Source organism: Barbatula barbatula (genome assembly GCF_947034865.1).
Source record: "Barbatula barbatula genome assembly, chromosome: 3".
NCBI classification, from domain to species: domain Eukaryota; kingdom Metazoa; phylum Chordata; class Actinopteri; order Cypriniformes; family Nemacheilidae; genus Barbatula; species Barbatula barbatula.
The window spans coordinates 21,081,572-21,203,467 of NC_136764.1; the positions used below are offsets into that span (position 1 = coordinate 21,081,572).

General features: G+C 39.7%; 13 protein-coding genes across 20 annotated transcripts; 8 read left to right on the forward strand and 5 right to left on the reverse strand.

The window, feature by feature from the left end:
* Nucleotides 1-9,251: 9,251 nt before the first annotated feature.
* Nucleotides 9,252-14,472, forward strand: dnajb6a (DnaJ heat shock protein family (Hsp40) member B6a). The gene is made up of 10 exons (XM_079452617.1): nucleotides 9,252-9,387; nucleotides 10,276-10,365; nucleotides 10,542-10,651; nucleotides 10,860-10,916; nucleotides 11,048-11,158; nucleotides 11,288-11,431; nucleotides 11,960-12,146; nucleotides 12,259-12,329; nucleotides 13,836-13,967; nucleotides 14,052-14,472. The coding sequence occupies exons 2-10, from the start codon at nucleotides 10,301-10,303 to the stop codon at nucleotides 14,117-14,119; spliced, it is 945 nt and encodes a 314-aa protein (XP_079308743.1). The 5' UTR covers nucleotides 9,252-9,387; nucleotides 10,276-10,300; the 3' UTR covers nucleotides 14,120-14,472.
* trpa1a (transient receptor potential cation channel, subfamily A, member 1a) lies at nucleotides 14,468-22,529 on the reverse strand. Its single transcript, XM_079452618.1, has 28 exons — nucleotides 22,485-22,529; nucleotides 22,216-22,325; nucleotides 21,943-22,093; nucleotides 21,560-21,735; nucleotides 21,352-21,459; nucleotides 20,651-20,759; nucleotides 20,411-20,556; nucleotides 20,201-20,337; nucleotides 20,071-20,119; nucleotides 19,898-19,997; nucleotides 19,702-19,802; nucleotides 19,427-19,596; nucleotides 19,153-19,317; nucleotides 18,661-18,775; nucleotides 18,223-18,389; nucleotides 18,061-18,151; nucleotides 17,917-17,976; nucleotides 17,737-17,835; nucleotides 17,577-17,647; nucleotides 17,348-17,501; nucleotides 17,155-17,244; nucleotides 16,908-17,077; nucleotides 16,681-16,810; nucleotides 15,745-15,927; nucleotides 15,587-15,655; nucleotides 15,400-15,504; nucleotides 15,188-15,297; nucleotides 14,468-15,085 (listed from the first exon to the last, which is right to left on the reverse strand). The coding sequence occupies exons 2-28, from the start codon at nucleotides 22,303-22,305 to the stop codon at nucleotides 14,896-14,898; spliced, it is 3,306 nt and encodes a 1,101-aa protein (XP_079308744.1). The 5' UTR covers nucleotides 22,306-22,325; nucleotides 22,485-22,529; the 3' UTR covers nucleotides 14,468-14,895.
* A 5,068-nt stretch (nucleotides 22,530-27,597) lies between these two features.
* Nucleotides 27,598-46,818, forward strand: kcnb2a (potassium voltage-gated channel subfamily B member 2a). Of its 2 annotated transcripts, XM_079451790.1 has the most exons (4): nucleotides 27,617-27,973; nucleotides 29,748-30,414; nucleotides 43,060-44,979; nucleotides 45,750-46,818. In XM_079451790.1, exons 2-3 carry the CDS (start codon nucleotides 29,839-29,841, stop codon nucleotides 44,968-44,970), a joined length of 2,487 nt encoding a protein of 828 aa, XP_079307916.1. In that variant the 5' UTR covers nucleotides 27,617-27,973; nucleotides 29,748-29,838; the 3' UTR covers nucleotides 44,971-44,979; nucleotides 45,750-46,818. The 2 variants fall into 2 exon arrangements, with proteins under 2 accessions (XP_079307915.1, XP_079307916.1); XM_079451789.1 differs by having other exon boundaries at nucleotides 27,598-27,973; nucleotides 43,060-46,818.
* On the reverse strand, nucleotides 46,801-49,724 carry rpl7 (ribosomal protein L7). The gene is made up of 7 exons (XM_079451792.1): nucleotides 49,658-49,724; nucleotides 49,025-49,127; nucleotides 48,771-48,937; nucleotides 48,438-48,575; nucleotides 48,104-48,213; nucleotides 47,790-48,006; nucleotides 46,801-46,883 (listed from the first exon to the last, which is right to left on the reverse strand). The coding sequence occupies exons 1-6, from the start codon at nucleotides 49,669-49,671 to the stop codon at nucleotides 47,798-47,800; spliced, it is 741 nt and encodes a 246-aa protein (XP_079307918.1). The 5' UTR covers nucleotides 49,672-49,724; the 3' UTR covers nucleotides 46,801-46,883; nucleotides 47,790-47,797.
* On the forward strand, nucleotides 49,710-51,962 carry rdh10b (retinol dehydrogenase 10b). The gene is made up of 6 exons (XM_079451791.1): nucleotides 49,710-50,383; nucleotides 50,459-50,694; nucleotides 50,803-50,901; nucleotides 50,987-51,132; nucleotides 51,236-51,367; nucleotides 51,451-51,962. Exons 1-6 carry the CDS (start codon nucleotides 50,110-50,112, stop codon nucleotides 51,572-51,574), a joined length of 1,011 nt encoding a protein of 336 aa, XP_079307917.1. The 5' UTR covers nucleotides 49,710-50,109; the 3' UTR covers nucleotides 51,575-51,962.
* Nucleotides 51,963-55,882: 3,920 nt separating this feature from the next.
* On the reverse strand, nucleotides 55,883-59,013 carry ube2wa (ubiquitin conjugating enzyme E2 Wa). 2 transcript variants are annotated; one of them, XM_079451879.1, is made up of 6 exons: nucleotides 58,868-59,013; nucleotides 58,246-58,337; nucleotides 57,953-58,055; nucleotides 57,503-57,658; nucleotides 57,351-57,426; nucleotides 55,883-57,238 (listed from the first exon to the last, which is right to left on the reverse strand). In XM_079451879.1, exons 1-6 carry the CDS (start codon nucleotides 58,880-58,882, stop codon nucleotides 57,225-57,227), a joined length of 456 nt encoding a protein of 151 aa, XP_079308005.1. In that variant the 5' UTR covers nucleotides 58,883-59,013; the 3' UTR covers nucleotides 55,883-57,224. The 2 variants fall into 2 exon arrangements, with proteins under 2 accessions (XP_079308005.1, XP_079308006.1); XM_079451880.1 differs by having other exon boundaries at nucleotides 56,013-57,238; nucleotides 58,741-58,874.
* Nucleotides 59,014-59,903: 890 nt separating this feature from the next.
* Nucleotides 59,904-63,006, reverse strand: elocb (elongin C paralog b). The gene is made up of 4 exons (XM_079451882.1): nucleotides 62,880-63,006; nucleotides 62,562-62,589; nucleotides 62,211-62,354; nucleotides 59,904-60,629 (listed from the first exon to the last, which is right to left on the reverse strand). The coding sequence occupies exons 2-4, from the start codon at nucleotides 62,563-62,565 to the stop codon at nucleotides 60,439-60,441; spliced, it is 339 nt and encodes a 112-aa protein (XP_079308008.1). The 5' UTR covers nucleotides 62,566-62,589; nucleotides 62,880-63,006; the 3' UTR covers nucleotides 59,904-60,438.
* Nucleotides 63,007-63,218: 212 nt separating this feature from the next.
* tmem70 (transmembrane protein 70) lies at nucleotides 63,219-65,412 on the forward strand. Its single transcript, XM_079451881.1, has 3 exons — nucleotides 63,219-63,469; nucleotides 63,587-63,686; nucleotides 63,853-65,412. Exons 1-3 carry the CDS (start codon nucleotides 63,254-63,256, stop codon nucleotides 64,290-64,292), a joined length of 756 nt encoding a protein of 251 aa, XP_079308007.1. The 5' UTR covers nucleotides 63,219-63,253; the 3' UTR covers nucleotides 64,293-65,412.
* A 110-nt stretch (nucleotides 65,413-65,522) lies between these two features.
* On the forward strand, nucleotides 65,523-67,563 carry LOC306891465 (lymphocyte antigen 86-like). 2 transcript variants are annotated; one of them, XM_079451726.1, is made up of 5 exons: nucleotides 65,523-65,796; nucleotides 66,030-66,113; nucleotides 66,276-66,398; nucleotides 66,497-66,549; nucleotides 66,999-67,563. In XM_079451726.1, the coding sequence occupies exons 1-5, from the start codon at nucleotides 65,616-65,618 to the stop codon at nucleotides 67,125-67,127; spliced, it is 570 nt and encodes a 189-aa protein (XP_079307852.1). In that variant the 5' UTR covers nucleotides 65,523-65,615; the 3' UTR covers nucleotides 67,128-67,563. The 2 variants fall into 2 exon arrangements, with proteins under 2 accessions (XP_079307852.1, XP_079307851.1); XM_079451725.1 differs by having other exon boundaries at nucleotides 65,641-65,796; nucleotides 66,649-67,553.
* Nucleotides 67,564-67,874: 311 nt separating this feature from the next.
* On the forward strand, nucleotides 67,875-70,093 carry LOC306891420 (uncharacterized protein). 3 transcript variants are annotated; one of them, XM_079451650.1, is made up of 6 exons: nucleotides 67,981-68,162; nucleotides 68,275-68,358; nucleotides 68,510-68,632; nucleotides 68,712-68,764; nucleotides 68,910-68,993; nucleotides 69,102-70,093. In XM_079451650.1, exons 1-6 carry the CDS (start codon nucleotides 68,036-68,038, stop codon nucleotides 69,138-69,140), a joined length of 510 nt encoding a protein of 169 aa, XP_079307776.1. In that variant the 5' UTR covers nucleotides 67,981-68,035; the 3' UTR covers nucleotides 69,141-70,093. The 3 variants fall into 3 exon arrangements, with proteins under 3 accessions (XP_079307777.1, XP_079307776.1, XP_079307778.1); XM_079451651.1 differs by having other exon boundaries at nucleotides 67,875-68,162; nucleotides 68,910-70,093; XM_079451652.1 differs by having other exon boundaries at nucleotides 67,982-68,162; nucleotides 68,510-68,557; nucleotides 68,910-70,093.
* Nucleotides 70,006-89,327, reverse strand: jph1b (junctophilin 1b). 2 transcript variants are annotated; one of them, XM_079451649.1, is made up of 6 exons: nucleotides 88,674-89,326; nucleotides 85,236-85,998; nucleotides 77,242-77,360; nucleotides 74,513-75,174; nucleotides 73,735-73,832; nucleotides 70,006-71,640 (listed from the first exon to the last, which is right to left on the reverse strand). In XM_079451649.1, exons 1-5 carry the CDS (start codon nucleotides 89,050-89,052, stop codon nucleotides 73,752-73,754), a joined length of 2,004 nt encoding a protein of 667 aa, XP_079307775.1. In that variant the 5' UTR covers nucleotides 89,053-89,326; the 3' UTR covers nucleotides 70,006-71,640; nucleotides 73,735-73,751. The 2 variants fall into 2 exon arrangements, with proteins under 2 accessions (XP_079307775.1, XP_079307774.1); XM_079451648.1 differs by having other exon boundaries at nucleotides 70,951-73,562; nucleotides 88,674-89,327.
* Nucleotides 89,328-96,612: 7,285 nt separating this feature from the next.
* Nucleotides 96,613-100,770, forward strand: pi15b (peptidase inhibitor 15b). The gene is made up of 6 exons (XM_079452528.1): nucleotides 96,613-96,696; nucleotides 96,833-97,124; nucleotides 98,445-98,563; nucleotides 98,804-98,936; nucleotides 99,014-99,129; nucleotides 99,295-100,770. Exons 2-6 carry the CDS (start codon nucleotides 96,858-96,860, stop codon nucleotides 99,428-99,430), a joined length of 771 nt encoding a protein of 256 aa, XP_079308654.1. The 5' UTR covers nucleotides 96,613-96,696; nucleotides 96,833-96,857; the 3' UTR covers nucleotides 99,431-100,770.
* A 2,787-nt stretch (nucleotides 100,771-103,557) lies between these two features.
* Nucleotides 103,558-113,284, forward strand: crispld1b (cysteine-rich secretory protein LCCL domain containing 1b). 2 transcript variants are annotated; one of them, XM_079452527.1, is made up of 15 exons: nucleotides 103,558-103,644; nucleotides 105,682-105,975; nucleotides 108,394-108,512; nucleotides 108,650-108,782; nucleotides 108,863-108,978; nucleotides 109,077-109,177; nucleotides 109,368-109,538; nucleotides 110,068-110,128; nucleotides 110,211-110,277; nucleotides 110,417-110,547; nucleotides 110,632-110,675; nucleotides 110,759-110,831; nucleotides 110,960-111,029; nucleotides 112,052-112,185; nucleotides 112,509-113,197. In XM_079452527.1, the coding sequence occupies exons 2-15, from the start codon at nucleotides 105,718-105,720 to the stop codon at nucleotides 112,558-112,560; spliced, it is 1,530 nt and encodes a 509-aa protein (XP_079308653.1). In that variant the 5' UTR covers nucleotides 103,558-103,644; nucleotides 105,682-105,717; the 3' UTR covers nucleotides 112,561-113,197. The 2 variants fall into 2 exon arrangements, with proteins under 2 accessions (XP_079308653.1, XP_079308652.1); XM_079452526.1 differs by lacking the exon at nucleotides 103,558-103,644 and adding an exon at nucleotides 104,906-105,295 and having other exon boundaries at nucleotides 112,509-113,284.
* Nucleotides 113,285-121,896: the final 8,612 nt, after the last annotated feature.

Consider the following 121,896-nt stretch of genomic DNA (forward strand, 5'->3'; position numbering starts at 1 on the left):
TCAGGCTGAAATGACAGGTGGAGTTGTGTATCATCCACATAGCAAGGATAGGAAAATCCATGTTTCCGTATATGTGTATACGGAAAAGAGCAACGGCCCAGGCACTGAGCCCTGAGGCACACCTGTATTGATATGTTGGGACTCAGAGACTTCACCTCCCCTGGATACTCTAAATGTCCTTCCTGAGAGGTAAGACCTGAACCATTGAAGCACCATAAATTCCTCATAAATGGGCACATGAAACAAAATACAACGTATGTTATTTCTCAGAAAAATCTTTTTTATGTCACATCCATAACACAAGAGTCTTTCTCTCTTCTAAAATAAAAAACTCATGCATAGACGGATATTATTTTATGTCTGGGGTTTAGTAAACTATAAACAGATTCAACATATTGGTAATAAATTGAGAATATATATTGGGACTGGAAATGTCACTGTTAATTGCCCCACTTCTTTTGTTAACAACTAGTTAATGCATTAGCTAACATGAACTAATAATGAACAATACTTCTACAGCATTTATTATTATTAATTCATGTTCATTTCAGCATTTATTAATACATTATTAAAATTAAACTTTGTCACTGTTTAAATGAACTGACATGAACTGTATTGACATGCTAACATTGACAAGGATTAATAAATGCTGAAATCTAATTTGTTAATTGTTCGCTAATGCATTTACTAATAACTAATAGCACCTAATTGTGAAGTGTCACCATAAACACTTTTTATACAGGCAATTCCATGTAAACCTAAAGATACATTTTCACCATTTGGATAAGTAAGATGTAAATATATTCAAGTACCTTGAAGTCTCTCGTAAAGATTTTTTGTGTTTTAAAGCGTAGTTCTATTTGAACATTTAGATAATATTAAATCCATTATCTTCATATTTTATTTCTTTTTTAATTTATTTATTAAATAAAAAATAACTGCTTTGTGTTCTGTAAGAGTCATTCCTTCTCCATTTGTTGTGTTTTATTGCATTTTAATTCACAGAAATCCTACAAAGTATGTTGTCACTCAGAAACATGCTTTATTAATTTTGTCACATCCATAACAAATAATTATTTCTGATGTCTGGACTCTATCATCGGGGTTTAGTAAAAATATAAACAAATGATTCAACATATTGGTAATAAAAACATTCCTTGAAAATTCAAATCTTGACTAAAAGTGTCATATCCATAATGTTGGATTTTTTTCTCCGGTGGTGGTCTATAATTATGAAAGTGTTGTTTTACACACCTGGGAAAACAAAACATGTTTAAATTGAAAAAAAATTTAAACAGATTGTGTGGCATAACATTGTAAACCCAACTTGCAATCCCAATGCATGTTTTATTGATTCAAAATAATAGCATATTTGTAATTCATGGGCAACTAAAAACTACTTCTCCCAATACTCTCAGCAGTGCGTTTCTTGAATGACATCACTCTGAGCGTTTGTGTGTGTTAAGTGCATCAGTTTGAAGCAGTCGCTCCAGCAGCCGATGCCTGTCACAGTTTCCTGCCAAACACGCTCCATATTCACAATGCAGTTTAATTAATGACATCACTAAAAGGTTTGGTGGAATGAAGTTTGCATCTAGTGCAATTTTCTAAGTGCCTCTGTATCCTTCCCTAAGCAAAGGCAACACACAGTGAGACAGAGCCATCAATAACGCACCTCTTCCCAAAAGCTACAGCGAGCAGTCCAAAGTCCAGAACGAGGATACAATGACAGGATCCCTAATTATCTACAGAAACTATTTGCACTCTTTGATGGTTTTACAAGCATCGTGTCAACTTTAACCATCTCTGTTCTTTACATGTTTACACACATGTGAAACAAAGTGGGACTTTTCTAGCACGTGTCAGCACTTTAACAGATTCCCATTGAAATCAATACAGAGCTCATTCTGATACCAACAGCTATAGTGAAGAGAAGAGAGGAGTGATCTGCTGCTCTCTTGTAAGCCCTCTGGAAGGATCATGCTTGTAGTGACTTGTCAGGTGAAGATGAAAGGGGATTCCTGTGGAACACCACAAGATCTTGTGTATAGTTGATTAATCCATTTCATTTAGTCACACCTGCAGTCTTTCTCTCAATATTGTCTAACACTGTGCACAAAGGTCATTGATATAAACACCGATTCAAAAATAAGCAAAAATATGTGGAATATGGAATAGTCATGATATAGATGCATTATCAAAGTGTTTAAATGAACCAATGAACTTTCCTCACTAGAATAGAAAGAGAAAAGTAATTCAAGCTTATCTCTAAGAGCACAGCTGATCTTGACTGGAACAGTTAGAGATGTGAATCTCATCATGTTAATGTGATTGCACAGTTAATTCACGCATACTGTATATCTGAGCATGTCTGTTTGTAGTAAATGAGACTAATTTCGTGTATTAGGACGAACAGAATCATTCAGAAAGCAGTTTTATGTGTAAAAATAAAAGACCTCTTTCAATAAGGCTGTGCCGATCTGAAGCTGTATTTTCTGATCACGCTGGATGAAGCAAAATGAACAAGTAAATCGGCTAGCAAGTTAAAGGTCTAGCCAGTTTATTTTGGGCTACACCACCCTTACCGACAAATTGTTTAATAATATTGATATGTAAATAGTTATATTATGAACCACACTAGCCAGATCGATTAACAAACACAGACCGGAATTTAAATTCAGGCCAAGAGAGTGCATCCGATGAAACCGTTAACAAAACCAGAGCTACTGACTTATTTTTATCTGTTGCTGGAACGTCAGTAAGCGATGCATTTTAACGTGGATATATCTTTTAATATATGCTTTAGTGATTATTGAAAATGATTGTAAAAGTCAACGAAACAGTCTCCATTTGGGCAAAGCCTACTGTCCAGGGACGTGCACAGGAATTTTAAGGGGCAGTTGCTCTGACCTGAAAAAAGGGTCCCACCCCCCAAAAAAACCTCACAGGCTATATGAAGGACTGAGAATAACAGGGTCTTTATTAAAATATATATATAAAGAAGTAAAACACTGAAATACAGCACTCAATCACCTTAACTAGTACTAATAATAACACAGAAAAACATAACTCCCTGAAATATGTCTCCTGAATCCGCCTCTTTTCAGTGGGCATCTTGGCTTCAAACATTATCCAAAATAGTGAAAGGATTTAGGCATTTAACAATTTAGAATAAAATAATTAATGTGATGCATTGCTTCCATCAATCATTCTTCTTGCTAAAATTAAATGTGAGAAACTAACTATCAGCAGACATGCAGCTTAGTTTGCCTACCTACCAAAAAAATAGTAGCCTAGGCTGCTTGTCTGCAAGCTATCTGTCTTATTATTTAGGCTTAACGCGGCAAACTCAGCCTGGATTTATGAAGTTTTGAATTAATTTCATAAAACTTGATGATGATGATCGTTCGTTTGATATACATCACAAAATCACCTTTTCTGACAACGTAATAGTGGCCATTTCCATAACACCAAAAAGGAGGACACTTTGCAGCATTAAGTGAGGCAAGAATAATTGCATAGGACTCTGGTGTACTCGCAACTACAATAAAATTTTGTGCATCATATCGATGGTCTCATGATACAGTGATTCTGAAACAGCCTACTCTGTTTTTTAAAAAATTGTCTGGCAATGAATATTTGACCTAAGCTTAAGGGAAGATGTACCTGCAGATCGTCGGTTACTTTTGTTTTTCTGTGCTGGCATGTCGCAGGTCCATTGACTACTAACGTCCACTTCACAGCGAAATCCATGAAAAGTGTCTCTACAGCCTTTTTATATAAAGTTGTGCTCTTCTGTCCATTCCGGAATAAATGAGGTCTGACGTTTCAGCAAGTTACCGTTATGATGTGACGAAGCCAGCACATGGACTCCACTTCCACGTCGTGGAGGCTTTTTACGTTTTTAACCAATGATATATCAGGTATTTATTTGACACCTCTTTCAGCCAATCATTTGTTTGACCGGAGATCTTACGGCGTCAGACGCTATATGCTGCTGCGTCCCAATAAATGTTCTAAAGCGGGTTTTGTTTAGGCCGATTCAGCACAAAAGAAGGACAAATGAGTGTCTGGTTTGAGGCTGCCACGGACGCGGGGGCTTAAAATCCGGACTGTCCGGCCGAATTCCAGACGTGTGTCGTTGAGTCGTATCACCCGATAACCGCGACAATCTCCTTCTAGGGCCGCTCATGCAGGTGCCGGTCACGTGCAGCGCTGCAGCCATGTAAACAGAGTTTGCCCTTCCCCTTCTGACTTTCACTTTCGTTGCCCGAATACGGAGGTGAATGAGGCTTTTCGCGTTTTTTTATCGAGACGTATGTGAAATTCTGCATCCATTGTATGATTTATTTATTTATTTTCCACCTCGGGAGGGCAACGTGAGTCGAGAAGGGCATATGGGCCACAGGTGCCGTCTGCCTGTCTGAAGTCTTGTGAAGCCCTCAAGTGGTGAGGTGCAAATGACTTTGAAGCCAATGAAACCTACCGTGCAATGCAAATAAACACTTAAGATTAAATAGACTTTTCTTCCCTGGCAGCAATGAATGTATGTGTGATGCTATTTTCCATGAATCTCTCTCAAGCAATATATTTATCATAGCCTACCTGACCGATCTGCCTTATCTCTGTGGTGATGGAAAATCACTGCGATGAGTTGCAGCAGAATCAGAGAGAGGTCTCTCTATCTCTTTAACCTCTGATGAAGCACGTCTATTTATAGTGTAGAGAGCTGCGTGATCAATTGCCCAACCTGATTCTGCCTTCTCATTAACCATTATTCAATAACCAGGGATAAAATTAGACATAATCATCCAGAGGGGACAAAAGTGAGGAGAGGAAAGGAGGGAGGCTAATGTTTTTTTGTAGAATTATCTCAACAGGTTAAACGACAAAACTCTATAGGGCAAATGCGTAAATTATAAACGGAGACAAGTATACATGTTGCTGCATCACAGCTGGCAAATGTCATGGACTCAATCTCCAGGGAACACATACTGAAATAAATTGACCTTGAATGCACTTGTAAGTCACGCTGGATAAAAAAGTGTGCCCAATAAAATACACAAAAATGTAACTATTCCAAAAATGCAAAGCGTATAGACATGATAGCTACACATAACCGGTGAAATCAGGCTGCTGTGGTTTAAAAAAGGAAGTTAAAAGCAAGCTCAACAAAATAAACATTGTTACACACTTAAAACACAATACCGAATAGGAAATCGAGATCCAGCACAGCGGGACACCTTTAGTAGCCTACAACCTAGATGTGTAGCTAACATGAAGCAGCCCTTCCTCTATTTTGCCACCCCATTCATTTATAAATGGTCAGTTACGAGAACCAAAAACAGAGCGTGCACATTAAAGAGACTGGAGTTAAGCTTCCTCTGCTGCACCCCCACGTCTAATGTTGCCGAAATATCAGCATTAAAATATAACATAAATTCAACATGTTATATGATCAACTAGATGATTCGTTTTCTGAATGCAAAATGGAAATAAATAATTTAAATGATATTACAGTTACAGTATAATACAATGATTAATGCCAGCAGTAAATACTGATAGTATCCTAATAGTGTCTCTCTTTCATTTCATGACAGGTTTAGTGCCAAGAGAAGCTTCCCACTTTTTATTTGTATTTCCAAATTTGGACTCTATAAATGATGGGTCTGGAAAAGGCACTTGCTGCCCGTTAAACAGCTAACAAGCTTAGCTTAATGGGAAACAGATGCGTGTCAGTGAAGGGGCTTTAAGCTTAGATCACTGGCTGTTGCTGTCGGAAGTACCCCTCGTGTTATAATACTTGTGTGTTAAACTGAACAGAACAAATCATTAAAAAATAATCTTCAATTTAAATAAGGAAACATACAAGCTCTTGACTTAAAAAAATCAGTTGGCTGATAGACTGTGTACAGAAAACTATCAGCCAGCAGGGGGCGCCAGTATATAGCGAATAGACCCTTATGAAAATGAACCATGTTTTACTCAGATCAGTGTTTTACTATATTAACAATAGTTTAATTGTAGTATTTGTAGTTAAATGTCACATGGTCTCACTACAGTAGTTTTGGTGTATTTGTGACTTTTGTAGTACAGCTATCGTGATACAAATTCGCCTTAAACCACATTTCTCTGTAATAAACTCACGGTTAAGTTTATAAATCGAGGGATAGGGCATTTAGTAAATTATACTCGCATGTGAAATTTGCTTAATTACGGACGCGAATTTGCGTCATGGGAGGGGCTTCTGCCGCTCGCTCACGGCCCTACTAGAGCAAGCTTCAAGCTTCCAACTACACGCGAATAGCGCGATTTACCGCGTTTGGTGTGAACACACTATAACTCAAAGTGTTCAAGCGTCTAACTACACGCGAATAGCGCGATTTACCGCGTTTAGTGTGAACACACTATAACTCAAAGTGTTCAAGCGTCCAACTACACACGAATAGCGCGATTTACCGCGTGTGGTGTGAACACACTATAACTCAAAGTGTTCAAGCGTCCAACTACACACGAATAGCGCGATTTACCGCGTTTGGTGTGAACACACTATAACTCAAAGTGTTCAAGCGTCCAACTACACACGAATAGCGCGATTTACCGCGTTTGGGGTGAACACACTATAACTCAAAATGTTCACACGCGAATAGCGCGATTTACCGCGCTTGGTGTGAACACACTATAACTCAAAGTGTTCAAGCGTCCAACTACACGCGAATAGCGCGATTTACCGCGTTTAGTGTGAACACACTATAACTCAAAGTGTTCAAGCGTCCAACTACACACGAATAGCGCGATTTACCGCGTGTGGTGTGAACACACTATAACTCAAAGTGTTCAAGCGTCCAACTACACGCGAATAGCGCGATTTACCGCGTTTGGTGTGAACACACTATAACTCAAAGTGTTCAAGCGTCCAACTACACACGAATAGCGCGATTTACCGCGTTTGGTGTGAACACACTATAACTCAAAATGTGCAAGCGTCCAACTACACACGAATAGCGCGATTTACCGCGTTTGGGGTGAACACACTATAACTCAAAATGTTCACACGCGAATAGCGCGATTTACCGCGCTTGGTGTGAACACACTATAACTCAAAGTGTTCAAGCGTCCAACTACACGCGAATAGCGCGATTTACCGCGCTTGGTGTGAACACACTATAACTCAAAGTGTTCAAGCGTCCAACTACACACGAATAGCGTGATTTACCGCATGTGGTGTGAACACACTATAACTCAAAGTGTTCAAGCGTCCAACTACACACGAATAGCGCGATTTACCGCGTTTGGTGTGAACACACTATAACTCAAAATGTTCAAGCGTCCAACTACACACGAATAGCGCGATTTACCGCGTGTGGTGTGAACACACTATAACTCAAAGTGTTCAAGCGTCCAACTACAGACGAATAGCGCGATTTACCGCGTGTGGTGTGAACACACTATAACTCAAAGTGTTCAAGCGTCCAACTACACACGAATAGCGCGATTTACCGCGTTTGGTGTGAACACACTATAACTCAAAGTGTTCAAGCGTCCAACTACAGACGAATAGCGCGATTTACCGCGTGTGGTGTGAACACACTATAACTCAAAGTGTTCAAGCGTCCAACTACACACGAATAGCGCGATTTACCGCGTTTGGTGTGAACACACTATAACTCAAAATGTTCAAGCGTCCAACTACACACGAATAGCGCGATTTACCGCGTTTGGTGTGAACACATTATAACTCAAAATGTTCAAGCGTCCAACTACACGCGAATAGCGCGATTTACCGCGTTTGGTGTGAACACACTATAACTCAAAATGTTCAAGCGTCCAACTACACGCGAATAGCGCGATTTACCGCGTTTGGTGTGAACACACTATAACTCAAAATGTTCAAGCGTCCAACTACACGCGAATAGCGCGATTTACCGCGTTTGGTGTGAACACACTATAACTCAAAATGTTCAAGCGTCCAACTACACGCGAATAGCGCGATTTACCGCGTTTGGTGTGAACACACTATAACTCAAAATGTTCAAGCGTCCAACTACACGCGAATAGCGCGATTTACCGCGTTTGGTGTGAACACATTATAACTCAAAATGTTCAAGCGTCCAACCTCACGCGAATAGCGCGATTTACCGCGTTTGGTGTGAACACACTATAACTCAAAATGTTCAAGCGTCCAACTACACGCGAATAGCGCGATTTACCGCGTTTGGTGTGAACACACTATAACTCAAAGTGTTCAAGCGTCCAACTACACGCGAATAGCGCGATTTACCGCGTTTGGTGTGAACACATTATAACTCAAAATGTTCAAGCGTCCAACCCCACGCGAATAGCGCGATTTACCGCGTTTGGTGTGAACACACTATAACTCAAAATGTTCAAGCGTCCAACTACACGCGAATAGCGCGATTTACCGCGTTCGGTGTGAACACACTATAACTCAAAATGTTCAAGCGTCCAACTACACACGAATAGCGCGATTTACCGCGTTTGGTGTGAACACACTATAACTCAAAATGTTCAAGCGTCCAACTACACGCGAATAGCGCGATTTACCGCGTTTGGTGTGAACACACTATAACTCAAAGTATTCAAGCGTCCAACTACACGCGAATAGCGCGATTTACCGCGTTTGGTGTGAACACACTATAACTCAAAGTGTTCAAGCGTCCAACTACACGCGAATAGCGCGATTTACCGCGTTTGGTGTGAACACACTATAACTCAAAGTGTTCAAGCGTCCAACTACACGCGAATAGCGCGATTTACCGCGTTTGGTGTGAACACACTATAACTCAAAATGTTCAAGCGTCCAACTACACACGAATAGCGCGATTTACCGCGTTTGGTGTGAACACACTATAACTCAAAGTGTTCAAGCGTCCAACTACACGCGAATAGCGCGATTTACCGCGTTTGGTGTGAACACACTATAACTCAAAATGTTCAAGCGTCCAACTACACGCAAATAGCGCGATTTACCGCGTTTGGTGTGAAGGCAGACATTTTCATTAGTAGTTCTGTGTATATAAGCGCGTGGAAGTCTGGACAGTAGATTTGATGGTAATGTGTGTGCCACAATAATGTAACCATCAGTACTTTCCACGATAGCAATACGCCGTATACTGACTATTTACGACCCAATAAAGCGGTTGTCTAGCTATGAGGTGTGCAATCTGCTGAAGGTTTTGTTTGACCCCATTAACTTGAGCCGAAGGCGCGAATGCGTCAAATACCTTAAACCGGACGTGACGTCAAATCTCGCAAAAACAGAAGATTCGTGTTGTTTCCGGACGTTCGGTTGCTTGTCACATCATCTCTACACATCGTCCCACAGCCTAGGATTCGTCGAACTGCCTCTGGCAGTAAACAAACGAGGTAATGTAAAATAGTCGGTGTGTTGCCCGGATTTACGTGCGAGGTTTGTTTTGCGAGATAACAATAATCCTCGCTGGCCATCTGATAGCCTTGTTGCTAGCTGGCTAGCGTTAGCTCATCATCTGGACGAAGACAAGGTTGCCAGGTCGAAATAGAAATAACAAGTCGCTTTTGGTTGAAAAAACAGTGTGCTAAAATCGAAAGGGGCTCGTATTAAATGTACATGATTTATTTGAAAGTGTAAATTGTTAACAGTAATATCTTAGGCGTGTGCGATTCATTTCACCATGGTTACCACAAGCGATCGCATTTTTACAACAACGTATTTAACGTTACTCTCTCCATTTATACTTATTGTCATGCGTTATGTTAAATTCAATTGTTGTATTAATAAGAATGCAATAAGAGTTGAGTCGTTCAGACGCTTATTACGTGTATGCCACATCCACAACTCATAACCTTTCATTTGCATATTCGACAAGACTTGCAGAAAGTAAAGCCATCCTTATGTTGTTAGTTCCTGAAATGTGTGTGGCACACACGTATGAATGAGTCAAAGACAAAATAGAGGCATCGCATGCTGCAGTCTTGGATCAGAAATGAAAACAGCCTGGTATCAGTATCACTGCACAGTACCAGGATCAGGCTGTGCAGTGCCCTGAAGGGGCAGTTTTATGGGGCACAGAGTCCTTCATTATTATTTGCATTGCCTCAGAACACCAGCTTTTCCTGTTACGCACTCCGATATGTTGTTATTGTGATTCAAAGGCAGATTATCCTTCGCCACGTGTGTATTAAGGAGTTAAACTGCAAGCATTTTCTTAGTTTAGAGAAGAGCACGATTCAAGATCAGAGTTTTTCTCATTTCTTTCTCCTTTCGGTTGCCAGCCATTAAAGTCGTCCCTCTGAAGTCATGTTGGAGTATTACCAGATTCTAGGAGTGCCGAAAAATGCATCTCCAGATGACATCAAAAAATCGTAAGTTTCTTTTGGTTTAACATACTGTAGATGATGTCAGATTCTAAACAGTGCTTTAATCACGTTATACAATCTACAAACACTAACAAAAGGTTTCAGTTGTCATAAATGTTGTTCGGCTTGTCCGGCCTTACCCGTTTCTCACTGTGCATACTATGTTGGCTCTTTCTGTATAGTTACAGGAGACTAGCTCTTAGGTGGCATCCAGATAAAAACCCAGATAACAAGGAAGATGCAGAACAAAAATTTAAAGAACTTTCAGAGGCGTATGAAGTCCTTTCAGATGGTAAGTCACGTCTGCAACTTAATCATGTTTCTTTTTTCGTCATTTACATGTCTGTCTAATGACGGACACGCTATCTATAACATTCTCTGTGTCAATATACATCTGAAATATACATATTTCAAGCTGTCGTGAGTCTGAGGGTTTTCTGTTGGACCTTAAAGCTACAAAATAATTTAAGTTGCTTTATGTTTGTCTTACATTCTTTCAGCAAACAAGAGGAACTTGTACGATCGATATGGTAAAGAAGGTTTATCAGGAGGCGGAGGTAATTGAAATGAAACAATGAATTTAAAAGAAACTGTGTTTGATGACATTGTATATTGTCAGTTGTGATTATCATAAAGCATCAGTTTCAGATCACCGGGCGCTAAGTTTGAACATGTTACATTTGAACAGTAGGTGGAGGAACACACTACAACGGTGACCACTTTGGATTCACATTCCGCAATCCAGATGATGTCTTCAGGGAATTTTTCGGTGGACGAGATCCATTTGCAGACTTCTTTGGTTAGTGTTTGTGTGTGTTGTGCTTTAGGTGTAATTTTGTAGTCCGTGTCATTCGTAAGTCTTTCGTGTATGGTTAAATCAAATATGCAAACATTTTGAAGTCATTTCACTTTTCTTCTGGGATTTTAGGTGGAGATCCATTTGGCGATGACTTTTTTGTTGGAGGTCGGAGGCATCAACGGGGCATGAGCCGGAGCCGGACAGGAGGGTCCTTTTTCGGAGGTTTTGGTGGATTCCCTCCTTTTGGGGGAGGGTTTACATCTTTTGATCCAGGTCAGCTGCTTGCTCGTTTATAGATAATGTGAAATGAAGATTTTAATTTTTTTATTATTTTCCAAAGCTTAATTTCTTTTTAAAAGTCATTGCTGCCATTGCTGTGTTTTCAACTGAATGGCTCAGACGTTAGTCTGTCAAAGTCCTTTAGGGATATTAAACACATTTTCATTGCATTTTACACTGACGTCATGTTCATTAATGAAAATGTATTCCATGTGGATACAATGAAAAATTAAGAAAGTTATAAGGATTAATAAATAAAGGTATAGACTGTTTCAGCGGCAGAAACATAAACAAACCCAAACTTCACTTCCAGCAGACCTCCGCAAAGAATGAGCAACTGTTGAGTAGTTTAAATTCAATTTAATACAATTAATATACAATAAAATAGGAATTCATATGAATACACATAGAATTATTAGCCACTAGCCAGGCCGATCAAAAAAACACAGACTGGAAGTTAACTTTGAGCCGGGCATGTGCATCCGATGAAACAGTCTATAACTTGATCCTTTCTTACTGCAGGTTTCACACCCTTTGGGCCCATGGGAGGAGGTGGCTTTACCTCCTTTTCCTCAACCTCATTCGGTGGTGGTGGTGGTGGCGGAGTAGGTGGGGGCGGAGGTGGCGGAGGATTTGGAGGCATGGGTAGCTTCCGCTCAGTGTCGACTTCCACTAAATTCATCAACGGCAGAAAAGTCACTACGAAAAGGTAAACACCTTTCCACAGCCCAAAGTTTGTAGTCTTAAGTTAGAAAAGCAACGTAAAACAATGCAAAATTCCCATCCGTATTTCATTGACACTCTATTTGTTTGTGCTTCAGAATCATTGAGAATGGACAGGAACGAGTAGAAGTGGAAGAAGAAGGCCAGTTAAAGTCTGTAACCGTAAATGGTAAGGAACAGCTCCTGCGATTGGAACACAAATAAGATAATGGAGACTTTTCAGCACAAATTTGAGCTCAACAAATAATGTTAGTACTGTCGTTTAGAGGTCTGTACATTTCATTTTCCTTCTTGTCTGTTGATTTGTTTGGGGTTTTTCCCTCTTATTATTTTTAGGTCATTATTTGGAAACATGTTTTGTTATTGTATTTATAAATGGGACTGTCAGTATTTTGGTGCAGGGTACGTGTTAATTTACTTGTGTTCGGGACCATAATGTGAGAGAACTTTTTCTTTCCGCAAGCACGTTGTTGTGTTGCAGTATCCTCATGAATGCACATGCCTTTTCAATAGCGCTTTTGGGCTGAAAGGTAAAAGTGAACTGCAAATTGTGCATTGCGCTTGAGTTACCTGACTGAGTGTGCAAGTGGGATACGTAACTTACTGTTCAAACCTTATGGCAACTTGTCTGATGCGTTTGTTAAATATTTCCTGTGTAAATGCTGGTAGAGTGCTAGATCCATTGTACTGATATGCAATTTTGTTTTATTATTATTAATAACTCTATTGTTTTGTTCTTCATTGTTGCATGTTATGAAAACAAATGTTGTTTATAGTTGTAACATCTTTACTAAATAACCTGATGAGAATCAGAGTTAATCCTATGACTGATATATGAACATTCACGCAACTTTGTGTACTTTGTAAAATAATTTGAACCTAAATAAATGAGTTTCATCCTTTTTGGGGGATGTGGCAGCTCTGCAGTCTGTGTAGTTTTGCTTTGACAAAGAGTGATGTTTGGTTTTCCAAATCCAATCATTGGGTAGTGTGTTACCGCTTGGTTGCTCAAACTAACAATGCTCGTACTCCTTTAGAACACTGCAAGTAATTGTATTGATTTTGAAAACACGCTCAGATAATGCGTTTTTGTAGCTGTGTAGAAAAACAAATAGCTATGTTTAGATCAAAAATCTGGTGTAAAGCAATCTGACATCTCTTCTCAGTTACACTCTAAATACACTCTTTTTTAATTGGCTTTATATTTAGTGCATTTACACTTTTAATGTAACACCATATTTGAAAATAGGTGAGGAGTCATTCATGGAAACTTTCATTAATAATCTATTAACGGATTCGTACACAAATTTAAGCATTATAACAACTGTGTTTATTAACATTATTAATCAACTGCATTGATAAATAAATACACCATTAAAATGTAAACAATTTTTACGTAGAATGACATTTTCTTCTCTATTCCCTTTTTATGTATCTGATGCTTTTCAACTCAAATGCCAAGTATGGCTGGCTGCAGTTCTGCCTAAATGCATGGCTCTAAACTAACAAGCTTTTACTTTTGTGCTCTCTAAATGCTTATCTCTGGATGTCAGAGGTAACGTATGCATAATGCAGACCTTTCGGGAGAAACTGACTGGTAATAGAAGTTGTAGCATTTTCCTGAAAAAAGGCAGGTGCTCTTCCCCTTCTTACTAAACCACACCCCTTTCTCTAGGAAGACCCCAGGAATTAGGCATGTTGGAGGGTCACAGACAGAAGAAGGAGCTCCCCAATGCTTCCTCCACCTCCTCACAACCCTCAAGACAGTCAGCTCAGAGAGAGGAACAAAATAAATCCACAGGCAAAGGTCAGATGATAGTTTTGCATCTTGTGTGAGTGAGAAGAATGAACCTTGACTCTTGTGATATTTACAAGTTGTGTATCCCAACAGAGCAAACTGGAGTCAAGAGGAAGAGAATGACAGTACAAGGAGAGACCAAAAAGACTAAAGAATCCTAAGATTGTCTCTGCATCTGAACTGATAAACTGTAATGTAGCGCGGGACTTTCTGAGTTAAAGGCGGGGTGTCTGATTTCCAAATTACGCTTGTTTAGACAAAGTCGGGCCGAGTACCAAAAAACCTTGTAGCCATTAGTCGAGCCGAGCGCGGACGAATGCGAAAGATGGGGTAGGGGTGTGTTTCTTTTGGAGATTTGAACAACAACAACTGCAAAGAGAAATCGGACAACCCGCCTTTAAGGTTAAATGAATATTCTAGCATTGTTTTCTTTTAGATCTAGAGTTAGTTTTAGATGTATTTCTTCCACTTATTATTGATAATTACAACAAATAAATGATCACTGTTCTGAATAGTTGTGAACCTGGCCTACATTTAAAAAAAGGCAACGAACATTTTTAATACAAATGTGCACTGAATGTTTGTGAATTTATGATTTAAACGATTGTATTCATTTATTAACACAGAAACAGACTTCATTCGGTAATGAAGCAGGTCTTCAGTTTTGAGTAAAATGACCAAACCATATCTTTGGTAACATTTGAGAGCATAACACATAACCTAACACAAGCTTGCAGACAAGATATGGATATAAGACAAGGTGACAGTATTTGTTCTGATCTTTATGTTAAACAGAAGCAAGTTAATACTGAGAAATATTAGCCACGTTATCACAGTTCATGTGTAAATGATGTATGTCATATAAAGAAATGTTCCACGTGACATCTTCAAAACTCAACAACTTTGACCGCCATGCCAGGATACTTAAAATACGAGTTCATTTCTTTCTGGCAGTCACTGCCCTGAGCAAAGGGCCCCATTTGCTCCTAGTGAGAAGTTTCTCCTTCAGCTCCTGAAAGACCGGAGGGCCATCATGATCTTCAGCCTCCGAACTGATCTCCATCTTCTGCACTATGAGCTTCAGTAGGTTGTGTTGCTTTTCTATAACATCTGACATCTCCTTCAGCCTGATGAAAAACAGGGATTAATGTTGGTGCTTCAGTTGGGGAACTCAAAATGGGAATAAACGTCAGTTAAGGTAAATGGAGAGTTATACACTTCTGTGTTACCTGTATTTCTGTTTGGTCAGCTCCCGTTTTATTGGAGTGCACTGAGGGGTACTGGGACTGAGACGGGTCCGGACCCTCTTCGCTTCATTCCCAAAGAAAAAACACTTTTTCTGTTTAAAAGTTAAAAAATGTATTCGTCGTTATTTGACCACACATCAGTCATTTAGAGTTGGCTTGCATTTCAAAATGTGAATGTGAATTGGCTGTCAGACCTTTCCTCTGAAGCATCTGTTTGGGAATTCTTTAACAGAGATCTGGTCCACCCTCTTCATAAACCAATAGGGAAGCCTTTCCTCCAGATTCGTGTGAAGTTCTATCTGTGGAGCGAGAGTGGTCAGCACATCACTTTTTCTCAGAAATTCATCAGGACACAGTATAATGATTTTCGTGTGGAAGTACCTGCATTGCAATACGCTTCAGGCAAGCATTCGTCTGAATCTCTGCTATGTCACCAACAGCCAAACCGATCTAAAAATCAACAACCGTATACGTGCGTCGTGTTACTGATAAAGTGTGCTTTTACATGTAAACCGGACCCATTTGTCTGTAGGACCTACCAGAAGGTTCATGAGAAGAATCGGTACGAGTAAGACAAACCAAACAAACATCGCCAGGGTCAAGTTGGGGAACGGAAGGGTTCCTTGCAGGAAGGGTTTCAGGAAATTTTCTTGGTAGTTGATTTCTCCTACCATCATGACAAAGGTCTGCATCAGTGAAAGGAACATCCTCCCAAAGTGTTGCTGTAAGATAAAACCCCATTTAAGACATGGCTTTAACCTTACAGTTTTTAAAGGGATAGCCCACCAAATAATGACATGAATCACTCACCCTCCAGTTGTTCCAAATCTGTATACATTTATTTGTTCAGTTGAACACACAGAATGATATTTGGAAGAAAGTTAGCAAAAGAGATTGCTACCTCAGTGTCGTATTTTGTGTTTATGAGAAGAAAAAAGCACTTTCTTCTATGGTAGTCGATGATGTCTTGAGGATATCAGTTGCTTACATTCTTCCAAGTATATTTCTTTGTATTCAGCTGAAAAAAGAAATTTACACCGGTTTGGAACTTGAAGGTGAATAATTCATGACAGAATTTTCAATTTAGGGTGAACTGTACTGTTCAGTCACTATTAAATTACAAAGCATATTTTTATATACATTATTATATATTACATTATGCATCCACTGTTTATGAGGGGGATAGTAAAAAAAATCTTTTATCATTTACTCTCCCTCATGTCATTTCAAACATCGATCTTGCTTTCTTCTGCAGATCACAAAAGATACTTTGAAGAACATTGGTAACCACACAAAGTGTTCCATTGTATGGACACAAAACCACTATGACATTTCTCAAAATATCTTCTTTTGTGCTTCACAGAAGAATAAAAAGTGTTTCGAACGGCACGAGGGTGAATAAATTATAACATGATAAATACTTTTTTATTTTGTGATGAACTTTCTTTGTCCAAGCAATGTTTTAGAACACTGACCTGCTCGATCATCAAGGCATAGAAGGACAAAGCAAATGCCAGTATCAAGTAAAAGAACAGCACGATAATGCTCAGCAGCGTGCGGGAGATCTCTCGAAACATTACCACGTATATACCGATTCGTTCAAACCTACAGTACAAAGACCAGATCATTTTTGAAGTCTCACAGATTATGAGTCCTTAAAAATGTTATGAAATGCTTTTGTATGTATAATAATAGTCCATACCGTTGGAGATAGAGGAGAAGATTGATCCAGGAGGTCAGAGCGGCCAGGGCTCCAGCCTGCCAGTGCCAGGAGCTCTTCACATTCAACAGGAGGGGCACCACGAACAGCAGGGCACATATGGCAGCGGTCCAGTCCATGTAGTTAGACAAATCTTGCAAATATTTCAACCGCTTCCAGAGACAAGAAACAGTGTCATATTTATTTATTACTAAAATGGTGGCGATGTTAAAGTGTGGAGTTCACAAACCTGTTGAGACATTTGCAGGATCTCTTTCCCAACTGCATACAGATTCATAGCCAGAATCAGGAACATGCATGTTGTGATTAAATAGGATTGCTGTGTGAATCAAAGAAAATCACGATTTCTTTCTTCCACAACATGCAACACTTTATTTTCCTCTGGATTTTCATATGGACTTAACCACATACGACCATGATACCTTGTATAAGGATGTGCAGACCATGTTGACTGATGTCACATTGTTGACAGTGTTCAGGGTGGGCTTCAGGTTTACGATGAGGTATGTTAAAGGAAACACCCCCAGCGCGTACACAGTCATATTCAGGAGATGTGCCTTGATGCCATAAGTATTCCTATTGAACAACACATCTGTTTAGCTCTGAATGTGGAAATACAGTCTCATTGAAATTTCACTTTAAAAAACGTACCATTTCATTTCCAAATATTTCTTGCAGACCGGATGGGTCAGCAAGCTAATCCGATTAAAATGAACCATAGCCTGTGGAAAGACAAGAGTCTCTAATCAATTCACAACTCAAAATGGAAGCCGTTTTAAAATATCTTCAACGTATATTAAAATGTGCCAACATTTAGTGCGTGAAGAGGCTTGTAGGTGATGTCTCTTTCCCCACTTGCTTTTTTAAGCTCTTGCAGTGGATACTGAAGCCACCGGAAATTGTACTCGATCTGTTTATAAATTAGCAAAAATGTGCAGATGTCAGAGGACAATTAAACACAGAAACTGTTATTGTAGCAGAGGAAACTTACAAAGTAATTACAGGAGTTTACATCTTCCTCCGATTCCTTTATGCAAGTGTCTAGAAGATGCTGAGGAAAATAAATGCAACGCTCTGTCAGTTCGAGGATCAACACATCGATTTACTTTACAGGAAAGAGAAACTTTTTTCTCACTTTAAAGGATTCCGGAAGAAACTCGATCATGTCAATAGCAATGCAGCGTTTTCCCGAGTTTGGTTTATACGTTGTCATAGCCTCTTCACACCTGTGTTAAGCAAAGATGAAATCAATGAAGACACGTCAAACATTAAAAGTCTAAAAAGTGGTTAAGCTGACCTATCACTCTCAATCACGGCATTCGTGACCTCCGTCCTCCCATTGTGTACAGCCTCGTGTAAGAAAGATGAATCGCACTTGTTCAGGGTAATCTTGGCTCCTCTGTATAACAGCAGTCTTACTGCTGCCACATGACCTGCCCGAGCAGCCAGATGTAAAGCTGTGCTCTAAAAAAATCAATATATGTATATAGAGTCATGTATTGATATATATTTCAATTTATAATATAAGATTAAACCGTCTCTTTTAAAAAATGCTTAGGGATGCATGTAGGCATTTAAGTAAAAAAGAGACATGCAAATATACAAAAAATCATGTGCACCTTCCAGTTAACCTTTAATTATAAATGCATTTTCACTAGTTGTCTTAGACTTTTGTTTTCCTCAATTCACTAGCCGAACTTGTTTATGCTTGAGCAAATTATGCAAACTGTTTTACCCCCTCTCCGTCCGTTTTATCGAGAAGCTTAATGTTAGATGCCAGTAACGTGTCCATGGTCTGAGTGTATCCTTCAGATCCAGCATGATGCAGACACGACCATCCTCTGTAGTCACTACGCATACAGTACAGGATAGAAATAAAACATGCTTTCATATTTGGTTACTTAATACAGTTTGACAAGTTGTGTGAATTGCAGGGTCATCGTTTGAGTAGTCTATTGGTATAAAATCCACAATCATTTTGTGTAATGGGGACCATGCGTTTTAACCATGTTAAAATATATATTGTAATGATTATGCTTTTACCCCTTTGTGAATTAGTGAAAGTGAAGGCCTGCAGGTTTGACTATCGCAACCCGGATCAAATTGTAAATAAATGTTAATTTACATTGCACGGAAGTATAGATAGCATACAGTTGAACTTTACAGTAGGCCTACCAGTTTCACTGGCAGTAGTGCCTGACAAAAGTTTATGAAGTGTGCGAAATACCTGTGAAACAACGCACCCTTGCGGAGCAGCAGCTCAACAACTTTAACATGACCCCCGCGGGAGGCAAGGTGCAGCGGGGTTAGTCCCTTCTCATCCCCTTCATTCAACAGTCTGGTGTCTGTCATCATCTCTACAAGCCTGTGGCATGTGTTGATCCTTCCATATCTCCACAAAAATAAACATTGATGCACGTGACTACAACTTCCTAAAATACTTAGAGTCTTTACGTCATTTCTGAATCCTCATGGTATAGGCTGTCAATTAAATTTCTTACTCGGCAGCAAAATGAAGTGCAGATTTCTTCTGTTTGCACTTTTGGTTGAGCGAGACTTCTAATCCCAGAATACTTTTCACACACTCAGGTATTCCCAGTCTGCAGGCATAATGAAGAGGAGTACAGCCCTCTATATCCTCATCACTCAGTAGCTCTCTCACACTCTCCTGCTGTAGAGATGGAATCCAAAAACACAATTGAGTCTTTTTACTCTTCCCTAACAGCAGATGGCAGCAGTGCTTGATTTTAAAACTAAAAGCACTGTACTAATTTACCTGCAGTACCTCTGTGGGCAGGTTTTTTAGACCCCTGGGTTGCAAAATGGCGAGGTGCAAGAAATTGCATCCAGATTTATCTTTTGTCTTCATATCAGCCCCTAAAAAGCAAACAGAATGTAGCACTATTTATTAAGTTGTCTATTTAAAACATTATTTTTATTGGAATTTATTGACATTTATTCAAGCAAGTCACCATGAGAAAGAAGCAGATTAACAGTTCTCCAAGCTCCACAACTTGTTGCCAGAAGGAGTGGTGAATGGCCTTTGCAGTCAACAAAGTCGATATCTGCACCCTGGAAGAACAATGCCTGGGTTTACAATGTCTGTCATGATATCAAGTTTATAAAAACAGTAAATCGGTTGTACCTGTGAAATGAGATACTCTGAGAGTTCAAAGTGATCAAAAAGTGCCGCTCTGTGAATGAAAAAGAAAAAGGTGAGATATTCTGGTTTGTTCCTTTCCGTCGTTAAACAAGCAAATGTAAGGCTGATGTACTTATGTAGAGGTGTCTGATTGGCCCCGTCCGTGATGTTGATAAGGTCACACACTTTATGGTTAGCTGACAGCATGACTCTAACAGCCTCGGTGGCACCCTGACTACATGCAAAATGAAGAGCGGTGGACCTGTCGCACTGTTAAATGAGATTTGTGTTACAATGGTAGTGCGGAACTAAACATCGCTGTTATGACAGGATCTTTTCTCACCTGCTGCTGATCAATTTTTGCTCCGTGTGCGATGCAGAGTTTAATAACGTCAAGATTTCCTCCACGGACTGCCAGGTGAAGTGGACTACAGCAAGTTTTATCCACATAGTTTATATGGGTGTCAATAGACAGACCGACTTCTTCCCCTGTACAAAAAATAACACAAGGCAAATACAAGGCCTTGTCACGCTTGCTTTGAGGTTGAAAATACACAGTAGGATAAGTGACTCGATATCTCGCCTTTCTTCAGAATGACCTCCATGGATTTCTTCGCTCCAGCGAATGCCGCAGCATGAATGGGAAAATGTCCGAGTTTGTTCTGACGACACAATTTTGCCCCATGTGTGAACTGGAGTAGAGAGTTAAATGCATTTTCAGTTATAATTATGCTTTTTGATAATACTTGACATTTAATAAGGTTATAATCAATGCATTTAATGGTCAAAAAGTACATCAGAAGTAGTAGCACATGTATACATCTGTACTACCTAAATTCTACATATTAGGACCTTTTTAAAGGGAACCGCCCTTATGACAACATTTCTAAACCATTTTTTCTTACAGTGCGGATGGCAATATACGAGCTAACAAGAACTGATCAGCATATATTTACGGCATTTATTGCATTTTTATATTCAAATTTGATCATATATACAAACACAACTATTCAGTGTTCATTTTGCATTAACTAATGTTAAGAGGTATAACTTTTGATCTGAAGTATTTGTCAATGTTAAAATGAACAGTAAATAAATGATGTAGAAATATTGTTCATTGTTAGTTTGTTAGTTTAACTAATGTTAACAAACGCAACCTTATTGTAGAGAGTTATGTGCTATCTTATAACAACTTCATCATACTTGAATCAAAAGTTCCTGTTTTATTCATTAGACGATTGTTAATGTTCATCTTCAGGTCTAGTATTTCCAACATCAGCTTACCAAAATCTCCAGAGCCACATGGTTATTCAAGCAAGCCGCCAAAATAAGAGGCGTGTTTCGCAAGTCCCCTTCCAGATTCACATCAGTTAGTGTATGTGAGACAAGTTGCTGTGTGAACACAACATATGTTGTATGTCTTTAATCCATGGAAGGCAAGTATAATAAAATCAAAACTATGGAAAGATGGAGAAAAGAACGAAGGACTCACCTCTACCAGGAAATTATTTCCTAAGCTGACAGCCAGATGCAGCGGCGACTGGTGGCTGTTGTTGAGGATGTTTGGATCAGCTCCCAGATTCAGCAGCGCAGAGCAACTCCGCGGCTGATCTCTCTGCACAGCCCAGTGCAGAGGAGTATTCCCCTCGTCATCCCTGCTATTCAGCTCTGAGGGTACAAACATTTCACTCTCATGATGCGTAAAACTAACTTTCTTTTTTTCTTTGTTCACCTGTTTGCTTGCTTGTAGTCATGCATCATTAGAGTATATCTTAGATACAGATATTTTATTGTTTGAGTAGATGTTTACTTGTTCTAACCCAACATATTCACTTTTAATTCCGTATTTCAGGGAAAAACGTGTGGTACTGTCACCTTGTTGTCCGGTGATCATCGCAATAAATCTAATGGTGCAAAAATGTCCCTTGGATGCAGCATAGTGCAGTGGGCTGGCACCGTTGTGGTCGCGTATATCCAGGTACCTGGAGTGCTTCTCCAGGGCGTCTGTGTTTCCTTGCATAGCCCACTAAAATCCAAAAGAGTTCAATACATGAAACAGTTGGACATACTGTTACACTGTAAGAAAAGTTTTTTCGATTGAATACTGAATAGATTGAATAAACAAATGAATGTTGATTTGAGGAATACCTCAAACACATCTGTGTGTATCTGGCTGCTGTCATCCCCATCCATAACACTGTCATAGGACTGTCTGGAAGTCTTGTTGACGTGTGTCATATCTGCACTTTTTAGTCATCCTGCAAATGTGAAAACCAAAACATCAACAAATATTCCATATCATATTATTATTTGTTTCTTAAATACCACTTTACATTTGAATGGCTTCCAAATACTGACATTTTTCAATCAAATCACATCAAAAAAGCTAATAAAATCTGATTTTGGCCAATTCTCACCCATTTGCTATCTCCTCTGTTTTGGCTTGATGTGCGGCTTTTTCGCTATTAGCGAGTGGGTTTTTATAGTGTGGAGAGATGTGTTTGTTATCAGATTACATTGTTCCACTCAGAAAAAGAGACGAGGAGGGATGGCCATAAACATATGATGTACCATTGCTAATGATGAAACTAGCTGGCTCCCCTCCGTCTAATGACACTTACCGTCAACTCAGAAACAAAAAATACACAAACATAGAGACGTTGAGAATCGAATTCAAATCTAGCTGTCATTTTACAATGTTTTATGTATGAAATTATACAATCTCGATTTTGTATAATTTACTCTAATTATATTTGATTTACTTGAGGGTTTTTCCTTTCAGTTAATTTGATGACCAGAGTAGGATGCTGCAGTTAAAAGGTAACATATTATTACCGGAGTGGTCCATTTGGGGTCTAAGATCATTTCCTGTGGTTACTACAGTGGCAAGTATTCAACACAAACAACCAATTTTATTTATGAGTCATTCCACTCAGAAGTAAACATAATTGTAGGGATTGCATAGTAAATGATGATATTCAGAAATGTAATGAAGCATTCGACTGCTCTTTTTAATAAAGGTAACTAAATGTTCAATTTGTAGAGCTAAAGTTGTGCTCGATTCCCAGGAAACATGTACCTACTAATGAAATATGAAATGAAAGTCACTTTAGATGCAAGTGTCTGCCAAATGCATGAATATAATGTACATTTTTTCTTTGGATTTAATGCATAATAGGCATGCAGACATTGCGATCACTTGGTGTGGAGCAGAAGTGACATGTTATATGAGGGTTACGTTTTTTTCAAGAAGCTCACAACGCAGCAAATTTCATTATGAGCCTTTGATGTTTGCTTTAAAAACCAAGCAATATATTGTTTTTCGGTCAAAGGATCGGTCAAGGATAATATAAATTAGAAGCATAATAAACCTTGCAGAGTCACCTCTATAGCAACAGACAGATTGTATATGATGCCATTTCCTCTTCATAATTGCCCAAAGTCCCCATTCAAATACAGTTTAGTTGCTTTATTGTGCTCAGGATAATAAAAAGGCCACTGTGAAGAGTTTTATGTTTTGTTCGTTGTCTTATCTTTGTTTAAAACAATTGCAGACGAGTGATTAGGAACAAGATATCGTAGGTTGATGTTACTGTTTTCAATCTGATGTAATGGCGCATATAAAATCAAATAGGACTTGCACTTTAGGGCCCAGTTATACATTTAAGTAACCCTGAAGAAATGTATTAGCCAGTTCAGGTCTGTTTTAAACTCAAAATGATTCTTTATTTTTTACAATTACAGGATGATTATAGGCACTACTGCAACAAAATGAAAAGCCAGTGATGCATATTAGGGGTGTATAGCCGATTTATGTATTTGCACTGCTACAGAGAATGATGGGAAATGTAGTTTGGCTGGCCAACTCTGTGGTTGTATTAATGTGACCAAGTGCCATAAATATGATTATTTTGACACCAAATGGCCAAACCGAAATAAACATGTAAAAAATCAATGTGGAGATACATCTTCACACAGCTAGATCAACTTTGGAATCTAATAGGCACATTGGATCGATGATAAAAAATAGGAACTAAAACAAGATTAAGATCTGTTGGTTTCTGAGAGTACATGCAATTAAAAGGGATAGTTCCCTTCCTCTACTCCCTCTTCACCTCTGACTGCAGGCCTGTGAATAGATCTACCTCCATCATCAAGTTTGCAGACGATACTATGGTTATCGGTCTCATCAGCACCGACGATGAGACTTCCTAAAGGGAGGAGATCCAGCACCTGGCCTCACTGTGCACTGACAATAACTTGCTCCTTAACACCACCAAAATGAAAGAACTCATTGTGGACTTCAGGAAAGAGTCAAGAGGCACATAGGACCCCATTCACATCAATGGGATGGCTGTCGAGTATGTCTCCAGCTTCAAGTTCCTGGGGATCCACATCTCGGCGGAGCTGTCCTGGATAACCAACACCTCCAGCCTGATCAAGAGGGCCCACCAGCGGCTTTTCTTCCCGAGGACACTAAAAAAGAACCAGCTGCCCACGGCTATCCTGGTGAACTTCTATTGCTGCGCAATAGAGAGCATCCTGACCAACTGTGTCACAGTATGGTATGGGAGCTGCTCTGCTGCAGAGCGCAAGGCACTGCAGCGGGTGGTGAAAACCGCCCAGCGCATCACAGGGATTCAATTTCCAGCCATTGAGGACATCTAGAGGAAACGCTGCGTAGAGCTCGCAGCATTTTTAAGGACTCCTCTCATCCCGCCCAAAGACTGTTTTCACTCCTGCCCTCCGGCAGGTGTTTCAGGTGCCTCCGGACCAGGACCACCAGACTGAAGAACAGCTTTTTTCCCAGAGCTGTCTCCTTCTTGAGCTCTGACCCTCGCTGATCCCACTGCCATCATATACGGCTTCACTCTCCTCTCCCCCCATGCACACCTTGCTAAGTCTTGTTATTTGCACTACTGGACTGTTCTGTGCTCTACTGGACGGTCTATACATAACATATACTGTATATGTTCATTTGCACTACCAGACTGGTCATTTGCAATACTGACTGTTCATTGCAGTACCTGCTGTTTACACATGCATATTTGCACTCCGGTACTTCATCTAAATATGCAATAACTTCTCCACTGAAATGTTGCTTATATAAATCTTGTCCATAATTTATTTGCAGCACGCTATATCCATTGCACTACTTTTATAACTGCTATAACTTATCATTGTCTATACCCATCTGTTTATAGTAATAGCCACCTGCATATTATGTTCATTTTACATACCCATCTGTAAAGTACTTCCATAATACAGTTTTTCTCCTGCACTTGCTGCTATTTCACTTTCGGTTAGCAAAACTACATTTCGTTGACCTGTCCTTTTACATGTGTAATGACAATAAAGTTTAATCTAATCTAGTTCACCATAAAATATAAATTCTGTGTCATCATTTACTGATCCACAAGTGGTTTCAAACATGTATAAAGGTTTTTGTTCTGTTGAACACAAAAGAAGATGTTTTAAAAAATGTGGAAAACTACACATTTCCAGTTTACTACCATAGTAGATTTATTTCTTACTATAATAGTCAATAGTGCCCCGGAACGATTTGATTACTAACATTCTTCAAAATATCTTATTTTGTGCTCAGCAGAACAACAACATTTAAACAGGTTTGAAACAACTTGAGGGTGAGTAAATTATGAAAACATTTTTATTTTTGGGTGAACTATCCCTTTATAAGACGTGGGCCCCAATGAATGACTGTTTTATTTACATTTATAGGAATGCATTTGCCATAATCCAGTTATAGTCTCTTTTATCCGAAGCAACTTACTTTGTATGTTCCGTGGGTTTCCCACACCAGGTAATTTAATATGGATGAGGATGAGAAGAAAAATAGACAGTGCTATGGGAAAACAAGCCTCTCATGTACCATCACTCAATAGCTGATGTGGGTGACTTTGATAAATTAATTTATAATGGCATGACTGACGCCCTACACTGAAAAGTACAAAAAAAGTATTTTGTCATGCTTCTAGTTACAAAATAACTATGCAAAATGTTGCAAATACAACAAAAGTTATGAAGAAGTCAAATATGAAAGAATGCACATACATGAATATTATCTTTAGCATAGTTTATATGTGTAAACACTGTATGTAGAATTTTACATACTGCATATTTTTGTTTAATGGTGTATACTTAGTGCTGACTCATCTTGCGCTTACCAATAACAGGCACTCTTCAATGACTGGATGGTTTTGAGTTACTCTCATTAATCTCTGATTTTCTTTCAGTCTCAGTGGTCTGATAGCTTTGGGTAAAACCACACCACCCCAGGGGGTTTCACTGCTACAAATACAACATGACTGTCTCTCTGCTTCCCCCGAATCAGGACATTATGTTGTTCTTGCATCCTTTTTATTTTGGTGTGATGTACAGTTTAAGAGTGTGCTAGTCAAAACTGGGAATGATGGAGACAGCTCAGACCAGACGGATGGTGACCATCTGGCTGGAGGCTTGGTTCCAGTGACAACAGTGATATAATTTAGAAACCATTAAATGGTTTTGACCCTCGTAACAATGCTGTAGAGTGAGACTGTTGCCATATTAGAAATATTCATTATTTCCAGAGAAAAGTCATTTTAACAAATAATTTCAGGGACAAAACCATAATATTTTAAATTTTTGCAAGGTTTTATCCCAAACCACCTAAAGCATGTTAAAAATAGATTTGTGTGTGTGTGTGTGTTTGCTCAACCCCATGACCTTTGCAAACACAATACTCTTCTAATTGAGCTCTACACACTTACACACTTAACACTTGCTTTTAAAAACCAAATCCTCTGTATATTTAATGAGTGTGGCGCTATTGCGACTTTGAGGTCCCTAAGCGTTCAGAGAAACACAGCAGGGGAGAAAGACAACGTTATCTGTTGACAGCAAGATCTACTTGCCTTGCCCACTGGATTCCTAAGGAACAATTGTCCCAATCAATTAAAGACAGGTTGAATAGGAAAACGCTGACAGGACGGTGAGAAGATAAAAGAGGACAAAGGGAGCATATCTCCCTCTAGTGGTCAACGGAATCACACCACATTGTCTGTGTGTACGTTTCTTTATCATTAAAATGATATATATGCCTATAACATATACATACATACATACATACATACATACATACATATATATATATATATATATATATATATATATATATATATATATATAGCCTAGCCCTAGAACATTGCATAATGGTGTGCCTGCGCTTACACGTCATAAGACCTGATTGTGAAATTCGTCTATCCAAAACTTCTGAGCTAGTGTGAAAAGTCTAAACATCATTTTCATTTATGATTTTATTCTGACGTGCCTTATCAGGGAAAATACAAATACCAACTCTCTAACAGTCTCTAAATCATCAAGTACAACGTTGCATGCGGAAAATCCTTTAGGAAAGTGAAATCAAAGTTGCGCTCTTCGTGTACCACACATATATGTCGGTTGTGTCACGTCTCCATATCGTGTGAACCGGGCACGATAAAGAGCTAGAGATCACTGACACTGATTCTTGTACGGGACGGGGGGATCTGATGCTGCTGCTATCCTTGGTGATGTACAGCTCAATCCAATTAGGCTTCACCTCCGGGCTGTGATGTAGAGCACTCCCGCTCAGTCTATGCTCCGCTGAGCTCTATGCGATACAGCGTCTGATTTATAACACGCTATGATGGCATCGCGGCGAGGATAATCGATAGTTTCCTTTTATTCTTGACAATTTGCGCAAGCGGTTTGTGAGATTAACCATCTACCAACATGAAGAAGAGCGACTGCCCTTTCAACGGGGCTACTGCTGACGCCTCTCTCCCCTGATCGGATGGAGGGGGAAGTTTAGGGCTAATATACCCACTTGTTATTTTGGGCGAGGAGAAAGAAGAACGGCGGGAAGGTAAGATTATGTTTTCTGTACCGATGTGAATACTGTGCGGTCCGGACGCGGACGTTTGTTTGTAAGATGATGGTTGTGGGGTTCAGAAAACTTCACGCGCACGCATATGCCCAAAGGACTCCAGCGCTGTGCCGACTTACGTCAGATGCCCCGAAACAGGTGCGCGCGAAAGACTGGTCAAGGGGTTAGTTACGATTTTACCTCAATAAATATAACTTTACTAGGAAACAAATACATTCACGAGGTCACTTTAACCCAAAGTGCACTCACGCTATATTTTTGTAAAAGTGTGAGGTGTGCGGGGTTCGAACGTATGACCTTTGGCGCTGCGTATGCAATGCTTAATCGAGTTAAACGCGAATCGTTAAATAACCTTTTTTATAATAAATACGAGACTAATCAGTTCTCATCCATTCTTGTCAGCGGAAGCCTACAACAATCGACGCCGGCGTTAATGTTTCACGTCCTTGGTTGTGTTTTTTATCACTTTAGCTTGGGGGAACCTATTTCGGTTGTTTGTAACCATTGTGAGACTTTGTGTCTAAGTTGCGATATAAGGACACAGCAACTTAACCTTGTGGGGATAACGCGTAAAGCTGCGGATAAATTGGATGTGACAGTGTTGAAACTTCACGACGGGACAATCGTCATTTTTGCATCATCGTAGCGCTGTAGCATCATGAAATGCCGGCCTATGTAGTTTACTCTCTGGTTGGGAGTTTAATAGCCGGCTGTTCCGAAGTCTTTTAAGAGCAGGAAATAGAAGCCCGCTTAATAGTCCTGCCGGGATTTATCATCAAGACATTGTTAAATACTCAATCGCATTATCGTCTGTCCTCAGAGCCAAAAGTATAGCCTGCTTGACATTTAAACGCTCCGTAAGAGGCACATTGTAGGCCTTATGGTCATTCGATTGGATATCGCTTTGTTAATATCGAGATATTTGTCATATTTTTTAGATCTATATTTTAAAGTGTCCCAAATGACAACGTCCAAATAACCCCTTCTTGTATTACTGATAACCTACCTATTGTTTTTAGCATAATAAGATCTTTATGGCCGCAACAAAATGAACAGATGTTATGTGGCTCAAGCTTAAAGCCCCATTGAAATCAAAATTATAATTTTTTTACTTTTATCAAAAATAAGTTAGCCTTTAGGACGTAAATTAACTGATATGCTCGTACGTGCTTACAAAATTCCCAATTAGAAGATATAAGAGTTTAAAACTGACAATCTGAGACTAACCAACGTAAATAAGATAGCTTCAAATGACACATCACTGGTATCACTGATCTATCTATTCTTTTCGATAGAGTTTAACACCACTGTGGCTATCACGCTGTTAAATGCGGCTTTGCCAGATTGACTGTGTGCTGTAAACGAAACACTAATGTTTATTTAAAAAGGGGGCGGGGTCACTCGATGTCCTCTGTGTCAACATATCAAATAATGCTGCCCGTTCCAAGGCATTGCAGTGGGGCATTAACTTCCTGCAATAACTGTTGAGTAGTTTTAATTTAATCGAACACAATTAATATACAATAAAATATTACATAAATGAGTATTGTGTAAATTGTAATATTGTATTCAAACACAGACCGGAATTTAACTTCCTGCAGGCACGTGCGGTCAAGAAACGTCTTAAGCTTGATTTCTAAATGTGTTTATTACATTTCTAAGCAGGTTTCGATTGAATTTTAGTTTTATTTGTTAGCTGTTTAAAATACTGTTGGAATCGCTCTCAGTTATGTGTTATGTTATTTACTTTCAGGTGCCACCATGAAGGGACTTGTCTGAGGTGGATTCATCCAAGTACCCATTTGTTGGCATCTTAATTAGCATTACATTTAAGTAGCACAGTTATGGCTGAGAGGGCAAACTTTGGGGCTCAGAAGGTTCCGAGACCACAGGGCTCACTCCCGCCAGAACCCATCGACATCATCCGGACAAAAGCCAGATCCAGAAGAGTCCGGATCAACGTGGGTGGGCTGGTCCATGAGGTTCTGTGGAGAACCTTGGACCGACTGCCACGAACCCGTCTGGGGAAACTTAGAGACTGCAACACCCATGAAACCTTAATGGAGATCTGTGATGACTACAGTCTGAATGACAATGAGTATTTCTTTGATAGGCACCCGGGTGCTTTTTCCTCCATTTTAAACTTTTACCGGACGGGCAAGCTGCACATGATGGAAGAGATGTGCGCTCTGTCTTTTGGACAAGAGCTTGACTACTGGGGCATTGATGAGATCTATCTGGAGTCATGCTGCCAGGCACGGTACCATCAGAAGAAGGAGCAGATGAATGAAGAACTAAGGAGGGAGGCTGAAACTCTCAGAGAGAAGGAAGGAGATCAGGTGGACACGGGATGCTGTCCAGACAAAAGACAGAAGCTCTGGGATTTGCTGGAGAAACCAAGTTCTTCTGTGGCTGCCAAGGTAGGCACAATTACACACACAATCATTTATCCCACAAGGATAACGCCAACACATGTTTACTTGATTCTGAGCATCCTACAACAAGTTATGAAGGGCAATGTTTACAATAAAATTCTGAGGCTAGCAGAAATAAGATGATATCTAAAACCCAGAGATGAATGTATAAATATAACACAATCCATATGCACTTCCTTTACTGTCATGACTGACATATTAGCCCAGGGGTTTCTGCCACAAAAGAAGAAGCGTTTTTATTTATTGGTAAATAGCTCACTGCATGGCTACACTGGAGGGAAGATTTATGGTCTTGGCATCCCATTTGAAACCAAAAGATGTTTGATCTTTTTATTTTGCGATTTTGGTGAGATGCTGTATGGAAGATTGATATGCCTATGCACCATTTCTTTTCAACTGCACTGTTTACATTTCAATTAACTAAGTACTACTTTGTAAAATAACGGCATGGTGATCATTTTACGTAAAAAGAGTGTATATACATCAGTGTTCTCATTTAGGGATATCTTTGAGGAATCGTGTTGTCTTACACATTAGTAGACTGGGTTGGTGGAAGGTTGTTGAGAAAATTGAAAAGCTTTTTCACAGCTGCTCTGAAGCCTTTGGTTCACTCAGTGCCCAGTCCCAATGGCACAGATCGCCTACTTCCCAGAATACAGACAGTGAAAGTAGTCAGAAGAGCCATTAGTGAAATGCTTTAATGTACAGGATTTTTTTCTTACCGTTTGGCTCTTGAGAAAAGAAGCTTTCTGTGGAGAAAATGTAAAGGATCTTGAATAAATAAAGTGGAAAAATATCATAAACAACAGTCATTATAATCCTGTTAATAGGGAGGTTCAGAGATGACGTATTTTTGTATGCAAAACCCAGAAGCGAGTTAGCATTTTATGACTTTACGTAGATGCGGATTCATTCACGGAGTAATTACTTACCAGGGAGCACTTCTTTAATAAAGTTTGAAAGTGTTGTCAGATGCTTGGTGGTGGTGACGGTGATATCGAGCGACCTTAAGTGTAGTCTTTTTATAGTATCGTGTTAGCATTTTACTTCCGCCGAGTATATTTCGGCTTCAAAAGTAACAAATGTTGTGTTCATTTGTAAAGATTATCTTGATAGACAAAACGTGTAAACATCATAAACCTTTGTTAATCACAGATCTTATTTTTTGCGATCTTCCAAAAGGGAGAAATGCATAGGCTTTGGGTCGAGAAAAAAAAGTAGTTTAATAATTATTATATTTTTATATTATTACTATTTCTCACTCCTGACTATATTTTCGTTGGTATTAAAAAAATTAATTAACAGGAGTATCCCTCGTACGTTTCTCCAAATCATTACAAATTGTTATGTGTTTAATGTCTTTTGATGTTAAATGCAATGTTCAATAAAGTTTCTTTTTTTACTTTTCCGCTTTTTAAACTGCCGTAAATTGTTTCGATCAGAAATAGACGCATTTTTGCGCATGTGTGGTACAAATCATGTTTCTGGGACGGATCAGGTAGCGACAGAAGGAACCAGCCCGTCACTTACTTCCGGGTTAGCCTGCAAAAATATGTCATCTCTGAGCCTCTCAATATAAAAGCATTGCAATTATGATGCAATGCTCATAATTGTGTGTGACAGATTTACTCTTGCATTATTGTTGGGGGTGTGACTGGGCAGGTGGAGTAGCACGTTGTGCTTTCAGAGAGAATGACTTGTTGCCAGTCAATGGTTTAAGTGAATCAGTACAAACAAACAGCATATATTCAGCATACACCTATAATTTCAGCTCAGGAACAGCTTTGTATTGACCGAAATCACCTTCACCTGAGTTCGGTTGATCATATGGCTACTTTATTCCTTGGAGGAGTATGTTGAGAGGTTAAGATAATGCAAAAAAATCTGGCACAAATGCAACAGTTAGGCATTATGTCACATATACATATTAAGAGTTTATGTGCAAAAACTGATAAAAAAAGACAAAAATCATGTTTAGAAAAAACATGAAAATTATGTTATCATATTTGATTGTGTTAGTAAGCTGTTTCTATTGTTATTATTACTTATTATAACCACCCAACTGCAGATTGATTGATAATATTTGAAATGCAAAAAAAAACATGATTTTTGAACATTTTTATCTGTTTTTGCTAATTAAATCGTCATATAAAGTAACTCAATTTTGGTTATAATGTAATGTTTGTTTAGATTGATTTTGGGGGAGAACAGACAAAGAGCCTTTACATAACAGGGGTCCAGTTGCATGTCTCCTAACCTTGACCTCTACCTTTCCTTCTGTGGGTTTGGTGGTTTGGTTATCTGAGACGTGGACATGATCATGACTGCAGACTACTGAGGAGGTATTCCCCAATGCATAGTCATATGAAGTCCAATAATAGGTTTCTATACATTGTTACACTAGAATTGCTTTTTCAGCAGTAGTTCATTGTTGAGTAGGACTTAAATGTGTTTGACATTTCAGGGAGTTATTGCTCATTTTCCAATGCTACCCAAGTGGTAATATATTTTCGTCTGGACAGTTGCTAGGGGGCTGAAAAGATAAAAACTAACAGTACCCAGTTTAGCCATCGCTGTGAGGTAATGAAGTCCTAATCTCCTTTGGTGATTTACCTAGTCTGTTTCTACAAATAGACCGCTGAGGACTCTAGCTTGGCTGGCTTATGACTATGTAATATGGTCACGTGTTCGCCATAGCAGTTAATTCACGGTGGATACATTTTCCAACATATAAACTTATATTAGCTTTCCTGTGGCTCAGTGGTTAGAGCTTGGTGCTAGCAATGCCAATGTCATGAGTTTGATCCAAGGGACTCGCACATAGTCAGAAACAAATGTATAGTACAATGCAGTGTAAGTCGCTTTGGATCAAAGGGTCTGCCAAATGCATAAATGTAAATATTTAGTGGTAGGAGACAATTTTCCAAATAGTTTTTGCTGTTTCTGAATACAGAGACGAGCATGCCTGTAAGGATGAATATAATCCTTTCAAACAACCCAATTTCCTATCTCGCAGCAAAACACTTTTTGACATCTCTTTGACATCTTGATCTGGCTGAGTATGAAGTGAGTGTGGTTTTTGTGAGCTTTTCCTTCATTTCCTACTTGTTTAGACTGAAGAGATCTTTCACACTCCAAACATGATCAGGCCGAGCTACTATATAGTAAGATTACTGTGATTCTTGGCCATGAAATTGAAAAGAGCTATCTATGTGTTGCATGTATCGATGTTTACGGTAAAGAAATTGAAAAGAGCTGTCTATGTGTTGCATGTATCGATGTTTACGGTAAAGGTCTACTGTAAAAAATGTAATGAGACACTATAGCACAGAAGTGTAAAGTGTGGAATTTTGGCATTTACATATTATATTAGGATATATAGATTGTCACGGCTCACGTGCCGGACGAGACAGACGAGGATCCAGGAGTACAAAAACGGATAACTTTTAATAAATCAAACAGACAGGTACACGTAACGCAAGACAAGACATTCAATAACCGACCCGGGACTAACAGAAACACAGAGTATAAAAAGTCTTTGGTGATGGCAATGATGGCTGACAGGTGCGGGAAACGAGGTGATTACGGATGACGAACAGGTGCGGGATCGTGAGAAATGAAGTCCATAGGGAAAAACAGGTAGGGAAACGGACGGGAGTGTAACAGTACACCCCCCTCCCCAAAGGCGCGTCCTCGCGCCAACGAAACACCAGGGAGGGGGGGTGGGCAGCTGAGAGACTCGTGCGGGACATACAAACTAGGACGGGACAGGGAGTCTCTCAGCTGGCTTCCCCTGGCTGTGGGTCCGGAGGCTTGGGCTGTGGGTCCGGAGGCTTGGGCTCGGGCTGTGGGTCCGGAGGCTTGGGCTCGGGCTGTGGGTCCGGAGGCTTGGGCTCGGGCTGTGGGTCCGGAGGCTTGGGCTCGGGCTGTGGGTCCGGAGGCTTGGGCTCGGGCTGAGGGTCCGGAGGCTTGGGCTCGGGCTGAGGGTCCGGAGGCTTGGGTTCGGGCTGAGGGTCCGGAGGCTTGGGTTCGGGCTGAGGGTCCGGAGGCTTGTGTTCTGGGCTATCCGGAGCCATGGAAAGACTGGTGGGTGCCGGGCTTCCCGGATAGGCAATGTGCACCCCCCCAAAAAACATTTGGGTTGGCCCCTGGTGTTCCTTGGGCTCTGGAGAGAGCTCAGAGACGGGTACGGAGGCCTGGTGAGGCTCAGAGATGGGTACGGAGGCCTGTTGAGGCACGGGTACGGAGGCCTGGGGAGGCTCGGGCGCGGGTACGGAGGCCTGGTGAGGCTCGGGCGCGGGTACGGAGGCCTGGTGAGGCTCGGGCGCGGGTACGGAGGCCTGGTGAGGCTCGGGCACGGGTACGGGAGTGCATCGGGGCGCTGGCACGGGAGTGCATCGGGGCGCTGGCACGGGAGTGCATCGGGGCGCTGGCACGGGAGTGCTTCGGGCGCTGCCACGGGAGTGTTTCGGGGCGCTCTCGTGCTGCTTGCGCTGTTGTGCCCGCCGACGTGGATGGCGCCGACGGGGCTTCGTGGAGGAGTGGAGCGCGTTCCCGGAGTGAGTCAGAACAACCCCCACGCGGATGACCGGTACCGGACGCGAACCGCTCAAGCCACCGTCCAGCTCCCCAACGCGGTCCACGGATTCCTCCCCCGGGAGAACCTGATTGATCAACTCCTCCAGGGGAAGGTCGTCCGCGTGCGGGAGCTGAACGGCGTCGAGCAGGTCGTCGTCCAGACCGGTCAAAAACACACGGTTAAGTGTGGGATCGTCCCAACCCACCCGGTAACACACCTCAACAAACTCCTCCACGTACCTCTCCAGTGGCCGTCCGTCTTGAAGAAGACCCACGAGCTGGTCCACTGGAGAGATGTAGATGTAATCCATTTTGCGGTCGGTTATTCTGTCACGGCTCACGTGCCGGACGAGACAGACGCGGATCCAGGAGTACAAAAACGGATAACTTTTAATAAATAAAACTGACAGGTACACGTAACGCAAGACAAGACATTCAATAACCGACCCGGGACTAACAGAAACACAGAGTATAAAAAGTCTTTTGTGATGGCAATGATGGCTGACAGGTGCGGGAAACGAGGTGATTACGGATGACGAACAGGTGCGGGATCGTGAGAAATGAAATCCATAGGGAAAAACAGGTAGGGAAACGGACAGGAGTGTTACATAGATGAAGATGTCACCTAAGGCTTCCTTTTATTTTTCTCCATGTGGCTCACAGAGGAAGTGAATCAATCCTTGAATCACATTCCAAAAGACATTTCAACTCAATTTAATATAAAAATACATCATAATCGTAATACTCATGGATGATGTGGAGATATGAGACGTCTTGTTGTATGAAGAGATGTTCACTGCAGATTGTTTTGATGAGCCTGCTGTTCTCCTGATGCGTCTGAGGTGTGAATAATTTATGTGTATTTACGGTAATTGCCCATGACATGATACTCTCAGCTCCGCGGATGGAGCGGATGCTCTCCTAACAGATCCCAGTGTTGGGGCAAAAGAGAGGAAAAGCTCTGGATCTGTTACCGAATAAGTAGGTTTTGGATTTTGACAGAGACACTAGGTCTGCCTGTGGAGGGAGAGACCTGTGACATTATTGTGGTAAGAGTGAATCCTGGCTCCCCTCTCAGTCATCACTTTTAAGAGCCACGGAGGTCAACAGATCCAGCGAGTGAAAAGGTTACATTCAGTGCTCCTTTAAGAGCCTGTTAGATCTTATTAACTACAGTGAGACTGCATTAATCATTTTAGAACAATTCATCCTTCGCGCACTTCAATACAGCCGTTATTTCTCTATGCACTTTCAGAGTGTGGTTGGTAAATTGATCTCCTCTTAAGATTATGGACTAGCCAGCACTATTTTCTGAAGAGTCATGTGCGTAATGTGATGTATGGAGTCTTTAAAATGCTATTTGACTATATATACTTTCCAAAAACTGCATATGATTGTATTTCAAAGACAATGTAACAGTGTTTAGAAACATTGCAATAGACTTTTGCAAAATAGTGGCGCACCTCAGCTTATAAAAGAGAGCGGGTTTTTTATGTATAAAAGATTTTCATTTAATTTTTTGATGAAAATGTCAAACATTTTATATTTCAGATATTCATACAAGCATGTTAAAGTTGGTTAAAACAATGATATTTGAAGTTGACGTGAACTCGGATGAGAAGAGGCAACTCTGAATTGATAGTAATTGTAACGTTATGTAACCAGTGCATTGAAAAGAAAGGGCTTAGCCTGTGACACAAAGAGAGCAAATTGCTGCACATGGCCCCGGCGTGGGCATTGGACATTGGATCAAGTCGTACGGCCTCTTTGCCGACTCTGTTTTGTCCCCTTCAATGTCACACAATTATGTTAAGCCTGAGAAACCTAAAGGGATTTCACTTTAATCTAAGTAATGAACGAAACATATAGCTAGATCTTATATCGCACTTAGTTGAAATCTGTTATATACATGAGTTATAGAGTTATAGACACAATCTTATACTCAATTTGAAGCTTAATTGAGTTTAAACACATTTATCCACAAAACATGACTGACAGTTAATAACTATAGAAGTCTCTTATATTTTTATGAATCTTGCTTTCTCAGCACTTTTTTAATAAGGCATTTCTTACAGTCTTTGGTCAAATGTTGTGAAAAAGACATGCTTTTTTGGACAATTCAGGAATATTGTTTTCAATTTATGCTTAAGTTACTACAAAAGATCATATTTTTACTTGTAAGTTGGAAGAGAATAATGATTATGACAATACACAAAACTGTTTCCTCCAGCCATTTTTGAACAAGGACATTTTAACAAAGTTGTAAAGATATTAATATGCACTAAAAGCTTTACAAAGCACTTAAAAAGATTTTACTCTGTCTTGCGTTTGGTCCCTTTAGGTTCTACAATGATCGATTAGTGGGATTTCATTTTTCTGGCTTTATCGTTCCTGATTTGGATTAGCCTGTGTCTCGTAAATAAAGAAAAATGTTCATATAATTTAATTATTTTATGATCAAGATATCAGCAGTACCAGAAGCAGCCAGCTTGGCTTTGTAAAAGGAGGTCAGGTTTCCTACTGTTGGGCTAATGATGCTCTTTCTTAAGCAATCCGTGTGCTATTCATACAGCATGACAGCAAAATGCATGCAATTTGCTTCACCTACCCAACCCACAAGAGCTAAAGCCTTGCCACGGGCATGAGCACTGCCAGTCTTGCAGGATAAGACTTAGAGCTTTATCCTCTGAACTCAACCTCACCTTGAACCCAGCTGTGATTTCTGTTCTGTGAAATGCTTTTACGAGGACAAATGTCTGACAGATTTGGTGGGTCTCGCAAGAGGGTAGATATCTTAGATTGTGTGTTAAAAATAGTCAGTGCCAGTTGGACAGACAGAATAACAGGCTGTGCGTGTGTTTAAGTAGAGGCTGCCCGCCTGCCCCACTTGTGAGGCTGAATATTTTGCATGTGAGGATGCGGCTGTAAGTGGTAGCCTAAGGGTTAGCCTGTAAATCACAAGCAGTCATCAGGGCTACATTATTGACTAATAACTATAATCACTAACCCCCCCACCACTTCCTCTCTCCCCCGCACGTGCAAAGACACTGTCAGGCACCAAAGAGTCATCTCAACATCTCGCTACAGCATGTTTCACTCCGTTAGCTTTCAATGCTCATAGATATTTCACTGTGAATTGCCATAATATAGGAACTGAATAGTATATCCCTTACGCAGCAAAAACCTTGTGACAAATGTGGGCGCCATATAAACCCGTCCTATAAAAAACTCAAACATGGGAACAGATCTCATGTCGCCATTATATAAATAACCCTTCGATATTGATCAAGACATTCTTGGGTTTCCATGCAGAGTTTTGTCTTCTTTTTCAGATGTAATAACAATGTTTTCCAGAAATAATTTAACCTTCACTTCCTCTCGTGAAGAACATTGACTTGATCTAGGATTGCTCCATTTAAAGGTGCTGTGTGTACCTTTTTGGAGGCTCTATTGACAGAAATGCAATATAACTATGTCTTCAGAGGTGTATAAAGACCTTACACAATGACGTTTTTATTACCTTAGAATGAGCTATTTCTATCTACATACACCGCGGGTCCCCTTAGATAGAATTTGTCTTGTTGTTTCTACAGTAGCCCTAAACGGACAAACTGTTCTACAGAGCGCGTTTCCTAAAGACATTATCTCCCCCGGTAAAGAAGGAAAATGTGACAGCATCTTAGTCCTGTGTCAGCCACCGTATTGATTCAAAAAGGAGGGGTTGAGCGGTTGGTTTCAATTCGCAACCTCACTACTAGATGCCGTCCTTTAATGTTTCTACTGTATGTTATATCAAATTCACAGCACTAAATGAAAGCACCTGAAAGCACTCTGTTTTATCTATTCTGAAATGCTGACCCTTCAATGATCTAATATGCCTTTTATAATTTCAGTCAGTTTCATGTCAGCAAGGTAGCTTTACTTAAGAAACAGAGGAAAATGGCCAGTCTGGCAATAGATGGTAATATTGTTTGTGCAATGCATAACACCCTTCACTCTCTGAGTGGAGCTGAAAGCTTGGCCTGTTGTAATTGTTTTCTAAAGAACACATTACTGAGTCATCCGAGCACCACACAAAGGTTCGCAGAGAAAAGGAGATGGATTTAACACTTTCATTCCTGCCCAGGATGCATTGCAGTTGGGAAGATCTGTTCCGTATGCGGAGCTGTCCGTGGTCCTGGCTTCATGCATGAAACAGCTTTTCTCATTATTCATCATTTCTTTGTTGTCATAAAAAGGTTTCAGTGGTTGTTCTTGTCATTGACTCCCACTTGAACCTTCTACTTTATGCGGTACAGGTAAATCCACCTCACTGGGCAGATTAAAAGCCAAATCCTCATGTTCCGCCAGATTGCCTTCTGTAAACAGTTCTTCCACATATACATTTTGTATGATTATTTTCAGATCCTCAGTTCAGTCGGGTGCCAAGACAATAACTCTTGTTGTTATTGTCTAAAAGCCAGATGTCCCTAGGACTGAAGCCAAGAGCAGCTCCACCCCATGCTGAAGGAGAGATCTAAAACCAGCCTCAATCTTTCAACCCTCCCCACGTCACCGTTTTATTACCAACCTCTAGCAAAAATGTCAATTTGAAAATGAAACTAAACATACTGAATTTCAGCTTACATATTTTTAATATTTATAAAAAAAAACTTTTGTCTATAATTATGTATCATAAACACTCAAGAAATGTACACAAATGTCTTTGTGACATCAGCGAGACCCTTCCTCTCTGTTTAAAATAGGGTTAGGTGACGCAAAGGATTTGCTTGGTGCTTCTGTACGCACAAGCCCTGGTCTAATGCCAAAAATCTCCCAGTGTTGAGATCACTGCCATGTAATCACGTTTGTGCAGATCCACAGATGAGGACAGTTAGCTAATCCTCCTGTCTTTCTCCTTTGGTACTTATCGCTGGTACAGAGAACAGATCTCTACTGCCTGTGTCAGCAGAGGCCTGTGTGACATACCTTCCAAAGATTCTCCTCGAGTGATTAATGAGCTCGCCACAGCCGGCGTTGGGCTGGGAATTCATGTCCTTCAGACTTTAAAGTCAAAACATTGAACTGATTTTGTGGGACTGAATCATTTATGTTTTCTATAGTAGAGGGAAGGTCTGAAACATTGTGGTTAAGCTATTAAGGGGTATGTTTATAAAAAAAATAAGGTAATAGCATGAACATAGCAAGAAACTGTTTCATGATATCTAATATGGGATAGTTGTCGACTTGGCTGTAGATGTAGCATTAACAGAAAACTGTTCTTTGGAGTTACCTCAGTAAATGTCTGCTCTTTTTATGCTTAGCTTTGTGGATAGGTGGACCACTGACCCGATGCTGGATCTCTTTGTCACATCCAGATGTTTTTCTTACCTGGCAGCAATGATCCCTGCGATTCAGAATCCCTCATACTTCCTCACCATTGCACAATGCCAAGAACTTGCGTTTATGCTTTCTGTTGTGCCTGTCTATTGACCAACACATTTGTTTGCCACATTTGACTTGGCTTGCTTGTCCAATGTATGGCCTACACAGTATACGTGTGTGAATAATGATCACTTGCTACTTGATTCTATGCACTATTTTCTCCACCAGTGATTATATTCACAGTGGAAAAAGAAACCTTAAAGGTGGATAGAACTTATCACCGCAGGTTGTGCTTTAGGCAACACTTTAATACAACCAAATAATTGCAGCAATTCAACTTATTTAGGTCAATTTAGCACATTTTTTTACCTTGTAGATGTGTTTTCGGTGACCCATAGTACTCTGACAACAACAATGTTAGACTCTGTTTTACTATTCAAATGACATTGGCGTGATAAGCAAAGTGAGGCTATTGTCGGTCAGATCATTTTCCTATAAATCCTCTCCATTGGCCAGAGCTAAAGAACATCCAAGAGAGTTTTGCCATTTGGCAGGCTAACCTTAAAAAACTGGCTGATTTCTCCACTGTTGGTCCATGTGTTCTTCCCACAAAGACCTTGGGATATTCACCCATCATGCTCTTTTGGTGTTATTGTTGAAATTGGAGAACTGTATGGCCCCTGATAAGAATGTTCACATTGCCGTCTGTGTGGCAGGACATTTCGGGATAATTGTAATAGGATTGAGTTTCTATGTATAGCAAGGATATGGAAAGGTTAGGGGCAGTTAGTCAGTCTTTCCCCTCCCCTCACAAGGAAAGAATCAACGTGTAATCTCTTTAGTCTTCCTTAAACATTGTAATATATAAATCACTACATTAAATGACAGTGAGCTGGCAAATTGTGTCACAGTTGTGATTGTTGGAAATCGGTGAGATCATCCATTTCACGTTATAGATCATGTACGTTTAAAGCAAGCTAACAATTCCAATGTTCTGTACAACAGCTTGGAGTGAAAACAGTGTTATGATAAAATGCTGAATGTGTATATTATTAAATACTTTTTCATAGGGTTGTTTGCACTTTTCACAATGGAAGAGCTTTGTGTCAGGTCAGCAGTATTATTCTGCAGTAAATCTCAAGGAATCCACTTTTAAAGGGAAAGTTCAGGCAAAAATTAACATTCTGTCTTCATTTACTCACTCTTGTGTTCTGTATAGAAAAATCAGTATAAATGTCTTTGTTCTGATGAACACAGAGAAAAATATTTGGAAGAATGCTTGTAACCAAACAGTTCTTGTCCACCATTGACTACCATAGTAGGAACCATTGCTTTGTAAATGTCTTCGTTCTGTTGAACACAAAACAAGATATTTAGCAGAATGTAGGAACGTGGACAGTTTTTTATTCAGTTCATTTATTCACTCTCATGTCGTTTAAATGTGTATTTTACTCTTTCCTCTGTGGAACACACCAAAACTTTTTTTTAAGAAATGCCTCTGTGGTTTTTCGTTCTTATAATGGAAGTCAATGGGGACCATTGTTGTTTGGTTTTCTTCATTCTTCAACAAATTCTTCTTTTTTATGTTCTTTTCATTTGTGAAGTATGTCATGTACAGTAGGTTTGAAATGACATGAGGCTGAGTAAATGATGAAACTCACTTTTGTCAGACTCGCTTTTTGAAGCATAAAAATTCAAGAAATGAAAGTATATGAGTGATGCAATTAGAATATGGAGTTACGATAGTATAAAACACATACCACAGTCTTTACTTGTTTTTTTTTCTCTATATAGAGAGATAAAGAGGATTTCTAGAAAAATGAATGGATAAGAAGCTAGCTTTTTCCTAGCTCAAAAACACATTCCTAAAATAGAAGGTGCTCCTCATGGTCGACTCGAGTCAATATTCTCTCGGAAAACGTCTTGGAAACTTGCATTTGACACAATTTACATGTTCCCCATTAATAACAAGCCTTGTTTTCACAAACATTTGTATTGAACATGTTTTTATTTTTGCATTCTTTAGTGTTTGTTCTCCTGTTTGAATGCTACTCCACTTGTAATGTTTTAAACACGAAGCATTATTTTATGATATCCGTATATACAGTATGTAACAGAGTCGGATTAGGATTAGTTGTTTATCTTGATTTAGATTTCCTCACTGGACACCCATTCCATATTGTAACCGAAGAATGGATCAATAACTGCAAGGTCATGTTTGAATTAATGTGATGTAGGACAACTAGACAACAGGTGATACAGATGACATTTTCCTAACAAGGGCATGCTCATTTCCTTTCCTTTTATTTGTGTCCATAAACTTTTGTTAAGCATAAGCCTTTTGTTTAATTCCAGGGCTGGGATGGAGGGGTCTTTAATCTGCAGCCCAGATTCCAGGAAATATCTGACCTTTTTCATTTTAACATCTGAATATGTGTTACACTTCAAATATGAGAGAGGTCTATTTATACACTTTCACAGAACAAACCCTGGGGGATTATAGTGTGCTAGAGGCTACATTTTTTCCTTTTCCACCTATTCTTTGCAAATACTGATCTCATCTGCACATAATGTTTCTGATCTGGTTTAGAATTAAGGCACTTTCAATTTATATTGACTGTCATTGCTGTTATCGTATGTACATTTAGCATTTCATGACTAACCCCGCTCCTCTCTTTTGTTTTGCAGGTTCTGGCCATTATATCAATACTGTTTATTGTTCTCTCAACCATTGCACTGTCACTCAATACCCTGCCTGAATTACAAGTGATTGATGAATTCGGACAGTCTAACGACAACCCAAACCTTGCTCATGTGGAAGCCATTTGCATTGCCTGGTTCACTATGGAGTATCTGCTTCGGTTTTTGTCTTCCCCCAACAAGTGGAAGTTCTTCAAAGGGCCTCTGAACGTCATCGATCTATTGGCTATTCTTCCCTATTATGTAACAATATTCCTAACTGAATCCAACAAGAGTGTCCTCCAGTTCCAGAACGTGCGCAGGGTCGTTCAGATCTTCAGAATTATGAGAATTTTAAGAATTCTGAAACTTGCGAGGCACTCTACAGGACTTCAGTCTCTTGGGTTCACCCTCAAAAGAAGCTATAATGAACTAGGGCTGTTGATATTGTTTTTAGCTATGGGGATCATGATCTTCTCGAGTCTGGTCTTCTTTGCAGAGAAAGATGAAGATGCTACAAAATTCACCAGTATTCCCGCTTCGTTCTGGTGGGCAACAATAACCATGACCACTGTGGGTTATGGTGATATCTATCCCCAAACGCTCCTGGGCAAAATAGTGGGTGGTCTCTGTTGTATTGCTGGCGTGCTAGTGATTGCTCTCCCTATCCCTATTATTGTGAATAACTTCTCGGAGTTCTACAAAGAACAAAAGAGACAGGAGAAGGCTATTAAACGCAGAGAGGCGCTTGAGAGGGCCAAGAGGAACGGAAGCATCGTGTCCATGAACCTGAAAGATGCCTTTGCTCGCAACATGGAGCTAATAGATGTTGTGATAGAAAAGAAAGAGGAGAAAGGCTCAGACAATCACGTTTCCCCCAGCAGGTGGAACTATTTAAAGAGCTCAAACTCCGACTTGAGTTCCAAGCCGTGCGAAGCGAAATATCAAGAAATAGGCCAGCTTGGTTCTCCAGATCAGGGATTCAAACGTAGTCTGAGCCCTCAGCACCTGAACGCAAAGTCCCTCGAACAAATGTATAACCAGATGACGAATCCCGCACCTGTAACCTACGGCGGCCCTTCAGCTTCTAAAGGGGGCAGCTTTGGTAAAGAAGAAGTAATGGAGATGAAGGTGGTTCAGAGTGACCCGATTCTGAAAGACATCAGAAGCATCTCCAGTATCGACAGCTTCACCAGCTGCGCCACTGATATCAGCGAAGTCGAAAAAAGCGCACTGCTGCCCAATATTGCAGGAACGCAGATGAGACATCCACGTGCACCTCCTCCTCTTGACCTAAGCCAGATAAGCTCTCTGGACAGGCGGCCGCAAAGCAGCCCATCGGCAAAGAAAGCAAAGCAGCATACAATCATCAAGGAGGGCCTATATGAGTTTGTCCAGTGCAAGGCCGAGACCACATCACAGGGCGAGGAGAACCAAAGCTTCGATCCCAGCGGTGAAACTGTGAGGACCCCTCCGAGAGTAAGAGCAAAGGGACTCAAAGTGAACTTTACTGAATCTCCAGACGAGGGCACTTCCAACTTGAATTTGATCGTGACAGATGACACAGGGACTCTGACACCCAAGCTTCCAGCGTGCGACACATCGCTGCTGGCAGGTTCTCCACGGCACAGCCCGAGGTCCCCGGGGAAAGGCTTTGAAGGGGGCACGGCGACAAGCTCTCCAGGTTACAGCCTGTCCTCTTCTGGAAGCCAAAGAGGGAGAAACCATGTTGATAGAGCATCTGTTACTCCCACTTCTCCTAAAAGCACAGGAAACTGCGCTTCGCCCACGGTTGGTGCCGTTGAAGCGGAAGACAGCATTCAAAGTGGACAAAAGGTGGACAACCACCTCCTTTCCCCTGATATTCTCAAGTCGTCGGGGGACGGCGGACGGTCACCGCCATGTGAAACTAGCATGTGATGTACTGATGTATGTGGACGGAAAGGGGCAAACTGAATTAGTGAAGATTTGCTTCTGTCTCAATATTAATTATTAATGGGACTGCTTTTTGCAGAGATTAACTTTATGATCTTGAAAGAGGTCTGCTCCTGACTGTAAGAGCTTAGAGACATTCATTCAGAAGGTGGACGTGAATGAACAATACACACAATACTCGAATAATAATAATATTATTTTGTAACAGCATGACCCCTAATGTGAAAGATTTGTTAGCCGTGTCTTAGCTTTTGAAGCATAAAGTCATCCAGATAACTGATAAGTTAATAAAAATGGTTCACATTGTAGCATTAACAGTCTATTGAGATGTAGTAATCACAATTTTTAAAAGGCTGTAATGTGTTGGATTAATTTGATGGTTCTGTAATTTGGCGGTCAGAATTTGTCTTGACCAAAACATGCCTTCATTTGATGATTTCTGGCTGAGTGCTATGTGTCAGTGGTAATTTACAATACAACATGTTATTCAACATGTCATCTCTGCAAATGTGGATGAAATTCTGCTTTTATTACATATGACAAGTAATAGAAGAAAATATATTATTTTAATAACTTTAAATGCACGCTGGTTTCACATGCGTAAGTGTTTCCAATTGCATCAGTTTTAGTTGTAAATTAATGTTAATTCTTTGTATAAAATGTTTAGCATGTTTACTGCTGTGGACAACACCCCACATCAGTTAATATGTGAAACTGTATGGAAAGATCTTTTTTGAAGTTTTTTTATGTTGCCTTTATTTCAGAATAAGGTGAGGGAATTACAGCACCCGATAGTCATAGTAAATCGACTGCGCCCTCTGCTGGATGAAGGAAATGGCACTTTATGATACATCAGCTGGACTTGATGGAAATATTGCACATTTAATGAATGCGATCACAGCATTCCTTTCGTAATGTGCAATGGAGTGGCTCTTGTACCAAAAAGGTCAATGGATGTCAACAGCCGGAAATCGAGCTTTTAGCGCTTCAAAGTGAAATATACGATTTGTATATCAACTGGCTTCATCAATTTAGTGAGTAGAAACACTACTGAGTTTGTGTGGTGTCAATCATACATTGACTTTGAAGACGGGTTAGGCAGGAGCACACGCCTTCTTCGAGTATTCAAATCTGTGCCTTTTCATAATAATTTATGAGAAGGTTTAAATGTATTTAATAAAAATAATTCTTTACAGAAAATTCTACTTTTATAGAGCAAGATATGCAAATAAAATTAAGTTCTCAGGTTTTTTTATGCAATCTTAATAGCCCAAATGCCAGTTTCTGAATATTTAGATGATCTTTTGCAGACATCATACCACATTTGCAAAGGAACAACAATGTGGGAAATTGTTAACAGCGCACAACCATCTACTTGCACAAGCAGACTCATCAGAAATACATCTACGTACACAAATGTCTCCATTACTTCTGCATTCAATCTCAATCTTATGTTTTCCATTAAGTTCAGTCTCTAGTTTGTACATCAGTATGTGACATTAGATGTTTATAGTTGTACATTGTTTTCTTTGAAATAGTCTTCAGCATTGTTCCAGATACCTAGGAGGACCATAAAAAGAAATAAATGTTTGTACAGGACACTACGAGCGCATTCTTTAAGGTGAAAAGTTCAGCAGCCCTTCAACCTTAAAGAAACTATTAGTTAAGGGGGCCTTTAAACAGCTGTTGAATCTCTTACAGTAGAAATGCTTCACAATGCATCATATTAGCAGGGACTAACGTAATAGTAAGTGGCATTGTCAAACGCCATGAACGCTGACCAGCTTGTGTACAATTCAATAAAGGGATGCCAAGTTCAAAGAAACACATCTCAAAAACTGTGTTTGTGTAAATTACTTTATTTTCTCACAGACCAACAGCAGAAACATTCCCAAAACCTGTAGAGAGATAAAAATATATTATGTTAATTAGTTGTGATTTTCACAAATAAGAACAAACTAATTTTCTCACAGAACACAGTAAAGTATGCATGTTTTCTTCAACCATTAGGAAAAATGACATTTTGTTCTACATTCAATTAGCTTGAGACTCATGAAGTCAAAGACTTCGAGTTTGAGAATTGTTTATTTTACTTTTGTTTAAAACCTTAAACAATCCTCAATGCCTCCTGAATTGCTGTTAACCAAAGTCACAACTAAAGGTAACGGTTCTGAGACGCAACTAGACCTCATTTGAAGCAATGAGTAAAACATGTTTCAAAGTTTACAAACAAATCATAGAACCTCACAAAAGCACATTATGCTTATATCACAAAACTTGAATTATGATAACTAATGCCACACATTCTACAAAAATAAACTTTCAGAACACTATCCCAAAATGAAATCAGACACTCATTTCAACCTGCAGGCACAAGTTAAATGGATAGGTTACCTACAAATGATAAGTTTGTCATGAATAAGCCCTGGTCAGATTGGAGATTACGACAAATTTGTGTACTCAAAAGACAGGTGTGACTAAGGGTTACTCTAATTGTTCCAAACCTGAATAAATCTAGTTGTTTGGTTGAACACAAATATATTTGGAAGAATGCTTCAAACAGTTCTTGGTCACCATTAACTACCATAGTAGGACAAATGACAATGGTAGTCAATGGGGTCCAAGAACTGTTTGGCTATAAACATTCTTCCAAACATCTTCTCTGTGTTCATCAGAACAAAGACATTTATACAGATTTGGAACAACTCGAAGGCGAGTGCAAAATTTTATTTTTTATTTTTAAGTGAACTGTCCCTTTCAAGGGAAGTGAACACAACTGGGGATCCCCCAGGTCAGGTCCTCACCATAACTTTTAGTTCATCCTCCTGATCATTCTGTTGATCTGGTCCTCCCTGTTGCCTGCGTCACCTCCCTCTACGAAGTGGGTGGTCTTCTTCTTCATGCCTCCACGGGGAGAGGACAGTTTGAATGGCCACAGAAAGTTGTTGGCAGCCTTGAAGTTCTTTCCAACAGTGTAGATCTCGTGGATGAGATCCTCAATGCAGATGATGCCAAACTTACCTGGAGAGATAGAAATGAATTTGCTTGAATCCCAGTGAACACTATTTTGGTTAAATCAGTATTTGAACTTGCTTGACATTGTTGAATAAGTGCCTACCAAGGGACTTCTCAATAAGAGAGTTATCTGTAAGTCCAATGCGCTGCTTGTTGATCTTGCCAAATCCACGCTTGTAGGCGAGCTCGCGAACAGATTTAAGGTTTGGGTAGCTGTAAGACAAATAGACCCGGTCGGGCAAAGTTAAACCAATTAATTTGACTATCAATATAAATTGATATTTCACAAAGGCCGCTAACAATAACAGCAATTCACTGTGATTTTAATTTTTATTGACTAGCCTTGATACAAGACACAAACTTGAGATTCCTTACGCAAAGGTTTACCATGAGCTCGGATCCCCCATTACAACACATAGTACAAGTGCTTTACATACCCCCAAGCAATGTAGGGCTCTGCAATTCGCAGCATGTTGATGGAGGCCTTGTTCAGTTTGATAAAGACACCATTGAAGATCTGGCGGAGACGAAGGAGTTGAAGCACCTTGCGGACTTTGGGGCTGACACCATTGATGCTGATGACAGAAAAGGCATCTCATCAAAACTCTTGGATGACAGTTTAAACTATTTTTAATGCTTGGTTGTGGTTTCAGAGGATTTGGCTTATTTTCAAAAGAAATCACCATGGTCGATATGATGGGGAAAAAAAGAGCAACATCATTAACCACATGCAGAGACATCTCTAGCACTATAACAAAACAATGATTTACCCTCGTATCCTTATGACGAAAGCAAGTTTAGGCTCAGCCGGGACATAGTAGTTGCCAGCCTTGCGAGCCATTCTGCTCATGCGGATCTCACGCCTGTACATCTCCCTGTATTCCTTGTGGTAAGCTTCAGCTCGCTTGAAGATGAGCTTCCTGGTGACTTTGCGGCCCTACGGATAAGAGATGAGATGGAACTCGTATTGATGCTTCAAAATGACATGCAATGACAAAATAAACCAAGCAAATAAGCCACCAACCTTCTTCTCAGCCTGCTGCATCTTCACACGCACAGCCTTGATGGCAGCGAAGCGCTTTCGCCTCTTCAAGAGGCTTTCAGGGACCGAGGGAGCCACCTTCTCTCTGAGAAATCACATAGAAGCACATGTCACCTTCGTACTATTCGCGCTATTCCTACAGACCAGGCTGTTTTAACAACCACGCGTCATTAAATAAGTACAGCCTACATATTTGCTAGTACATCTTATATTACAGCTACGGTTAATAAAATCATACTTGCAATAACCACTGCACCATGCTAGCATAGCAACATCATAGCATTGCCACAACAATCGAACATTTTACTAATGACAATTGAAAAACTGTGTCGCAACAGGATCACGCGTCTCGTATTTATGAACAAAATTAAATATCTGGACAAACATTAATTCAGTTACATGAACTGTTCTTTACACGTTGTTACATCGATGCTACCCATACGGACAACCCAACATTCACGTCAAATTTATTGCTTCATCATTCACTCGTTTGGTCGCAATTTCCATTTTATAACACGTACACAGATACCATCTGCTCATCAAAACTGTTATCAACGCCGAATGAGCGACATTTTAACCGATGGATTAAGATTCAAACAGCGCATTCCAACTTACTTCTCACCCGCCATTATCCCTACAGTAAAAGAGGCTTGTACGCATGCGCAGTGGCGTCTTATTAGTTGGGTCCATCATGTTTCCGGTTAACTTTAGGTGTCTGGTTCTTTTGCCTTTTAAACTATTGTTTGTAAAAGAAAAATATTTTTGTTTTATTCCTTCAGCAACATTAAACCGTGCAGTATATTTTATACATGACAAATACGTTTATTGAAACAAATGATGAAAACAAATACGCAAGACACGATGACGCACAACGCCATATGTGTCTTGCAACGCTGGCGGACCCGCGCGGGTGTAAAATCATGAAGTGCGTCCGATCATATTTAAAGGGCTCAGTATGCATCGATTTCATTTAGTTGTGGAAGCCAAGTGGTCCGGCGTGCTTTTCTTCTTTTAAGGCGCCGTCTGAATCATTTAGTTTGGCAAGTGGGAAAGCGCCACCAGTAGCTATGAATCTCGTCGCCGAATTGTTTGTGGTCACTTTTAAAATCATGTGGTCATTTGTGTTGGCTGGCGCTAAATGGTTTGTTCGCCCGCACGAGAAGAGCGTGGAGGGCCAGGTGTGTGTTATCACCGGTGCTGGAAGTGGTCTCGGGCGGCTGTTCGCACTGGAGTTTGCTCGGAGACGAGCGACTCTTGTTCTTTGGGACATCAACAGGCAGGGCAACGAAGAAACAGCCGAGATGGTGCGTGAAATCTACCGAGAGTTGAGCCCCTCCGAAGGTAAACTAGGTTTTAATGTTTATTTTATTTTTAGTATGCGTTGGTTCTTGCGTTAAACATGTTTTCTTCTTACAGGGTCTTCAGGCATCGTCCAAGAGTTGCCCCTGTTTCAGCCAAAAGTGTATGCGTATGTTTGCGACGTAAGTAAACGTGAGAGTGTATATTCTACAGCAGAGAAGGTGCGCAGAGATGCGGGTAATATCGACATGTTGATCAATAATGCCGGAGTTGTCTCAGGACATCATCTTCTCGAGTGCCCAGACGAGCTCATCGAAAGAACCATGATGGTCAACTGCCATGCTCACTTCTGGGTCAGTATACAACATTCTTTAATGAGCTCCGTTCCAAAGTGTTTTTATTTCCATATTTTGCTTTTTTACGTCCATGCTTAAGAAGAAGAGTTGTCTTCATGTTCGCAGACTACTAAGGCTTTTCTTCCTGCAATGCTGGAGTTGAATCATGGACACATAATAACTGTAGCCAGCTCACTGGGTTTGTTTACCACTGCTGGCGTTGAGGTAAGTTGAGCTTTTTATGGTCCTTGTATTTCTGAACTGCGACGTATTGTATCTTGGAGCTGAACTTTTCTCCTCTTTATTGTAGGACTATTGCGCAAGCAAGTTCGGTGCCATAGGCTTCCACGAATCTTTGAGTCATGAACTGAAAGCATCTGATAAGGATGGAATTAAGATGACTCTTGTCTGTCCGTTTTTGGTGGACACTGATATGTTCAAAGGCTGTAAAATTAGGTTTGTGGTCTTAATAACTAAGGAATTATACGATCGCTTGACAAAGCATTTCTAATCTCTTTTTATGTGTGTTTTTCAACTGGTGTCTTGTTGATTTAAACAGGAAAGAAATGGCTCCGTTTTTTCCACCTCTTAATCCAGAGTACTGTGTACAACAAGCCATGAGAGCCATACTAACAGACCAACCAATGATCTGCACGCCACGTGTCATGTACATGGTCACCTTCATGAAAACGTATGCCTAATATGCCATGGACAATATCTTTAGTTATTTTGTAAATAATGTATTTATTTCTATATATTGTTTCTATTTTACAGAGTTTTGCCATTTGATGCCACTGTATGCATGTACAGATTTATCGGTGCTGATAAATGTATGTACCCCTTCCTGGCTCAACGAAAGGTGTCCACAAACAACAATGAATCAAAGACTGCCACCTAACGGGTGGAAACTTTAAAGCAATTATGCTAAATTCTGTGTAGTTCCACTGGAACTGTGAAAGCTGTAAACTACAAAGGTTTTTCCAAGTGACATTTAGCTGGCAACTTTAAAAGTTCAACACGTTACTTCAAGATTGCACACAAATGGCAATGACTTATTTACTTGTATTCATATGTTTTTGTCATGTATTATTTTTTTCTTTCAACGTTCCATGACCTTGTCACTTTAGAGGTTTTATCCTCCTTTTAACACAAAGACATGCACTGTGTGTACTGTGTACTCTGCTTGGTTCAAATGACTGTCAAAAGAAACCTCAATTGCTTATATTGTTAAATAAATAGTCTTTTCAAATGAATTATTTCCAAAGTTTTTTTCATCCGATGACCTGAATTATAAGCTGATGGTAGAGACTATTGCAAGCACAGACTGTAGGCACACTGTAAAACATGCTGGCACAAAAAGGGACAAACACAGCCATTGGGTTAAATTAACCCAGAAAATGTATATTTGACCTAGCCGTGGGTTAAAACAACCAAGTGTATGTTAATTTACGACGCAATGGTTGGATGGTGCATTTTTGATTTAATGCTGGGTTAAAAATAATCCATCATTTTTTAATGTAAATTATCCCCAAACATGCGTTTTTAGATATTTGAAAACCAAACAATATCACCCCTTATTGACTTTCATCAAATGTAAAACCAATAAAATATCTTCTGTGTTACACAGGAGTCATAAGCGAGATGATTAGTTATTAATGAGTTTTCCTAAATAAGTGATAATGACAGAACATTTATTTTGGGGGAGTCTTCCATGTGGAAACATCATAGTAATGTCAGACATTACATCAATGAAAATGGGGAATCACATTCAAATGCCATCAGATTGATCATAAAATCGCACACTTGTTTCTGCTCCGAGGGAAAATGAGAATCTCATTGGTAAAAGTGATAGTCAAATAAAGAATGAGCACATGCATACATGCAAATATATATGCAAAGTGGAAAAGGCTTTAGACAATGAGTATCTATATAAAAATAGAAAATAAAGCTGTTGATTATAAGAGTATATAGGCTGACTGGATGTAGATCACAATAAAAAAAGAGCAGTTTTCCATAACAATTTTTTCCCATTTTGTTTTACGAGTTTAAATCATTGATGGTATATTAAAATACTTATAAAGTTCTGGCAGGATTGTTACTATCTAAATAGTTAAAAAAAAGAATGAAAACTGGCACAGCCTAAACAACTCTAGACCAAAAGATGTCAGATTAGTGAACAAAAGCCAACAGAAGATGTGAGGCCACGCATTAGATAACTAAACTTTCAGGCTTAACAGAAAAGAACAATGAAGTACTTCATGTAGCCTACAGACCCAAAAAGTATGCAAGCATATGCCTCATTAGAGAAAACAGCATAAAAGGATGTTTGATCCATGACCAGTAGCTCATTTGTTTGTGACGTGTCAGGTATACATTATGCAACAAAGATTATTTTGTTTCCCCAAGAAGTTTTGTTTTGGTGCATCATAATTCCTATTTTACCTTTACTAAATCAGGACGTTTATAAATTGTCAGTTTGCTTCTGCTTCCACTTACTGTTTATAACATAAAGGGGATGACCTTACTAAACATGAATAATTTGCTTTTTACAGAAAGAATTTAGAAACATCAACACATAAAAAGTCCTTTGTGGGGCTCCCCAAAAGCAATAGATTTGGCTGCCTGTCTTGAAAATGTTTCAGACAATAGTCCAAATATAAGAGATAAGAAGATCACTGACACATAGATTATCCCATTTGTTTTTTCCTGGAAACAATACTCATGATGCCATTACACTGTGATAGTAATGATGTCACAGACACATTTCTGAATGGGAGATACACCATGGGGAAGATCCTTAAGCGTTCATATTCAGTCTGACGGAAGAGAAAATTCCATGAATGTAATATTAGTCAGACTGTGTAAACATTTCTCAACACTCTCCAGACTACTTATTTTTTGTAGAGGAAGGTTCACTCAAACTCACTTTTCAGTGATGATTCAATGAGAAAACATTGTATTTAAAATGATGTAAGACTTGAGCCTCCGCATCTTAAATGCGTAAAATGGCCAGTTTTTTAGCAACTTTTAATTCTTATGTCATTCTCTGCATCATTTGAAAAATCACTATAAATTATGCATTAAGCAACTCATAGGCAACTATGGCAGTCTGTTCCAAACCAGAGCAAAATCACATTATTATATACATTAAATGAAACATAAAAAATGTCAATAATGAAATTATGCTATGTGTATACTGCTGCATTGGGCACTGTGAACCACCAGATCCTGCCTTCCAAACTCAAATAAGTTGTTGAGTTAAAACTTTATCATGACACCCATTTCCACCCAATTGAATTGGTTTATCTGAACTTAAACTGGGTGAATTGTAGAGACAAGTACATTTTAAATTAATCAATTTATTTTATTTTATTTGAGATTAATGTAATTCATTTATGTTAAGTCAATTATATGTGAATGCTATTTTTTGAATCAACATCTTTATTTATACCACATGTAATGTATGGTGCTAGCAGGGAGCACCAGATGGTTTACCGCATTTGCAAAGTATTTACTCACTGAGTAAAGATGGATACATGGTATAAATGTGCTTGTCCCCCCCATAAGTAAAACCTTCACTCTTCACCCAACCCAAATGGATTAAGTTATACCAAAGAGTTGTCCATTTACATCCCTATTACACATTGAAATTGTGCTTGAACAAGAAACCAATACAAATGTGTTTTATCTATATTGTTTGCTTAAAACAAACAACCTTTAAAAGTATTTTCTTTAGTGCACTCTCTCCAAACTGGGCATCTCTGGAAATGCACTCAACTGGTTTGAATCTTATCTCAAAGGCAGATCCTAAAAGGTATCCTGTAGAGGCGAGACATCCAGATCTCACCAGCGGACAACTGGAGTTCCTCAGGGATCAGTTCTTGCTCCTCTCCTCTTTTCTATAAATAACACCTCCCTGAGTCCAATTATTATGGCACATGTGTTCTCATACCATGTTTATGCAGATGATACGCATTATTTCTCTATTCAGCCAGATGACCCCACCATCTCTGCCTGTGTCTCTGCCTGCCTTCTGGACATCTCTTCTTGGATGTAAGAGCATCACCTATAAGACAGAACTCCTGGTTATACAGGCACACCCATCAATTGAACACCACCATTCAGCTTGGATTCTCAACTGTAACACCCATTAAGTCTGTGAGGAATCTAGGGTGATGTTCGACGACCAGCTGAAATTCACCTCCCACATCGCAGCAACCTCTCAAACTTGCATGTATGTGCTCTACAACATCAGGACAATCAGGCCATTATTGTCGCAACTGCTAGTCCAAGCTCTGGTCATTTCATCGTTTCACTGGCTGCCTGTTGCTCAAGTTTACCAGCCTTCAGAACGATTACCTTAACTCACTGCTCCAGGTCTACATCCCCTCCCAACATTTCGGTCTGAAAATGAGCGACGCCTGGTTGTTCCATCACAGCGAGGCACCAAATAACTGTATGTCTTTTTGTTCTTTCTCTCCTTTGCTTACTCCACCTTTAATCCTACTAGTTGTATGGCCTTGTAAACTAACTGTACTGTTAAGTGTGTTGACAAAATGTTTTAAATATGCTCACCTAATTGTAAGTTGCTTTAGATAAAAGCGTCTGCCAAATTAATAAATGTAAATAAATGTAAATTATATAACATTTAATAGTTTACTTGGGCATCTTAATCTTGTCTAGCATGTCAGTTATACATTCTATAAATAGTGCTAATTTGCACTTTACTTTATTAAATAAATGAAAGTTTTAGCTGTATTTTAGTACCTGCTTTGCTTAAAGTGTTATGAATATTGTGACATTTTTTGAGATCGAGATGACTGTCAAAATGTACCAGGAACAAACCCATGCAGTGCTCGAGGTAAGGGGGGATTGGGCTGCGGAATTTAGAAACCCCCTCTAAGAGATACAAATAGACATAGGGTCCCCCCTTAGGTTAATTTATTTTAGAAACAATAATGATAAATCTGAAATTTGAGCTAATGAGATACAGTAGGTATTTAGGTCAACTAAATATTTAAATCAATAATGGTGCTGTACACCACACCCAACAAGTCATGTAGGGTCAATATGTAAAAATGAAAGCATTTGATATTGGTCTTCAAATGTAATTTAACTGCTTGTTTTAGTTTTGAATCTGCTACGTTGTCACTTATTGTATCTAGTTCTACAGCAAGTCATTTAAAAGAAGAATAACTTTTCTCTAAATATAACATTGTTTTACTGAAAAAGTATATTTTTCATTCTTGATCAAAACAAAAATCTGTACCCTATGCAAACCTTTAAAAAAGTGTTGTATAGTTATGCATATATCACTTAAAAAAACATCTCATGGTGGGGAACCCCATAAAACATGATTTAATCCAAACACTGCCTGTGTGTAATATATGCACTTAAATGACATTACTGTACCTCCCTCTAGTGGACAGATCATAAAATAATCCCAAACTGGCATTGATGGTAAACATAATGGTAAACAAGAAACACTTCACTATTTAAGTCTGTGGTTTGGTCATACCACCATAATACCAGTGTAATAAAATTGGCACATTTTGGAAGATAACATTATTATTTACATGAAATTGGTTCAAGTTACTCTATACACACAAAGCAAAATAATTCAAACACATGACAGCATTTCAAAATATATTACTTTAATAGGAACATTTCTTTTAAATAATGTTAAATAAAGTTATCAAAACCATGAACACAAACATAACGGTTTCTAAACTAGGTGCACGGAAAAGTTATCTTTTTGAAAGAAACACTCCCAGCACAACATATATAACCATTAAATCAAACGGTCAATTTAATATAGCTAGATAGTCACTTGATCATTTATGTAAAGCTCTATGTCTAAAATGTCTCCTTGTTTTAACTACGCAAAAGTTGTGTGTCTATAAAACCAGTGCTTAAATCTTATCCCATAAAGCATTTTTATGTAATTCCAAATTACATTTAAGATCATATAATATCACCCCGCATCAAATCTGTACATATCATTTATCAAAATAGTCATTTACTGTGCTGTACACCACACCCAACAATATTGAACTAAAAATGGCTTATTTCATAACAGAAACTATGGTTTAATGTCACAATATTAATTAAAAATGTTGCCCTGTTTAAAGTTCACAGTGCGTAACCAGGCAAGGCAATGGTCGACTTTTGTCTTAGCTTTTGCTGATGGATCCATTACAGTAGTTAGATGTCTGATTTGCACCGTCCTTCCTTTTATTTTAAACCCAAGCTCAAGTTATTATTGCACAAACAATGAAAACCCTCAAAGGCTTATAAAGAAACAACACAACATGAATCAAACATAACAAGATTTGAAAAAAAGATCTCCACATCTTTCATCCATCAAAATATGCTTGCTGGGTGGGTTACATTCCTGCAGTTTGTATGCATCTTTTCCAGTCAGCATGCCCAATCCATACACAAATAGCCAGTCTGCTGGTTCAATTCTAATCCGACGATTTATATAAAATACTTGATGTACCTTAAAAGTCAGTTCATATACTGTAACACGATGATGCACTTGGATACTAACATGTATCATCTGTAAAGAACAATGAAAAGAAAAAAGCATATGAGAGGGGCAATTATGATTGCTAATAACAACTATTATGTGAACTCATGTGAAACTGAATATAAAATTGAATAAGACTCACCGTGATACCACCACTTTGTTTTCTTTGGATTTTTATTACATGTCTTAACATAAAATGAATTATCTGGAGGACGCCGCTGAAAAAGAAAAAACTGTTAACTACACCAATATAAAAACAATGAACATTAATCTAATAGGTAAAAACCTTTGTACCTTTTCTTTGCAGCTTGACAGCATGCTAATAATGCTTAAACAAACGGACTGCACAGACAACGCTGGTGACCAATCTTCCGTTAATATAGATAAACAGATGTGACCATTGCTATAGACATGTGGATGGATGGGTATATTCTCTCCGGTGAACATTACCTGTAAACAGGTAGAAACAATCGAATCACAGAAACCACTAGCAGAACAGAACATACGAGTCAATGAACCTCTGCAGCATGCATGCAACATTTTAATAATGGATTTGGCAAGTAGCTAAAATAGCCATTGAATTGATTTTATGTTTTTTTTTAAATTACGCATTGAATCTAATTGCTTTGTTTTATCTTTGCTGTATTTCAGTTTCAACTCAATGCGGACATGAAAAGTAAACACATCATGCATTGATCCAAATACAGGTTTGATAGAAACGGATGATGATAGCTCGAAAATTACCTGAGGCGAGTCAAAAGGATATCTACCACTGAATTTAAAGAGCAGCTGAAACTTCTCCCCCTCGTAAAGAGTACCCGAAGCACCTTCCATATCTATAAACCACCTGGACAAGAACAAGAGTACTTGAGATAACAATCACTGACTCTGATCAATATTATCGTAACTATTCAAGATATACAAAAGGCAAACAGGTTTGCGGAATGCAGACAGCCGAGCATGTCAGAATGAAGCGAGGCCCGTGTCTACTGAAGTGACTGTCCTGCTCGGTCAAAGGATGCAATCTGACAACTTACTCTGTGATCGTGTTCTGCACGCTTTTTTCATTCAGTGTCATCCCAGGTGGAGGGTCACTTTGCAACGCCAACAGTTCTTTTTGTAATCTTTTCTGTAAAATGAAAAAAAAGTTCACTCTAGTAAAACACAGTATTTCAATGTCAAGTGAATGTCTTCATTTCAGTTGTTTATCATGATCAGAAATGACAGATATAGGAATCTGAGCCTTTACATAAACTGAATAGTCACTTGCTACAGTAAAAAACTAGTAAGTAGACACATAGCAGAGACTGCTAACAACGGGCTTGGCAAACAAATGTATTACAATGATAACGTCACTGAAACTAGCGAGCAGCATCGATAAATATGAACAGTGTCCTGCGGTTCCAGGTTTATAGTGATAATATCGTGTCGTTATTTGTCACAGCAGTATGTGATGACAGGACGGAGCTTTCAGGCTCACTGAACGTTAGCTTGCAGAGTAAACAAATGTGCGTGCGGATAAAACAACTCACGTTAACGCTTTGTGTTCGGATCGAAACAGAGACGCGGGATAAACCGGAAGACGTCGCAATAAATCGACGTTAAACAGATCCATGCTATGATGTTAAACAAGTTGCTTTTGTTTTAAGAGACACTCACCTGCATAGACGCCATGACGGAAAACCTCTGCTGAGAGGCGATTGGCCGAGTGACGTGTGATCCGCTTCCCTGCGCGAGCCGCAATGCAACAACATTCGCGCAGTGTACACTTGATTTGAGGGCAGGTGCGTTTAGGTGACCACGCTTATACTGTCCTTTTGACAAACTGCAGAATTTTATAGTTTTGTGTTTAGTCAAACAGGTTCAAACCTTGCAAATCAGTGCTCGTCTTTTTATGCACAGATTTTCAGTTTCGAGTCCAACCAATCTGAAACCGTGCTCGTGTTAACTTGAGGGAAAATGTAAACAAAAACCTACTGCGCGTTGCATTTACTATCATTTATTTACAAATATAAAACTAAAATTGTACATTTATAAAAGTAAAACATGCACTTTATTATACCAAACGAGATGCGCAAATGTGATTCTTTCATTTTTTATCCAAAGTGACTTACAGAGAGTTCAGAGAGCAATAAAGCGACATGTCACACAGTAGGTGCTATAATACCAATAATATAAAATAGCAATAATACAATAGGTGCTAATGCCAAGTTACTAGTTTCAACAAAAGCTAGAACAAATGTTGAGAGAAAGATCTCATTTGTCACCTTAAATGATGCTAAACAATGTATCTTACCAGTTCTCCGTTAAATGTGAAATCTTATTTGTTTTGTTGGATATTATCATTTGGGGACTTATGGTTAAGAGTTTATGGCCAGGGTTAAAGCTGGACTTATTGTGCTAATTTTGACAAGATGCAATATACTTCTCAGGTGTACCCGCATGTGATGAAAAGGTTTCAGTGCACTTGTCTACTCCAGTTGCATTAAGATACAAAACCCTCCAAAAAAAACGCATCCCTCCAAAAATGAGATTGTGATGTTGGGTGAATGCTCTCCACGTTGCTCAATGATTTTGCTTCAAAACCCGCTAAATACCACAATATGCATGGTCTGAATTATCTGCTATTGCTGAAAGTAAGTGTAGGAGCCTGATGAAAAATGTTCATTTAAACAAAAACCTGTGACTTGGATTTGGAGGGTTTTACAGCTGACATCATAATTTATTCATTAGGTAGAAACTCTTATCCACATTGAATTACAAATAAGGAAAAATTACAAGCAAAATTAACCAGTGAAGTACAATGAAAATTCGTCTATTTGTTATAACGACCTTTATTTAAACAGAATTTTAAAGTTAACACAAAAAGATCAACAATAAAATTAAATATCTGTCAGATTTGATTAACTCTTGAGAATAGTTAACAGGAGAATATATTTCAGGCACCTTTATCTTGTTAATTGGAAATAATTACTGAATTCAATACTGGGTCAAAGCTTAAAATCTGAACGTATACAAACACACAAACAAACAAATGTCAAAAAAACAATTGTCATCTTTTTTAATGTATACGCAAATATAAATTATACCAAGGGTGGGTAATGCAAGTAACCCTGTTATTTAAGTACAGTATTCGTGTTGCTGAACCTATATTTAAAACAATAAAATGATACTATTTTGTTTTCTGTTAATATTTATTCTGCAGTCAAATACTGTAAGTGTTTGTGTTTTCAACAATCTAAGAAGTTTGCAGCCATCAGAAGCTCCAGTGCAATCTCTGGGGCGATAGGAAATTCTGGGATTTCTGTTGAACTATTAGTATAGCGAACTTTGTAAGTAAAATACATGCAGACTTTAGAAAGGACATGTGATGGTATCTCTCGAAAGTTGACTTCATTTGTTTCATTCTCTGCAAACTGGCCTGAAAGAAAGAGATCACTTTGGTTTATTAAATCCAAAAACAATTGAATCAATACACTAAAGCTGGGCTCAGACTACAGGATTAAGAAATCTGGTAGCGGCACATACACAATGAGAATCTTGACAGATAGTCTTATTTAAAATCTTAAAGTCTGCATGAAATTAAAAATGTCCATTTGAATTGTTTTACAATGTAGGGATGTAAAGCTACACTACACACACGATTCGATACATATCTGGATGCTGGGTTCACAATACAATACAATAAGTCACAATATTTTGAACTAAATTAAAAAATGAAACTGAAATTCAAATAACCTTTATTTTATAAATATTAACAATCAGTAATTTTTTTGTTGCATATACAACTTGATAAAGAATGTTAACATTTTAAGGCTTAACTGAACCTTCTGTACGCAGGTTTGTCACTGAAACAATTTGTAAATGTTTACCGCCACATTTTGATTTCGTCTTAGCCACAGTCATAGTATTTCGACTAAAATGCAATTACATTTTAGTCATGTTTTAGTCATTCCCATCCTTTAAGTTTTAGTTTAGAAAAATAACTACTGGATATGTATTGTTGCAACACAGAGAATATTAGGAGTCTCATTTTGACTCAATTGACTCTTTTGTTCAGTGAAGGGCGTATTCATTCAGTACATTCAACAGATGAAACGCTCTGACAGAGCTCAAACTCCAGCAGTCACGCTTCAAGTTTGCTGTGTTTTATTGACGATTTTGAAGGAAAATAAGACTCTCGTGGAGACAGATTGTGTCTTGTGCTACCCAGAGACTTCTCTCAACCTCATATGTGAGGTAAGCCCATGTGTTGCACTGGTAGCATCTCGACCGGCCAATGTATAGAACTAAACATCATAATGTACAATATACCCATCTCTCTCTGACGTGCATCATAATATTTTTGCATCTCGAAATATCGTACTACGAAGTATTGTTACACCCCGACCTAGAAGCGGATGTAAACATTGTGTAACCTATTTGTTGTGACATAAGGACATCTAGTGGTAGTATGGCGTTATGTCAACTAGTGGTGATGCAGGGATTTTGTTTCTGGAACCAGTTCAATAAAATTGTGTGAACAAGCAGCAGCTCGAATATTTATAAAGGGGGATTAGTTCTGGTCCACACTCCAACACAGTAGGTGGCGATAATGCACCTTGTACTTGCCATAAAACCAAAAAAAAGCAGCAGCAGCCTAATCCTAAATATCAAACATGTTTGATAGGATCAGGGACGTCCCGATTTTTCTCGGAGCAGATGTGTAGGGAGGTGTAGGATTTGATCTGTGAGTGCCTAACACTACGCAATGCTCTAGACCGAATATCCAACTCGATCGAGACCATGGACATCATTTTTTCAAAGATTCTCGAAAATCGGGATATAATCTGTCAGAGAATCCTGTAATCTGAGCCAGGCATAAAACATCTAAATGCCAGATTCGGATTGAATGTATACAGTATTATTTGAGTATCTTCAGCAGCAACACGGGAAAAACTGCCTAATACATCGCATTTATAAATGTCATTTCTTCTCGTTTCTTTCTGTAACAGATACTCACCAGGACCACTGAGCATAGCTTTGATTGTTCCTGATGTCAATGCGTGTTCTCTCTTCACGATAAACTCATGGCCATCAGAGGAGATCAGTTTCACATACATGGCATCTGGCCCTTCACAGCCACCGTATGTCTTTTCTTCACTGTCTACAAAAGCATTTCTAATCATTTTATTATGCACCAAGATTACATTTTGACAGACCGAAAAATCAGTAGCATCTAACAAAATACCATAGTTTGTTTTGTAAATGTGAGTATTCAATATAGATAATTCAAAAGATATGCAAAAAGATGAATTCTGCATATTCCTGTGCGGTATGTATTGCTGGATGACAAGGTACCCAAGAATCTTACCCATTTTCCTGCTTTCTCCTGCTTCTCACTGTAATAAAAGAGAAACAAAAAGCAGTGAACACACACAAAATGTTTACATCAGTACCGACACATGATGTTCGAGGGGGCTTATTGGTGTTTGACCCAGGAGGAAAACAGCTCTTTAATGCTCATACAGTACATCAAAAATGATAGAAAATTAGTTAACGTTAACATTACCTGCTATAATTTAGCTCAAGCGCTCTGGTCAGATCGGTCTTCCAAAAAATGTTTCACCTGACACTATTCTTGCGAACAAAAACACATATACACAATGAACCAGACACTATAATTACTCACCTTAAACTGGACTTTTGTGTTTCGGGCTCTTCTTGTCCAGTTTCGTCGCCGACGAGCAGTGAACAACTGGTGTTCTGTTGTCAGTGTCGACAACGGGAAACAATCGTTCATCAGCGAATCCACTTCCGTAACATATCTTACAAATTAAAAGTCAGCGTTTCCCGTAAATTCCTCAGAAATGTGTCAAATTTGTATGAATTTGTTAAATCAACCCATTTAACCCATTTTTAAGGACTTTTTGAAAAATCTTGCAAATACTTTATTTTTACAGGGAACCATAAGATTACACATGTTTCGCATCCCTCACGTGGGAGACGGCAACAAATTGTTTCCGGGTTTCAGGGTCTTCGACGGAGTGTCAGGCTGAAGTAAAAATGTATCAGATTGGAGTTTTACATGCACTTCGTCGTCTATCGAAAAACCAGCAACAGGTCGTACGAAGCATCCAAGTCTGTTCTCGCCAGACGTCAAAGTGCAATGGAAATACGGACAAAGATATCCACGCGCATGCAGTAACGTTAGCTTTGAAGAGCAAGTGTCGTTCACTGCACGGGATGCAAAGGTCGTTTTTAAAAGCATCCACAAAGAAGGTTCGACACTATCTTTTCTGTAAATTATTCTTAAATAATACGATAACACTGCTATGCAACTGGAATAGAGGATGCTCTTACTTCAAAAGCGACTTTTAATGATTTTTTTACTTATAGATCCAACCATATGCCGCAGTTAGATGGTATGCATCCACACCAGTACACTCTGAAGATGAACAACTGATCTACACAGGCAACCTGGGCAAGGCTGTACTTGGTAGATAGCTTTGCTAAAACTCCAATATATTTAATATGGTGTTTTAAACAAATGTCATATAACACATAAGCATAGCCACATCAGATATTATTCTATTATATGTAACTGTTTGCATTAGTCCTATAGAATAACCTTTACATTAAATCAATTTCTTCTTTTCTTCTAGGTGTGAAGTTTTTCTCTTATTCCAGCAGTATGTTCAGTCTCTGCGTGATGCCATACCTCCTCTTGAAAACAGGAATTGGTGTAAACAGTTTAGCACTGCAAGTGGCTTTTTGTGGTTTTATAGGTGTCTTCACATTTCTGACTCCTGTTCTCCTCCATCTGATCACCAAAGGCTATATAGTACGCCTGTACCACAACAAGGTCACAGACACGTACACGGCCATCACATACAATGCACTTCTAGTGGAGAAACGGACTGTGTTCCACCAGAGTGATGTTGAGATTCCTGATGTTAGCCGGATGTTCACTAGTTTTTATGCCAAGAAACGATCCATGCTGGTTAACCCAATGCTTTTTGCCTTGCCTCATGACTACAACCATCTCATGGGGTATGATCGTCCCTTCTTATTTGACTTGGATGATTTAAAAAAAAACAAATGAGAGTTAGCTTATGTCAGATTTGTAACTGCATATCTGGACGTTTGAGGTACTGGAAAATCTCAAAGCTATTCAAACAATTTCAGTGAACTGTTGTAAGCTATTTAAATTTGGCAGGCACTTAATGCAATACAGATTACTTGTGATGCTGAAGATTGTATGTTGTATTTGTAAGTGTAAATAAATTCATAAACATATTTATCATCTGTGTATAGCGTAAAGTATTTCAGACAACACGATTTTGCACTAGTTTTATGCACAGTAACATAACAGTGTTTTTTTTTTGTATTGTAGCATTTTTCATTTCATGAGATTATTAACTGCGATACACCAGTAAATATACAGAATTTTAGAAATACAGAATTAGTCTGTTCATTGGCTCTATTAAAGGGACAGACCACCCAAAATGAATTAATTTTGCAGAACACAAACATATTTTGAACAATGTCTGTAACTGAACAACAATGCACACGAAACCTTAATGCTCAATGCATCAGAAACGGCAAAAGATCAGTAATACTTGTTTAAATTATGCTTGTTGTATTAGATATCATGCTGCTGTTTATTGCAAAGGTCAGCTGTGGTTGGGACACAGACGGATGTTGCTTGTGAGGACGCAAAGTTATATTACATCATCAAGATTTTTTTACTCTTTTGTTGTACTGATGTGCTTGTAAACATTGATAAGAACACTGACATGTTTCAGAGTCACTTATTTAGTTTCAATGTGTAAGAAAACGTTTTTGATCCTAAGATGAGCTTTAAATGCTCACACAAATAACACATAATTAACAGTAAAACTACTGAAAGTTGTTTGACGTCTGCAAAATGTCAATGTGGTCCATTGCAAGCCAAGACATTTTCTTTTACTTTCCAGGGAGAGTGTGAAATGTGCACGAGGATGAACATTGTTGATGACCTTGAATGAATGCCGACAGTGTTTCAAAACAGTTGTGGTGGTGAGAATGCCATTTTTCAACAGTTGGGCGAGCTGTAGTACAAGCTACACATTCAGTAGCATGAACTGCAGAAACATGCGGTAGAGCTTTAACTTCAATTTATATTGTGTTATTTAGTGTGTATGCTGCAACTTAAACCCTGACAATAAAAGTCCAAATAATGTACTTTTCAGAATTCCAGGCTTATTTCACGATCTTATCTTATGTCTAAACTTCTGTTTTTCAGTTGTTCTTCATTCACATAAATACTCGTATTTGCAGAGGAAAAACGTTCAATCCAAAAGAAAAGAGAAGTTTGACCACACACAATGGAGTACATTGTTGTTATCAATCATTCACATTATAGACAAATGTCTGTTGTTAGTAAATGGTTATAAGCGCGTCTTACAGTTTCCAGGCAGAACATTATTCCACTGGTGTGTTTCATAGGATAACAACCATGAAGCCTCTGTACATCACAGTTTTATTTTGTCACATTGTTACAACTTCAGCTGAAAGACAATCGTTTTGCTCCTCCGAAAGTATGAGCGTTTGGTACAGCTATGATGGTAAGTCAATATGTGCTCTTATTTAATGCATCATAGAGGACTCTATTACATATATACATGTATTAAAAAAAATTGGCTTATGTTATTCAAAGGCACAATACAATTTATGCCTCCTCTCTTGTGTGCTGCCATTCAATATCTCATATCTCCATCTATTCCACACAGTAAATGTAGTTTTATGATTGATAAAAAGAGTTTCACTATATCATTATGATCATGTTGTCTTTAATCAGGACCATTATATTACCTGTCAGTTACTGGATCTCCCTGCTCTCTAGGGGTTACGACATACAACATAACATATACAGTAATCCCAAGTAAGTTTATGAAAGATGAATTCTACTCATTTGACAAAATATTAAGCATATTACTCAATATATATACTGAATACAACTAAGGAATTATATTTGAGCTCATTTATGGTGTAAATTGACATTTTAATCCGTAGTAATTCGTTGACCTTTGACTTGTGTTATTAGTGTTCTCAATTGCTCGTTTTGGATTTGATGTTGCTTTACATTACAAGGGTCAGCTGTGGCTGGCACACTCACAGCCAAATGTTCTCTGTGAGGACCTCAAAATATGTTACATCATCAAAGGAGGTACTGCACATTACCATGTTTTTAATACTTTCACTTTCCCCACATGTGATGTGGGTGTTTAATAATGCCTCTAAATAATGAAAAAATTCTTGTTATAGAAACATTTTATGACAGCTTACCTGTGTATGTGACAGCGATTAACCCCCCAGAGGTGAGCGAGTTAATGATACTGAAATGTAGCACGATATTCAGCACTGGCGAAAAGTAATGTCTGCGGGAATATTTATACTGGCTATTATTTCCTCCTCAGGTTAAACCATCAAAACATGAGATGAAGGATACAAAATATACAAAACACCAAATCTTTAAGATATTGATTGGACAGAATTATTTAACTTGAATATAAAGTTTAATTGAATTTAAAATAGCAATACCTTTAATAGTATATTTGAGGATAAAGGAAAACGTCCATTTTGGAAAGTGAGACGCTACTTTTGACCACTACTGTATATCACAAGTTTTCTTTTTCCTTTTTATCTAATGTGAGTCTTTAACACTAACCCTTACCGAAATGGCCTAAATGAGATGTGTTATGTTTAAATGATGCTTTGAAAACCAAGAAACAAGAAATGATTCTATAAATCATATTTTATTTCTCAGGGAGAATATCAAATTTACATGAATTGGACATTTGTTGATGATCTTGAAAACGCACTGACAGTGCGTATTAATATCACGGGGCAAGTGAAACGTGCTGCTAATGGAAGAAAAGATTTCGTTCTGTTGTGACAATTAAGCCACACACAGTATACAGCTTCCTCTTTTTTCTTTCACTGCAGATCTTATTGAACTTTGCTAGTCGGGTGATGAAGAAAAAAATAAATGATTCTGTCATCATCAAGTGTTTATTCACTTTCATGTCATTCAAAACCTGTATATGACAAATTAAGATATTTAGAGAAATGTCTGAGTGGTTTTGTGCCCGTACAATGGTTGCCAATGTTGTTCATAACATCTTTTGTGTTCTGCATAAGGGAGAAAGTTGCATGTGTTTCGAATGACATCAGGGAGTAATTGATAAAGGGTTTTCATTTTTAATTAAGTCAGACTAATTATACATGGATAAATTATTCTTGTTAATAAAAATATCGACATCTTTACAAAATGCATACAGTAATTGATTGTTTCATTGATTACTTTGAATTAAACCTTTACAATAACCTGCTAATCTCTTTTTCCTATGTGTGAAGTTTTTCTCTTATTTCAACAGTGCTCAATCTCTGCATGATGCCATATGTCATCTTAAAAATATTTTATGTAGCTTTACAGACAATCCCTGAGCCAGATGTTTTCTTATTCATTTGATCTGTATTTGTACGATTTCATCAAAGCTTATATGAACGTGTAAACATGTCCTTAGCACCTGCTATTCAATGCATGCTCAATGAATGATCTCATGACCAGAGTTCCCTTTTTCAATAAGTTTCCTCTTCACAAAACCACTGGTATAATACAAAGGAAAAACCTGGGTCAAACATTTAAGGAGAAGTTAAAACAATGAAATTTGAATAGACCCATATACGGGTATTGCGTAGTTCTCTGTGTGTGTCTGTCAGCTTCTAGGCAGAAAAATCATCACACTTATACGACCATTCAGACAGAGGGATTTACTACTGGTATCCAGAAGGTTTACTATCATGGTGTTATCAACCTCTTTAGCTTTCCTTTGTTTTATGGCAGTATGGTCTTTTATGCCCTCAGCCTTTGTAGAGAGAAGAGTATTGTGCTCCAACGAACATTTTTCTGCTTGGTACACATATGATGGTAAGTTTGAATGCAATTTCTTTGTTTGATTTGAACAAAACAATCAAATGTCATATGTTAAAATGTTGCGCAAGTTTACTATTGTTTAACAGTCAATGTTCTCTTTGATCAGGTCCCTTGTATTACCTGTCAATAAGTGCTTCCCCCTGTACTTTTGGAGTGTCCGTCTACACTGTATCTTATACAGGAATCCCAAGTAAGTTTATGAAAGTTGAATGCCCCGTTCTGCGATCACCTAAAGTTGATATAATATCCGTAGTAAGCCATTATCATGTAAAGTACAATTCCATAAGTTTATATCTTACTTTGAAGTGAGCTGTTGGTATTTGTCCTTTTTTGCTTATCAGTGTTCACAATGGCTCGTGTTGGATATCACTGTGTTGTTCACTACAAAGGTCAGCTGTGGCTGGAGTACTCACAGCCAGATCTTCCTTGTGAGGATGCAAAAATATGTTATATAATCAAAGGAGGTATACTCCACAATGCAACATTTTTACTTATATTTCACCGTAGTAATACAATATGATCACTTATATTTCCTTGTTTCAGAAACTCTTCAAGAAACCTTTCCCCTGTATGTGAAAAAGTTGTATGGCCCTGAGGTGAGACATGAACAGTAGTGCTTTATCCATAATTATATAATCGTAATTGTTAGAATAACGACAAAAATAATAAACAATATACAGTAAACTATGTAATAAATATTTTTACTGTTGTCATACTAATAAAATCCATTTTACATTTCAGGGAGTGTATCAGATTTTTCTGACACTGATCATTTTTGATGACTTTCAAGGACCATTGTCATTACGTGTCAATATCACTTTAGAAGTAAGAACTACTAGTAAGAAAAAAACATTTCCACAGCTGGGAGTGCTGTAGGACAAGTTGTAAGATACAGCTTCCTTTGGTCTTTCTGATTAGATTCTTTCATTACAGCAAGGCAAGCCCTTCTCCAAGTGTTTTGAAGTGTTATAAAGAACATCTTGATTTAGCCGTCTACCATTTTTGGATCTTCTTCTCAGCATTATCAGCTGCTGAGTATTGTCATTCATTGAAGAACAGGCCCCTGTTTGATTTCCAAGCTTGAACAGACTGAAATAGTAAAAGCAGGTTAAAATAGGAGCCCTGGTTGGCTTTATCCGCTGGAATGAATGTCCTTCAACGGCTACCAGCAGCACTTTCTTGTAAATGTTTGAGTCGCCGCCTTAACTAGAGGCTCGATCAGAGCAGTGTTCTGTCTGCGCTCAGTTCCGGTTAATGTGTTGTTAACGTATGCAGATTGTAATAATTCATTATGGTATGTGAATGCCAGTTATTGTCAAAGTTCTTATAGATTTTTATTAAACTGTACATAAATGTATATATTAATGACTGTGACTAGTCACAAAAAAGTTCTGTTGTATTTATAAATCACAATCTGTTGTATATGTCTTTTTAATGGCCAAAGATGAGGAAATTTGCCCAGCACACATATGTTATTCGCCAGTTTCATATATATATATATATATGTAGACTGGAAAGTCAGGGCCTGGTCGAGCTCTTGTCAAGAGGGTTGGGTGTGAGGTGGCATATTCGCAATGGGAGCCATGTTACATGGCTGACAAGGGACAGCAGGTGTCATAGGACAGGTTGACCTCGCAGGTTTGACCCTGGGGGGCTATCAGTCAAGATCCAATGGCGGGAGGTGTGTGAGTGTGTGTGTGTGGGTGGAGTTATCACATACGCTTAATTACTGTGGCTTCGGAAACTTCCACTGTATGTTTGAAAAAGGAAATTGAGGTGTAAAAATTCCTCACAAAATTTAATATAAACATTTTAACAACACCTACATTCTCCAAGTGAACATGTGTCGAGTTTATTTTGGAAAGCAGTCTTGACATAAATTCATACCGTTGTCAGTTGTGCACCCAAGACTGATGTAACTAAGGAATAAAAAAAGATTTAAACAGAATTCACAATGTCTCTTTAACAGTACAATTTCCTTTAGCATAAGTGATGACCTGTGAAATATGAGTCGGTGTATGTAGTCTAAAATGGCTGAGGTTATTCACCGTCTCCCATTCACATACCATGAATTCAATGTAACCGACGCTGTTCGACCTTGGCAATTCTCGCCGAAATGTTTCTCAAACTACACAGGCTCTAAATTTGTCTCGACCAGTTGTGTGTGAGCAAAATGATGCAAACCTTTGTCATGAACGTCGAGGGAATTCCATTATAGCTGCATGTGTCATGTGAACTATGTGACATACCGTTGTATGTTCCTCTTCCTGTCTGTGTGTCAGGTGGAAGTTATTGATGCACAACGTCAAGTGAGAAGAATCTGATGGCTGCTAATGATGAGGAATCAAACTCTTTGTGTTATGCCATTTGGAAGAATTTCCAGTTTAACCTCAGTATCTCTCTTATTTTATACTACGGTGCTTCTAATGTGCAACAGGCTCTAGCTATAAAATCTTAAGTGCACTACAGGGTCCATGTTCACATGCAAAAAAAGATCAACAAAGCAGCTGTTGGGTGACCTTCCACTTCTTGCCCTCCCGTGAGCTCAGAGGAGGAGCGTTCGGTCATAGGCTGGCAAGACCCTCATGCCGCTCAAATGCGACCCTCTCCCCGCCAACAGCAGCTGCTTTGCACTATTTTGGTCTTAGGATCACCACACCGATCCTCCAGACAAGGAACAATTTTCACACCCGAGGGGGAAGGACTGCTCTAAAATAAAACATACATGTGAGCCTATAGAAAGATTACATGAAAGTATTGGGAGTCCCCTGCTCAGGCTCTTGCTTGTCTAATCATTTTGTCTTTATTAACATTAGTCATTGCATAAACTCATGTGACTGCATGTGAGACAGATCAATGTTGTGCATTGTGACATTTTTTAATTATAATTGACTTCGATTTTCAAAAAAGATATATGTGTTTATGTACGTACATATAATGTTTGTGTGTCAAAATCATTCAGATGTGGGGAAAAAATCATATCAAAACCTTTATCAACATTATTCCATACGTTCAACCTAAAAATGAAAATACATTCAAATAGGTTTGACAATGTAAAGAATTTAAATATAACTATATCAAATGCAGTATTTAAGTTAACACTAAAACATCTTTCATTTAGTTTAGAAAATACTCTGTGCTTTGCGTAGATGCTTAGAAACAAAATGACAAAAAATGTATCGGTGGAAGAAAAGCCAAATGTCATGGGGAATTTTTTTTAATTACACATACATCTAATATTCAATAGGTTGGGATTGGAATAAAAACATACATAGAAAACAAAAAGCAAAAAAAAGCCATGTACATAGCCGATGTGTGTAAATCAAAGTTTTTTCCCTTGCCACCAAAATAAATCTTCCATAAAAAATAAGTAATACGACGATAAATCTCCCTTCTCAAATGACCATCCATTCTGATGCTCCTCTCTTCCCTCCTCCTTTTCTCTCACATACTTTGCAGTCTGACAACACCTCTGAAAAACAGTCACCCTGTTACTGCTGTAATTTACACTTCACACGACACATACAGCCCCATATCCTCTTTTCTATGAGCCCAGAACAGAAACCAGAGCCGCAAAATACACCATGCACACAGGATGTTCAAATCAATCACAGAAGTTACAGTGCTGTACAGTAACTCTAGTCAAGGCCATTCAGCATCCAACTGTTGACTAAAAATATTCAGACTTTGTATATAAAATAGACCTATTTATATGTATACAACTTTCATTAAAATACCAGTGCAAAAGCACTATGTGCACAATAGTTTCAATTCACATCCTCATGCACCACCTGACCAAAATAATTGAGAATAACAGCAGACTTGCACAAAATTCCTAAGTAAGACAGTGTTCAAAATCGTGTGTTTTCTGAGGTAAACTAAATGCTTTGAAGGCATCCGTCTATACATTCGCTTTCAGAACCAGTGGGTCAACCTGAATGTATGCAACACAAATTTGCAGACATAAGACTGCGCATTAAAGTTATACTTCACCCAAAAATGAAAATTCTGTCATAATTTACTCACCTTCGAGTTGTTCCAAATCTGTATAAATGTCTTTGTTCTGATGAACACAGAGAAAGATATTTGGAAGAATGCGTATAACCAGACAGATTTAGCCCCCATTGACTACCATAGTAGGAAGAAATACAATTGTAGTCAAAAGTGCCCCCCAATGTATTCATTGGTGTTCAACACAACTAAATAGGCTAAAGTAAAATTTCCTACTATATGGCAGTTAATGTTAAATGCATTCCTCCAAATCTCTTTCTCTGCGTTCATCAGAACAAAGACATGAAGATGAGTAAATGATTCCATTTTTAGGTGAAGTATCACTTTAAGGGGGTGGTGCAAGGGGCTGGGGAGTAGAGACCACGCAGTCTCAGGCCATGTTGTTTAAAGGTGCAAAACCATGTAATCATTCCTCATTCCTCAAAAAAATGAAAGCCATGCATTACCTATACTAAATGTACAACATCAAACATAATCCCTAGTTTACAAAAAACACAATTCTACAATATAAATTTTTCATAATAAATAAATAACATCAAACCACGCACTGCACTGTTTTCTAAATGCCGTCTTTAAAATAATTTGCATATGCAGATAAATAACACTTGATTTGTTTTTCTATGGGATATTGTTGTTTTAATGCAAGACTTGCCGGTAACGTGCTGTTATTTCAGGTTAGAGCACTAGATATAGTTTTGTCATTGGCAGCTACAGTAAAAGTACAGCAAAATAACACAACAGGAAAAAGAAAACAGTCAAGACGAAAGTCATTAAACCAGTACCATGCACAGGCATGTCACGGATGAACCTCCTAAAACAGGAGCAGATGTTAGACAAGGCTGCAGAGATGGGTAATGGAATAAGACTGGCAAGTGACCCTTTCAAAATGTGCATGGTGTTTTCAAGAAAGTGGAAAGCGGACACTGGTAAACGCTTCTGCTGCCCAAACACACTGGCAACCCAGCGCACATCTCCCCATTTAAAACGTCAGTCGGTAAATTAGTAAGGCAGCTGTTCGCTTTCGTCAACTAAAAGTGCATCACCGAACATATCCAGTTAAGTCCCCCCATTCCACCCCTCCCCATAGCAGCGGGGTGGTCATGTACTTGACTGGGTACGGCTTGGATCAGCAGATTATTTTTCTTTCCCAACGACTGCTTGCTTCAGCTTTCAGAGCCCAAGCGAGTCACAAATCATCGCCAGAGGAACTGGGCTGGCTCATGCCGAATGGTCCAGGTTTCATCTTTCTCCCGTGATTTGCTCTAATTCCAGTCGTCCAGTCCTTTGCCTGTGTCTGTGTCTGACTGGCGCCATTTTGTTTTAAGTGCCATTGACGCAACTGCAGAGAATTAGGGGCCTACGCCGCTAGTTTTCATGAGCTCACTGAAGGGTCGAAACAGTTAGAGGGTAAGTAATTATTCTGGCACAGCTGAAAATACATGGCAAGAGTAAGGTAGACTACATTAGCAGGTGACTGACATGGGGGCATAAAAAAGAGGCTCTGTGTGAATGGAGTAAACCTGCAGTATCCTTCATTTGTGTACGAGAGTCTTACCTGAGTTTAAGGTTCCGTCAAGTGAGAAAATGGACAAAAATAATTGCCAGTCCAATATTTATCATCATCACAAGTATTACCAATATTGAGTTGGGACCCTGAAAAAAGACAAAAAAACACAAAGTTGTAGATGTACAGTTGACTGTCATGACAATTCAAACTGATGCTCTAAATCTTGCAATCCAGAATACACAACTTAAACGTATATATATTTATTATCTATAGAATTACAAACCTCAGTTTTGAAGGAATAGTTCACACAAAAATGTCATCATTTACTTGCCCTTTTGTATCAAAGCTGTATGACTTTAACAAAAGAAGATATTGTGAAGAATGTTGGTAACGAACAACAGTGGTACCCATTCACTTCTATTGTATCGACACAAAACCAATGCAAGTCTTTATTTGGCTACTGACGTTCTTTAAAATATCTTCTGTAGAAAGAAAGTCATACAGTTTTGAAGTGAAAAGAGGGTGAGTAAATGATGACAGACATTTCATTTTTGGTTGAACTATTCCCTTAAAACTGTGGTTTGTATTTCTATAGATTATAAATATTAATCAAGACGGTTTTAGTTGACGGTCCCAAAAAAATGCACTCATTGCATATTATTAATATATAAGTTATATACATATTTTGGCGTTTTTAGACTTTATTAGCCTACTGTATTACAATAATAAAATATGATTATATTGAATATCATTTACATTTGGCGACACTAAAGACACATAAACTACATAGATCTGCTCTAATTGAGGTGAATTTTTGGTCACTTACTGATTCCTCCTCAACAACGTCTGTAGTAATTTCCATGCTGGCTTTCTTAGTTTCTGCTAGGCTCTTTGGCTTCAATGATTCCTGTTTCTTCAGTTTTGGCTCGGGTTTGCTCTCTTTGGCCATCACCGGTTTGGGGGTCGGAGCGCGATACTGCTTCGCAGGTGGGGGCATCCTGGCAAGCGCAGTCGGAGTCTCGTGGTGTTCCTCCACCTCCGGCTCGTCAGGTGGGATCAAGACATCCGCCTTCACAAAGTAGCCGTGATACTGGGAATGCAGCTCACCGTTCCCAGGGCTGGAGGTGTTGGCGACCGGCGCCAGTGACTTGTAGGGTTTAGGTACTGGTACTACTTCCTGTTTTACTTCCTGTTTGTCTGGTATCCTGGAAGTGGCATTGCTAACTACCACCGCCTGGCTTTCAGCAGCAGGGAGCTTGTTTTCTTTCGTGGCTTTTGGGGCGCTTCTGTTAAAGAAGGGCTTTTTCTTGCTCGGGGGCGGTGAGGGGGGTGGAGTTGGACCTGGGCTTTGGCTGGGGGTCTGGGTTGGGGTCGTGCCTTTGCGATAAAAGTGCGGACTTTCTGAGGGCGTTTTCTCTTTCTTCTCTTCTGGGACTTCTATAATCTCGATGGGCTCGCTGGAAAACCTCTGCTTGATATAGTCTGGGCCTTAAAAAGGGTATCAGGAAAATCAGAACTTAGTGTTAGATTTAAAGCAACTCATCAGAATCTTAAAAAGTAAATGTTCAAAGATGAAAAGTTCAGTAATTATGGTATGACAAAGAAGGATCAGGCATTTAATGCTTTGAAACGAAATGTCAAGAGACTTGAAGCTCAGAATGAAAAATGACACCACAACAGATGCAACTTCACATTTTTACACTCAGTCTGTTACTGTTTATGCAGGGACGGACATTAAGAACTTTGCCACTTGATTCAAGTGTGAGCTTCCAGGCATTTACCAGATTCTCCGGACCACAGATATGGCCTCACAGGTGACACGGTTGGGCTTTCTAGATCTTGCAATGGACCGGGCACAGGCGTAGGCCCAGGGTGTGACATAAATCGCACTGGTTATCAGCCATTTCACAGAGCTGACCACAGATGTGTGCTACACGTACAGCTCAGCTGCTAAGAGCCTGCTTACAAAATACTGCCAGGACATTACAAGATAATATAAACAGAAGTTCTGATAGTGACTTTGGCAGAAAAAGTTGCCTGTATGGATATAGATTTAGGGGTCTTGATATCATATTTTATATTGTTACTTTATAAATTAAAAATGTATAAACCAGCAGCAGCCCATTTAAGTTGAATTATGTTGGCATACACCTTACTTTGACCCAAAGACAGTAAACCACATTGTGTATTGAACTAAAATCAGTGACAGTAAAAAACACCTATTCTGATCCAAATCATTTTTATGGGTTGAATTTAATATGACATCTTTCTTTAACGTAGAGTAAACTGGAGTGGAACTAAATGTGCAGGTAACAGTGCTACCCTAAAAGCTATTTAAAATATCATCGCTTTCCTTCGGAAACTGTATGTCCAAATTCACTGTTTTTCAGGAAATGGAAAAAACACTGTACTTTTTAAACGAATAAATACTGTGTTTTCAATACTTTTTATCGATTATATATTTAGCAAACAGTGACAAACATAAAGGGTGACAATAATAACAATGATTTGTGTCAAAATAAAATCACGAAATACAATCTTTCAAGTTGTACTACCTGAAAGAAACAAGGTTTCAGAAGGACGGCAGTGAAATTCTACTCAAGCTAGTGCGGTCCCTGTTTGTAGAAACGTCTGACCTTGTTAAGAAAATCACTTTGTCCCTCCAAAGATAAAAACGAGCAGTATGCTTTATACTTTCTGTATGAGGGTTGTAGTTTACACACAGCTGCTCGGTAGTGGTGAATCATCAATATGATTCATTGGAACAAAACTACACCTTTGAAAGAAGTCGTATTCTTTCAGAATCTTGTAATAGATATTCAAACGCATACACAACATATACTAACTTCATATGACAGGAGGCACTAGCTGGCCATACAGAACTACAATCGGGGTGGATGTGGGTGATTTAAGGATTCTACTCGCAGGGTTTGGGAAATATAATGAAACCATTTCCCAATTTATGGAGAAATGCCAAAGGTTTAGAGAATCTTTATATAAACAGAGATGTTTCAGAAACTCTGGCTCAAATGATTTGAAATTTGAAAACTATTATATGAGTGTATGCAAATGGGTGTGTATTGCATGTCATCAAAGGAAAACAATTCATATTACTCAGATAAAACTAATGAAATGTTATATAATATCAGCAGCCTGCCGCACGAACACTTGCTGTCAGTGTGAAAATGCGCCCCTCATGTTTTTCGAAATAATTTGAAGGCATTAAAAAAGTCTGGCCTGAGAGAGGCAGTAGATAATTTATGCAAATAATATTCCTCCCCTTCACAACTAATTTGCAATCGTATCTGCTCTCTTTTTCTCTGCTTGACGGTGAAAGCAAGAGACACTTGACCCAGACACAAAGAGGAAATAATTAAGAAGGGGCCAGTGGGTGCACAAAACGTGTGTCTGCGTGTGTGAACATACAAATGTACAGTATAATAGAAAGTGAACGTCTGACGTTTCAGCGCTGGCAACACCAGGATATGCATCTACTGAAGTCTCTTTGGATAAATGCATCTGCTAAATGCATAAATGTGTGAATGAATGTGATACCTGGTTGACGAAAGTTGGGGGACAGATCTCTGGCCACCGCTCTGGCGATATCAGAGTCCTGGCTGCCAGACAGAGCGGCCTGGTCAGCCGCTTCCGCCTTAACCCTGGCATGTGCGGTTCTAAGCAGAGCAAAGAAACAGAGCTTGAGTCAGACAGCTTGTAAGATAAGAAGACATGCCTTGCTGTAAAACCGCCCCTGGTACCATCAGACACAAGCACTAGTAGATGTATGGGCCTGAAGCACTGCTCACAATTACTGTAACACACAAGAATGCATTCATTCACAAATGAACAAGTTACTGTACTGTGTGCGAGTGTAATTGTCGTATACACACTGTCTAAAAGCCAGCGGTGCTATGAATAGAGTTAAAAAGTATGCACTGTTTTTTGTCAATAAGTATATACTCCACAGATGAACGATTTAATTCATCCCATTCCATTTATTCTAATCTATAAAAAGCTAACTTGGCTGTTGCATACATAATTGAAATATTGCATACATAATTGATGTGACTTGAATAGTAAATAGTTTATATTGGCATTTTGTGTGTTTATACAGATATACAGTATGTACTCAGTATGACCCAAACATGCCCTCCATATCTTTACATTTTAGTTGAAATACGACATATGTGAAATGGTTGTGCTGTCTCCTGCCTAATGATTGAACAATTGCTAGACCTTCTTCCAGCATTTGCACCGACATTTAAGCAAGCTGTGTAGTCTAACATGAATGCATGATGCAGGAAATGTGTTACATCATAGTGATAACAGGCATTTAAGGACTTCACCCATCATGAAACATTCCAGACATAGTATCTTTGAAGCCCATCTACATTGCAACTGTTATGCTAAGCTTGCTTTTAAAGGATCACAGTCTCGGCGAAGATCTTTGTAGTTAATAGAATTAATACTTGCCACAAATCTGTTCATCACATAAAGCTAACATATGACTTCAGAAATATACAGTAATTGTATATAATATACAGTAATTGTAATTTTTACAGTGTCACTATTAGGCTGCAATTTATACACACACAAAACTGTTTAACATTATATGTCATGATTCCGCTATCATGTCATGTTTATTCTTGGTCTTGCAGCGGAGTCATGGCATAGCCTTAGGTTTTGTGTGAGAAAGCCATGTGCTTTCTCGTGTCTCGTCAGTGTTTCCCGCCATCTCGTTTCCTCGTTAACCTTCCCTGAGTGTTTCAGTACCCGCACCTGACCCTTGTTTATTATCCTTTGTCTGTCTCCCTTTAAAACATCCTCGTGTTCATTGTCCTGTGCTCGTTCGTTGCATCTAGTGTTCTGGTATGCCTTACTGTTTACCTGCTTAATGCCATGCCATGTATTAGAGTCATTGTCTTTGAGTTGTTAGTCTAGTCTAGTCAGTGTGAGTGTTTGTAGTTGTATTCCTGTCAAGTGTTTAGTCTGTAGTTAGTTCAGTTTATTGTGTACCCTGTTGTCACCCCCTCGTGGGTTTTTGTTTTGTTCCTGTTTATTATTTATATTAAAGTCCTTGTTAACCCCTTCATCTCCGCTTTGCTGCCTGCACTTGGGTTCTCATACACAGTTCCTGACAGAACGAACGAGCCAGAACTGAACCCAGTAGGCAGCCAGCATGGACGGCTCAGCATCGTTCCTGCGATCTCGCCTTGCCCACTTGCTGTTTGGGTTCCGTCAGGGGGATCATGGGACGCGGGAGTTCGCCAGGGCTTTTTCTTCGGTGGCGAGGGATACAGAGTTCGGTGATGCGGAATTAAAGGTGATCTTTGATGGCTGCCTCACCAACCGTCTCACGCCATCGGAGAAGAGGATGCTTAAGCCCCTGGGGTTCGACGATATGGTCAGGTTCGTGATCAACCGGGACGAGGCCAGCGTTCCAATCGGGGTACCCGCCCCATTGGCTAGCGTCCCGGAGGATTGCGCCCTGACTGTACCCGCCCCGGGGGACTCGGCTCCGCCCGGCTCGAGCTCCGCGGCTCAGGTTCCGCCTGGCTGCATCCGCGGCGAGTGGGTAGGGGGAGATTCGGGGACGATGTCCGCTGACTCCTCGGGTCGTGTCCTGCAGGTCGGGGTTCTGGGCATCCCCACACCCTCTGCTCCACCACCTTCAGCCTCCCCACCCGTAGTCAGCCTGGGTGGCAAACGGGGAAGGCGTGAATCCTGGGGGTCCTCTTCGGAGGCCTCCAATCCGGAGCCAGACCTGCCCTTCGTCTCCTTCCTTCAGCCAACCACAGGACGGGTGGCCCGATTGAGAAGGAAGAGGCAAAGGATGAGGGCACGGAAGCAAGCCCAGATGATGCTGCAGCCTGTGTCCAGTGCCATGCCAAGTCCGGTGGTCCCGTCAACTCTGGTGGTCCCGTCAAGTCCGGTGGTCCCGGTGGTCCCGTCAAGTCCAGTGGTCCCGGTGGTCCCGTCAAGTCCGGTGGTCCCGGTGGTCCCGTCAAGTCCGGCGGTCCCGTCAAGTCCGGTGGTCCCGGCGGTCCCGTCAAGTCCGGTGGTCCCGGCGGTCCCGTCAAGTCCGGCGGTCCCGTCAAGTCCGGCGGTCCCGTCAAGTCCGGCGGTCCCGTCAAGTCCGGTGGTCCCGTCAAGTCCGGTGGTCCCGTCAAGTCCGGTGGTCCCGTCAAGTCCGGTGGTCCCGGTGGTCCCGTCAAGTCCGGTGGTCCCGTGTCCTGCCCTGCCGGCCTTCCAGCCGGCGTCAAGTCCTGCCCTGCCGGCCTTCCAGCCGGCGTCAAGTCCTGCCCTGCCGGCCTTCCAGCCGGCGTCAAGTCCTGCCCTGCCGGCCTTCCAGCCGGCGTCAAGTCCTGCCCTGCCGGCCTTCCAGCCGGCGTCAAGTCCTGTTCCTCAGCCGGCCTTCCAGCCGGCGTCAAGTCCTGTTCCTCAGCCGGCCTTCCAGCCGGCGTCAAGTCCTGTTCCTCAGCCGGCCTTCCAGCCGGCGTCAAGTCCTGTTCCTCAGCCGGCCTTCCAGCCGGCGTCAAGTCCTGTTCCTCAGCCGGCCTTCCAGCCGGCGTCAAGTCCTGTTCCTCAGCCGGCCTTCCAGCCGGCGTCAAGTCCTGTTCCTCAGCCGGCCTTCCAGCCGGCGTCAAGTCCTGTTCCTCAGCCGGCCTTCCAGCCGGCGTCAAGTCCTGTTCCTCAGCCGGCCTTCCAGCCGGCGTCAAGTCCTGTTCCTCAGCCGGCCTTCCAGCCGGCGTCAAGTCCTGTTCCTCAGCCGGCCTTCCAGCCGGCGTCAAGTCCTGTTCCTCAGCCGGGGACTCCTAGAGCCCCTGGGACTTCACGCTCTCGAGCGCCGCCCCCCAGGGTGTCCCCTAAGTCCCCTGGGACTCCGCGCTTCCGAGCGCCAGGGACAAAAACTGTTCCCCCATGTCCCACTCCCTTTGGACTTCCCCCCATGAACTCAAGTCAACCCCCCATGAACTTTGTTGTTCCCCCTCCCCCCCTCCCTTGTTTGTTATTTTTATTATGTCACCCCAACCCTTTTGTTATATACTCTTGTCTGCCCTCAATCTTGTTTTCCATGTTTTGCCTTGTCTTGTCGTTGTCCCAGTCTGCCCTGTCTTGTCAGTCTACCCCTTGATGAACACCTGGAGGTGTTCATTTAAGGGGGGGCTTATGTCATGATTCCGCTATCATGTCATGTTTATTCTTGGTCTTGCAGCGGAGTCATGGCATAGCCTTAGGTTTTGTGTGAGAAAGCCATGTGCTTTCTCGTGTCTCGTCAGTGTTTCCCGCCATCTCGTTTCCTCGTTAACCTTCCCTGAGTGTTTCAGTACCCGCACCTGACCCTTGTTTATTATCCTTTGTCTGTCTCCCTTTAAAACATCCTCGTGTTCATTGTCCTGTGCTCGTTCGTTGCATCTAGTGTTCTGGTATGCCTTACTGTTTACCTGCTTAATGCCATGCCATGTATTAGAGTCATTGTCTTTGAGTTGTTAGTCTAGTCTAGTCAGTGTGAGTGTTTGTAGTTGTATTCCTGTCAAGTGTTTAGTCTGTAGTTAGTTCAGTTTATTGTGTACCCTGTTGTCACCCCCTCGTGGGTTTTTGTTTTGTTCCTGTTTATTATTTATATTAAAGTCCTTGTTAACCCCTTCATCTCCGCTTTGCTGCCTGCACTTGGGTTCTCATACACAGTTCCTGACATTATACATTAGGGTGAGTACACAAGTTGTATATTACTGTGAGTTTTGTATTTGGGGTTGAATCATATAAATGCATGCATTAAATGTCAAGCATTGCTTACTAAACAAATATTAAAAAACATGTCAAATAAACGATAAGAGTGGCCCCTCTAAAAATATAAAGTATATACTATAGAAAAGCAACATTTCACTGAACGGCCAAGTAAAAGGCAGCACCTTCTCAAGGTGTTAATCGACTGGATCTAATGCAATATTTTGAGTTTGAGCCAAAGAACATCTCCTTGACGACAGATGGAGCACTTGCAGAAATTCAGAGGGTTTTAATTTGGCAGTCTCTTCCCACACTCGCCCACTCTCTCTATATATCACACACAGAAGCTCAGATAATGATGTGAAGAACATCCACTGAGATACAACACGTCACGATTCTGACCATTATCTGGCCATTCGGCCGCTGAGATCATTCTGTACATTTCTGGATGTATTCTTATGCTAACGTATGTGAATGTCTTCACTCACCGATGAGTCTGAAACGTTTGACAGCAATATAAACACTGTGAAATCCATCACGAATAAATGAACGTGAATTGTATAAAGAAATATCACATTTCGGAAACTTGGACACGCAGGTATGGTTTTTCTTATTGTTAATAACTCGCGTCAGCAATCTTAAAATGTATTTGCCATTTAGCATGAGAGAGATAACATACAGTATAGAGAAGATAACTGAAAACATCCCCTACATAAAACGCGGTGGAGGACAAACAGAAGATTGTTAATCTGTGAAGGTTATGAAATCACTTTATAAAAAAATCCTAAATAACCCCAAACTATGGCAAAGATCACTGTGCATAAGAAAGCATAAATCTAAACATTATTTTAACCAAAAATACTTTTAACAGTTATTTACAATAAAACTAAGATTGATAGCTACTAGTGTCAATTGAAGAAATGTACAAATGAATGTTATGGCAATAACTGTAGTGACTTTTTCGACAGAAACTGTTACATAGTGTACCTTGCTGAACGCAGAATAAGCACACACACACACACACACACACACACAGGCCGATCTAAACCTGAGTGCTCCAACAGATGATAACAGAACTCAGTCCGGCAACTGTATCAGTAACAGCTACAAGACTATATTCTTGTCAGTGGTCGAGAAGTCAACTCCTGCATTGCCTTATTTAGTAAGGCTCAGTGCTGACACACACTGCACACATGTGTGATAGAGCTCAGAGCTGAACAACTCTCTCTCCCCCTCTCCTTTTTCTAGGCTCCTTCAAGGCAAGCCAAAGCCTTCTCAGAGTCTCCACACATTCCCTGAGCCCTGGCTGTGCTCATCACTTCTCTCCACAACAATCTTCAAAGGCACCGCAATATATTTAATTCATCCTGCAGCTCTGGGACATATTACTATTTCATTAGCCACACGGACCGCGGAGCCCTTATTATAGCAGCTTTCATTAAAATTCATATTCTTTCAGCTCATCAGAATGAGGCGCATGGAAATGAATGAGCACCGTCAGGCAACAGCGCGAGGACATTGTTCTCGTGCTGATGGAAGAAAGAAAATCACTGCGTTTACAGAGTAAAACAAACTCCATGATGTCTACTTTAGTTCAAAGTGTTAAAAAAACGAACCTGCACATGGCAACCAAATAAAAGATGAAGGATGTTAAATTAGGCTTCCTGTTGTTACGCATTTGACTGTCTGATTCATTTAAAATGAAACTACAGAAATGTCATATGCCATTAAAGTCGTTGATATAAATATGAAATACTTGTGTATGGGATATAGTATCTTGTTATATACTGTTGGATGAATGCATGTGTTAATTTGTATAGCTATGAAATACATAAGGGCACATAATCTGTAAATGATAAACTTAAATGTACATGTTTTTCATAGTATGTACATTTGCAGTGTCTTTCTGTAATTTGACTTTTTTCAAAATTATGTGAAAATACGGTGAAATGAATACGTAAAATTCAGTTTTTTATTTTAAACGGTATATACGTGTGTGTGTGTTTTCAGATGTTTGTAAGGGACTAAATGTCTTAGTGAGGGCACATTAAAAATACTTAAAGTCACCAATGGAGCACTTTGACTTCTTTTACGTATATCCGAGGGGAAACGGCTTCTGGAATTGGAAAATAAATGTGGGACGGGGCTTTATTTTGCCCTTCCCTTTTGATTGGTTTGTTGTCAGTTGGGCCTGGAGGGGAGGGCTGAAATGCCAGGCCATCGGACAGTCAGAATCGTCCTATCTATTTTTTGTTGCTGACGTCATGTGGTGAAGATTACAAGTGCAAATGAATTTAGAAAGATAAGGGTGTGCACAGATAACTAATTTATAATATTCACCGCAACACTGGGTAAAACCCTTCAAATGTTCTTGTTGGATTGTACGGTGACTTTAAAAAACAGCTATAAGCGGTTTTATAGAATGGGAATGATTGGAAAAATATGTTATAAAAGAAAAAGTTTAGACGCTACATTCTGACTGAATGTGCTGTGTTTGAAGCTGTGGTAAAATGAATATAAACGCACACTTGTGTTGCGACCACGCATTGTAAATGAATGGTCCCTGTTGCTTGGCAACTCTCACAGTTATGACATTAAACTATTTATATTACATTAAAAAATGTGACTGTTTATACAGTAAACACTGCTGTCTTAATGTTAATTCATATTGCCGCAGTGTATAAATGCAACAGGCTTCTAGACACAGTACAGTATTTTGACCTCAGAACATGAGAGGGCAGCACCTGTTACCTGTGGAAAAACCACCAACATACATCGCCTTTATTGAACATTTCCACCACTTGTCCGTGTGCGACTTCAAGGGATTCTCCGATCACAAATGAAAGTCCTGTCATGATTTACTCACCCTTCAAGATCGCACGATTGTACATTTCTTTGTTCTGGTGAACACAAATAAAGATTTTTGGAAGCAGCTGACAGTTCAGGAACATTTACAATGGTGGTCAAAAGTGCTCCAGAACTGTTTGCTTTCCTACATTCTTTAAAATATCTTCTTCTGTGTCCAACAGAAAGAAAGAAAATACGATAACTTCTCCTACTATGGTAGTCGAAGGTGCCCCAGAAATGTCAGTTGCTAACATTTTTCTAGATATCTTTCTCTGTGTTCGACCGAACAAAACATTTATAAACATGTTTTTGGGACAATGTTAGGGTGATTAATTCATGACAGAATTTTCATGTTTAATAAAAACAACAGCAATGTAATTCAATCCCAGAGGTACCTTTAGATTTACACACACCACCACATCAAGTACTGTAGTTTTATGGTCTACTCTTACATCAGCTTTTAACATTCCTTTCTCTGCTTTGTAAAAAACGATTGTGAAAAGAGGTTATGCCATTTCCTTTGAAAATCTATTCTAAAATGTTATGGTTACGACTAGCGCTCCCGATTTCTCTGTGACATCATTCAGCACATCCTGTTGGCCCTGCATTGATTATGTGATCAGAATGAGAGCTAGGGCCGAGGGGCATGCGATGGCACTCATGCAAACAGACTATTCAACTAGGCTCTACTGCACAATAGCTGCATGCTCGTGTGTTTGCCTGGCCATCCCTTCTGTGTTTCCCTCATTCACACGAATGAGCTTTCAGCTCCCGTATGGTTTTAGATATTCTGCATGTATGTGCTATGCTGGAACTGGGAGGAAATGATTGTGAGCAATATAAATCTGACGTTAGTGAAGACTGAAGTCTGGTCTCATTCGCAAGATTCAGAAAGAGAGAAAGCAAAAATGTTGTATTTACACTCATGAATGTGTTTGCGTGGTGTGTAGGATTGAATTGAAGGGAGTATTAACCTTGATGTGGCAATTTCTACTTTCGTTCGGGCAATGGCGGACGCCCTTATAGCTCCTTCCACCGCACGGTCCACCTTCTGCCTTGTCTTTGTGTTCTTAAGGGGAATGAGCTGCTTCTTGATGCCACGCACCAAAACGTTGTTTTTATACTTCCCCTCTTCCTTCGTCCCATCTGGGAATATCGTGCACCCATAGCCATGCCGTTTGTTGTTCAGCCACTCTCCCTCGTATTTCATTCCGTTGGATCTCTCGCTCACGCCAAAACCATTGCGCTTGTCGTTCTTCCACTCGCCCAAGTACGACTCTGTGGTGGTGGCATCAACGTTGTCCTCAGCCGGCAGGTATTCGTCTGCCACCTCGCCGTCACCGAAACTGATGGTGGAGTTGGCGTCGCTGGAGCTGATGCGGCTCATGGTGGCGTCGCTTCGTGCCGAACTGCGTTTGCTGGATATGGAAGAGCGTGAGTCAGACTTCCTCAGCTGTTTGAGGCTACCGAACAGCGAGCCCCGTCTGAACAGGCCCTTTTTTTTACCGGAGCCCATCTCGCTGTCGCTGTGGAAGTTTAGAACGAAGCCGCCGCGGGTGCCAGCTGGGCTGTCAGACATGTGGTCTTGCAGAACGGAGCCGTTGCTCTGCTCGCTGCGGAGGGATGCCAGAGAGGTGCGGAGAGGGGAGCGGATGACGGTGGCCATGCCGTAAGGCACGCTCTGACGCACGCCGTAACCGTGCCGCATGCCGCCCATCCACTGGCCCTGGTATGTACCTGGCAAAGGGATTAGGGAGACTTTAGACTAGCTATTGCATAACACATAATACAGGGATTATAAATGAAAGAATACACCAGAGTAGTGTTGTCAAAAGTGCCGGTAGTTCGGGTCCAAGTTGGTACCTAAACATTTTAAAGTTGCTGGTACCTAATTTTCATAAGACCCGTGGCACCGACGTACCGGGCCAACCGGGTACTGATGCTCTGTCTGATATTTTTTATAGACGCAATAAGACATGATGCCGATCCACAAGAGATGGGCACAGAAATACTTAAGATTTAAGTCATATCACGAAGAAAACGCACAGGAATTTGTGGTGAAAGGAGGAATCATCCAGATTTATTTGAACAAGTTCAAGCGGTAAGTTTCAAATTCTGTTAGCGTTTGCATAATGAATGTTGTATTATATGTTAAGTTAAAGGTTACATTAAAATAAACGTCCCTGTTTGTGTGTTCATATGTTAGCGCCAATGCTAACCCAGTCAAGGGTCCTTATTAACCATTTAATGCTTTTATAACTGTAATGGGATAAAATAATTGGAGGACATGATGGGGTTTACAGTATCTATTTTATATAGGCCTATCCGAAATCTCTGTGCTTGAAAACAATAGATGTTTGTCTTTGATAGATAACTCTATTAGGTTTAAAAAGCCAAATGTAAACTCAAGAAAAATCTCTCTGTTGCATTTATTATTGTAATTTACAGTACTTCATGTATACAAAATGGCATTGCATTTTATACAAATATTTTAACAAAGAGCTTTATTAATAACATTTTGTGTCATTTAGCATGTAATGGTGTTCTGCTTTGGTACTGAAATTGGTGAATGGTGAATTTTACAGGTATTGATACCAACTACTGAAACTTTGGTACCGTGACAACACTACACCAGTGGAACTGACATGTGGGAGTGCTTTGATGTTTATTGGGCAATGTTTGGAATTTATGTATCGAGGCCATTTAAACTCACCTCCTTACATCATACTCTATGTTTTACTCTATTAAAAGAAAAAGTGACTTCACGCACATAGAGCTACTGTCCCAAGCCATGAATATCATTTCATATAGATGCCAAAAAGTTTTAAAGCTTACTTTTTGAATGCATAAATAAATGATCATGGAATAATTTTCAAGGTAATAATACGCCCCTGTGAAATTTAATCCACGCCATGATGAAGATGTGACGAAGTGAACAGCTCTGTCTCCTATATCTCGTATGCCAGTCTGTCAGACCTAACAGCTTTAACAGCAGAGCCGGTGCTATTTTAAAACTTGGAAGTAATCTGAGACATTGTGAAGTTTGTGGCTCCGGCCAATCATAACTCTTATTTATTTACCTATTTACCTCATTCTGTATGATTCTGTATGTATCTCAACACCTCTACAGCAATAATGCTGAAGAGCTAATATTCTAATAATAGGGAAACAGGTGGAATGGAAATGACTTGTGATATATGGAGTGCAAAAGAGCCTCTACAGCCGAACTCAGCTGTAACTCTATTTTCATGTTTTTTGTGATGTGAGTGAGTTATGAGTAGCCGGTAATGTGTGACCCTGCCTCATAAATTCAACAGCAGGCCTAAATCTCAGACAGCACTACTTTTCTTGAGAACATCAGATCCTTGTCTACATGAAAAATGACTTTGCTTTTAAAAAGATTTCATAATATACTATGCGATGCATGTGCTATTTAATTTGTGTTCTATGAGCACTTTGTTCAAGGTTGTTTCAGTATGAATGGACAAGAGTTTTACTTGCATTTAATAAGACTATTTCTTAAAGTGATACGTCATCCAAAAATCTGTCATCCTTTACTCACCGTCGTGAATCTTACAAATTACAATGGAGTCAAAAGTGCCCCAGGACTGTTTTCTGTCCCACATTCTTCAAAATGTCTTTTTTTGTGTTCAATAGACTATGGGAGTCAATGGGGGCAAGATCTGTCTGGTTATACGCATTCTTCCAAATAACCACCTCTGTGTTCATCAGAACAAATACATTTATACAGATTTGGAACAACTTGAAGGTGCCTGAATGGTGACAGAATCAACATTTTCGGGTGAAGTATCCCTTTAAGCCAAACTGGACTAGCTTTCATATTTTAAGATGCTGCATTATTTTAAGTGAATTAAACAGGTAACTGAAAAACAAGAACAGGTGGCCGTGTAACAGGTGGAAAAATTGACACACTTATAAAGCCTGTATGGTCTGAAGGAAAGAAAAACCTGAGTTCTGGTTTTTAAAGATTTACGTTTCATCTTCAAAGGTTTTACATTGTGTCAACGGTTATTTCTGTTCTTCACTTACAAATAATTATGTCAAAATAAAGGCGACAAGAGCCTGTCTGTTGGTCTGCTAGTTGACAAGAGTTTTGATTTGACATGTTGCAGATGTAACTATTATTAGACATGACCTCTGTGAGCAACTACTGCTGACCAGTCCAATTATATGCCATACCTCAAATCAACTCTACTTATTGCACTTATTAGGGTCCATTTGAGGAGGGTCCTAGTAGTGAGACACTGACTCTGAGAGTCTTTTAATTCTTTTAACAGTTTCATAAACTGTGACCTCAATTCTGTAACCAATAAGGCATTAACCATGACTGCGTGAAGTTTTTATAATGTAAAAAATATGAAATAGGTCAAGCCATGTTCAGTTAAACTCACCCCCATCGCCGTAGGTCTCGACCCCATATCCATCCTGCAGTCCGTTACTCCACGTGCCTTCATACCTGGCAGGTGTATTGAGACTCTGTCGAACCCCATACCGACCCTTAAATCCGTGACTCCACTCTCCGCGGTACAGCCACCTCCCCTTGGACTCAACGCCTAGCCCGTGCCGCTTCCCCTGAGCCCAGTAGCCCCTGTATGTGTTCCCACTGGGCCAGGTGTAGACCCCGACTACCTCGAATCCGTTAGACCAGGACCCGGAGTATTCGCCCTGACCCTTGGGGCCGGTGCAGATTCCGTGTCCGTGGGCTTTTCCATCCTCCCATCCACCGCAGAAAGTGCCGCCATCGTCGAAGTCGAACCGTCCTCCCGTCATTCAGATTAAAGGGTTGAAATGAGAGCGTTTGTGTGTCGACGGCTGATCGTGTGACGGATGCTCGACAACGACCATAAAAACGGGGGATATGTTAGGATGCGAGCGCAGTGATGCGGCGTGCTGGTGGAGACGGGTGAGTGCGCGCATGGGTGCGAGTGTTGGCGGTGAGTGAGAGGGAGGATCGCGCACAGGCGCCGGAGCCGCAGGCGCTGTCACTGTCGCCGTTCCTGGCTTTTTTTATGATCCTCTCCCCCCTGCTCGCTTCACGGGGAGGGAGAGAGAGAGAGGAGCCGGGAGTCCAAAGCCGGGCGAGTGACACCCAGCCGATGACGTCCGTACTACGGCCCCGCCCTCGCTTCGTACACGTTCGCATATAAGCATAGTTTCTCATTATAGGTGACTGTACTGTACGTTCCTGTCCCTATATACGCCGATAATCAGATAGTTATGAAGGATAGACAGACAGACAGACAGACAGACAGACAGACAGACAGACAGATTAATAGACAGACAGACAGACAGACAGAGAGAGAGATAGACAGACAGACAGACAGACAGAGAGAGAGAGAGAGAGAGAGAGAGAGACAGAGACAGACAGACAGACAGACAGACAGACAGACAGACAGACAGATAGATAGATAGACAAATAGACAAATAAATTGACAAATAGATAGAAAAATAGATAGACATATAGATAGACATATAGATAGACAGATAGATAGACAGAGATGGACAGACTGATAGAGACGGACGGCAGGCGGGCGGACATACAGACAGAAAGACAGAGAAGGAAGGATGGATGGATGGACGGACGGACAGACAGACAGATGATATATACCCTTACATAACAGTCAGTCAGTTCCTTAGCAAAGCTCAGACATCATTTTGTTGACAGCAATGTTGAGCAAATTGCAAAATACATTTTGTCAAGACATAAATGGACTGCAGCAGACCTTGAGATTTATGGATCTGGCATAGACATTTATTGTTCTGAAATTCTTCTGCCAACAGTAATACCAGTTTGGACCAGCAGTCCACAATTAAGTCTATAATTATGCTGCATTACATTGGTCATATCCGTGCTGTATTATTTTAGCTACTGAAGAAAACAGTGGTAATGTTGTCACAACAAATGACAAGCAGTCACTGTCATGATCAGATGTGGCCACGCTCATCTGTGATGGATTTACAGCTTTAGTTGTGGTAATGGCTGACTGCAAAAAAGATCCTTCAAATGTTTTATGTTTTTGTGAAGTTTTAAAGATCTAATAATTTATCAACTTACCATTAATGCATATCAATATAAACGTATGCAAAACCAAAGTCTGTAAGTGAAATGTTAAAGCAGGTGCAGGTTCTATATCATGATTCATACCACACATGGTGATTTAAAGATCAAAGGATTATCAAATGTGATAATGCTACACTGTGAATACAATAAATGTAACATAACTATCCATGAAATAACCATGTCTACTAACTGAAGACAGTATGTTACTCGGCAGTTTGTCATTTCCATATAGACCGATTACTTGGATGATGGCAGGCCGAAAGATGAATGAACTTGTGCCATGCGAAAGGTGACAAAGAACGTCACCATCAGCCCTCAGAATAGAAACTCTGATCCATGTGGACAGTATTTTACAACAACGCTACAACAATGAACACAGAAGTACACCGTCTACTGTTGTGTTACTCAGCTACCTAGAAACCAAAAGCTGACAGAATCCACGAGGAGTATGGGTGATAAATTGATTTGCAGATTTAACACCAAACAGTTGAGCCAGATCATATAGGGACATTTTTGTCATCTTTAGGTTGGGGAGTTACCAGAGTCATGAAAAAAGTCGAAAATAAGCACGGATGAAGAGTTTGTTTCTAAAATGAGATAACTCAGTTTTTAAAGTTCTAAAAATTCATATTTTGCATTATGTCATCGGGATTTTATTGTGTTGAATTAAATGAGTTATTATGGCTTAAATCAGAACAAACCAACCGAAGTTATCTCATTTTGGAACCAAACTCTTCAAACAATAAATGCTGTAAAGCAGTCTGACTTGGTTTGCTTCATTGCTCAAAATAGTTCAACTGTGCCAAAATAAGACAAGTAGCCAAGGAACTTTTATCATAATTCACCACAAGGTGTCAGTGTGCGATTGATACATTTCCATGGTTGCCTCTTCCATCCTTAAATCTAGAAACACCATAATCTACATTATATTTACAGATTTCCTATTGCATTTTGGACTCTATATTCACATTCAGTTTATTGCCATTCCTGACGGACTGCTTCAATCATTTTGTAAAATTATATAAAGTGAGGTGCATGACTCTTCCAAATGTGGTATGCGTCCTTCCCAAAGAGCAGCTGTGTTGAGAGGAAGAAGATCAAAAGAAGCAGTCTGTTTTAATATAGGAACACAAATATTTCTCATGTTTTATGCAATAGTCATATGTAGTGTTCTGGAGTTAAGCAGAGCGCCTGAACTTTTCTTGCTTGCTCCGTAAACCAAACAATGAATAATTCATAAAATGGCATTTTTTTCAAACATTGTTCGCACTAAAGCTGAGTTGCATCATGGTTATCCAATGCTTGCTTGGCAACATAGTAATCCACCACATTATTTCCAGGCATGGGTACCTGTCAAAATGCACACTGAACCTATCAGCTGTTAACTGGTTTTCTAAGAGACGGTTCTCACAAAGGCTGAGCCCTCTCTGTTTGTTTGGGAGCACTACAGTGAGACCAGGCCTCAAACTAGAGGGAAATGGAATAGCAAGCCAACAATAACACTCGCTAAGCACTCATATGGAACAAAGACAAAACCACTGCTAGTACTGTGTCCCTGGACGTACCGCAGAAGCAATATTCTCATAGATAAAGTCATCGATGGCCTGTGTGCCAAAATGATGATTGAGCATTTGCTAAATAAGGTTGAAGGTCCTGGTGTCTTTTGTACCTTCAGAAATATTTGCTGTAGAAACACAAAGAAAGTGTACATTACATTGTACAGTCACTTAATAAAGTGCATCTAAACATCTGACTTACATCTTACAACTGAGAATCCAAAACTCCGGTTTAGGTGTTGATGTTATGTGTGTGTGTGTGTGTGTGTGTGTTTCTTTACACTGGATAGACAAGTTCATAATTATTAAATCAATAGTCCTGTGTCCATCTATTGATAATGTGCTGTTACCATGTGCTTTGTTGTGAGCGGAAGTGGGATTTACTGTATTCAGTGTTAGTGTTCATGCGCATGCATGTAGTTTATAAATATAAGCAAATTCAAAATAACATAAATGAATATGAATAAGATTATGATTTATTGTCTGCCAACAAAAACTGTTTGTGAGGACAGTGGTCTCCAAAACACAGGGTTGGCAGTTAGCACACCCATGCAAGAGCACACATCAAATAAGTCTTTCTCTGTTTTGTTTTGGAGTTGTTTCTCAACAAAACTGGTCAGTGTCCAATTGGCCAAACAGCTACAATTGTATCTTCATAGCTTAGTTTTGTTTTATCCAAGTAAAGTCATTGTTTACACTAATTCAAAATGTGCAATACATTTACAACAGAACAATGGACCTGACATAGTTGCACACAACACACAAAATATAAAGCGTATGGGTCATTTTGTCCGTGATTTATTACTGTTTTTCTGATTTATTGCATTGTTCAGGTGGAGGGGTACATTTGATATCCTGCTCCTTATCAGACCCCTCATATCAGCTTGAATAAACATGGTTGCATGACATCAGCTCCATTTTGAAACTATGATTTCAAGCAGGACAGCATGAGTTCTTGGGATTATGTCAGATGTTATTGTTTAAACAAAACAGTTTTAAAAGTACGGGGACACTGTTTCCCTGTTCTTTCAATGATGGTCGGTGAGGCATTGAGAATTACATTCATTGCCCATTTCTGATATGCATCAGAAGTTTCATTTCATTTCATTTGGCATGCAAGAATCTCACATATTGTGTCATTTCTATAACTGTTTTTAGTTGTGAATGATGATATAGCAAAGGAATTGTATTCTGTAATAATAGTTTGAGTGTTTATAAATCCTGATAGATCTATTTGTGTAGTCAAATTCTATATATGGTCCTAAGAGCTCCTTTTTGGCAGACATTTGAAATGAGGAAAAATAAAGATGTTAAAACGCTGGAAACCCACACAGAATTGCAGCTACAGATATAAAGTATTGAAAATTCTACAATCAAAACCTTCGTTATGTTGTATCCAAAATCACTGATTCAAATGATGGAAAAGTGAAAATACAATTTTCATTATTACATGTACATGTATCTTATTTTGACATACAGTATTTAAGTATGTGAGCTTCTGTTATTCTACAATGTACGCTATAATTCACAATTGTTTAGAGGACTTGCTTTGGTTTTCGCGGAGCAATGTTTTGGTGAGAACAAAACCAACTATTCATCAAGAGGTTTAGGAAGAGACAGTCAAAAAAGTTAAGTTTTAGACACTTAAGATGATTCAATGCTTAATCCCTTGGTCAAGTTTCTTTTTTTAATATATAATTTCTTCTCAGCACAGAAATGTGGAAGGCACCAAAATGACAAAATTTAAGATTTACAAAATTACATGATTCAGAAAATAAATGTCTTTTAGTTATCTAAAACGCTAAATTACTTAAGGCCGCACTGTTAGACCACACTGAACCTCCATGATGGTTTTGTCCGAAGACATTAGATTGCCAAGCCTCAAATAGTTATTTAGTACTGTATAAGATGACATGATACTTAGTTCTCTTTACATGATAACAGATTCCCACACTTTTTTATGATTTTTGTCGGTTGCGTGGGATTAATGTCTGGTGAGAGTTTTGTGGTGATCTTATAAATCATTTGCTATTAAAATCCGGATGAGGAAAACATTACAGTGCATGGTGGTCACAAAATGATGACTGGTGCTAAAATCCATCACTGATATCAGACTAAGATTACGACATTATTATGGTTATTACATTAAAAGACTCCACCGCAGAATGAAGTGAATTGAAACAATAATTTTGAGTTACAGTAAAGAACTTTGTCATAGAGATTCAGATGCAACAGATCTTAATGGACTCCAAGTCCCTGTCATATGCTAATGTGCTTCCTTTAAAATTCAACTGTTTTCATTTCAGTGTTCAACATGATCTCATACATTAATAAATAGCCATGTTCATGATGATTTAGATTGTGTGTATGTTCAATAAACAGCACTGCACGTCGTGAAGTGAGTTCCCTTTGTGTTCCAGGGAATTCTGTTGAGTGACTCATGATGGTAAGGGAGGTCCTTAATCACTGTTTTCATTTTCAAGCTGCAGTCGAGTGCTTTTATGGAGTATTGAGAGGGTTCTTGTGCTTGTAGGTTCCCTAAAGAGGCAAAGGCATGACAATAAACGCTAAAAGTTGTTAAAAATATTGCAATTCCTAATTTTCATAATTGTTTTGAGTGATGTGGTTTTTGTGAAGCGAGAAAAATGTCAGGGGCGACATTCAGCAACAGGCAGTGACAATAAAGAGGAAAGTTTGATTTGTTTGTTAACAAAATATAGAAATAAAAATGTTTTATCACTAAATCAGACATGAATGTATATAATGCAATTTCCACAAAGTTGTATTTGGATTGGAAATAATGTTCGAATATGTTTACAAAAATCCTAAAATCAATGTTGTTCTGAAGGCTTTCAAAAAACTAGATCATAAACAACGGATTTGCTTTGTATACTTTAACTGGTTGTTTCAGACTGGATTAATAGTTTTGGCATACATACATATTGTAATTGGTACAAATCAATGGTAACTAAAACAAATGCTTAGATGTTGGTTGGATATTGTGGACGATTTCAGGGAACATATTTTTTTAGTAAAAATGAAGTCAGCCATAACTGTAACAACTGCTTCTAATTCTAATAAGCAGTGGGATTAATTTCAATCCTTGTAGGAATCACACACAGATCATAGCATGTGGTCATGTATGATTTCCAAGTTCATAAAAGGATTACTGGATGTTATATGAAGCACAAATCATAAGTGCGGAAGTACTGTAAATCAAGATTTTCAATACTAAATATGTAAATAATGCCAATCTTCAATCAAGTATAGTGTTAGCAAATCACATCTCAAGCTACGTTCATTTAATATGTTAAGACATAATTGGCAATTAAAAGTGAACAGTTAACAATAACAGAACTAATATTTCTTGCAAGTAGGCTGCTCCAAATGTTTTTTTAGAATATAAACAATAGAAGTGATTGGCTTTAATGGACTGGTTCTTATATTACAGGTTTGTCATTTGGAAATTTCACCAGGTCCCATAGAAAACGGGCATACAGGGTAATGAAGCAGTTTGTCTACTATGAGCTGCCAACTGTTGGGAGACATCACTGGGTTGAGCTCTGCCAAGCAGGGTTATGGTTTGGCAGTTTAAGTTGCCTCTTATCATTCCACCGTTTACCAACAGTTACCATGCATCTACAAAACGAATATAAGCAATTTCATGAACTTTTAACTAATCTTAAAATAAATATGTGTTGGTTTAAGAGTTTAATAAGCATGATTCGAAGCAGGCCAAAACAAAAACAAAATTCATATCATACTTTTGCTGAAGTTCAGTCTGTGAAAGGCGTTCTTAAACTGAAAAGCAACTCAAATGGTTCTACCATTAACAGTAAAACACAATTCAAAGACGAAATGAAATCCGCCAGGTTTCATATGAGGTATGAATCAAATGATATCGATTCTCTTTATTCATCTGGTTTCATCCTTGCCTTTTTAGTGTTTTCTTATACAACTAGAACACAATGTTCAATTTCAAACAACGCACTTTCCAGATTCCTTTATTTCTCAAACGATTCTTTGTGTCCTTTTTCATTAAAAAAACACACTTAGTGATGCTGTCAGGTTACTGAATGACAACACAAAGCAAAGGTAGAAAGAAACAGCCTCTGCTTTTTGACAGATTCACCAGCATCAACTGAGTATTCATATTTTATGACAGAAAACATAACACCAGCGCAAATTAGAATACAAAATAACAGCAATTCCAAGAAAACCTGCCACTTCACAGTTCAGGAGAAGAGGGGAGGGAAGAAGAAGATGCTCGTATGTGCGTCACGTTGCTCGTATACTCGGCTTCCACCTGCCAAAGAAAACAATATGCTCCGAAGGGCTTAACTTGCTCCACATGCTGGCAAACTTGCTATTTGGACTCGAATGCCGAACAAGTGTAGGCCTACCTGCATAATGAATAGACTGATCTTTATGTTAATAACGTTAAGAATAGGCTTCGACAAACTCTTAAACTTTCATAAAGATCGAATCCCGTTTGTAATGCGTTAGTTTCCTCGCGAGACATGCATCCCTTATTATAACCAAAGGTCCATCATTTCGAAGCATTTACGCATTTAAGTCCTGACCCATTCATACCAGTTAACGGAAAGCATTTCGGATTCATCCCGGTAGCCTTTACAGGTGATCGGAGAAAGCTGAGCACCTTGCGCTTGCCTCCTGAATGCCAGTATAAAAGCCAGAGGCAGCAGCGGACGGGAAAGGAGATGAGGTCAGAATAACTGAGAGGCTCACCACACATCTAACAGAGCTTATGTTGCTAGAAATACGAGCACTTAAATGGTAAGGTATGACATTATCGATAACTCTGAACAGCTTTCATAATAATAACAACAATAATAGCCCAGTAATAAACATTACCGACTATTGTATTTCATTTCGAATGCCGTTCATTTTTCCGTGTTTTTTCTTTTTGCAGAGAAAAAAATAGTCACCAGAGAAGGATGAAGAACGTCGACTTTTTTAGCAACTTGTTGCTTTTATTTATAGTTACTGATGCAAGCGCGTGGATTGTCAAAAATGCGACTCAAACCCTTTCAAGAGCCAACATCTCTACCAATAAAACGCAAGTGGGGGTTGACGGTTTGGCATCTATGCCCAAATCCAGGCGAAAACGTTTCATTTCACAGGATGATATGTTGGCTATTCTGGACTACCACAACAAGGTGCGAGCAAATGTGTTCCCACCTGCCGCCAACATGGAGTACATGGTAAGCATCCCACTCTCCTCTTGTAATTGTACGTCTGAATGTACTGTATAGCTAATACTATACTAATACTATATGTAGTAGATGATGCTTTTAAATCACCCGAGAGCTCTTCCTGCTGGATGAAATGAAATATTATATCTTCAAACTAGGATCAAAGGGACAGTTCATCCAAAACCGAAAGTTCTTTCATCATATACTTACCCTCACGTCATTCCAAGCCTGTGTGACTTTCTTTCTTCTGCGGTACACAAAGGAAGATATTTTACACAACACTGGCCCCCATTGATTTCCAATGTGTGGGCAAAAACCACTGAAACATTTTTCCAAATATCTTATTTTGTGTTCCACAGAACAAAGAGTTATATACAGGTTTTATGACATGAGGATGAATAAACAAAGACAGAACTAACATTTTCGGGTGAACCATCGCTTTAAGCAATATTTCACAAAATTTTTCTGATCTGAACAGGTCTTTATGATATGGATGCTATAGGGATAATTATTATTCAATTCAATTTTATTTATGTAGCGCTTGTCACAATGTGCATTGTTCCAAAGCAGCTTTACAGGGGAAATAAGAAAAACTGCGCATGGTGTTTGTAGAACAAGCAAGATCGTTCTAGCAAAAAATATCTAATAAATGCAGTCTCCCGGTGAGCAAGCCAACACAGTCCTTTGGCGAGCAACCCAAACTCCAATGATAAATAAATGTAGGACAAAAACTCAAGAGAAAGCAGAAGATTGCACGGGATTTTCAGGTGTAGCTGGCGTAATCTCTAGTTAGGGATGGGCATATGGCGTTCAGACCTGGCGTGCCGTAATCTCTCCCTTCTGAGGAAGGCAGAAAGAGAATAATAAGCATAGCTGCTGTTCATTCATTCATTCATTTATTAATTATTATTTATTTAGCATATTATGCATTATGTAAATGCTTGGCTGAAAAGGTGTGTTTTTAATCTAGATTTGAATTGGGATAGTGTGTCTGATCCTGGAATAGTATCAGGAAGGCTATTCCAGAGTCTAGTTGCTACGTATGAGAAAGATCGACACCCTTTGGTGGATTTAGTTATGTGTTATCAAAAGTCCGGTATTTTGAGATCTTAGAGAGCGTGATGGGTTGTAATGTGATAGAAGCTCTGTTATTTAGGCGGGGCTAAACCGTTTAAGGCTTTATAAGTGATTACAAGAACTTTAATGTCAACACGATACGATAATGGACTTAATGGAGGATGGATTATATACTTTCCCTAGGTGCTAATCATCATAATATAAAAACAATAAAACAATCTTTTTCACTGCACATCGTTTCTTCTATTAAAGGTTTGGGATGAGGGTCTGGCCAGGTCAGCAGAAGCTTGGGCAGCAACCTGTATTTGGGAACATGGACCTCCATTTCTTCTCCAATATCTGGGTCAAAACCTCTCAGTTCGAACTGGCCAGTAGGTATTACTACACTTCGAAGGGAAATCTTGTTTGCCATTTATAGAGAAACTGCATAGATCTTCACTTCATTATTGGATCAAGAAGAATGGTGCTTATTTAAAACCTCAAATATCACTTCAGCATTATCAAACTGCAATCTTTGGACATAATTCAAGGCAATAAACCAGACTTGAATCTTGTGTTTTGGCTGCGGTCCTGTGGATTCTGTTCACCCAAAGTGTTTCTCCTTTTGCCAGTTATCGCTCCATTCTTCAGTTGGTTAAACCGTGGTACGATGAGGTCAGAGATTATGCCTTTCCATACCCACGCGATTGTTATCCCAGCTGCCCCATGCGTTGTTACGGACCTATGTGTACACATTACACACAAGTAAGTTTGAGTTCAAGTCACAATTCAGATAAAGTGAAAACTGAAATACTCCCCTGCCATGACTTTTAATGTTACAGATGGTTTGGGGATCAACCAACAGAGTTGGATGCGCCATTCAAACTTGTTACAACATGGTTGTCTGGGGCTCTGTGTGGAGAGAGGCAACATACCTGGTCTGCAATTATTCACCGAAGTTAGTCACAATATTATAGCTTAATGAAACACCAGCCAAATCTTACACACCAGACAAAGAATCTTGTTTATAGCCAGTCTGATAAATGCCAGCACATGACTGCAGTGTTTTTCATTCTCATATCGCTAAAAATCTGTTGTATTTCAAAATAATCTTCTTTTTCAGGGGCAACTGGATTGGTGAAGCGCCCTATAGAGTTGGTGTACCCTGCTCAGCCTGTCCTCCGAACTACGGGGGTTCATGCAGCAACAACATGTGCTTTCCGGCCATCAACTCAAACTTCATGTACTGGTTTAAATAAGCTGTTATTGTTACATTAACCTACTGTCTAATATAGCTTTTAAATATATACTGTATGCGTTTTGTACCACAGATGTAGCTGTTTTCTATGTGTTACCGTAGATTCCAGATGGTGCTAATATTAAAGGGATAGTTCATCCAAAATTTTAAATCTGTCACGGTGGATTCACATGGTACGCAGTGAGTGGTGCAATTGAAGCACAGCAGGCGCCTTTAATCCGATGTGGCTGCCGATACCGTTCACAAAAAAATTAAATATTTTTTTTCGCCGCATGCCGCAAAGAGCCGTGCCCGTGGAAGTTTGGATGCATGAGAACCGCTTGCACACTGCTTCCGCTACGCCTGCGTCTTGCCGTTTTCCGCATGTTTCCCTTTGAAAATGAACTGGACAAACGCGACGACCGCATACCGTGTGAATCCACCATAACTCGCCCTCAGGTTGTTTCAAACCTGTATTCGTTTCTTTGTTCCAGTGAACACAGAAAAATATATTAAAACAAAGAGTTCTTGGGCACCTTTGACTACCATTTAATTCTTCCTACTATGGTTGTCAATGATGTCCCGGAACTGAACATTCTTCCAAACATCTTTCCCATCATTTATACAGGTATACAAATTCAATAAGGGTGAGTATGAAGACACCATTTTCATTTCCGGGTGAACTGTCCCTTTAATGTAGTCATAAATTACTGCTTTTTGGTCAGCCATATTGGTGCTTATGGACAGGTTTTCTATGGGGGTTAATTATCTGGTGCACAGATCAAGCCTGTGCAGATCACTTTTTAGATTATACAACAATGTTTAAACAATGTACTGTTTATGTGCATTTGTTTTGTCTACCGTCAGGGGTTTTCCGAAGTGCCTTTATAAAACACATTTAAGCTAAACATTGGTTTATGTATACCTCCACTAGACTGGGACAGTTATTCAATGTCAGTTTCAGTAAAATCACTCATTCCATGTATTTTACAATATTATTATTTGCTGTCCAGAAGGCTTGTAAAATTCTTGATCCTCTGTTTTGATAAATTGTGTTGTGTGTCTGTGTTACATTTTACCACGGTAAATGCTAATAGAAATGCTGCTTCTCTATGGATTGTAATTCTGAATTGGACTTGCTTTCGAGTTCATATTAATCTTTGTTGTACTGTAACATTGTTAGTGACATCAAATTCTGTTACACTGCATTGTAAGTACGCAATTTTGTGTTTTATATAATACATGTTTTACAAGCATATTGGAACAGTGGCTCAGTGAAATTATTGTGACAATATTTGTATTCAATTTCTTTATTAAAGACAGGTATACATTGACCATTACATTGTATACTAACTTGAACAGAATAACACACGTTGATTTGAGGCAATTTTTTATTTTGCTCCAATATATCTATAAAAATACAGTGTGCGTGCATACGTTTTTGTCGTGAACGTGGAGGGAGAACCCAAGTGCAGGCAGACACGGGAATGAAGGGGTTAAACAGGTTTTAATAAATAAACACAAAGCAAACACCCGCGATGGGGGGAAAACACTGACAAACTAAAATCCAACACTGAAAACAAATACTTCCCACATGGGGGGCAAAAACAAACTACTAGAAAAACAAACTACTAGAAATACAAACAAGGAACTTGAACTAAACATACACGATACAGAAACCAGGAACTTGAACTACACACACTAGCAGGGACCATGTACAGGGATTACAAGTATACAGGTACAATCAACCAGCACAAGACAATGGACAAGAGGGTATTATATAGGGAGACTAACAAAGGAGATAACGATGGGCAGGAGTGGGTAATGCGACACAGGAGGAAAGCTATACTAGGAACGAGAGGGGCGGGGCCAAATGACGAGACAGGAGAGAACGCATATTATGTCCTGATTGACAATAATATGTTTCTCTCCACATAAAACACGTGGGTCTGTCATGATTCTGCCCCTAGACCAGAAAATCAAGACAAGAGCAGGCAGAATCATGACAGAACCCCCCCCCTTAATGAACGCCCCCTGGCGTTCACCAAGGGAGCAGACTAACGAGACAAGACCGACTGGGAAACAGACAACATCCAACAAAAGATGGTAAACACAATTAGGGGCATACAAGAATACATGATAAAAGGGTTAGGGTGACATACTAAAAATAACAAACAAGGGAGGGGGGGAGGGGGAACAACAAAGTTCATGGGGGGAACACATGAGTCCATGGGGGGAAGTCCAAAGGGGTTGGGATAAGGGGGAACAGTTTTTGTCCCTGGCGCTCGGAAGCGCGGAGTCCCAGGGGACTTGGGGGACACCCTGGGGGGCGGCGCTCGAGAGCGCGAAGTCCCAGGGGCTCTAGGAGTCCCCGGCTGAGGAACATGGCTTGAGGCCGGCTGGAAGGCCGGCTGAGGAACATGGCTTGAGGCCGGCTGGAAGGCCGGCTGAGGAACAGGGCTTGAGGCCGGCTGGAAGGCCGGCTGAGGAACAGGACTTGAGGCCGGCTGGAAGGCCGGCTGAGGAACAGGACTTGAGGCCGGCTGGAAGGCCGGCTGAGGAACAGGACTGGGCGCCTGCGGGACCACCGGACTTGGGACCACCGGACTTGGGACCACCGGACTTGGGACCACCGGACTTGGGACCACCGGACTTGGGACCACCGGACTTGGGACCACCGGACTTGGGACCACCGGACTTGGGACCACCGGACTTGGGACCACCGGACTTGGGACCACCGGACTTGGGACCACCGGACTTGGGACCACCGGACTTGGGACCACCGGACTTGGGACCACCGGACTTGGGACCACCGGACTTGGGACCACCGGACTTGGGACCACCGGACTTGGGACCACCGGACTTGGGACCACCGGACTTGGGACCACCGGACTTGGGACCACCGGACTTGGGACCACCGGACTTGGGACCACCGGACTTGGGACCACCGGACTTGGGACCACCGGACTTGGGACCACCGGACTTGGGACCACCGGACTTGGGACCACCGGACACGGGACCACCGGACTTGACGGGACCACCGGACTTGACGGGACCACCGGACTTGGGACCGCCCTCCGTTGCCTCTTCTTCTTCAGCCGAGCCACCCGTCTGGTGGGCGGCTGAAGGAATGACGAGAAGGGCACGGGCGGCTCGGGATTGGAGGCCTCGGACGAGGACCCCCAGGATTCCCGTCTCCCACGCTTGCCACCAAAGCTGACTGCGGGTGAGGAGGCTGTAGGTGGTGGAGCAGATGGTGTGGTGATGCCCATAACCCCGATCTGCAGGGCACGACCCTCTGGAACTGCGGCCAGCGGAGATGAATAGCCAAGTTGGCCTGAGATCCTGAGCTCAGAGCGTGCGACGGCGCACCTCCACACATCCTCAAACTCCAACGGCTTCAGCGATCTCATCTCCGCTGGCGAAAGAGGGTCCCTCAGACCGGCGTTAAAAAGCACCGCCAGCTCCTCCTCACCACGGACCATCTCCTCTGCGACATCCAGGAACCTGCCCAAATAACTTTCCAAGTCAGTATTCCCTTGTTGGACGCCGCAGAGAAGACGAGGCTTCCGGGCCCGTGTGGTCATTGCTGCCTGCTGGGTTCAGTAATGGCTGGTTGATTCTGTCGTGAACGTGGAGGGAGAACCCAAGTGCAGGCAGACACGGGAATGAAGGGGTTAAACAGGTTTTAATAAATAAACACAAAGCAAACACCCGCAATGGGGGGAAAACACTGACAAACTAAAATCCAACACTGAAAACAAATACTTCCCACATGGGGGGCAAAAACAAACTACTAGAAAAACAAACTACTAGAAATACAAACAAGGAACTTGAACTAAACATACACGATACAGAAACCAGGAACTTGAACTACACACACTAGCAGGGACCATGTACAGGGATTACAAGTATACAGGTACAATCAACCAGCACAAGACAATGGACAAGAGGGTATTATATAGGGAGACTAACAAAGGAGATAACGATGGGCAGGAGTGGGTAATGCGACACAGGAGGAAAGCTATACTAGGAACGAGAGGGGCGGGGCCAAATGACGAGACAGGAGAGAACGCATATTATGTCCTGATTGACAATAATATGTTTCTCTCCACATAAAACACGTGGGTCTGTCATGATTCTGCCCCTAGACCAGAAAATCAAGACAAGAGCAGGCAGAATCATGACACGTTTTGGCCTATGATATCATGTGAAATGAGACGCAGTTAAACAAAGGTATACGTTTTTCAGCGAACGGTCAAATCAGAAGATTTTTCTATAAGGTTGATTTGGATAACCGTCTAATATAATTTTCTAGACACATATTGGTCACTATTTCACTACTTTAGGAGGTGGTAATGATATAATTTGTGTGCTTTCGTACGTTCTGCTTTTACCCAGTGATGTTAGGTCTTGACGTACCATATTTCAAAAGTACATTGAGCATTGAGTATTCATTCAAGCTGTTTTCATGTATGCATATTCAAAAGCAGGCTGTGCGTCTGTCTTTATTTGTTTGTGGTTACAAAGTATTCCAGTTTTCCAGTTTTGGATGGTTCTCCGCGGTTTCTCCTCATGCATAAGGTTTTCTTTTGTGTTATTTCTTTAACCTGTGTTCCTTTTACTGCATGCCTTTATGTTAGCTGAATAATTCCAAGCTGTGGATGCAGATACACGTCTCTGATTTCAAAGAGACATATCTGAATATATCCCTGATCACTGTGCCAGAATTATATATTTAAAATTAATTCTCAGCCCTTCTATGTTGAACAAGCTGAAATGTAGAATAAGCAACAACACATTATTTTTGTAACTTTACAGACCATCAAAACCCACTGCATACATGGGCCTATGAATGCGCTCTAAACCTACACCTTTACATTCTCAAATAATCATTAGAGAAATGTCAATAAAATAATAGTTTACAGTTTGACTTACAAACACAGATATAGGCTACCTCGGAGTTCTTACTAAAACCGGCCTGCAATGTGAAGGCCACATCTATGACTCAAGAAATGCTGGATGATTTTGAGAAATAAATAGCTTTATAGATTATTATGCGATATAAAATAATGGAAATCCTCACATTTAGTTTTTAATTTTAATTTTATATATTTAACTTGACCATCCAATTCCATGTTCATGATGAATTAAAAGTTCAAACTTTAAAAAGTTACATAAGGCTGCCACCTAGTGTTAGCCCATGTAATCTACTTAGGTTTGTATTTATGACCGGACACATCACATATACCAAATCACATCTGTGCATATTTTATGGACCAATATTTTGTACGTAACCGGCAGTGTAATGTGTGACACAAAACAAACTCATTGCATTTTATCATAAATCACAATCCACTACATGTAATGTGGTAAATGATAGAAGACCTTATCTTCTGCTTCAAAGGTCCACATTTCTCCATCTAATTTTCCCTACCAAATTTTTCTCTGTGGGAGTATATTCTATGCCCTATCAATAGGATATATATATCACGCGAACTATATAATAATATCACAATATTATCACACAAACTTTAAAACTATAAGACAGATAGACGGCTCGGCTAGTGAAGAAATGAAAGAGTAAACGAAGTGCCCTGTCTTTGCGGTGGGCGTTTCTGTGTGGGTGTGCCTTAAGAAGTCACGCCTCACTGAACTAAAATCTCCAGTATAAATGAGAAATGCAACCCCACACGTTTAAACACTTGCATGCACATTAATTTACCACGAAAAGTAAATATGGCTCGTTTTTTGAAATTCAATACATTTTAAGGCGACTAAAATAGATTAAAAAGCGTATTTAAAATAATTACATTGGACATTATTGTTGTATTAACTCATCACCGGACCTTGACTACCCATCCACGCACGGCACCTGGAACAGAAGGTAATCTGCTCCTTGTAAAGAACGCTTTAAATGTCTTTAAAATATATTTAAATGGTGCTGAAAGTAAGTCCAGTAAGGATAATATCAATGTTCCTAGTATAAGTGAAGAGTATCTCACATGCTGAAGAATTCTACACAGACTTCAAAGATGTTTGCGGTTAGTTTTAATAGAGAACACGACCGTATGAAATATTGCATGTGTGTGGCAAATGCATACAGAAGACTTTGACAAGAGGGGAATATTCAGCGTTTCATCTGTGAAAATGCAATGAACTGTTTCATTCAAGTGCATGAATGCATTTGTATTGCTGTCGTATTGTTACACAGTATATGCTTCAAACCAAATATGTAAAATGTTATATTTATTTTAATAATTGATTTTACAGGTGTAGGAGGTGCTGCTTGGATTTTGTGACAGAAATATGAATTGCGGACGTGAAGATTTCCTCGGTGGCTTTGTGCTGCTTCTGGCTGTCCAAACTGTAGTCTCCATGGTGATTCCTAATGCCACACATTTAGAAGCTATGCTGGAAAGGTACATGGATAAGGATGAGACGTGGTGGCAATCCAAGTCAAGGGGCAAGAGAGCCATTTCGCATGGTGACATGCAGCTTATACTTGACCTGCATAATAAACTGAGGGGTCAGGTGTACCCCCCTGCCTCAAACATGGAATACATGGTAAGACCACCTCATTCGAGTGATCAAATATTTATTGCAAAAAGAAACATCAGATCTTCTCCTCAAAAGTGTTATTGAAACCGTGAGGGTCCTGTGCGTGGCTTGTGTTAGTAATCTAACTGATGTTGGTTTGAAGTTAAATGACATTTGAATGGCATTTAGGGAAACATTGTAACACTGTAAAATGTATAGGATAATGCAATGTAAGTCGCTTTGGATAAAAGCGTCTGACAAATGCCTAAATGTAAATGTAAAAGTGAAAAAAGTACAAATCGAGTAAATCTTCCAATCACTCTGCAACGCTTTGCAGGATAATAAAAGAAGGACTCTCTTCACATATGCATTTGAAACAGTGAACTACAGTCAAGTTTGCGGTCTACAACAAACAGTTTAGCCCATCAGGGATGCCAAAATGCAACTTCTCCTTCCCACATACTGTGGCTCACCTATACTGTACATGGCACATGGCCAAACCTCTCATTGCTTTCTGAGCAGTGTGGGCCTTCACCAAATATGACCTGATACTTCTCAGAACTTTCTGTGGTTGCTTCTTGGCATTGGCAAGAATGAAGACAAATGTTGACATTGACATTAAAGAATATATTCAAATGTAACACGCCTAAAAAAAGAGTTTCATCCTTGCCTTAAATACTAGATCATAATGCTTTTTCCTCATACTTCCCAATCTAGCTTTAATGCGCAGCTAAGCACATTTTCTAGCACGCACACACGGGTTATTTTGACTGACACTCGCAATCAGCTGTTAAACAACGGGTGCAAAACTTTCTTCTTGGTAAAGTACGTTTGAGCTGATAACATCTGTGATGCTCTGGGACTCATGTGTTCAATCTGTCAAACCCCTGAACCCCTTATCTCGCAGCAACGTTTAACAGCATGCGTCTCTGTGTGGGGCCCAGGTAGGGGAGGAGACATTAGCTACCTCCAGTCTCGGCAGTCCTCTGGGTAATTACTGTGAAAAGAAGGTGAAGAGAGTCACAAAGGATGCGTATCACCCGTGGAATGCACCCAGATGGCTGGTGTAACAGCAAATGAAGCATCACAACAATAAACAATGTCAAGACACGTCTCAAATGCCACATAAAATGCCAATGGGCTTTGCATCTCCATGCACATTTCAGCTAAAGACATTATTTGACACAAAAAGTTGTAGTTGTTACTTGGACATTTATGGTAAATGTGTGGCACATGTTTATGACAATCTTGGGCCTTTGCTCGGTACTGCGGTCTGCAGTGGCCGTGGCTTTCAAAAACACACATTTTACAACGTGTCTTTAACTTCATTGTTTTATCAGTAAGAAAACACAATGTGTGTCCTTCCTTTAAGATTACAAGGAAAATTGTGTCATTTATTTTCAGAATTATTAAGGTAACTGAAGAATAGTGTTTGTTGAGGACTGCCTGAATGGAATGTACCCACACATGGAACATATTAGCACACAACAAAACAATTTAAACTCCCCAGGTAAAACTGTGGAGATCCTGAACACGGTTTTAATACGTCTTTTGTCCCATTGAGGTGAAACCCTAAATTCTTTATGGTTTTTAACTTTAACTGGCCCAGTTTTAGATCTGTATCAACCTACTGTAGTGGTCAAACAAAAAAAAATGCATTGACGCACATTGGCTGGACCAGATTTGACAATTTGCCAAAAATTTTATCAAAGCATTATTTAGCATAGGTATTTTGCCATTTAAAACAATTTGTTTCATTATATGTTGACACTTTTTACCTTTCTACTAAAAGCATGACAGTTGAAGCGCAACAGTAGAAAATGACTAAATAAAAGTTATTGTTCTGGCAGCTGAATGGTTTGCTTAAGGCATAAAAATCTCTAGATCCAAACATGAGAGGTCTCTGCGGCACTATGCACCTTTACCTTTATCAAAACTACAATCCATGACTACTTTTGGGTGAAAATAAGTTATCAAGCAAGTTCCTAAAAAGTTGGTGTTAATAACCCTGATTCACAGCAGTGAGCTTATAATAATGATTTCACAGGAAATGTCAGTATGAAAGTAAAGAGATAGTTCACCCAAAAATGAAAATACTGTTATTTACTCACCCTGAAGTTGTTGTAAACCTGTATGAATTTCTTTATTCTGCTGATACAAAAGAAGAAAATTGGTAGAATATTTGTAACCAAACATTTCTGATGCACCATTGACTACCATACTAGGGAAAAGGACGAGGTTGATTTGACACATTCTTCAAAATATCTTCTTTTATGTCCAATATAAAGACATTGGAGACCTATAGACATATGCTTTTAATTTTTGGGTGAACTATCCCTTAATAAAGTCACCTGCAATTTTTATTTTAATCAGAGATGGCGATAAAAGCTGTGAATTCCAGCTTTAACATTTAATAATGCTTTAATAAAGTCTGTGCTGTGACAGGTGTGGGACACTGAACTGGAGAGGAGCGCTGAGCACTGGGCACACACCTGTCTGTGGGAACATGGGCCCGCTCACCTTCTGACCCAGATTGGCCAGAATCTGGGAGCTCACTGGGGAAGGTGCTAAAAATACTTTAAAATGTTAATTATTATACTTTTTAAACACTTGACCTTAACAAATATCGGTGACCAATTTCCCTAACGCATTTTAACTCTTCACCAGTAAACTAACTGTTATGGTTTTGAAATATCTTTAGAGACAGGCCGCCAACCTTTCATGTCCAAGCCTGGTATGATGAGGTGAAAGATTTCAGCTACCCCTATCCACAAGAATGTGACCCGTACTGTCCCTACAGATGCTCTGGGCCTGTCTGCACACATTACACACAGGTAACATCACAAGCTCAAATGAACCAGTACTGTATGTATATTATGTTCTTTGGTCAATTTATGACGTGATTTGTTTTCAGTTGGTTTGGGCCACGAGCCATAAAATTGGCTGTGCCATCAATGTGTGCTACAACATGAACGTATGGGGCATGATCTGGGCCAAAGCTGTGTACTTGGTCTGCAACTACTCTCCTCCGTAAGAAAGCGTGTTTTGTTTTGAAACGTGCAATATGCCATGATCCTAAACAGGCATTATTCTTAGCTTTTGTTTTGTAATGTCTCATTTGTTCTCAGAGGTAACTGGTGGGGACATGCCCCATACAAGCATGGAGCCCCATGCTCCTCCTGTCCTCCCAGCTATGGTGGCGGGTGCAGAAACAACCTCTGCTATAAAGGTACAAGATAAAATAATCCATTTATTTAACATGCTTTCGTACTGATTTATTTATTTGTGTGTTTATTTATTTTGCTAGTGTGTTTTAAAAGCAAGGATAACAATATTTAGCAAAGAAATATTTGTAGAGGACTCTGGATGGATTTCTGTCATGAATACTGAAAAAAGAAATGAAACTGTTCTCTCGTCAGATGATGGCAGTCACACGCATTACACCCCTGAGACTGAGGAAAACAACTATGTCGAGCCAGAACCTGAGCCAGTCCGTAGCCATGGCTCTCACTACAGCGATCAGTCCGTATCGACACCGTCACCCAATGAGAACATTGAGAGGAATGATGTCATCAATACTTCACAGATGTGTAAGATAACATCCTATTCGCTTTAGTCAAACCGATCCGGTTTTCTTAGTCTGAATTTAAGGACTGACTGTTAACACTATTATTTTGTAGATGATGGTGGAATCTGTTGGTTCAAACATAATGTCCAATATCCTCTACATCAGTTATACTACACTCTACTATAGTAATGATGTAAGCACCAGCATTATGCCAAGTGCATAAGAGAATGATGGAGGCATTGTGTGTATTTATGCGTATTGTACATGTTATTTATTATTGATAAGAGTGCGGAAAGATTAAAGTTAAACAAGTATGTCAATATGACTTGTCACGTGTTGTGTACCTTGTATGATGGGGCATACATCAAAATAACAAAACAACACAGACACGTGATAGTAATGTGATGTGATTGCAAACTAAATGAGTCGGAGACAAAAAACATTCTCTCTAGAATTTAGAACATAAGAGCCAACAAATAAAATAAGTTTACTGAGAGATAATCGACACACTTGTGTTTAATATGGACTGTTGTGTTCTTTCTTTTCTGAAGCTCAGCAAGTAGAATGTGATACTAGATTACGTGATCAGTGCAAAGGAACTACTTGCAACAGGTAAAATCTGTCGCTTTTGACATCGAGTGTAATTGGATGACAGTGCAATGAATTCATTTTTGACTATTAAATCTTTAAACAGGTATGAGTGTCCACCAGGCTGCTTGTACAACTATGGAAACGTTTTTGGATCCGGTCATTATGACATGGTAGGTGATACAGTACATATTTTCAACAATATTATTCTCCCATTGTCAACATTAGTTGCGCATTTTAAGGCTGTTCTGTTCGATAGATGCATAGATGCTGAGTTCTGGGCATTTCTCATTAATGTGGCTTTTTCTCCAGCTATCTAGTATCTGTGGCAGCGCTCTGCATGCTGGAATAATAGATGATGATGGAGGCTGGTTAGATATCACCAGGGTTGGCAGAAGGCAACGCTTCTCAAAGTCCTTCAAAAATGGAGTTCAGACTCTTGCGTAAGTCACAGACCTCTTGTGTTTCATACTGCTACAGACTGACCCACTACAGCCCTGACTGTTCATTTTCATTTCATCTTTTAGTAAGAATCAGAGTGCCAATGCCTTCACCGTGTCAAACGTCCCAGGTCAGTACAAATGTATCATGATTTGTCAGGTTGCAAAAGTTTTCAGCACAGAAATTGAATAAGAAATGTTTTGTGTCTTCCAGTGAAGGCAATTACTTGTGATACCACAGTGGCCCAGTACTGCCCTTTCAAAAAACCAGTCCGGCACTGTGCCAGGTAAACTTTATACAGAAATATTCGTAACAGATTACATAAGATACCACTTGAATTTTGAAAATTAATATTGAAATACATATCATTGTTAATACTGAAAGGCAACAGCTAACAAGATGTGTCTTTCTCAGGCTGTATTGTCCTCGCAATTGCTTGTACGACAGCTATGCCAGAGTAACTGGAAGCCGCTATTATTCAGATGTAAGTCTTTGCGCATGTTTCACTGTGTTTAGTTGCATTGTGCATTGTTCTGCCCTCTTACAAGTAGTATGGAGTCAAAGTTACACTTTGCTAAAATAATAATAGTCATTCTGGGAACAAAAATCACTAACGTGATCTTATATCACACTCGTATCTCTTTATCTCATCTTATCTTAAAACCACGTTATTATAAAATAAATATTTTTACTCATATTGTAGATCAAAGTTATCTCACATGTCTTCATTGGAGTTATGAAATACATCTCAAGAGAAATGTTTTGCCATTTTTCTATCAGAACATCTTCCAGTTGCGACTGAGAGGAGGAAGCAGGGAACCTGATAGTTACTGATCAAACCTCATTTGAATATGAACTTGGACATTTATTTTCATTTCTTTCAAAACCATAATTTCAGGCCAATGTTTTTATTCATGTTTACTTTATACCTGTATACTCTTACTTTGCAACATGTCAAAGATTTTTTACTTCATTTTAAAGGTCCAATGTGTAATTTTTTGCAGTATGTTTTAACATAAATGCAGTAGAATATACATAACTATGTCTTCAGAGATGTATATAGACCTCACATAATGACAACATGTTTTTATATCCATATACATAAACTGCGGGTCACCTTGCATGGAAGTCACCATGTTGTTTCTACAGTAGCCCCAATTGGACAAACTGCTCTCCAAAGTGTGTTTTGTTAATATGTTATCTCCTTCGCCAAAGAAGTGAAAACTTGACAACATCTTAGTTCTGTGTCAACCCCTGTAATTCTTCGAAAGAGAGGGTGGAGGGGTGGAGTGAGACGTTGGTTGCAATTTGCAACCTCACCGCTAGATGCCACTACATTTTATACACTGGACCTTTAAGAGAAACACCTGAGACGAAGACGATTCGCCTGAGGTTTAAAAAAGAAATCTCTGAGCGAATAATATTTTGTGTTCAGCAGACTTTAATTTACAATTTAAACACGGCAGAAAAATAAGATCTCTTTCCTCTCTGTGTGTCATCGAACAGAATTCCAGTATATGCAGGGCCGCCATTCACGCAGGAGTGATCCGGAGTGACTCTGGAGGTTATGTGGACGTCATGCCTGTGGACAAGAGGAGACAATTCAAGGGCTCCTATCAGAATGGAGTTACCTCTGAGGGGTAATTTGTGCTTCTCAAGTCAGACTGCTGCTATGTATTGTGTAGTAGGCTGGTTATTGCTGGAAAGTAACTAATGATCTAATATCCATGTAGTATGACCTAGATAAAAAACCAAATCATTTTATTTAAAGAGTGACGGAATCAGAATCTTATAAAGTCTCAGCAAAGTAAAACCAGACCACCTACACAGTCAGGTTTTATGTTGCATATCTTAACAGTGTGTTTAGGGTATATTGAGTATCAAAAGGGTGATTAATGAATCATATAGCATTTAAATGCTTTGCTTGAACTGTATTAATATTGGCCATTATTCTTCCATTTAGCCTCCAGAATCCCCCAGGAGGCAAAGCATTCAGAGTGTTCGCGGTCATATGAAACCATCCACCAAGGACAGATGCAAAGAAATAGAGCTCTTGGTAATGTAGCAGCCGGTAATTACTGTGCATTTGCTCCGCTGGTTTTGCATTGGCTCGCAGAGCTGGATTTAAGGCCAGTGCCGTCACAAAAAATCCCCTTAACAGGAAAAACTGTCTTTCTATTTGTCTGCCTGTACATGTCATGTATATACAATTTGTAAATATGGTTCATTTTTATTGAATACATTACTAAACATTTTTACCTATGTATATGTTCATAGTGAAAGCTATATGTTACTTGTTTGTTAAGCACAACAGTAAGCCATTAAAAACATCAGTGCATGCAAACATGACCATTTGAACATCTAGAAAAGGCAATATATTACAGTTATAAAGTGTTTATTTTTCTAAGCATATTTTTATATCAGCTTTCAGAGGCTGCTTCACGCTTTTTTGCGCTTGACAGTATATTGTGCCGCATATATTCTCAGAATTTGATACTGAAACAACCTGGCAGGCCAGGAAATCATTTAGTGCTTGAGAAGAATTTGAAAAATGTACCACAAAAGAAGCCACGTGGGAGAGCAGAGAGACATTGTATCTGGGTTATTTATTACTACGCCATTTAAAATAAATATATGCTGTCAATGAATCACTGATGCGCTTCTGTTTCAAATTTTATTTGTATTGTGACTTTATTCAAAACAAAGTAAAACAATCGCTGTGAAATCTTTCACAATGGTATCCAGTTGTGCGGTGGTTGTATTTGACTTTTTGTGAGTGTTGGCAACAAACAGCTGTGAGGTTATTTAAACTCTGGAAAGCACAGACGCTGCCTCTGCACCTTGAAGAATAAAAAACCCGAACCCACGCTTCACGTTAAATCGCTCAGCTTGCACAGGCGCCACAGACAAAGAGGCACATTGTGTGTATGCGAGTGTGTGTGATGATTTCAATCTCACTTCCTGCACTGCATTTCCTCCATGTGAGGCACAGATGTGGTCGAGCGGTAATAGTGGGCTCTCTGTCGCTCATCTTCACCTTTCTCATTTCCTCTCTGGCCTCCACTTGATCTCAAGATCATTACCTGCAGGCTAAGATCTCAGTGCAGTTCATGTATTTTCTTGCCGTCCTCATAGCTGTCATATCTAAATTAATATCCCCACTTAAATTGTTAGACTTGTAAAGTGAGAGTGTTTTTGAAGCACTTAAGAAATATTTCACAGTCGCAGCCTCTTGTGAGATCGCATAATGCCAACAAGTGATACAGAGGCTATACCCTCTATAGAGCCGTAGAGTTTGTGGCCCAAAACCTGGAAAAGATTTGGCATTTGATTTATGAGTAAAACATAGTATGTGGTGTTTCCCATTTTGTTCCACAACATACATTATGCAGTGTTATACCTTAACATGAAATTCATAAAGGTTGTGCCCTTTGGAAACCAAGTCGCTAATATTTTGCTACATAAGGACTATGAGAGTTATCCTATTCATCACATTCTTATGGTAGTTATTAGCAACTATTTTTGAAACAAGAACAAAACATGTATATTTTCAAATAATGTTAGTTTTTATTATTTATATTTTAAAATCAATGAACACTTTTATGTATAGAGGTCACTACAGTGGACATCTATTCAAAAAGCCATTTCTTGTCTATGCATGGAGTTTGATGGGATATACTCTTAAAAATAAAAGTGCTTCACAATGTCAAGAACCCTTTTTGTCTAAATGGTTCCATAAAGAACATTTGGAGGATCTTCAGATTATAAAAAGGTAAGAAAGAGACGGTTCTTGAAAGAACCTTTGACTAAATGGTTCTTTGTCGACCTCAAACTGGTTCTTCTATGGACTTTATTTTTAATAACGTAATAGCACATCAACCAGGGACACTACTGCATCAGCCTATTCATTGTCGCCAAGTGGACACCTGAAAATCTGAAAAATGTCCAATAGAAACGCACTCTTTATAAACCCACACTTCTTGGAATCAAGCCCCCTGACCACAGTTATCAGGGGATCAACCTGCAAACTGAGCATAGCGGGGAACCTCCCAGGAGAGGTCAGAAAGCTTAGTGCGACGTGCGCAGATCTGTATGGCGGTCTCCAGAGAGAAAAGGCATGCATCAGAACTCTGTCAAAATTCACAGGCCGGTGTGGCAGAAACAGAAGCTGGAAGGACACAAGGATATGTCTGTACTCGGATGCAGAGGCGGCACATCCGTAAGAGGACTGATTTTGCATGTGTGACATTACAAATAACATAAACACAACGGTATCATGACAACTGTTCTTTTATTTCGATGTTTGTTGGCATATTGACAACCTACAGCTTTTGAGTAACCGTGGACCATGCCGTCTAGGTGTGACCTTTGAACTTTTGGCAGTGATTATAAAGCTGTAATGAAAAATCTCGATGGTTCACCTTGGGGTCACAAGTGAATTATATCAGTGTCGGATATTCACTGTTTTACTCTTTTCATGTCATGGAGCATTTGGTGGATGGAGAAAGAAGGCGAGGTTGTGTTTCAAAGAAAATGTAGTGTAAATGTAAAATGTAATGTAGTGTTTAAGGCTGGCTTAACAAAACGTGCAGCACCCAGCACAGAAAAGTGAGATCTTTCGTGACCAATTTTCACTCTGTGCCAGTTTCTAGAAATGGCTCAAACATTCATATGAAATCCCCAGAACCTGCTTATGTGGCTGGAGATTTAGTGTACGTATATGAGTGTGTGGTGAACAATGAGTACTTTCACATAAGGGCAAGCAGAGGTAGTTTGCTAGCTTACCACCACAGCAACTTTTAATGAGTATTATTCTAACATACTTACAGCGGGAACATGGTAAGGAGGGTGCTTTTCTTTGGATTGCTGGTTTTTATAATGATAATGGAATATTTTTAACGGTGCATATACATAAATATCCACTCCAGCTAAAGATCATATCCCACAGCAGTGTGATATCAGGTTCCAGATGTTATAATTCTATACATCTATTTTGTAAGGGTATTTCTGAAAATAAGACATTGTACATGGGCTTGTACAAGGGCGAATTACAGGAAATGTGTAGTAACCTGATCTGGGCCTAGAGACACATTATGGATCTACTTTCAAGAGCAAAATTTTAGTTGCAGCTGTTGATGCCCAGATTTATGGCTTGTACTGAAATTGTGGGTCATTCTCATTACCTGTTGGCAAATCAGTGGGCAACTGTTTGACTTAGAAAGTAATACGATTCAATTAAAACTACGTTTTAAGGAGAGAGGCGTTTCTCTCGTGAGCGTAAGACCCCAGTCATTTCAAGTGTGTCTGTTCTAGGCTTTGAGAAGAGATCTCAATAATGTTTCATATTGTGATTTAGATGCGAAATGGCCTTTTATAACTCTTCATGAACTTAAAATCTTTGAAAACTGTCTCCCAATCACAGTCATTTCATACGTTCGCTGTGGCTACAATTGTCTTCCTTTGGACTGTTTTATTTTTCTTATACATCTGAGCCAAAGTTTTACAGAAGCTAAATTGGTAAAGCACTACATTAGTAATGATTTTTGTAAAGGATTTCCCCAAAACACACATATTAATGTTAAGTACCTTCATTTGTTTTAGATAAAATTATCTGTTAACCGTAAAATTTAGAATAGACTTTATCAAAAACACAAAGAGATTGTTATTATTTTACAATTCTAATTACTTGTATTATTTGTGCTTTTCCATCTAAGACAAATATATAAAAATATTATTTGAGTAAAACACACACGCATGCACACACAACTTGTCTCCTAAATATTTTGCACTTCAAGCCCTCAGCTGTGAAGTGATGTTGGCTGTGCTGTTGGATGTATTTGTCAAGATCCTCCACACACAGAGGTTGTGCCAGCCTGGTGGTTGTGCAAGTTTTCCCTGTGTTCACACAGAAGTATAAACCGAAGAGTTCTCTGCCCACTCCCCTGTACCCCCACTGCATGCCCTCGAAGAACCCAAGGAAAATTTTCCGCTATGGCTAAAACAGGCATATTGAAGTTTGGCACAAGCTTAAGGTGCCCTCCTGTCGCTGACCTGAGCAGAGTACACACAAACCTGCTATTTTCATCAATATTTATTTTATTTAATCTTACATTTTGCTTTAACAAGAATCGACACTGTGTCTTGAAATAATGATAGAGGGCATTTGTCTGCTTCTGTGTCGTAAAACAAATGAGAGACAGTTGCTAGGGTTGAGTTAACACATTTAATGCATAGATGATGTTTACTTTTCAGAAATCATTCAGAAAACAGGATCATATTAGAACACTTTCATTTGGCCTTTGAATTTAGGAAATATTTTTGAAGCCCAAACAATACAAACATACATATAGGAATAGTTCACCCAAAAAAGAAATCATCATTTACTCATCCCCATGTCCAAACCTGTATTACTTTCTTGCTTCTGCAGAACACAAATGAAGACATCATTGGACCCCATTGACGTATGGACACAAAACCACCGAGACATTTCTCAAAATTACTTTGTGTTCCACTTAAGAAAGATTCATAAACAGGTTTTAGAAGACATGAGGGTAATAAATGACATAATTTTTCTTTCTAGGTGAACAATCCCATAAACACCACATAATGATAAATGTATCCTCACAGGTTTCACACCTAAAACTGGCACATCATACAGTAGCACTGGCAAACATTTCGAATCACAACATCAATGATTCCACACTCGATGTTTTACTAACCATTTTAGAAAACAGATCATAAACGCAAACATAAATCATTGAAAATCTTAAAATGTAAACTCTGTGACTTTGAATGCTGACTGTGCAGTGCATACATAAATGCACTGTTCAGTGTGTACACTGCGATGACATGATTTCATCCAAGTCGTGGTGTTTATGTGGGTGCTGGGGTTTCTTTCACCAAAGGTAAACAACAAGAGGTGCTGCTTATAGAACCGGGCTGCTTAATAATATGGTCAAAAGAGGGGCTTTTGCCCTTATGTCAACGTCATCTCTGACCTTTTTCTGTTTGTAGGAGGTATTTGATTTCACTTATGTTTTTTTCTCACATTCACACATAAACCCTTGTGGACAGTGTAAAATAGAGGCTTTATCTTGATCTGGTGGATGTGAAGGACTGAGGAAAGCAGTCCAACCAAGCCATCAAGGAATGGCAAGCAACCAACAAAGGTGCCCACTGATATTCCTCTTATTTTAAGTCTGCAAACCTATAAAATCAGTTCTTTGCTATATTTTGCCTGTGTTCTCTGCCTGCTTTGTTCCTTTTAGAGTTGTGTCAGAGAAGTTTCATATCACAGTGTAATATGCATCGGGGATACCACTGAAAATAAAGCCGTGGAAAAATGAAGGGACCTTTCAAAATGTTCATTTTATTAGCATTTCTAAATGTATAGTGGTCATTCCAGTCCAGTGTCTGTTTAATTTCAACAACATCAAACCTCAGGAGTGACATAAAGTCATTCAACAGCAATGTGAAAGACTGACAGCATGACAAGTCACGTGAACCGTGAAAAAAACTATATATTATATTATAATTTCTTTAGCTTTTCTAAATAAATGTACAAATATTAGTTATACTGTATAAGTGCATATTAACTTGTTTTCTTTGTGGTCCTTGAGGTCTGAAAATATCCAGAGTATCTTTTCTGTTATTTGGACCTCTTTCTTAGTTATCAATTTTTCCCACATTTTATTTATTTGCACGACCCTTTTCCTGTATTCTGTCTCTTGTATAATTCTCCCGTCTCCATAAATAAATCATTTAAACTTCATTATTTGTTGATGCCGTGTACAGTATTTGTTGGGATGAGACAGTCAACCTGACTGTGACGGACCAGAGAGAGAACATAGAAAGCCGATCGAACCAACATCTCTCTCTCACATAAAACATAAGACTTCGTCATGAATCTGCCTCAAGACCAAGAAAAGACATGACATGAAGGCAGATTCATGACAATTATCAAATACTGTATAAAAAAGTTTAGGTTGATACTACGATGAAGTTGAAAACTCATGACAAATGTAGGGAAAAGAGAAAGATGGTCTATCCTTCTACAGTAACTAAGCATCCCAAATTTACAGTGTATAGTGTTGCCACTTGATTTCAATCGGTTGTTTAAAAGCAACACTGCCCTCTTCAGGTCACTCGGGCCTCATCATCACCTCCCTCCCTCATTATGATCATTCTTGTCAACTAACACTATCCACAATAATCCCTTCTTTCCAGATTTGGCAATTCAGTATCAAAAACCCATGGGACGCTGTTAAAGTAGCCTATTCCATCTGAGTCACAATAAATATTTTAGAAGCCAAGCGCGACCATACTGCTGAATTTTCAAACTCATTTTGTAAACTGAGACAGAAATCCAACTGGTACTGTTTTGAGTTTGATACCGTACGAAGGTATGTAATGAAAGTGGCTGTCGTACACTTGGTGAAACGTAATGTTCTTTTCTGACCCTGTTTTAAATGAAGTCTCATCAAGTCTCGGATAACAAGGGAGCCCTTTATAAGGGGACACTGGGGGCACAGTCAATGCAGGTCTGTGTGGAAGAAGCCAAATTTTGTCTCGCTTCAGGAAAGTTTGGCACAATATATACTGCTTTCTTCCTGATAATCAAAGAAAGAGCAAATGCAGCAGAACTGTGTGTGCAGACCACAGGGAACCCAATGGGGTTAAGCTGAGTAGAAAGAAAATAAACCCGACTTCAACAGACTGGACGCGCATGGCCTCATGGACTTACGTGGGACTCCAGATGTGCAGCTCAGCTACAGTATACTTGTCCAGTTCCAAAATATATATTAATTTGCGATCCTAACGCTGATGTTTTTGCATCCACAAGTGCATTTCTGAAAGCTCCAAGAAAACACAGTTCAGTCACATTATCTCTGAGACACATAAAATGGTCTGTGTCCCTATTTGTGCAGCTTGCTTTGGTCATTATATCACATACGTTTATCAATTCTGGGCCAGCCATTGAAGATATTAAAGGTTGAGGTTACAATGCATACACAAACAGTTCATTAAATGCAGCCAAAATCATCACAGATGACCGGTGAATATTTGCTCACTATGACTGTACAGTACCTGATTTTTAGGACGTTTTTTTGTGGATGGCAATGCATCAGTGTGCCTACCAAGCCCCAGGGAAAAAGTTTGGCAGGAAGCCCCTTGTTGTGATTGACATGTTTTCCTGCCTGTAACCGCCTGAACTGAAGCCAGTTTCAGAAGTTGTGACCTAAACACACTTCCTCTGCACAGCTTATTTAAACCTGGCAGAACACATAAAGGTCCAAGATACTATTATTCACTGTCACTCATTCGGTCAAATTTTGAAAGAATGACATTTGAATGTAATCTTGAATAAAATGTCGACTATTTAGTAAATATTAAATAGCTACAGGGGAAATGAAGACAAATCACAGCTAATATATCTCCATACTCACAAACACCAGCAGCAACTGTGCGGTAATGTTAACTGATAACAACGTATATATAATATAACACAAACTAAATTGTATTATACAGGTATAACATGCTGGTAATTTTGAATAGCACAAGCTTAGCACATTCCTTGTGTAAAACTCCTCAGTCTCGCAGCAGTGTTCCTAGGCAGGCTAAATATTTAATTCCTCCATTGAGATACCGTAAGACCTCATGATGGCAGCATCTCCCTTTCCCTAGATATTTTAATAACAAGAACAAACAGGCCCCAGGGTAGCAGTGCCAGTCAGGAGGAAGCGGATACACATGGGGCAAAACAACAAACAAACCCTGGAACCGGTGTAGGAAGCTATGAAAATGAAGCGTGCCCATTCCTGCTGATGTTAGTTACTTTCAACTGTGGCCTGAAGCATTGTGTTGGAATGAATAATATAAGCCAACCTGATATAAGCAGCTGTACAGTGTAGAAATACTGCTGGTGTCTCTGCTGGTAGAGATAATAAGAGGAACTGGTGAAATCTTAATTTTAGCATTATTTGCAATTGTGGATGAAGTGTAAAACAAAATATTAGGTAAGATTAATGCAGGAGACAGAGAAGTATGTCAAATATGTTTGAATTGAACGCATCAGCACATTTTATGGGGAGGTTGAATGAGAGAAACAAATGTAACCGTATGAAAAGTAACCATGGGTTTACTACAAATGTACAATGTTCTAGTTGTGTCACGGGTGTGTTGGGGTGGAAGAACCCAATTGCAGGCAGCGACGATGAGGTTAAACAAAGACTTTAATAAAAGACAAATTACAAATAATACACCCACGATGGGGGGAAAACTGAACTGAGGCATGATACAAAAACAGAAAACAAAGACTTCCCACGAGGGGGCATAAGACAAATACTTAAAGCTATAATAACTAAGACTTACTAAACATTTATCAAAACAAGGCGCAAGGTTATATCCAGGAACACGCCATGGAAACAGGTACAAGCCAGGAAACATGTACAACAAACGAGCACAAGACAATAGACAAGAGGGCATTATATAGGGAGACTTACAAAGGAGATAACGATGGGCAGGTGTGGGTAATGAGACACAGGAGGAAAGCTATACTAGGAACGAGAGGGGCGGGGCCACATGACGAGACTGGAGAGAATCCACATTAAGTCCTGATTGACAATAATATGTTTCTCTCCACATAAAACACGTGGGTCTGTCATGATTCTGCTCCTAGACCAGAAAATCAAGACAAGAGAAGGCAGAATCATGACAAGTTGTTGTTGTAAAACCATTATTATGCAAAAGGTAACCAATACACCAAAAACAAGCACAAACATTTCCTGCCTTAAATTTTAAAGTGAAATCAAATTGGCTATACAAATCTGTATCTTCTAAAAATAAATTGAAATGACTTGTATGTAATATCTCCACAGCTGTCTGCCACGCCCCCCGCATCAGCACCTTCTCCCGGCCATTCCTGGTTCCTTTCACCTGACCTTTGAAATCACTAACTACACTTCCCATAATCCCTTGCACCCGATTATCACCATGATTGCACTCACACCTGAACCTCATCCCCTGAACACTTTATATGCCATGTCTTTTGTTGTGTTCATTGTCGAGTCTAGATGTATTATGTTCTGTGCACTAGTTTGACCAATCGGTATTAGGTGCGATTTGGACTACGCTCGCCTGCGATTTGGACTACGCTCGCCTGCGATTTGGACTACGCTCGCCTGCGATTTGGACTACGCTCGCCTGCGATTTGGACTACGCTCGCCTGCGATTTGGACTACGCTCGCCTGCGATTTGGACTACGGTCGCCTGCGATTTGGACTACGCTCGCCTGCGGATGTTACCCATCAATACACCTGAATCAACTTTAACTCTCCGTGTGGCATCATCCC

Bases quoted from the DNA above. Each gene is read 5' to 3' on its own strand.
- rpl7 (XM_079451792.1), bottom strand. The intron at 48,576-48,770 runs GTAAATCATTGT...TTCTGTCATCAG, and splicing joins TTCGTCATAAGGATACGAGG to CATCAATGGTGTCAGCCCCA. The intron at 48,214-48,437 runs GTATGTAAAGCA...TTTGTCTTACAG, and splicing joins GAGCCCTACATTGCTTGGGG to CTACCCAAACCTTAAATCTG.
- crispld1b (XM_079452527.1), top strand. From the start codon at position 105,718: ATGAATTGCGGACGTGAAGATTTCCTCGGTGGCTTTGTGCTGCTTCTG. The intron at 108,783-108,862 runs GTAACATCACAA...ATTTGTTTTCAG, and splicing joins TCTGCACACATTACACACAG to TTGGTTTGGGCCACGAGCCA. The intron at 112,186-112,508 runs GTAATTTGTGCT...TCTTCCATTTAG, and splicing joins AATGGAGTTACCTCTGAGGG to CCTCCAGAATCCCCCAGGAG.
- jph1b (XM_079451649.1), bottom strand. From the start codon at position 89,052: ATGACGGGAGGACGGTTCGACTTCGACGATGGCGGCACTTTCTGCGGT. The intron at 85,999-88,673 runs GTGAGTTTAACT...TCCCTTTGCCAG, and splicing joins CGAGACCTACGGCGATGGGG to GTACATACCAGGGCCAGTGG. The intron at 73,833-74,512 runs GTAAGTGACCAA...GTCTTTTTTCAG, and splicing joins ACGTTGTTGAGGAGGAATCA to GGTCCCAACTCAATATTGGT.
- LOC306891420 (XM_079451651.1), top strand. From the start codon at position 68,036: ATGGTGTTATCAACCTCTTTAGCTTTCCTTTGTTTTATGGCAGTATGG. The intron at 68,163-68,274 runs GTAAGTTTGAAT...CTCTTTGATCAG, and splicing joins TGCTTGGTACACATATGATG to GTCCCTTGTATTACCTGTCA. The intron at 68,765-68,909 runs GTGAGACATGAA...TTTACATTTCAG, and splicing joins AAAAGTTGTATGGCCCTGAG to GGAGTGTATCAGATTTTTCT.
- ube2wa (XM_079451879.1), bottom strand. The intron at 58,056-58,245 runs GTAAGTTGTCAG...GTTCTTGTCCAG, and splicing joins GTGCAGAACACGATCACAGA to GTGGTTTATAGATATGGAAG. The intron at 57,659-57,952 runs GTAATTTTCGAG...ACCTGTTTACAG, and splicing joins ATCCTTTTGACTCGCCTCAG to GTAATGTTCACCGGAGAGAA.
- dnajb6a (XM_079452617.1), top strand. From the start codon at position 10,301: ATGTTGGAGTATTACCAGATTCTAGGAGTGCCGAAAAATGCATCTCCA. The intron at 10,366-10,541 runs GTAAGTTTCTTT...CTTTCTGTATAG, and splicing joins CCAGATGACATCAAAAAATC to TTACAGGAGACTAGCTCTTA. The intron at 10,652-10,859 runs GTAAGTCACGTC...ACATTCTTTCAG, and splicing joins GTATGAAGTCCTTTCAGATG to CAAACAAGAGGAACTTGTAC.
- elocb (XM_079451882.1), bottom strand. The intron at 60,630-62,210 runs GTGAGTATCTGT...TCTTTCTTTCAG, and splicing joins AGCTATGCTCAGTGGTCCTG to GCCAGTTTGCAGAGAATGAA.
- pi15b (XM_079452528.1), top strand. From the start codon at position 96,858: ATGAAGAACGTCGACTTTTTTAGCAACTTGTTGCTTTTATTTATAGTT. The intron at 98,564-98,803 runs GTAGGTATTACT...TCCTTTTGCCAG, and splicing joins CTCTCAGTTCGAACTGGCCA to TTATCGCTCCATTCTTCAGT. The intron at 99,130-99,294 runs GTTAGTCACAAT...CTTCTTTTTCAG, and splicing joins GTCTGCAATTATTCACCGAA to GGGCAACTGGATTGGTGAAG.
- trpa1a (XM_079452618.1), bottom strand. From the start codon at position 22,305: ATGACACACGTCAACAAGACTTCCAGACAGTCCTATGACAGTGTTATG. The intron at 17,648-17,736 runs GTTGGCACATTT...GTCTTTCCACAG, and splicing joins AGCCTCTTCACGCACTAAAT to GCTATGGTTCATTTTAATCG. The intron at 15,656-15,744 runs GTAGGTCCTACA...GTTGATTTTTAG, and splicing joins TTCTTCTCATGAACCTTCTG to ATCGGTTTGGCTGTTGGTGA.
- tmem70 (XM_079451881.1), top strand. From the start codon at position 63,254: ATGTATCAGATTGGAGTTTTACATGCACTTCGTCGTCTATCGAAAAAC. The intron at 63,470-63,586 runs GTTCGACACTAT...TTTTACTTATAG, and splicing joins TAAAAGCATCCACAAAGAAG to ATCCAACCATATGCCGCAGT. The intron at 63,687-63,852 runs GTAGATAGCTTT...CTTTTCTTCTAG, and splicing joins CCTGGGCAAGGCTGTACTTG to GTGTGAAGTTTTTCTCTTAT.
- kcnb2a (XM_079451789.1), top strand. From the start codon at position 29,839: ATGGCTGAGAGGGCAAACTTTGGGGCTCAGAAGGTTCCGAGACCACAG. The intron at 30,415-43,059 runs GTAGGCACAATT...TTTGTTTTGCAG, and splicing joins GTTCTTCTGTGGCTGCCAAG to GTTCTGGCCATTATATCAAT.
- LOC306891465 (XM_079451726.1), top strand. From the start codon at position 65,616: ATGGTTATAAGCGCGTCTTACAGTTTCCAGGCAGAACATTATTCCACT. The intron at 66,399-66,496 runs GTACTGCACATT...TTCTTGTTATAG, and splicing joins ATGTTACATCATCAAAGGAG to AAACATTTTATGACAGCTTA. The intron at 66,550-66,998 runs GTGAGCGAGTTA...TTTATTTCTCAG, and splicing joins CAGCGATTAACCCCCCAGAG to GGAGAATATCAAATTTACAT.
- rdh10b (XM_079451791.1), top strand. From the start codon at position 50,110: ATGAATCTCGTCGCCGAATTGTTTGTGGTCACTTTTAAAATCATGTGG. The intron at 50,695-50,802 runs GTCAGTATACAA...TCATGTTCGCAG, and splicing joins ACTGCCATGCTCACTTCTGG to ACTACTAAGGCTTTTCTTCC. The intron at 51,133-51,235 runs GTTTGTGGTCTT...TGATTTAAACAG, and splicing joins TTCAAAGGCTGTAAAATTAG to GAAAGAAATGGCTCCGTTTT.